We start from the raw sequence: 121,992 nt of genomic DNA on the forward strand, positions 1-121,992 counted from the left end.
CAAAAACACCACAACAATTGTTATGCTGTTGGAATGCTAACTAAAATGATGGCATGCTAGCTAATTTATAATGGTGAACAAGGTAAATTCTATAGCTGCTAATTATCAGCATGTTAGAATTGTCATTATGTTAGCATGCTAACTTTAGTCTGGAACAGCTGTTCAAAAGTTTTGGCTTGTACTGGTTGAATGCAGTTTATAAAACTTTTCATCCTAGAAATTTTACTTTACAACTGATTTTTAGTCAGAACACAAAAGAATCACAGAGTTCAGGGAGTATTTAATTCATTGATCCTTTACCTTTTTGAAAATCAAAACGTAAAAGTTACACAGATATTGGTGATTCAACGATCAGAGATATCAATGTACACCATTGCCAAATGATATATTTCACACCATAAATACTCATAACACAGAAGCAGGAAATCAGTCACCTGCCCCTGTCTGCAATTTATCATCGAGGGACCAATTCTGACACATTGATGTTCATAAAAACACATACCCGCTTAGTAACCAAAATGGGGGTCACACCCACTGGTGGCCAAGTCATGTGGTCAACATGAAGCATGCTTTACCTTTACAAACAGATCTATGAAGAACAAATGGGAAGAGAGGATCAGAAAATACAATTACAAATATTTTGGCAGGCGCACTGAAGGAGAGAAACAATTTTTGATAAAAATATGGATGGCTCAGGTATGTCACAGACATGTGAAGATGATAAAGAGCAGAAAGTGTTAAATCAGAGAAATGTTGACAATATGATAATGAGGTAGTAGTCAGCAGGGCGCTGCATACTTTATTTTCAATGGTATTTCGGCAACCTACTGTATTGACGCTGATATATTTACACACTTAGACACAGCTTGTAATGTAAGACATGTTATCTTTTACTTAACACAGTGCCACATTGCTAGGAAAAAAGAAAAAGGGAGATGAGAGGACTCCCGTTATTATGATTCTTATGGCTGATCATTTGGGACACTACAAAATTCTAGTTGTAAAGAGTTTCTGCAAAAGTTTTAATTTATACAGCACTTTTATTGAAACAAGCACAAAAGTCTTTTTGTCACTTAAGCAAATCAAATATAGTTCCTCTTCTGCTATATGGGATATATGTTTCTGATTAGAGGGTTTTAGAATACTGTATGTTACTTAATAGTGTACAAATTCTCCCAAATCTAAGTAAAAGCATGCTTTTAGCATGGTTTCAGTCAGAATTGGTCCCTGTTGTATTGCACAACAGTAAAGTAACTCAAGTTATATTGTCACCGTCTACAGTGGAGCTTGTTAAGTGGACAGCAGCTAATTTAAGTTGGGAAGATTGGGTGCTGGAGTGGGTAGTCATCCTCCATTACGCGGCCAGTCAGGCTGCTGTAAAAAAAGGCATGCCGGCTGCTGGATCAGTGCTAGCCACTGATATCGCAAGCATGGCGGCAACTCTACCCTACTGCAATGTCAGGGATTCCTTTGATCACAGTATCATATTGTTGTGACAGTGCCACACTTTATCACATCACATAAAATCCTTCAGTAGTATAAGCATTTGCCTCCAACACATTCTCTCTCACATGGAGACGAGCGGCACAGCTTTGCTGGACTGGACTAAAGTATTACTCACACCTGGCGTAATGGACATGTAGCTAACACAGGGAGAAGGGAGCACGAGATCTCCTACTCCCACCAGAGATCACACCTTGTACTGACACACTGTTGGGTTGCTGTTACCCTTTGGAGCATGCTGACACTTTGTTTCTTGCATAGCTATTCACATGTGCATGCTTGGGCATCCCGAGCTCTCCTCACAGATGCCTGCCTGCCTCCTGGCCAGTGTGAAGGGTGTTACTCTGCACCGGCCGCTGTGTCAACATGAGGTCAAGAAGTGTTCCACGTGTCTACTGTACTCCTGAAGGGAGGCCGTGCAGACAACAACCTCCTGCTGGGTTAAAAATAAACCCAGTGTGAAGTGCCACCGCTCTGGCTCTGCACCTGCCATTTACCTCCGTTTGGTTGAAGCTCTATAAATGCAGGCACAGCTATTAAAAGATGGGAGGTGTCTAAAATGGTGAGAGCAGATGCTGGGCACCTTGCTCCCTGTGTGCGGGATGACTCTGCCACAGGCTTAAAGGGGCCCAAAATAGAGTGGTTGACATATGGGCCTCTGATTGTTTGAACACGGAATCTCCTGGACTTCTGCCACTCGGCATAAATCCTTTGATACTGCCACACCAAACCCGCTAATCATCTTTCACCTAGCCTGAATCAGGTCATCTGTTTGCATGCCAAGAGGCAATTTCCACAAGCTTAAACAACGACCAAATTTGGGTTTCAATGGGTTGCATGAACAGCAATGACACAAACCGCTACGGGAGAGGAGAAATGCTGGGGTGCGACAGTGGTGCAGTGGTATGTCCCACTGGTGGGACTGAGATACACAAGCATGGTCTTTTAGCAACAGCAGCATTGAAAAGCACATGAAAGATAGGAGGTTAAGCCCAGCTTCCCCACAGCTCCCTTTATTGCTGAGTTACTACATAATAAGACGACTGAATATTGTACCTGCCTATGCTAGTTTAGTTAAACGTGGGACCAGCAAATCTTCCAGTCTGAGACAGATCCACAAAGACCACACGGCTTACTGCTCTGGAGAGGTATATCCAAGGACATTTAAACTGATAAGAGTTCACATTTAGGTAACAATTTTAGTTCATTTTTTACCAGGAGGAGAACAAGAGAAAATGGCCACCAAGTTCACCAGACTTTGAACTGTACACTCAGCCTTCCAATAATAAATATATACACGTCCTGGTGGAGTCCAGGCAAAAACACAACTGTGAGACAAGTGAGTCTGTTTATGGTTGCTGACACCTTTGCTGTCTTCAGAACAAATTTAAGGACCTTTTTTGTTCTCTGAAAAAAGAAAGCTCTTTATCTTGTCTATCAAGAACTGGCAACTACTTATTCTGAAGATGCTGAGGGGCAGAGGGGTCCTTCTTCATATACAGCATGGCCACTGACAATTAACAAAAACCAAAAAAATTATTACTGTACATAGTATTTCTTATATATTTTAAATTAATCTGCATCATTTTTATATTTATACTAATAACCAAGTTTTGCATTTGTTCTTTTTTATTTAGTGCCCCAGGGTTCCAGGAGGGGGAGTGAGAAAGGAGAGTCTCTGTCCTGCCTGGTACAGTCAGTGGGGGTCTCCCTCTCCTGAGTACCCTCAGCCTTGGTTCAAGTCACTTTCTGTATCGCCAATGCAGCCCTCCTCTGTTGCCGTGGCAAATCAGCCACCCTCCGATCAGACCTTGGCCTCCAGCATCTCCAGGAAGAGTTTGTGCATGGGGACTTTTCCTTGCACCTTGATGCTGTAAAAGTGCTGCACAGCCTTGGTGGCCGTCTGCCTCAGCAGGGGCAGGGTCATGAGCAGCTTGCCCGCCCGCCGTGGGTCCTCCTGGTGCTGGCTGCTCTCGTAGTCCTGCAGGGCCTCGTGGAGGGCATCCTGAAGCTTCTGGACCGCCTCCATGTCCTCTATATGCATGGAGTCTGGACGAGGGCACAGAAAGGAGCATGAAGATTGATGGATTTTCAAATTTGAAAAGAAAAAAAAAAAACTTGTAAGAAATGCAGTTTGCACTTTGAGACACTGGTAATATAACAGGAATGATGGGAAATGGATTTTTCTAAAACAAAATTAAATCTCATGATTGATCTTTACTGCTCTGTCAGTAGCAGCAAGGCAGGGAACGCATTATAAATATAACTCACACTCTGACAAGATAAAGAATAGATCATAAAAAAAAGAACATCTGTTTTACTTTATTTATTTATATATTTATTCTTTGGTGGACTGGGTAGGATATTCATACGGCCCTTGACCAGCGAGACTGAAAATCAATGTTATCCTCCAGTAACAATGGCACGAATATCACCTGATCTCTGCTGAGTAAGTACACATTAAACACCTCTCTGTTCCAAAGCGCAGACTATTTTCGAACAAAAAACAACAAAAAAAAAAAAAACAAAACGAGAAAATACAGGGGCTCCATTAGAGAATTGGACGGTGTAAACAAGCCTGAGATGAATACAACACTTCCTTTCAATTAATTTCCTTCCTACTCCCTCAGAGGAGTTTCTGACCATCACAGAGATGGAGAAAACAAAGACAAATGTGTTTATTTTACTGCTCAATGCAAACAAAAACCAGTAAATATGTGAGTGAAAAACTGGCAAATTTAAATTTTGTATTATTTATCTATATTTAAAAAAAGATTTGGCTTCCTATTTAGTTCTGTGAACAATAAAAACTGTGACTCTCTCTCCCTCTTACCTCCTGGCCAGTTTTAGAGCAGTCTACAGTTTCAGTCCGGCATCATGCTCCTATAACGTTTCGCTACACTGCCACTGTTTTTTACTGATCCTACTGTACATTATGTTACAGCGCTCCCCTCTCATTCTCACTTTTCTCTGCCTCTGTTTCTATCCCCCTGCCTCTCTCAGGGACGGTCCCGGGTTGCGCTTTCTCACACTGGTTAACCGGTGTCTGGCGCTCTGGAGGCGGCATGTCATTGGCTGCCTGACTCGTCTCACCTTGGCGGTGCATATTTTACCACACGGGACAATAAAAGGCAAAACAGATTTCAGACTTCGCCCCAAATTCATTGACTGGAACAACTGTATTCCCAAGACCTTGAGACATTTCTCACCCTGACGGTTTTCAAATCCACAGTGGTAAAATGAAGTAGGTCGTTTTGTAAAGTGAATGTGGGAGGGAGGTGAGAGGAGGAGAATAGAAAGAACAAAAGGCTAAAAAAAAAAAAAATCTCAGATGAGGATGTGGTGTGACATAATTATCTCTTGTTCTTTTCATGAAGGCTGAATTCACAACTTAACAAGCTGAAACTAATATTTTGCTTGGTTTTTCACACTTGCAAACACATACATTTTGTACTAAAATGAAATGTTTTGTAGTGAGGGGGGAAGAAGAAAAAAAGGGGAGAAAATAAAAAGAGAGATAGAGACATCTCAACAGATGGGAGGGAAAAGAGGGCAGGAGACAGTGAGCACACTGCTTGTAGTCCTTGGAGGAGGGGTGGACTTAAAAAAACAACTTTGAAGAAACAATTTCCTCGCAATCCATCAGTGAGCCCACGTCGATCCGATTGATAAACTGCTAATTACAAAATCAATCGCTATGAATTTTCACAGCTGTCAGACAGAGAGGCTCCCGGGAGAGTGATCTCCCAGAGACCTTGTTCTAACGTTCCAGACACCCTCCACCTCCTCCTCCTCCTCCTTTTCTCTCTGCGACCCCCATCTCTCCTCTCTCCTACACCCCACCTCCCCACCACAGCTCTGTTGTCTGAAAGCAAAGCCCCACCATCAGCATTTTCATTTTTCAGCCCCGGACAAAACAAGGGAAAGCGGCCCGGTGACCCAGGCGTGCATTGATCAGAGCGGGACAGGTCCTGCCTCCTCAAAAGGAGCCTGTCAATAGCAGCATGCCATCTTCGCATTGGAACAAACGAGGCCTATCACTCCCTGATACTCATTCCATTCGACTTAACACATTTTATTGACAGCCCCTGTGCTCCTAATGAAATGCTAAATTTATCTCCCGTGGCTGCTGTGCCCTGCAGTTACTGTTATGGAGATAGAGAAAGAGAGGGGAGAGCGAGCGCTGGAGAAATACCACAACATGGAAGATGTTCAATTAAAAAAGCTCACTGCTCCATCCCTCTTTCTCGTACACTGCCCTTATCTTCTCTCCATCTCTCCATCTCATGCTCCAAACTAAAGGTTACACTGAGAAAGTCCTGAAAAACTAAGAAATATCATTTCTGAAACTGTGTTAGACAATACCTTGCTGTTTCTGGATATTACACTGTCTAACGTGCTTTACTCAGAGGTCCAGTCAGGAAAAAGTGAAATATTCTGAGTGAGTAATAAACCTGAAGAATGTCTCAATAACATTTTGTCTACAGTATTGACTTTTAACAAATACAGTACATTTTTCTTATATTCTGTGAATATGAATTTGTTGTTACAGCATATAAGAATGTTTAATTCTTCTTGGTTCCTGTCAGTTGGTTGGTTTTAGGTCACAAGTGCATTTTATTTTAGGACTGTATTTATGATGAAAAAAAATCTACAAAATACTATAATACATAATACAATTATAAAATAATACAGTTTTATGTTATATGATATAATTATATGGCATATAAAGTTAATATGACAACTTATTTATTATTATATCTGAAAATTTATCATTTCTATGAAAAATATAGTGGAATAAAAACATTTTTTAAATAAATGTAAATCAAATACTGGTGTAACATCTAGCAAAGTAAATCAACAAGGAGATAGTATATGTATTCCAAGCAAATGACAGAACTGTGCCTCTAATATTTGACTCTTGTATAATATAATAAAATATTTTAGTTACAAATATTGTTAAAATCAATTATTTACACAAGATTGCTAAATTACACTAACAGTAATATTTTTTATTTGTTTATATTATTAGACATGTTTATGTTGTTATTATAAAATACTAAAATGCTTTATTATTATAATTATAATAATGATAATAATGATCATTATTATTATTTATTTTTATTTTTTATTTTTTTGCTGGCATCACAATTTACTTAAGTTATTTTTGGTTATTTTTTAGTTTTAATTGTTCACAAAAAATTTGCACCAGTCATTTATGACGTGTCAGTGTGCTGAAGACAACCCACCTGAGTTGGCCAGAGCAATGGCCTTGAGGGTGACAAACTCCTCCTTCTCCACTTTGAGCTTCTTGTATTTGCGGACCAGCTGCAGGATGGACACGTAGAGGTCGAGCAGGCCCGTCAGCCGCGAGTGCTCCTCGTCCATGATGTAGTCCTCGGCGTACACCAGCTCGTCCTCATATGGCAGTGAGCGGAACACAATGCTGAGGATGAGGATCTCCATCCAGGCGCTCTGCAGTAGACTCATCTGGTCTCCCAGTGAGAGAGTAGAAAAGCCTAGAAGGACAGAGGGGGACACTGTATGAGGACAGTACGACAACATGATGATGTAAAAAAAAAAATGGAGCGAGTCTGTGTTTACGCATTTCTGTTCACATCAAAAAACAAAAACAAAAAGCATATTTGTGCCTCCTCCATGATTCTTCTGTTGACAGAGAATATTATAAAGTGACAGAGAACATCTGAAACCAAATGAAAAGTAAAGCAAACACCACTTTAGGTTGATCAGTAAACCAAACATGACTTGTCGAGCCCTGGTAGCTCCGAGTACATGCTGAGGCACATGTTAGTGAGAGGTGTTTAATTTTAAATGCACAGGGAAAGGTCCTCTTTGAAGCCTGTGTCAGAGCACTAGAGTGGGCTTTACTCTAAGTGAGGACAGTAAATCGGTGCAAAGGTCTGGGATACACAAAGCCATGTGGTCACCCCTTGTATCCTGTCACACACTTGTATTGGTGTGCGGGGGATTAGCACCGAGACACATTCTCATTGGAGGGGTTGAGGACATGACATGCACTGTGTAGTGGGACAAGGTGATGAGGGGATGTACACACACACACACACACACACACACACACACACACACACACACACACACACACACACACAAGGACATGCACAGATGAACCAGGAAAACATACAGACACATATGTGCACATGTGGATCATGACACCTATACATATCAACATTAAAGCACACACATGCGCGTACACACACACACAAACACAGAGGGTGCTGGGGTCACATGGTTCAAGCTCAGCCTGAAGACCTGCTTAAACCTAGGGCCCCAACAGCAGCTGGATGAGCTGAAATTGGCTCAGGCGCATCAAACCGCTGTCATTTCCCCTTCAACGCCTCTACGTGTGCTCAGAATAGAGCATTAAATAAAACAAACTGTGAGATCCTCAAAAGATGAGCTGTGAGAAATTCAAACAAATTAAAGAGGGTAAAGGCAAAAAGAGAAAGGAAGAGAGAGTGAGTGGCAGACAGCCAGATAGCTATCTCATCCCTTTTCCCGTCGTGCTACCCTTCAGCTGTCAATAAACTGCATGACCCCCCTCCCTCACAGACTCCACTTTTCCCTCTCTATCTCCCATGTACCCTCCCCCTGCACAGTGTGCCTGCAGGCGCCCCATTCTGACAGCATATTAGGCTCTTCAGCTCCGCCCCTGATTAATATGACTGCTTTCACAAGTTTGGTGTTGCCACACTACCTGCCACTACGTGATTAAGAGGCGATAGATTACAGTATTGACCAGGGCATTCACCACGCGCACGGCCCACGTTTTCTCTTAAATATAAATGATCTCACTGGGGTGCAGCCACCAGCCTGATGTTTATCTCCTCCTGCCAGGACACCATGGAGACACACACAAACATACACACATGCGCAGGTTGAGGAGAATAAGAGACATGATGAGGAAGCTTGACAGAAAGTGAAAAAGAAGCAGGACGGAGAGGGAGAGAGACAGGCAGAGAGTGAAAAGAAGAGCCAGTGAGAGTAGTACCTGAGTGTTCAATTTCCCTTATCGTGGTGATGACCACTGCAGGGGAAGAGCTGGAGGATACATTAATTAACAGATTGTGATCAGAATGTGAAGGCCTTCACATTTTGAAGGGGAATCAATAGTCAGTAGAATAGAGTGCTAACAGAAAGGTGCTGGTCCCCGGCTGGACTGGTCAGAGGTCTGAGGAGCCCAAATCAGAGCCAACAAAGCAAACTGCCAAAAGCACTCAAAAGACTTAACTATTATCAAAGGAGGCAATAAGCCATATTTTGTAAAGGCCTGTGCCATTACACGTATCCAGACGGCATCTTAAAATCTTTTGTCGTGTTATTTCCTTGTCTGCATACGTGGCCATTAAGTTGGACAGAATGTGGACTGGCCGGAGGGAAATTGTCATGCAAGCATGGACGCAGTCTTGATTGCCACATCAGGTTGGCATCACAATCACAGTCAAGGCTCTGTCTAGCCTTTTAATGCCAAGGAGGACTGAAGCGGAACTAAAGCGCTGCTCCCAATGTGACAGCCCGTGTGAAGGCCTTGTTCAGGGCTTGCTGGAGAGGCTTTAGAGTTGTTCTGATACAGCAGACACCTCTCAGCCATATGCACACATGCAGCCCAGCAGCCTACAATTACCTTTGACGCTAAAAGTCCTTGAATTTAATCCAGTGTTGTGAGATGGAGAGGTGGTGTTTTTCCCCTGCTCCATCCCCTCTCTTCAAGGCCTAAATTATCGCTCCAAATGGGATCTCGTGTCGTTGCCTCGCCTTTTTCCACTCAATTTAATCGAGTAATGAAGTGACTTCCCGACTCCGCAGGTCACACAGCGCTCCGGCCGCCACACTCTGAAGGTGGCCCGGTTAAGTGCCGTCGGAGTGGGTGATTTCCTCTAATGAAATATCAATATTTACATCTTCATTTCCAGCCCACTGCCTTGGTGGGGTTTGACCAAACATGACACAATATTGACCAAATCAGAGAGGCCTGTCTGCGCACTTGAAGGGCCTTTTCCACTCCACTGCTGAGTGCACCGGCAGATATCTGTCTGAAAGTCTTTGTTGCAGAGATAATAACAGTTTTTCTTTGTTCACTTTGACTTAAGCACCCAGCTTATATAGGAATCGTACATTTATTTTTTAAAAGGATTTTCACTCAAAATTCCCAGATGTGACATATTTTATCCTGCGTGAGCATCACTGAAATTCAGTTCAATCTGGATAGAAGAACAAAAATAAATATAGATGACAGAGAATCAGCACTACAGAGCCCAACTGACCACTGACTGCATCGGTGCACCATCATTCATAGCTCAAAGGGTGAAAACAAGACCACTAAAGACCAACAACAGAAGCCAAAACCATCATCTCTTCCTTTATCTCCCCAAAAGCCCTCGGCTGTTGGCAGGAGGGGGCAGCCCGAACCCGCAGACGGCTGCTTCAAACCCCTCGTAGAGATTAATCAGCACACCGTTTCATCTGCCAGAGCACAGGACGGTCCAAAATGAAATGCTGGAGATTTCTGTTGAGCTGGAGTTCATATTCTATTAATTTATTATTGTTTCCCTCTCCCCGAGGGCCATTAGCACGGGTAATAAAAAGAGATGTAATTACGAGGCACGGTGGCCCCCTCCAGCTGCAGTCCCCTCGTAACTCACCCTCAATCAGACAACAGAGCAGACAGAGGGAGGGAGAGAGAAGGGGGAAAAAATGGCAAGAGAGAAAGAGAGAGAGAGGGAGAGAAATGGAGGATGAAAGAGAGGAGAAGATATGGGCCAAAGAGGAGGGAGATAAGAGAAAGAGAAAGAGAGTAAAAAGGGGCTGGAGAATGAGGGGGAAAGGAAGAGAGAGATAGAAAGAGGAAAGAGAGTAATTCTGGCTGGACAGGGGCTGATCTATCATGGCCAGCTATCAGAAGGACAAGCAGGCCCTGAAGACTTCTGCCCAGAGGCAATCTCACCTCAGCCAAGTCAAGTGCTCTCCGGGCTCCAGTTGGAGTAAAACTGCCCCTAACAGGACCCCAGAGGTTCAGCACGTATTTTTTTCTAACCTCACACTGAACTGAATGATCATGCTGCCATAAGCTTATTCTATATCAAAGCGTTTTATTTTAAATAGCACTTTAAAAAGAGGGCAAGAAAAAAAAAATGTATGCACCTTTGATTTGTATAGATTCCTGTGATCTGGCAGAGTGACACACTAGAGTGTAAGATGTATAACTAGTACAGGAATGAATGGTGATTTAGAGCAGCTTCATAATGGTGTACGTGTGCGCACAAGCTCGTTTGTATGGTTCTGTGTGTGTGTGTGTGTGTGTGTGTGTGTGTGTGTGTGTGTGTGTGTGTGTAACGTGCAGCTGCCGACCATGATTCTTCTTGAATTTACATGACAGCATCAGGAGGACCCAATCAATAGCAGCTTGGTAATAAATTGATGCGCTTGACATAAATAATTTGACCTGAAGTCCAGCCACATGTACAACACAAACAGCTCAGTTTGCTGCGAGCTTTCCCTGGACACCGATATGATGACATGAAGGTTTACATATTGGACAAAATCTTTTCAATTCAAACTTAAGTGATAAATTTAATAAATGTATTTCTTTCTTTTTCCAGCTCCAGAGTTCACTTTTGGCAGAGTCAGCTATCTGCCTTCTTTCGACATGATAACCAGCACATTATCCCATTGTAAGTAGCTGGGTAACGGGTGATTTGACCAGTAGCCTGTGAACGTTATGAGGTTAAAGAACGTCAAATACAGTAATCCTCTTGTTTTAATCTGCACCCTATGACCTCCTGACCCCGGCAGAGAAGTCTTTAGCCCTCCCCAGGGTCCCACTTCCCAATCCTGACGGTTACATATCTCTGTTTAGTTGCAAAGACCAGGACGAATCAGGCTTTAATCATTGCCATAATTACACATAATTTATCTCTGCTGCCATCAAGCAACATTGCTTAATGAGGGATGGCGCTCTGCTGACGATCACTTAAAGGCACATCAGCAAAAAAGATTTCCTATAGAACAATTTACATCAGATATTATAGAAAATTCTACACACATGATACAGTTACACAACTCCTTTTTACAGATTCAACTTTGAGACAGTATGAATAGTGCGCACACATAATTGTGATGCTGGACGTATCTGCTCATGTGTCACAGCAACTAAACAAAGCCCACCCCCACCTTGCCTGGCAAGTGTCCCTTTCCCTGGCCATGCATACTCCTGACTGCCTGTCTCCCACCGATACGCCCCCATCTCAATCTCCCTGCAGCTTTTCCGCCTTCCTCCCGCTCTCCTGCCTGGGTTCAGACCCTCAGCATCCACCTGATTGTTCAATCTATCTTTATCTCCTGTGTTGAAGCCTACGTCAGAGGGTAAATTGAATATACTAAGAGCTGTCTGTTGGTGTCTATATTTAATAAAGTGCACTGATGAGGTGCTGATTTATTGCCAGGCAGTATTCACACTCTATTACAAGGAGATTACGCAGCTTGAGTGGGATCAGGCTGGCAACACAGTAAGTAGATTTCACAATTTAATGGCAAAGAGAAAACAGGAGCCCGGAGGGGGCTGGAGGAGGGTGGGCTGATAGGTGGGTGGGTGGGTGATTATGGTGGAGGGTTGAGCTGACACAAACACGACAACATACAAGAGGTGTGATCTCGTTTTAACATCGCTGCCTCCATGCTAACAACTAACACGGCAGGCGGCTGTCTGTCAAATGCAGAGCTGATGAGCTGGAATCCAATAACGCGCAGATGATGAATATTCCCAAAACACCAGTAATGAATAGAACAATGCAACGACAAGCCTGTTTCATTAGATTAATCTGATCTGAATCTAATACAAAACAAAATGCAGTAACACATGAGAAGGATGTTAGAATCACAACTGTGGAGGAAATTAATTTCTTAACATCATACACAAAAATGAACTTCAGACACAGAGTAGAAATTCCAGTGTTGTTTAAATATTTTACATTCTAGCGGTGACATGCCAGAGCAAAAATATGTTTTATTGTGTGGGAGCAAAGCAGCAGCAGCAGCAGCAGCAGCAGCAGCAGCAGAGCGTCAATGTTTGCCTGGCCCCTCACCCTTCAGAGAATTCCCAGCTGAAAACACTGGGGCCTGGGAAGCTGGGATGGGAGCTGGCAAACACCAAACAACGAGCACCTCTTGAATAAGCAGCATGCATGGCAATTTTTGGATATGAACACATGACATTCCCACTGCGGGTGGCAGGGATGTGGGGTGGCACAGGGCTACAGGGGTCAAACTAGTATTCTGTCACTCCTGAAGAAGGCAACGGTGTCAAGGTGGTAAACAGGCTCCAGTGTACTGGAGCTGTCAGTGTACTTTGCTCCTCCCTAAACCTCTTGGACAGAGTGAAATGAAGCTTTATGGGATGGAAGGGGGCCAGAGGGGTGGACAGTGGACGGCTATGTGTGTCAAAGGTTGTTAGCACCTTAGGAGCAACAAGCCATCTGTCAGCATCCCCCTAACACTGCTCCTAATGACCCCCCCCCCACCCCCCCCCCCACCCCCCCCACCCCCCCAGGCAACAGCCGTGTTAGACTCTGCTTCATGGTGCTATTTGGAGCAGTGACACTAGTGTCCAAAAGCTCCGCAGTGATTATCAATTAATCAAAGGCAGATTCAGAATGAGGGCAAGGCTGCGGTCTGGCAAAGGCAAACCTGTGAAAAGGCTCTTGATATGTGACACCAGCCTTCAAATGTCTACCTCATTAAACTAAGGTAACAAGTGCACCTGATCTGATTGATTAACAATGATGGGAAAAAAAACTGTAAAAACAGAAAAGGACTTCATGTCTGCAAACTGACCTTTCATGGTATGCTAAATAGAGCTGAGATGACAAAGTTGACATTGGACCCTGTAAGGCAAAGATACCATCTACACTAATGATAGAGCTCTGATATCCTCCTATCGGCCTCCAATTAAAACTCAATCGGGCCACTCTACTTCACATTATGCCACTTTTGAAACGCATTTTCAAATGTTAGCTGAGAATAGGGGAAATTTAAAAATCTATTTGGAGAAGGTAAGTGCCCATTTTCATGACATTTAAATTGTTACATTTAGACTTTAGTCATTGGCCCATCTGTCAATGGCCTAATCAATGTGGTCTACTTCATAATGAACTGTTAATCTTTTTAATTCCATTGCCTAAGGCTGCAAAAATCTATCAGAATGCAATCAGCAGTTTTTCCCCCCCATGCTTTTCTTGTCCCAGAGAGGATGGAGGGAGAAATATGGTAGGAGCGGAGCATGGTAGGCTGCCCTGGGGTACCGTTGGTGCATGGAGTGTTAGTGCATGGAGTCTCGCTCAACCAGTGAACCGTCTCTGATCAGGTTCAGCCATGTACAACTCAATTATGCAGCCATTTCATGGCCAGAGGACACCCACTGTCCTAATACAGACACCACCAAAGGGACCGACGCAAACCAAGCACTCGGCTGAGGTGGAAGTCTTTATTCTGTCAGTGTATTTTTAATCTCAAAAGAGTGTGTGTGATTGTAGTGTAAAAGTTAGAAAGTGACCAAATATAAAACAAAAGCACAAGTGTGGGTGTGTGTGTGTTTATACAGAGGCAGGTCAGATGAATCTACATAAAGTCCAGATGCTGCTCGCTGTTTAACGTGACTGCTCAGTTCCAGGTACTCGCTCACAGTCGGAACAGGCTTACCGCCCCGGGTTTTGGGTTATATGATCATTATCGACGCATGTGGAATGACAAGTCCTCAGCCGCAATCTGTGGGGCAAATCCCATTAACATTATGAATCTATCCACTGTACAATACGTGTTAGCATAATCTGATTAACAGTGCTTCAGCACTATGACACATAAAATCTGAGCTAGAGTGTACACACATTAAAATGATCGTGCACTTCAGGTTGCACAGTCAGTTAAAATCTTTAAAACCTAGAGGATACTGAATGGTGTGTTAAGAGTATGATTTATGGAGAAAAATCATACATCTTGACAAATTATACAGAGTACTGAATACTGAATGTTAACCACAACTAATTCAGGTTTCTTCAATGACGTCAGATTTTTTTCACAGTAAATTAAAGATGATAACAGACACACTTTATACTGCATCTGCATGTTTGTGTCTTACTAAGTGATGCCTTCATGCCTGCATAGACTATACTCGGCAGCCAGCACGAGAATGATGCAGTTTTTGTGCTTGTGTGCAAAGCTGGTGTAATTTTTGGGTCACAATGATGAGAGTGTGCTATCAGGTCAGTTGTGATCTAGTCCTGAGTAAGCTCCTTGGTTAAACTCTCAGTCTGCTGACCATGCAGAGCCCATGTGGAGTGATCCAAACAGTTTAGACGCGTAAGGGGCCGAGGCTGAGGCCAGGGGCTGGGAGCATATCCATCTCTAATCTCCTTACTATCAGATCTGTACCTGATTAATACCCCTCCTTCTGAGAAGTACTCTAATACCTTTTCAGAACAAAATGCACCTGTCTGAGGTCAGCTGGAGTCCCCTTCACTTTACTGAAAATAAATGAGCCTTCTAAATCTAAGAATTGGGATTGAAATTTATCTTCTAAATTAACTGATATGATGCTAAAGTAAAATATGCACACACTTGAATGTTTATGTGTGTGCAAGAGGCAGACAGTGTGTGTATGCATCAGTGCTGTAGTGATGTCGCACATCAGCTGACAGCTGTGTGCCTGTCCAAGTTATGCTGATGAGAAGAAGAGGTTATGGAGGTGCCGCTGAGAGACACATTCATTTAGTTTGTTACCCCTCCATGCCTACAGCACTGTAATGTTATGGAGTGATGGGGGTCAAGCTCGAGATCAAGGAGAATCTGCCTTGGTTGCAAAAAAAAGAGCAGCTTAACAATGTGTTCTCTCTCAAAATCAGAGGAAAACTCTTGAAGGACGCAAAATCTCCGTTGATGTGAAGCTCTGTATCCTTAATTCAACAGCCTCTTATAACCTAACACCTCGTCTATCAGAATGTCTATGGGGCAAGGAAGAAACATGATTATGCCCATCAATAATTCAGTGTGTGTGTGTGTGTGTGTGTGTGTGTGTGTGTGCTTGCACTTGTGTGCATTCATGTGTGCATGTGTGTGTGTGATATGATGTCTTGTTTGATTGGGCAGGTGCCCAACTATGCTCTAAATCTCCCTGGTGATTACAACATACATTGGCACATACATGTTTCCCCCCTCTCCATTCAATGTGGGGATTTTAGATGCACTCTATTGATTTGTTTCTCGGACAGCTATGTCCATTTTGCACCCCCTCCATCCTCCACATACCCTGAGGCTGTATGAGCTGCTGTCATTAATTATCTACATGTCTGTGCGCATGTTTTTTTGGAGGTAGGCAAAGATGGAAAAAAAATATGGGATAAAAGCGCCTTAAAATAGGACAGAGCAGAAAGGTTAGAAAAGAAGAAAAGGGGGTAAATATAATTGTTTTGTACCTGGGATGTGTTTAGCCCAGCCAATGATGACCACCAGCTCGCGGTCAGCCAGGTCGCACAGCGTGGTCAGAGCCTTGATGTCGCTCTCTGGCATGGTGGGGTCGGGCATGGCATAGATCTTCTCTGGCTCTGCCACCAACAGGTGAGACACTATCTTTGTGACTGAGGATAGAGGAGGAAGGAGGGGGGATGTCAAAGCAAAGCAGAGGTCGAAGGTTATATCATTGCAGAGCTCAGTGAAGCACAAAGATGCACTGTACTGATAAAAAATTGTACAACAGTGAAACATCCTATACACCAGTGGTGGCCTCACTTTCACTGTTTCTTTCTCTTTCTCATTATGCAAACTAATGGATGGGACCTGAATTTGTAGGAGTGAAATGTAGGCACTGAAAGCTCTTATCCCTACAGAATGCATGCCAGTGGAAAAAAAATGTATGCATGAAAATGTGAGACACTCGTACCCTCGAGCACTCTGTCGTTGTTTAATATCGGTCATCAGCTCAGAGACTTATCATAATTCAGCCTAACCGGAACAATACCTGGCCTATATTTCTGACCAATGACCTCTCAACTGTTCAAACATGGGAGAGACTGGGAAACATGAGTCTGGCCTAGAATTTTGCCTCAGTTTTACCTGTGTGCTGGCCTGGCAGAGGAGGGGCGACGGACGAGGGAGACAATGGGCTAATGACGGAGCAGTACTCACGAGGCTTTTTGGTGGGAGGGGGGAGCGTCAACCCCAGGTATGGGTTGTTTTCTGTGTCCAGCCTCCGCTTGTATTTCTGTCTGCCCCCTCGCACGCGGTCCAGACGAACCCCTGGGTTAGAAACAACAAGAGGACACAAAATGAAGAGACTGTCATTTTTTGGACTAGATTTTAACTCATGAAAATGAACTAGGTCAAAAAAAGTTGATAAATAATTTTACATATACAGTGAGACAGTAGTAAAGACACCAAGATCTGTTACAGAATATAGGATGATGATCAGAAATTACACCCAAACATATTCTGTATTAGATCATGTACAAAAGCTGCAGTGTGAGTAACCGCACCGGTCTCTAGCTTGTATGTAAGCATTGTAAAAGGGTTGCATAGGGGCATAAGTGTGTGTGTGTGTGTGTGTGTGTGTGTGTGTGTCTGTGTGTGTGAGCATGCACTGCGGTGTGTGTCTGTGTGTGCGAATGTGTCAGAGGCACGGCTGCCTTCCCATATGTGGTCCATGCCTGGCTGGTCTACTGTGACACAGCTGAGCCCAGAGCAGGTCTAAACATATGAATATTTAACGCAGGGTCAATGATCTCACAGACTGGCCTTCTAATTATTTAGCTTTTGGGGTGAGGCAGACTGCATACTAATTAGCTGCCAGCTCTATGCTTCTTTGCTTTGCAGTGTGTGTATGTGTGTGTCAGAGAGAGAGAGAGAGAGAGCTCAGGTGTTTGCTCTTCGGGATCCAGAAGAAGAAACTTAACCAGCCTACAAGCAAAGACATAGTCCCACACACACTGTACAAAACACCCCCTGTCATATAGCAGATAGATAACTAGGTATTGCTTTCCCATAAAAGACCCTTATTTCACCCCTCTTTCACTGCAGTAGCACTGAGGCCTTATCACCCCCAGCCACACCTAGGGGGCCAGGTTCCACACTGATACTGTAAATGTCAAACCAGCCTCATCATAACATAAGTTATTTATTATCTCATTATTTGATAAGAATGTTTCCATTTGGATGTCTTTTCTATTCTATTAATTTTCAACATAGTTAAAATATTTCATCTACACTGTTCTATTTATTTGATACCACTGGGCAGGTATTTGGTTATTTAATGTAATTGTATGCAAACATTTGTATCCTACATATCCCTATATTTGGACCGGTGTGTCACTGCTACCATACAGCCTAAATATCCCTGATATCTTAATCCTGTCAAGAGGGAGAATCCCTTCAATTTACCTTGTATGCATAATGTAACCCCCCCACCCAAACAAATTTAATACTAAAAGGGTGGAGGAGAAAAGGCTCAATGAAATGCTTGTGGTGGTGGAGGAGTTAATTTGTCAGCCTCCCACGTCCTCTGAGTGAACAACACCAGCAGCCAGAGCACTTCCTTGATGATTTCATCACTTTATAACAGGGAGGACGGTGTCAAACCTGGGCATTGTATGGCCACTGCAAATGAGCCTAATACAATTTGTCCATCAGCAAGTGCTCTTGGAGAGGATGAGTTTGGATGTGACCCATGCGCGGTGATTGGAGGTCGCTCAGTGAGTCACATGATCTAAGCTAGAAACGTTGGCCTTTGTTTAACAAAGAAAAATTCAACAACGAATTAATGCAAAAATATCTTCCTGATTTTCACCATTTATCTTACATGGCCACACTCTCCCAAACTGAGAGCACTGGGGAGGGGGGTCCAGTAAACTGTATTACCATGTAACTGTAGAATAGAGATTTTGCCTGCTTATATAAATTATTTGATTCCCTAGAAACACAAATCTGATTAGGATTGTCTTTCAATTTCCTGACACTGACAACCCACTAACCTAATTACCCCCAATTCCCAACAGAGCCTCATCCTTCCCAGCAAGCACCAGGGAATCATCTGATGGCAACTACCTGTACTTCACACACACACACCCACACTTATACACAATGACAATTTCATCTTAATGTGTATCATTTTAAGAAATAGATTTTTTGTTTTTTCTATGAAGGCGTCTTGAGGATAGTCTTCAAACACTCTGCACTTGCTGCTTGGGTTTAAGTGCTTAAGAACTTTCCAGTCCAGCTGAGATGGTGCCATTAGTTCTGTAGGCATGGAAAATGTTTCTCACAGTCAAACCTGATGTCACCACTTTCTACAGTTTCTTCCGGCTCCCCCAATGAGCTCGGCCGCTGCCAGGTGGCTGCGCTTCTGCTCCTCATGATCCTCTCTGCCGGTTGAGTCATGTGGCTGTGTCAGCCAGTGTAAAGCCAGCGATGAAGGTAGATGGGTGCCTCTTTTAATTAGAACAGTCCTGGCCATAATTAACAGATGCTGACAGGAATTAAAGCTTGGCACTAACCTGTCTCATTTTACTGTCCAACAGGGCCAGACACAGGCAGAGAGGAAGAGAGACTGATTAAGAGCAGCTAGACGGATTCATTCACTCAGGCTGTCAGGCACTAAGTCCAGGACTTTATAGGGGCCTTTGTGAGGTTCATATGTCCCTTTGGTGGCACCCGCAGCTTTAAGTGGTCTGACTCTGACCAGTCTGTTGTGCTTCTTCCAGAATAAACAGTAGGTGTGTTATAAATGTGTGAAGAGAGTTGAGCACCATTTCATCCAAAGTCATCTCACTGTTTTATGGCCCGCTACACAGTGCACCAAGGGTAGCAGTGGGTGAGCTCGGGTATCATCTCTTCAAAGCAGGGTGCTGGGGGAGAGGGCTTTCGGCCAAGGCGGCTGGCATTTGTGCACGGATTAGCCAAGGCCTCAGGGTGGGGGCTGGGGCCAGCTGACCTAGGGCTCTTCTTTCTCTCCAAAAACAATAATAATCCCCTTCCAAGCACACTCCTACAGAAGAGCCTGTCTTCACTCACTTTGTATGGCCGACCGTGGTAGGGGCCCTTATTTTGAGTCCCTCACCTGTTCTGGGTGTCTCTCCCTGGGGAAAGTGTCAGGATGTCTGGGATGGTTGGCAATGCCAAGGGGGGCTTAGACAGACCCTATTTTAGCTGGGAAAATCAGAAGGCCACATGGCAAGGCATGGTGAACCTTGCCTTTCAAGGAAGCCGCCCCGTTAAACTGCCGTCAGCACTATTTCAAAGGGCCCCTGTTGCCAGCTTTGCATGCTTGTAAGTGTGTTGCAGCATTTTTAATCACAAGTGGTGATGAGCGAGGGTAGCGGAAAAACTGTCAGTCCTTTGCCCCCCCTCCCCTCCCCATCTGCTGACCCCTGCTGACACCCTCGTCACATACTCCATTTGCAGGTTAGCTACAATATCCCCATTGGGCTGACATCCCTGCTCATAGCAATTGTTCTAAATGTAAGTATTGTGAAAAATATTTTATGTAAGGTTTGTATCAGCAAAAGTCTCTTTGTTACTTTTTTTACAATTGCCATCATTACATCTTAGAAGCTGCTCTTACTGTTATAGACGACCTGCAACACAGGTGGACATTTACATGTCTAGTATTTCAGGGGCTATGCATGTGAGTGTAGTGTGGTTTGTGTGTATGTTCTGTATGTTGTGTATGTGACTATGATGGGGCTATTGTGGGATGTGGTTGTTCTTTGCATGCCAGTCTGCTGAACAATCAGAGGTGTATTAGATATCAGCACAAACACACTTTGCTTCTTCGTTCAGCAAATGTGCATGACCGTCACCGTGCTCTCTTACAATGTAGCAGGATATTCTCTACTGTCACACAAAGCACTATTACACTGTGAGGACAATGGAACAAAAAGCTATTGTCTTTGGTCAGTGGTGCAGATGTGTGGACAAAAATATACACGTAACTTCACAGCAAAAAAAACATTTTTTCTGCACTTGTGTGTGTGTTCATGTGTGTGGAGGCATCTTTGTGTGAGTGAGCGAGGGAGAAAGGAAGTTAGTGCAGAGAGCAACTGCCACTGAATGATGTCAATGTAATCTCTCAATAGTATCTTGTCTTCTCTCTTGCTCTAAGCTCTGATCCGTTTCCATTGATCAGAGGAAAAACCTGTTGCCCCTGACATTTGATTCTTCTATTGATCACTTCCTCCTTTATACAGTCAAGGGAAAGTACAGCGACTCAACACAGGGTTTAGGCAGGTCTTCTGTAATTAGACTGCTGATCTTCAGGGACCATTCTCCTTACACCTCTTGCCACACTTCCAGATATGAACTTATTGATTGTAGTGCCTGATCAGTAGCTACTGAAATCTGAATTTTGATTTTATAAACAGAAATAAACATATACACATCTAATCTTCTCTTAAGATGTCTAATATTGTTATTCTTTCAGTGACAGTGATGGCTTTATACTTCTGTTTCATCGGGGGGCAGCACTGTACTTTGTTGGAGCTGTAAAGTTATAATTAGGTGATTTTCCATTGAGATACAATGTGACCTTTCTGCAGTAATGAAAGTAAGTGGCAACCTCAGTCACATGAGTGGTGGCCATCTCCACACTCAGGGCCTGAGCATGGCGTTGAGCCGACGGCTTCATGGAGCTTACAGTGGACACAGACCATGTGTCTCTCTTTCCATCTCATCCTGGTGACACTTAAAAGTGCCGGACGTCATGGCAGAGTTCACGTACTTAACTGCACTTCACATCTCTCTGTTAATCATGGCGAATGTGTTCAATAATTTTGATTGTGAGAGAATGTAGTTGTTTGAGAAGGATCTACTGCAACACCTGCAAAATACTTCAATCAGTCTGTGACAATAGTTACAGTGGCAGGTGATGACAGCCGCTAAGTAAAAGAGGAGGTCATTCTTATTCTGGGAATGTGCTGAATACACAGAAGTGTGTATTAGAACCTCAGGCTTAGCCGAAGTCTGCATATTTGAGTTTTACACTCTTTTTACTCTGACCTGACACTGGTCATTCATTTATAGCCATGGCTACATATTTTTGTAGTCTCTTATTCTCCAAGATGATATATTGGCATAAATTTTTCATCAGATAGTAATGCGATTACTCTGTCTTTCTGGCACTGAGGCCTTATCTGGCTGCATGCAGTCCAGGGGATTCTGTTACTGTGCAGAGATCCATATGGGCTGTGACTCTGGCTTCAGGTGGTGACTGGATATATATGCATCTATAAATCCCACTCTCCAATGAATAATGGGTGGAATAATGGTGGAATATATAGTCTACAGAGTTTGACAAAGAATTTAAAAGTGTGAGGTTGTACAGAATTTCATTTTTCATTAGCTCTTCTATCTGGCAGTATTTATACCACTGTATAACCATGAGGGACAATCACACTTTGCACAACAGACGCGCTACCTAACCCACACTCATCAGCACTTCAGGAAAGGGAAACAAAAAAGTGAATAAAAAACAATAACATGTTTCCTTAAAGAATCCCTGAGCTGCTCCCGGAGGAGGCTTGAATAAATATAACACCGTCACTTCACCCTCAAGCCACATATCTTTCATTATTCATTTGTCTGGTCTTTTTGGAGCAACCAACAAGTGAGAAAGCGATACAGAGAGAGAAAGAGAAAGCCAGATGAGAATGCATTGCACTAATTCAATGGGATAAGAGAGAATGGATAGGTGCCTCCCCGGAAGAGCAGCCAAGCGTCAGGGTCTCGGGGGGCTGAGTCGGTGGCAATAGGGAGGGGGGAGAAACCCGGCCAGACAAATCCATCGGAAGCATGTTTAATTGTCACTGAATTCCCTGCTGGCGTGACTTTAAAAAACCATCCACAGGAAGAGAGCTGAGATGTTCGGAAAACATTTAGTGGATCAATATGCCGGGGAGAGCTGAGACTGTGTGTGCTCAGGGACCCGGCCTGAGCCTTTCCAGGCGGAATACTGTTACATTTCTATTACTCAGACGGCGGGATCAACCTATTCAGCATATTTCTGTCCCCAGCTCAACTGCACATTATTTACTGCTGTGTAGGTAGGGGGAGGACAGGAGGGCTGGGAACTGTTCTCTAGGCCAGTTGTGTGTATCTCTAACTCTGGAGTGGTGGGGTGGTCTGTGGTGTTGTAGTGTTTCCGCTGGTAGATTCTTTATCAGATCAATGGAGGTGTCATTTTTGCATAAATGTGTTACTATACCAAAATCAAATAAGGTGCTGTATGTGTATCTTGTGGGTGCAGGAATAATAAAAATGTTCTTACTCTTCTTACCTTCTTTGAGCATCCCCACTTTGAGGCATTTCATGAAGCGACAAGCCTGACATGATTTGCGTCTTCGTTTTGTGATCTCACACTCATTTGTGGCGGGACAGCTGTATTCTATGTTACCTGAGAAGAAGAAGAAGAAGAAGAAACCCAGGTTGGCACCAGCAAAACAAATCAAGTCCTAAAGCATTACAATTCAAAGTAAAATGTTAGCCACTACATGAGGTAGAGGTATTTCACCAGAGAAACCGGTGCTAAATTGGGCACTGCTGCTACTGATATAACAAACACCAGCGTGTACTCTCTGTGCTATCAGATGGTCTTTAATAAATCATCTTTTGCTAACCATGCACGGGCATTTGTTAATCATACAGATTCCTAAAGAATCCATTTCTGTAGTGTGCAGGTGGCTCAGGTGTCCTCCAGAGAATACAGTACCTTCCTGGCGGCCACGGCAGTAGGAGGGGCTGGGGTAAGAGGTAAAGGGTTGGGGGCGGACGGTGGAAGCAAAGATACAACAGTCCTTCAGGACCCATCAGTAGACACCATCCTGGTCCAACACTAAATTGGCCTCATTAATTCTGTACGTGTCCCCTCCGGGCCCTGGGCGCAGGCCACGTCCCCCTGTGCTCAGAGGGGCCTGCCACTGCCTCAATAGCAGGCTAGAGAGCCAGACATGCTGCCCCTGACCACTTTACATAATACTGCAGCAGACCCAAACCTGTTGTTACCACTGTTGCCATTGTTGACTATTTACATAGTGTACAGGCAAGAGGCCTTATGCATTATTCAACTGCAGCATCTGATTCCAGGACGGAGCAATGAAAAAGAGTTTCATTGCCACACAATAAAAGAGTCGGTTCTGCTCTACTCTAGCATTAGCAAAAGAAAGGGCAGTATATGTGAGGCAATTCCTCCGCTTCTGTCTGATTCCCTACATTTTACTATGTTCAAGGGGTTTCAATAAAGGGTATCAGTGTAATGGTTGCTTCAGCCTAGGAATCTGAATTATCCTCATTTTGAATGGGCTTTTAGCTTTAAAGCTTTTGACATTGGTATTTGTCCAAACTTTTCTTTTAACCCAGAGTTTATGTCTTTGTCAGTATGGTACAGAAACTGATTATTGAGTGATGTAAAAATTTTATTTAATCACCATAATTCCCAAAATACACTTTTCATCAACTAAAATACGTATAGTAAACAGTATGTCATTTTCTGTTGAAACTGCTAGATAAACAGATGCAGCATTCCCTTTAAAAGATAAAGCATCTTTACATATTTCAGTGTGTTGTCTGACAGTAAAACTCCATGCACACACAAACACATTAGGATTGCCTTCCAACATCCCATAGATGCTCCACAGCTCTGACCCTCACTTCATATTCCTGTACAGAGAGACAGAAGGCTGTGTAATATTCCACTGGCGTTCCTCCACTAGCCCTCCAACACCCTTTGACAACTTATGCAATTATGTTAACATTATTGGACAGATCAAGTGGAGGGTCCCAAGATGTTATAAATAATTAGAAATTCCTCCTTATATCTGGGTTAGAAATCATTATGCTAATTCTCCTCATCTCTTTGGGATTGGGGTAAATAAAGGTGTGAGGGAAGCGGCTGATGAGCTGTGATTGTCTTTCCTCTGTCTGTTTTCTCTGTTGTCATAGCAGAACCAGACCATAATAATCCTGCCCATTTCCCATATGCTGGGAGGAGGCAATCAGTGCCACCCTGCGCTGGAATCAATTCACAGAGGCCTTTTTGGTTTGTGTCCACATTATGCACTAACCAATCAGCAATTTGCCGGGATTTAAAGTACTAAATACATTTAAAAAATGATTTGATTTTGATTGCAAATCTTTTTTTTTCCCACTTCATTATATCATTTCAAAAAAACAGCATATTGCCAGGACACGTGCACACATGCTATGTTGCGGGTTTGCTTGCACAGCTGACCCTGTGTGTCCCTGAGGACGCTTTGTTTATGGGGGTATTTTTCTCTCCCCCTCCCCTCCCTTCCCTTTCACAGGGGTGCCGGGGACATGTGCACAGACCACACCTGGTGGCTAACTAAGAGAGTTAGTCCTTTGGTATCGCACACCCCAGAAACAAAAACAAACATACGCTCACACACTGCTGCGCTACTGTGTCCACCTGTCCTGTCAAGCCCCCAGTACGTCTGATGTTCTGTCAGAGGGGGCTTCTCATAGCTCAATGAAGAGTGAAAGGTGGATTAACTAATTTTTCAACTCTACATTTGGTTTATATTTAGGAGAGGGAGTGTTTCAGTATCGGTGTACACACATAGTAAGTCCCACCTCATAACATGCCTAATGCCTCTTGGCCGATCTAAAATGACAATAAGCTGTGGCCTTATGTTTTCACTGACATGCATATAAAGGAAGTGAAGTCCTCAAGAACACTTTAGGAATAAACCACGATCCAAATGTAAACAAAAGTGTAGCCCCACTGCCAAAAATAAAAAAATTCAAGAGTGGAACTTGCTATGACACCTAAACTGATTGCAGGATTTTTAATACACTAGAAAACGGCTAAATTTAAGTTACTGTAATATCTACGCTATTCAATGTTTGTAGCCACAGCAATAACAAGCCTATAACTTCAATTATATTCAGACATCATTATGTCGAACGTTTTAGTTATACCATATGTTAAATATACCTGCAATTTGTATGGTTGATTTCTAATTAGCCCGTGAATGTAATTGTTCAACAAAAATGTAATAATAGTTATTTAGATTTTATTTAGCTCTTTAACCTGTGCACCATTATTACTGAATAATGCAGCCATTGTTATCTCTTACTTGTATTTATGAATGACATTGTTTGTAGCCGTTTTTAGTTTTAAGGGATGAAGGAAGCATTTTTCCTGAATTCAACTTCATTGACTGAAATGAACTAAATTGGAATGAGCTGAATATGACAGTCCTTGTGACGCTGAACAGAATACAGAAACTATCTACATTAGCAACACAGCCCTTGAACAGCGTCTAAATAGAGAGACACATGAGTACTGATTTAAAAAGGGATTTCTGGTTACAGTAGATTCAAACGATGCATTTAAAGGGGTGAATTTATAAAACCTTTTACAACAATCTTGCCATTCATAAATGACGTCTGGAAATCCAGGCTGGTAGAGTAATAGTATGGTGAGTTTCACTTTCAGAAATGAAGCATACTGGCGGGAACCCCTTTAACCCGAGGGCCATTCTCGGGTTTATCTGTCTTTAGAGAGGTTATGGTATGGTTACCAATAACATTACAGAGTGAAGGGGGAAGAAAAAGATTTCCCTCCTTCTTCTCTTGATAAGTATCTGTCTCAATCTATTTTATGGCTTTTCAGGACCCATGCCAGGGCACAGAGGGGAAAGTCAGGTCTTGTAAGTAAATTACAGTAAAATGGCAGGTATTTCTCATCAAAATCTAAACTGACTTTTACAGGCTTACTGTCAAGGTCTATTACTTCATATAAAAGAGGGCCACTGAGTTCAGTTGGTTTTTCAAGCAATTTTACACTTGAGTTCAAAATGGGAAGAAAACACAGTTCAATAAGAGATTTATGTTTTTGATTGGTGGGGCACGTGAGGTGCCGGGATGTGGGGATGATTAGGGAGCAATGAGAAAAGGGGTAGTTCTGGGATGGATGGAGATCCAGGCTGACATTCATTTGGGCCTGGCCTTGACTAATGTAACTATCTCCACGTAAGAGTTCAAGGGGCTTTTCACTGGATGAACAGGTGACAGAAGATGGATTTTCCATCCACTTCTGCTGAAAAGGTAGAAGCATCAGCTGAAGAAGTGCAGGCCAGAGGGGGAGGTGAAGCGGATGCAAAGATAACAAGGATCACTCAGTGAATTAATGCCTACAATTGTATACTCAGTCAAAATATTTTAAATACAAAAAAGCAAAAGACTACATATTAATATCAAATCATTAAAAACAACTACAAATGTCCCATTTAGAATTAGCTGCTATATCAAAAAAGAAATACAGAGTTACACAAGGTGAGCACAAGGTGATAAAGAAACTGTCATGAACATGGTTAACATTAACTTAGCTTAGTTTGCCCTAAGTGCTATAGAACAATGTGATAAAGGGCTGGAAAAGACAGCTCCTTTGTTTTCTTCTCATTAGAGAGGGCCGTCTCACACTCCACCCTTGACTGCCTCGTTATTCCTTTAATTAATCAGTTCTCATCAACGGCACCCTCTCATTCTTTCAAGGGCTCTACATCCCGCTATTTACTGCCTCTATTTTCCTCCAGCAATACTGCATGTGTTTCTTTTATCATTTCGGGAAGGCTTTCACCTCCCCCAAAAAGTCCCTGCGTCCTCCTGCCTTCTCTGCCTGGGACCCCTGTCTGATTATTATGCCATTAAGCCTCTCCTCCTCTCCTCTGAAAGAGCAGCAGGGTCCCTCTCCAATCTAAAGAAGTCCTGGGTTTTTTTTCCCCTCCTTTCCCTGAAATTACCCGGCGACGCGTGCCTGAGTTTCTAATTGGCATGCCTGTCCCTAGAGACGGCCCCCTCCCTTCTTCCTAATGAAAAGCCTCGGCCTTAATTACACTTTCCAAACGCTGATTGTTATTGACAAAACTCCTGTGGCTCGGACAAACGACGGCAGATTAGCTCCATTACAGGCAGCCCTCCAAGAAGAGAAAGAGAGGGATTTCAAATCGACAATGCAAAGTGAGCGGGGAAAAAAGAGGAGCTTTCATTTTTTTCCATGTACCTTCCTCTTAATTGTTTGGGCCATTGCTCTACTTAAGACGCCTCTTTCTGTTCCATTGTGTTGCCGTCAGTGTACTTTCAGTTAGCGGACAAAAGCCCAGTTATGTTACTTGAGAGAAAATGTTCATCTTTTGTCAATAGACAGGATTGCTGATGGCAGCATGGGTAAACAGGAGGATTTGGCCTAATGCTTTTGTTTGCCTGCAAAAGGTACATAGACTGTCTAAAGCTGATATGGCTGTAAAGTCCAAAATCAACACCTGATATCAAGACACACAGCCTGCTCTCCATATGATGCCCGCAATCATTTGTTGATTAAAATTTACTGAAAGCAATGGATAAAAGATGTTCAACTCATTCAGTTTAAATATCAAATTCCTATTTTTTCTTCCACTCTTAATCATCTCACTTCACCATACCCCAACCCTTTGGCTCATTTTACATATTTTATCTAGGTTTTCCACTGCATGTATTCCACCACTAAGCCGACAGAGCTTAGACCTGGGCAGCTGTGCCTGTTGTGCAGTTTTTTTTTTTCCAGGCTCGACAATATCTCAGTCTTCCTGATTAATCTGGAGCAGAGCGCACAGTTTCACAGAGGGGGGCCTTTCATTGCCTCTCTAATGAGAAGCTGTGATACATCATGCCTTGCAGATAGCCAATCGCACCCTAGTCCCCAGACACACACTCACTCACGCTCACAGACACACAAACACAAAACAGGATGGGAATAATAAAGCACATTCTCTGAGACCCCCCAAAGCATCTGGGCAAAGAGACCCTGCACTCCACCAAATCTGACCTCTGAGTGATGATGTCATGTCCACCATACACCACCAACCATGACAGATGATCATCACAATCTCACTCGTCATCTGTCCTGTGTCAATTTAATCCTCTGCTTTCTGTTTCTTTTAAGACAGCATAAACATTTTTTAAATGCGGACTTATTTGATAATCAGTTAATGAGTTCCATGTTTGTTAATATTCCTCTCACAGTTAAATATTGTGCATTGTAATTAAATAAATAAAGAAAAAAAAAACAAGATTTTTTGTGGAGGTTGCTATTCTCCTGAGAACACATCTTCCACACTCCAGTGATTTTTTTTTACATAGTGAATTGCTTGGACTGAGTACGCTTCAGTGTTGTTGTGAGGCCAAAGGTGTCTTGTATGGAGAGTGTTACTGTGTCTAGTGATGCAGCGACATGGGATGAAATAACTGGTATTGAGTGTTTGTTGGGGGGAGGTGAGAGGAGGAAAAATACCTTGTATCGTCCTTTTAAAAAAGGCTTTGCAGGCCTCACAAGAGGCCACCCCATAGTGATACCCCGAGGCTATATCTCCACAGACCAGGCACAGCCTCTTGGGGAGGGAGTTCAACATGTATTCGCACTTTATGGACGAGTCCTCCATGATGGTACTGGAGCAGTCGTCATAACGCTTGCGGCAGGTGCCAGCCCCGAGCCCACTGGGGGTGAACATAGGTGGAGAGTCCAGGCCGTTGGAGTGGCTATTCATAGCACTGACATAGCCACCACTGGCGTCTGAGTTGCCGCTGGGGCTGTGGTGGCTGACCGTGTCGATGACCGAGGAGGGACTGGATGGCTCCGTCTTGATGTAGGACCCACAACTGGAGGGTAGATGCCGGTCATCAGCGGCCATTCTATTCAGCAGCCTGGGTGAGGTATGGGGTGAGACACAATGGGGGGAGGGTTGATGGGAAAGGGAAGAGAAAGAGAAGAGGAAGATGATTAGCAGAGGTCTTCAAAGGGTAGAAATTAATCTCATCAACCAGTGGCATGACAGAAATGCCTGATTGACATTAAGTGCAAAATATAATGATTATATGGCAGTTCACAACAATTACAACACAAAAGCTCTTTTCCTTTAATCAGACATTATGTAAAATTTTCTAGAGCAAACAATGCACCTTAACATACTGCTTATATTCCACATTAAACATCTGAGGATTGCTTAAATATTTTTCAAATCATTTTTGGTGAAAAAGATGTTTTTAAAATAAATGTGCAATTTCTACAAAAGGACAAGCGACAGAAAAGACAGGAGATATTAAGTAGGTTTCATGTGGTCAAACAGTCCATATTTATTTACCAAAACACATTTAAATGTTTTGCATATCTACTGTTGTCATGTGTCTGTGTTTTTAAGTCTTTCCAATTTTCTGTTGCTAACCTTTCCTATAAACCAGTGAACCAGGTGGAGGATCCTCCTGTAAGTGCCTCATTAGCCACACACCATGGCAGCTGCAAAAGTGCTTCAGTGTACAAATACACACATGTACAGCACGCACACAATAAATACACACAGGCAAAGAGAAAGCAAAGTGAAAGAGAATGAGAGACAGAGGGACAGAGAGAAGAAGAGAGAGAGCACTCAAATAACTTAACACACAAGTGCACGCACACACACACAAACACACACAAACACACACAAAGAGCACATCAAGACAGGGGCATCTCCATAGCTTAGAGAGCAGAGTGGACCTTGGCTTGTCTCCTTGAGTCAGCAGTCAACCAAAAGGAAACATGATGGCAAGATATTGACTTTTTCACTGTCTGCCTAATAACTGTATTTTGGAGTACATGCAATCTGATGCTGTAACGTGTGCAGACTAAAGTGCAGCCTTTTGGCTGCAGCCACAAAATGCACTCTGAAGTCTTCCTTGCCCACATAAATCTATTTCAGTCTTGCTCTATAACCTTTAACTTGAAATTGCACGGGGAGAACAACGGGGGTAAAAACTTATCTTAGACGTGTTCAACTCATTTTTCTGTCAGCAAATACAGTGAACTGAAGAAGTGGACTGGTAGAGGAGATGGATAACTCAATGTATTGGGGATGCCATGTAGCCATAGTGACCTCTTAGGGTCAAGGCGAGGTCACACACTTACATATACACACACCCCTTTGCATTAGGTACCAGGGAAGGGGTGAAAGGTCACCTGCACTTGCCTGCATTAACAAAATTGAGCCTTGCATGGCTTATGCAAATGCAGACACGGGGGCTCCTAGTGAGTGGCAGCTAGACAGCCCAAGTTGTGCCTTAGCACATTAGTTCCATTAGCATATTGCCAACTAATGGTAATGTTTACATATTTGACATGTCAGTTTACCATCAGCTCTGAGAGAGGGGGATGTTCCCCGCTGGGCTCTATCTGCCTGATTGGACGATAGCGGTCTGTCTCAGAGTGCTTCAGAGGAAACAGGGAAAGAGAGGCCGTCGCTGTGTCCCCTATATGTCGGCCGGACTGCCTCTTGCTCTCTGAGGCTGATTTAATTGTGAGGGTGGGTGACGGAGGGGTTCAGGCCCAGGGGTCAGTGGGTCAACCTTATTTTCTCACCCTGGCTTCCTGGGCCCGTGGAGATGGGGGTCAGCGTGTCAAATTAAATCTCATTCCCGGGTTTCCCTCCCTGCTGTCATGTATATTCATCGGAGCTCCAGGTGCCTACCACTTCTGGAAATTCACAAAAAGGTTAACTGCTAAAATAAATAATAAAAAATGCCCCCTGTTAAAACCGTTGACCTTGTGGAATAAGCCCTGAGCACTCCTGGAATTCTTCTTGCGATATAAAGCCTCCACTATATAAAACTAATACACAACTACTGTTCTACTACGCAAAATGCTGTCCGATACAGTTTTCCTTCAGTTACTCTAAATTTAAACAAAGCATACAATATTTTAATATTAGTGGAGGAATTGTAGGAGTTCATTCAGAAATGATCCACTTGTACTCTTAAACGTCCTTGCAGACAGAAATTGAAAAAGTGAATCCATTTCATGCCTCTCTAAAATAGAACTTGCCGCTCTTGATAATGAATGCAGATTGCATCCCCATAAATTAATGCACGGCTCTGTGTTCATCTGCTTTATGTTCTCTGTTTCAGATGGATATGTGCACCTGTGCGATAGGGCACCTGCACTTGGCTTATTAAAGGCTATATATTAAAACGCAGGAGCACAAGATGGCTCCATTTAGCTTTTATTTCACAAATTCAGAGTAAGCTTAACCCCGGTTCAAAGGCCATCTTCAGGGTGACACTTAGCATAATTGCATAAGTGTCTTAACTGTTTCCCCTCCAGCTCAATGTGGTCATTTATAATAAATGTGCCGGCTAGAATCCCCTTAACTCATTCTGCTATGACACATTATACCACTGCTATGCTTATGTTTTTAACAAGCCTGCATATATTGATTAATGATACTGAGGGAATACTAACCACTTGAACCTGGCATATTAATCAAATAGTCTAAAATATTTCTATAAATATTCGTAATCTCTAATGGGACAGGTCCAATTTAAATCTATAAATACCATTGTATGGGAAAATGAATTATGAACATTAAATAGTTTGACAGCAGCAATAGTTCTGATAAATAATTCAATATGTGGGGCAGGTGCTAATTAGCTTGTGTGCTACACACACTGGAGCAGACAGGAAAGGGTCTGCTGAACTAACTGAGACTTGATGCTGTAAAATCTATAGTTCTGTCTTACTTCCTTCCTCAAGGTAACAGCATTTAAAATTCTGCTGCCTGGCTGACCAAAGGAGCAGCGCTCGTCTAAGATACAGTATCTCCCTCTCTCTCTTTTACTCTCTGTTCCTCCTCCTTTTGTTCCCTTTGTACCGATCAAAATTCATGCTGAGTAGTGGGTTATGGGCCCACAAAAGCACACTGCACAGTTTGGTTTTAATCTGATTCCAACTGGCCCTCCTAACAGCATTTCAGATCCCTAATATCATTCCACTGGTGCTGCTGTGACCAGGATTAGCTGGCCTAATGATCTGAAGGCTCATCTCACACTTTCTGTTCCTTGACTTCCGAGAGGAGAACAGAGGAGCACTCATTCCGTCACGTCTCAATACTTCCCTCGCCTGCAAGCGACACTCTCAACACTGGATGACACTGTCGTAAAAATGCAGAACATTCAGGATCTAATTGAGCCAATTTGTAAGTATTCCTGCTGAGAGCTTCCTGCTTCAGGAAGATACAGATGCTGTCCGCTGTTCCCTGGGTGACTACAGCTCTCTCCCTGTTTCATGTGTAAATCATGAACATTCAGCACAAACCTGTGCTAGAGGCTCAACTCAAACAGTGAGTAAATTCCTGATGTCCTTTTCACTCTCAAGGCCACCAGATGCCAAAAACCCCATTTTATAACATTTGCTAACCTCATCCCTGGGTGTCACATCCCTGCTACCTGATCAGACTGGGTAAGTGGAAGGGAAAGGGTGGGTGGTGGAGGTGGGGGTTGACATCTGCAGGCAGGGTGATGGTGATATCAGATGCCCCAGTAGGGGCAGATCTGTCTGGAGAGCCCCAGGCGATGTGGCCTGATAAGCCACTGGCCCCAGAGTCAGCGCTGGTAGGACGAACTCAATTAGCTCCTGACAGACCTCCTCTCAGCCCGGCTCAGCCTCCCCGCCACAGCCAGAGCCCACTGGCAGCTGCCACACTGACCTCTCCTCCAGGGGCCACTGCCACCTCTTACCGCTCCGACACACAGCCAGGGACTCATATTTGGGAGAGCGAAGATCATGCTGGAAAATCTGCACAGCCCAACTGCAGGCACAGAAATACATACAGTAGCTTGTCTGCCACCGAGGGTGCTCAGTGTGTGTTCTCACAGGGGGAAATGTAAATGAAAAAAGGACTGGGGCTCAGGGAGAGGTTGGGGTGGCCCTTGGGAGAAAGGAAGTGAATAGAGATTCCAAAACACACTTAGTTGAAATATAGAGGACGCCTCTCTGTCTGTTTCCAGGTTAATGACCATCAGGGGAATTAGGGGCCAGACTCATGGGGCAATGGGCATGAGTGTGTGTGTCTTTACCAACGCTGCACAGGCTTATGTCCTCATAGGTCTGAGCTTGTGTTTGTGTTGCAGACAGAATATGAAAGATGGAAATATGGGGGTGGGGGGTTGGGGGAGTAGGGGGGTTGATGGCTGTGGTTTGGTTGGAGGCAAGCCCGGCACTCCATAGGGACCCATTCTAATCTACGAGGGAGAGGCCCCTAATTTTGGAGTTTCTCATTCATTAGTCCTGCTCTGGCAGAGAGAGGGAGCGGAGGGGGTGGACCTGAAAGGAGGGGAGGGGCCCTCTTTATTAACAGATATGCCAGACACTCAGGAGAAGCTGACAGAGATTTATGATGTGCAGATCTACAGAGGCAAACAAAAGGGAAGTTGAGGAGACAGAAAAACAGGAAAAGAGAAAGTAAGTGATACATGAGGGAAAGAGAGAGAGAGAAGAGACAGAGAGAGCGATGCTCATCGTACCAACGGAGAGCGAGGGCCCCAGATCAATAGTCTATAGGCTAGGGGCTCGTGCAGGGTTACCACTTGGGGGGACCATGCTGCTCTGTGGCCTGGGCAATTAAGTTTTTCAGTCTCCAGCAGAGGATTATATTTAGCTGCTCCAAAGCGATGTCACTGTCTCTATAAAGCCATGAGCTCACTCCACTACAACAACTTGAGCCCCATGCTCCAGCGGAACCACAAGATAGCGCTGGCCAAGAAGCAGATCACATCTATTGATTCCTCCCCCCCCCCACTCCTTCCTGTTCTAGAAATGCTGCTGGCAGGAAAGAGAGGGCCTCTTGTGATACAGGCGCTGCTGTTTGTCTGACGTAAACTGTCTGGGCCGCGCTGGGCAGATCTAGTTCTTACAAGGGGCTGAGTTCAGGATGTTTAGAGAGAGACAAATGGCTAATGATAGAGCTACTGTCAGTTGGGGATGTGAGAGAGTGGTCGGTTGTCTAAACTTCCCAGTACAGCGTGCAAAGAGTTAACAATAGACCCAATGGGGAAGCTCCCTGCAGAACAGGCCAGCTCATCATACTGTATGTAAAAAAGAAGTTCAGTGATAAGTCGAGCCTGCCGTGCAGTACATTTGGGATCAAATTTCTAATTCTGCCTTTTCATTAGAAAAGATTAGTTTCCATTACATCCATTATGTGGCAAGGCCATGGTATAATTTAACAACATAAATTTACAATGGCTCTTGATATCTAGCAAAAGCAATTAAAGTCCAGTACTGGAAAAAACTGCTTCTGACTGGAGACGTTTTGTGTAGTAAAAGTCTCATGCAAAGCTAGTCACAGGAAAACTGGTGTGTGTAATGACATCAGACACAACCTGGTGTTGTGTGATACGTTATCGATACACTGGCACCAATATCACAATACATCTTCTTGAAAACCAAGGCACCGGTGGATCTGTCCTTTACCTCAGATGTTTTAACTCTAAAGTGTTCTGCTTTCTGACAGTTCAACTCTACTTTATAACAACATTTGAATGATGGAGCGTGTGTACATTTTGCTAAAAAGTCGGTGTGTGTTGTTTATTCTTGCTTGCCTATAAAACATATCGTGCATTCAGTGTGAGACTGATTGCACTTTAAGCACTCAATAAAGCAGCACAAGCCGTCAGTGTATGTTTGAGTCACATCTTTTGTAAAATTATCGCCAATTACACAGATTCTGTGACATATCATAGATAAATGTTTACCAAGACACTGTTTCACTATTGCTGTTAATGCAATGTGACTGTATATCATGAGATAATACTGCTTCTAAGTCATGATCTTCCTTGAATTTGTAGGTTACTGTAAATTTATAAATATCTAGATCAGATCCTAGATCAAATTTTGTTGTTTCAATTAAAAGAAAAATCTTGGTAACATGCTCCTAAACATTGTCTGTCCTGTCCAGACTAATACTGTAAGAATAGGTAATAAAAATTCTGTTTCATGTTACAAAAGCTTTTTGAGGACAGGTTTTGTTTAACTGCCATAAATTATATGGAAAGCCAGCAGATATCAACCACAGCACATCTCTCACGTACTCTCAGTAGGGTTCCTTATGTAAAATAAAGAGGGGGGATTATAAAATATGAATGATGGAAACTTGAGCAAAAAAAAAAAGAAGAAAAAAAAAGGAGCGAAATTAAATATGAGTGGAAGTCATGCGTCACTGTTCACTGTCTAGATATTTGTGAAACAAACTGTCAGAGATAGGAGACCCAAGAGAAAGGTAAGGGATATTCGCAGTGTATGCGCATGTGTATTGTAAACAGAAAGAAATATTATCATAAAGGGTTAAGGCTATTTAACACAGTCCAGTGTAAATCACAGGTTTAGACACAGTGACTGTGCGTACAGGGGGACGGAGACATAGAGCCATGCATGAAATTACTTCATTAATCTTCTTCTGATAGGCTGTTCTTGTTTAGGGGGGAGCTCTACCTGCTTAAAACAAAGAGCCCATCCTGCCTCCATAAATTATCCTCTTCATCAGAGGAAGAGCCAAATATAAACAGACAAACACACATGCAAGCACATGCACACACATACACAAATATAAAAGGCTAAATTAAGAGGCCAAAATTAGCAGGTTTATCAGGTGTCCGGGATAATTCGAACGCAATCAGATGTGTAAATATTTGCACAGGCACACAGTCAGTGTGTAATCACGACGCATCAGTAAGTTTATAATAATGTGCATGATGCAACATGATCAAGTTAAAAATTTAGCTTGATTTCCTCACATTAAAAATGTAGTTTTAAACATACAATTTACACAGCTCCAAAATAAACTGATGATGCTCAAAACACTATTGCTATGACTATGTCTGACATAGTCATAGCAATAGCCTCTAGCTTTTTACAGGCTCATCTCCACCAGCTGCCACACATTCCCCATAAATAGTGCTGGTAATAAAAAGGCGGGTGGGCCTAACTGATTTATACGGTAGTATCCACCACCACCACACCATTCAGGAATAATTAAACTTTGGGGATATCTCCTGAATTAATGCGTCTCCTTCAGGGGGGCAATCTAAACATTTCAGTCTTCACCACGTCTGGTGTCACCGGATGTACTGGGAGGAAGGGAGGGACTCTCCAAGTGGCAGCTTCAACAACCAGCTACTCAATGTGATCATTGGATCACACTTAGTGCTGTAGGGGTGGTGTCACAAGGAGGCATTTTAATGCGAGCATAGTTTGTGACCAACAGGCAAATACACACATAAGCACAAAGTCATATAATTTGAAGACAGACAAGAAAGCAGGAGGGTTCACACACAGACACAAACACACACACACACACACACACACACACACACACACACACACACACACACACACACACACACACACACACACACACACACACACACACACACACAGACACACTGTCAGTTAACAGGTGAAATTATTGTATTCCAAAGATGTTAGGAAACATGTCTGATAGAGGTTTTATGAGACATGAGATAAATTAATTTAGTCTCTAATGAAAAACATTTTTTGAAATAGAGAGTCAGAGGCCGAGTTGCTATTTCATTGTCACTTCACTTTCACATTTGCATCGGACAACGCTGATCCTGATTTAAAATGACATAAATGTCTCTCTTTTAAAAAAGTAAAAAAAACAAGAAAAACAAATTACTGTCTAAAGTAATAATACAGAGTTTTAATGCTGTATTAGTCCTTGAATTGTAGAGCACAGTTAATCCTGTTAGAAAGAAAATTCAAAGGCCTTTGCAAAACTGATTAATTATTATCTTCACACTGCCAAATATTTATTAATCATGTTTAGCTTTGAAGACCGTCCAGTTCTGATTTCTAGAAAAAGGATTTCAAGCACTTCATTTACTGTTTGAGTCACATAAAATTTCAAATGACAGAATTTTTGCTACCTCAGTAATATGAGTAATGCATATTTGACATGGGTCAAGAGAAACAAATACGTCAATAGAAATTGCTGTTCAGCACAGAGAAACTAGGCCTATGATGGCTGGCTTTTTGCACACTGCTATGTTAATGGCTGGTTATTGGTTACATCTACTTCCCTTGGGCTACTACTCTCTCTCTCTCTGTCTCTCTCTCTCTCTCTCAAAGACACACCCATAACACTGCTAAGTGTGCACACTGCATCAGTCTTTTTAATTTAACAGTGTTCAACAGTTGATGATGCCAGGCCCCAGAGCTTTATTACAAACAACTGCAGACTGTGTTTGAATGTACAAGCCTTAAATATTTGATTGCAGCCTTCCAAAAGGAGTGATGATTAAAAAAAAGTGCCTGGTCTAAAAGCTGTAATGAGTGCAAGGCTCACCCAGGCCATGCAGAGAAGACTTGGTGAAGCTGTCAGTGGGAATCAGAGCTGCCGCAGTGATGGACGGTTTCAATATTGATTTCATAAATAAACAAAGCTAACCATCGATCCTAATGTTATTTTGCATTTCAATTACTGCTCCGAAACATAACCTTCAAACAACTGGCCGCTCAATACCAATAGCCTTCACTGATAAACACCCATATAGTTACCCACCTTACATCACATTTTCTTACCAAGTGTGAATTAATGGACCTAGAATTTGCTTCTAAGAGGTGGCAGAATAGTTGTGAGCTAGAGAAGATGTCACAAAAATACTAATGGGTACAACTCTATGAAACTTTACTCAACTTTACTTTTAGTGTTCTCAGTTTGATGTCTTCTTGTAACTAATTTACCGCTCTACCAGTTTACAGTATTTTGTCAAGTGCATTACTATGTTAACAGCTCTTTTCTTGACTCAGTTATTTTTCCCAACTTCTGTGTTTTATGGTATGTGTGTGTATGTATACGTGCATGAATGCATGTGCGTGTAAATGAAGAGGAGCCCTTCAATGTGGAGCAACAGGAAGAAGTGCTGACGCACCGTGTCAGTGATAGCACTCTACTGCCACAAGGGCATGAGAGCCCACGTAGGCTAGCATTATCCTTCTAGACTAATGGACCTGGTTATTTTTAAACAGATTCTCACACTGCGGTGGAGGTGTCCAAGGTTACCATGGACGAGAAATCAGGAGGGACGTGTGTGGTGACGGCTCGTGGTTTGCGCACAGGTGGATGTTGTGAAATAGCCAAAGAGGCATGGTAGCTAATCACTGAGAGGTGTAAATGCCAAACATCAGATTGGGTCTCAAGAGACAGCATGTTAAACTAACAGGAAAATCTTCCAAATCTTATAAAAAACATAAAAAATAGTTTCCATAATTAAATGTATGCCATGTTGCTATGAAAAGAAAAAAATGACTTGCAATGATTATTTCAACACAGATCTTTGAATACAGTGCAATGGATTCCAGATGAATAAATACAAAAAAGAATAAGCTATATTTAAAACAGAACAAGTCTGGATATTGCATGCTTTTCTTACTCTTATTTCCCCATTAATTACCTGGGAAATAAATCACCCAGGGTTGGGGTTTAATGTGGCAGCTCAGCTAAAAGACAGCCTAAGTGCTAACAAGTATGAACCCAAATACCTCTGGAGCTACAGAATAGTGAACATCCAGAGAGTGTCAATATACTCTGCATCCCCATTTGGCCTGGAGAGGGACAACATGCTCCACCCTCCCCCCCTCAGCCTGAGCTGAGTGACATATTTACAGTGAAAGTAATGATACTAGATACCAGAAATGAGAGGGCTCCAGCGTGGCCAGTGGACTCAGGAATCTCTCTAATGAATTGGACAACAAAGCCCTGTTGGTACAAGGAAGAGGTATTTAGAATTGGGTGACAAATTAAATTTAAAAACATTAGGTTCTCTTTAAAAGGCACACATCCCAACACCTCCTAAAAGCTCTTAGAAATGAGGCGTGGGACAGGTGGGTCGGCTGGTCATCTGGGCTGGACACTGCAGCTACAGAGGCCACCAGCTCCTGCCTCATAACGGGTTGGCCATTCTCGGTCAGGAGCCTCTTCTGGTAATGTATTCTGAAACCAAATTACCGTAAGCTGATCCCATCTGGATAGTGTCTGTGCACGGCTGCTTTGGTTACCCACCACTGCCTCTAGCCTGCGATAGCATCTCCATGAAGACAGCAAAAATCTGATTAACCCAATAACAATGAAACACTTGGTCAAAGAGCAAAGAGCTTTTAACTTAAGATACACTAATGCAATTCCCTCGCCTTGTTTTCTGAAACCTAATAAGAATCAAGCGGACAAACTGCTAGAGATGGGTGTTTGCAGGCTCTAACGCAGCAAGCTGGGAATGAAGTCAAATAAATTGAAATCTAATTCATCATTGTGTGCTAACTTTTTTCTGCTCTTCTAAAAAATACATTAAAAAGCTCTTATTTCATGAAGGGAAATTGGATAGCCTAGTTGGTTTATAGCAGTGGCTCTGCCAGGGCTTAAGGAAAGCAAGGGTGTTGATGGAACATTTAGAAGAAGAGAGAAGTCACATCTCAATTCGCTGCCGCTCAGACCGTGTGTTTTCAAGCAAGCACCGAGGAATTTAAACTGACAGTCCTCAGCATTGGCTGACTTCTGAGTGGTGCGAACAGCCACTGCAACACAAGATCAACAATAAGCCTGTCAGACATGTACAGTAAATGACTTGTCTCACTGCATGAGCCAAGAGATATTTAGCTTTAAACAAGTCAAGCAAAACTAAATAAGAGCTCAAGTGTAATGGGGCACATATAAATGGTAATGAAAGTAAACAATTTTGAGTAAATACAGTTCCAGTAAAACCAGTACAAATCTGAATATTTGGTAGTAACTTCCAAGCACTCAAAAATGTAATTATTGGCAGTCTGCAAAGAGGCAAGAGGAATGTGTCTCTCTATTCTAAAGACAAAACTCTGTTTCAGTCTAATTCCCAAGCAGTGGCGATGCCCTCAGGTCAATCTATAGAGTGTATAATACAACGATTTCACAACAGTGCTGTGCTAATTACATGGAGCACGTACAATCCTCATAATCCTCTCAACCAAGCATCAGGGCCACATCCAGCCCTCAGTGAGGGGCTGCAAATACCGCTGTACAATTAGCAGAAGAGAGTCACTGCTGAACCAAAATTAACAGCACACTCAGGGCATTGCTGGAGAGATCCCACAAATAACTAGCTGTGGGTAGGTAGACACGTAACCAGGAAAACACTCATTTCTTTCTAGACAGCATAAGTTGCTTTAGTTAAGGGGTTACAAAAAAAATATTGTTAGACATACATTTTATCAAAAAACTATTAAAAATAAAACACTGCTTGAACACTTAACACATCTACAGTAAATGACTGAAGTTATTTATACATCAAACACCTGTTCACAACTCTGCTTTGAAAGAGTAAATGCTCCTTTCACTGTCTTTTTTATGTTAATTGTATCCATGTTAATAAAATGTTATGAATATGGGACACAAAAATACAACATATTTATCAGTATTTACTTTTATTATATACAAATTCCAAATAGGTCCATAATAAGTGTACACCATTGCTAAATCTATAATAATATTGAACTTGTATTATTACTGTCTTACTCTGGAAAAAAAAACAAATTAACAAATATAGACATTGACTTAAATGCATTACTGAAGAAATTGACATGTACAATTTTAGGAATTTATTATTTCATCTTTGATAAATTGACTAGTGAAGATTAAATCAATTCTAGATCATGTAAGCATCAAAATAATATTAAAAATACTTTTCTAAAATTTGTCTGATTAGCTAAAGGGAGACGACATCAACTGAAACTGAAACAGGTTTTAAACAAATGATTTGCAACATAGTTGAACATGTCAAAAGTTTAAATGTTTAATAATGTTTCTCCTGGTTACAATGAATATGATTTTATATTTGATGGAAACTGCACATGTGGGGAAAATGATTCAAAAATGAAAAAACTCAAAGTCTCCTCAAACCTAACCATAGTCACATACTAATATGTTACATTTACAAAAATAGTGGAGTGTTGTGAAGAACTGCTTAAAAACTAAACATCAGTTGTGTCCTCCAATTCAGAGACGTACTACTATGAAAAATATAAATATACTTAAACTTGTACCTGACGTATTAGAGAAATACCCACTTTGTTACTGCTGTTTGTGGGATTCTGTATGCAAGTGTGCCTGAGAGAAAGGTGAACTTGTAAAATACATCTTAGAAAAAAAAATTCTATATATGTCTACGATATTAACATGTTTAGAAGAAGTTTTGTTAACAAATCAGTGCAGTAAAGCAATACACACTTACAGAATACAGTTCTCTAGCTTTAAACTAAATCATTTTCCGTGAAGGATTTTCACTGCCTCTGTTGCTTTCAAATCTAATGAATGTTTTAGTATACTGCTTAACTGAAATTGAAATTAAATAAACGTAAGTACATGAAAAGATCAGGTGCAAGAACACACAATTTGGCACACATAGTAATAGTGCAGGGTGTAATTTGGAACAATTTTCTAGACATTTCTCAGCAAACATTCAAGTGGAAAAAAATTATCGAAATGCACTGAGGGAGTGAAATGTCTTTAAACATCTGACTGGTTTTCTACAAATCACAACTTCTGCATAAATAGGACTTTATCAATAATATCTATAAAAAATATTAAAGGCCGATAAAAATAAAAAAAAATCTATATATTGCAATAAATCTTTGAACAAGCACACTGTTTTAGTCTGTGTTTTTCACACATTATCAGACGTGTTGGAGTAAATACATCAAATTGTCCCAAAAAACTGTTTCCATTAAAACATAAAACAAAAATTAAATATTTCCCTCAACTTAATACAATTTATTTTAAGTCAAATGTAAGGTATTGATGGATTTACAAAGTTACAGTATGGTGTAAGCCCAGACTGTCCCAGTAGCCAGGGGATGTTGAGACAGCAGCTTGCCTCGCGTGCCGCTGCCTGGGACAGCCCTGCCAGCTCACTGAGGTTACAGGGTCCTTTTATTTGTCTTTCCCTGGCTGCAAATATTACAGTGTGTAATTTATCCTCTCCAATTCTGTGGATTCATGTTAATCTCATCTGCTTAAAATATTATTCTCATTCTCCCTGGGTGGCCTGATCTAGGAACAAAGCCATCAGCAAACAAGGTCCTAACCCAAGTGGACAGGCACCCAAAATTCTTTGAGAAAAAAAAAACACACACTTTGCAGAGGGGAAAGCTAAATCACTCAGCTATGCTCTGAATTAAATTTATGAAGACTGGCATACATGATGCGTTCACGCAATAGATCTGCACATACATACACACACATACACAGTTACATCTGCCCTGTTGCTCTATGTGATTTAAAAGCCTTTAAAACAATAATCAAGAGAAAGTGCATGTTTGAGAATGTGGAGGGTGGTGTGAGAGGGTATATGAAGAGAGAAAAAGAAAAGCACATCGCTGCTAAAACAGGAAAAAGTTCAGTGCCTAGACTAGTGGGATTCAAGAAACATATAACAACACAAGGCACTGTTAAATGAGCAGTGAGGTCAAAAAGAATAACAGAAAAAAGAAAGACAGGAAAGAAATAAAACTGCATCACAACAGAGGGGTTAAAAAGCGAAGTGAAAAAGGAAAGAAAGAAACGAGGTGCACCTACTGGTTATGATAGCTGAGAGGGTCTGGAAGACAAAGTTCTGAAATGTCCATCAGTCCAGTTTTAGCATTCCAGGAATGAGAGGAAGAGGAAAGAGAAAACAATTGAGACCCGCTTCTTCCCTAAATGACAGCAGAGCACCCTCAGAGACAACGCTGCCGAAAAGCCCCTCCAGCACCGCGCCCCCCAGCCTGCACAGGTATGTTGGACTCTGATGGATTGAGTGGGCGCGTGTGTGCGTGAGCATGTGTGTTGTGTATGTGTGTGTTTATGTATATATGTGTATATATATATATATATATGTGTGTGTGTGTGGGGAAGAGATAAAGAGTGTGTGTAGTGAGTGTATGTAAGTGAATGCGTGTGTATGACAGAGGGAGAGTGAGAGAGAGAGAGTAGAGAGAGTGAGAGAGTGAAGGGGGGAGGGACAGACAGACAGAGAGGTAAAGGGGGGTGAGAGAGAAAGAGAGAGAGAGAGAGAAGCGCAGGCAGCAGCGGGATGAGCGCTAAGATGGAGAGAGCATGAGAGCGCGAGCAAGAGGAATGACTCTTTCCATGGTCGGGATAGGGCTCTTTAAGACTCAAGGGCTTGATGAATATGGAACAGCTGCTGTTGGCTGGCTCCGAGGGGCAGGACTTAAAGCGACAGAGGGGCCGGCAGAGCACCGGGGAGGAGGGATCCAAACGCTCACTCACACACTCTGCTATGCACAACACACACACACACGCACGCACATCACACATGGCTCACACGCATAGACAAAACAACCTATCACATGAACAACAGAGATGCAACTCGGAGAACAGTCAACGCACAAAGTTTCCATCTCTATTAAATAAAAAAAAAAGAGTTGTACAATTCTCGATGCTAAAAACTCAAATGTAAATGCAGATAATAAATAGAAGTAGGGGACTGTCAGAGTCAGAGACTGCAATGAAGCATTTGTGAAATAATAAGAAAAGCTTAAATAGTTTCTTTATGTTTGTTTAAAATGTAATATTTACTGTAATTAATGTAAAAGCAAATTATTTTTGTTCATTTAATTTTTTTTATTTTAGGAAGAACTGCACTTTCTCTTAGTTTCTACATCTTTCTTTGTAGGCTTGCATTGTTCATTGCAATGATTTGAAGCCTCAGACAAGCCAAAGCAATTTCCCTTCACACAACGACAACACCACAGAACTTTACCAAGCAGCTGACATCTCAGAACTTGACTATGAAGATTGAAAAAAAAACTACTGTCAACTATGCATGCATCTTAGGTGATCAAAATGTAGCCTGTACTGTTACATAAAACATCATAAAGTCAAATCTGACATCAGCCTGTGCCACACTGTAGAAGTTCCTGCAAGCAGTCTAGTGCATCTGCAGCACTTCACTTTCAAAAACCAATAGCTTTCAAACCACTAAGGACAGTAAATGTATTTATTGAGCTGTGCCACTAGCTCCATTTGCGGGTGCTACATGTGAGGGACCATTGTGAACCTTTCAGCACCTGTGAGAGATGATCTCAAGCCATAACTCATATTCTGGAAGCCCATCAGCTTCTAAAGCAGCGGAAAATCCAGCTCTGTCTTCTCTATCCCCAGCTTTAGAACCGCCTGTGTTTCACTGTTGATCAAGCTCAGTAAGAATGCAGAGAATGCAGATACCATTTCACAGTCAGTGAGGGTCTCCATGTTACTGTATCCCCACATTATAAGAACAGAGCTTACCATGGCATCTTATTGGAGAAATGAGCGGTCCGACAATGGCTGACACTTGGCTGAGTCAAGCAGAAAGAAACAGCAGCTTGAACCACTTCTGAGAAACTCACGAGGTGCCTGAACAACGGTCCTCAGCTACTTCAGTAAAAATACGAGTGAGGAGGAGTCGAGATCTACCAGCGGAGTCATGCAAAAAGGTGTGTTAGGTCGCTCTGCTGCTCTCCAGCTTTCTCTGCTGAACAGGAACAGCATAACCCCTGGAGAGGAATCCAGTTCCATTCAACAGCTCACGTTTCTATAATCAATGCAAAAACATCACGCAATCCCTATTGATCATCACAGGCCTATTGATGTGCAGCAATAGTGCCTCCACGGTGGCACAGATCACACAGCATCTGGTCTCTTTTTGTGACAAACACAAATGACTAAATAAATGAAAATCCAATTAAGATTGATGCCAACTCAAACACCTGTCAGTTTTATTCCTCAGAGAGGAATAAACCAACTATCAAACAAGGTTCTCGGACTTATAAACTACACTGCACAAAATACGGAACAAAGGGATAAAAAATAAAAAATGGTTATACACTTCACAAGGCACAAATAAAGCACAAACAGAGCACAAAGTTTACTGTATATTGTACTTCACTACAGATACTACTACATAGAATTTAAATATAATTAAAACATTTTTTTCTAGAGGAAATTTTGCTATTTATTCTAGTTGTAGCGTCACAATCTGTCTCATCGGGAATGTAAAAATCTTTAACTTTAAATTTCTCATTTTGTGTCAAATGAGTCAACTCACTCATTCCAGTGGGAGTAACAGCTGATCCAGCATGGTTTAAGATACTCAGTTACAACCAGACAGAGAATCACAAGAGGTGATACTCCCTCATGACACACTGCAATATTACCCTGGTATCTAGCCTGTGTACTTTTTTCACGTTGATAACTGCTTCCATTTGATATATTACATTTCTGCATATTTTCCTGTGGCCTCCCAAGGTTTCCGACTGACACCAGATAGACTTTTGTCACGCAGTGTGAGCTATGAAAGCCCTGCTGCTGCTATCGTTGATTCTTATCAGCTCTGTTATGAAAAAAATCACGACGTGTGACAGTTGATTTGACAGGAAGGGATCTGATACAAATAAAGAATAGAGCTGCGCTGGGCGAACACTCCATCACACGTGGCATGACAAAGTTAGTGCAATACCAGAATAAAAGTCTGCGTTGATCTACTGTAAAATGTAGCTTATTATTTTAATTTCTAATAACTGTGATTTCTGTTTTTTGTTGTTGTTTTTTTGTTTGTTTTTCTTTTTGTTTTTTATGGCATCACACATATCTTCATGTATTCGCTCTGTACAGCACACACATGCGTGTGTGTTTATGTATGTATATGTATGTTGTATGAGTAGGTGTTGCAATTAGAAAGCTTCTATAGTAAATGAACTTGTCAAAACAAGAAAACAGAGTCACTTTAGGTTACTTAAGCTAAGTAAAGTGGCTTCAAGCGCTTGTCACCTATTGTGACTTGAATACTGTTTGTATGCAAGACTGATGAAATTACATCTGATAATGTCACATAATAACAATGACTCCACTAATCATAAAGGAGTTTTAAAGAACTAAAAGCACATAACACCAACCAGGGTATTCCAATTTACATAGGGCTGAAGTTTAACTAACACTGAGGCAGTTGAGCAACATGAAGCCTCAGCTTTCTGATGGTTTAGTAAAGATAATGTTGTTTTAATCAACTCTCTGACAAGTTCATTTTAAGCTAAATGTAACTGAGGTCTGGTGATGTGAAAAGGTTTGGCCTGGGAGAAGGAGCATAAAAGCTCTTCACCTAGCATCCTCAAAAATCACACTTTCTTTTTAAAGAGTTAGCAAATAAATGTGCGTGGTTAATCGTTTGCATTTAACAGATCCACCCCAGAATTTCTCCGGTAATACACAGACAACACAGGCCTTAGACTCGTTATATTTAGCCTTTTCGTGCATACAGTACCGGTCAAATCGATAACGTAATTCAGTCCCCATTCCCAGAGGAACACATGAGCACATGCCTCAACCAGAGCTAAACCGCCTGCGCATTGATGCAATTTACAGTACAGCTACAGGTGCGTCAAAGCTACATTTTAAAAAATGTGTAAAATCTTCAAACACACACACACACACACACACACACACACACACACACAAAAAAAAAAAAAAAAAACAGCGCAGGGGAAAAAAACAAAACAAAACATGTGAGGATAAACTGACGATGAATGTATAGTGTACCTTACTCGGACAAGTCATGCAACATCCCCCGGCTGAGCACAGCGCACTGTGGAGGTGGTGGCTCCAGGTTGTGGCGGTGGCGGTGGTGCTGTGGCTCTGCGTGTCTGGGCGCGCCGCTGAACTGCCACACACCGGAGCCACACTATCAACTCCTCCTCCGGCGGCGCGCCCAGAGCCTAAACCAAACACCTCCACCGGCAGCAGGACCCGGGTGAGCGGGGTCAAATGGGCTTCAGAAAAAACAAAAAAAAAACAAAAAAAAAAACTCTGCCATACAGTCCTGCCAGGCTGTCCTGTGAGTTTAGCTCCCACTTTTTGCTTGATGACCTATGTGAAAAAATATCATTGAATTTTAAGCGTATATATTGTTTGAATTGCTATTCGACAGTTGTTATTTTATTTTACTATAGGGACCCCAGCTGGTAAGGAAACTCAGTGTCATTTTTGGGCAGCGCGTCCTTCTCTACAGCTGTGTGAGTGTGAGTGTGTTGACTTCTGTCAAAGGCTTTCATTTTTTGGGGGGGTTTATTTTTCCTCTCAGCCCATCAACCCGGGTGCATTTGCTGGTGATAAAAGGGCAGACGTGCAAAAGGGTGAACACCACGACAGTCAGTTGTTTTCCACTGCTGATGAATAAATAACGGGACAACAGCGGCGACGCGTCTGTTGCTGAGATCACAGTAAACCAGGTGTTCACAAACTTCACAAACTCCGTCTGATCAGATTTTTAGGGGGGTGTGCAATTAATGTTTTGAATGTAGTTTGTTATGTAGCCTTCTGTGAGATACTGTCAGGACCATCAAGTGAAAGCAACTGTGAAACAATACATGTGGTAATAGTGACATGTGAAACTTGCTGGTGGATCCCATAGTACCCCACGTAATGACCTGTGGTGGTCCTCAGATCCACTTTTAGAGTTATGGCAACACATCACATATGCGCATCAACATATAAAAAACGCTTTAAAAATACACATTCCCAGCAGAGCACCTGACCCTTCAACTTCCGAAGCCTATTTCATAAATGAGACAAGGAAGATTTAAATTTGCTCTCTGTTCTGTCCTGTCTCGTGAAAGGTTTTCTTCCACACATTTCAAATTTTCCATCATTGACTGACTGCCTCAGCTGTGGACCAGAGCATAAAGCCAGCTGACAGCAGTAACCAACTCTATCATCTCCACTAGAGGGAGGGCTATCTCACAACAAGGCCACCAAGGAGCTGCAGCAGAGGTACCATTATTTATTTATTTTTCCAGGGTGATAGTGTAATTCATAAACTGAATGAATGACAGGACAGTCAGGACAGTGCCAACAACCAGGCGCACAATGGAGACTCGACTGCATTTACTTCTGAGCACAAAAACCTATCCATTACAAACGTGTAATTATTGTCCTTAATAGATTAATTCATGCTGAAAGATAGAAATGGGTTCCAGGCTATTGATGTAATCATTTCACTGAGGAAATTAAGTGACATTAAAAGAATGATATTGTCACCGTGAAAGTATCATTGATTCTTTTCGAATGCAATTAACTGTATTTGAAAATGGGACCTGCACATTGAGCTGCGCAAGGAGCACTGAGGATCACTTCATTTGTGAGAGATATAAAGACCAAATTATCCCATCAAAGAGAAAATCTATAAATGTAATGGCACAGCGCTTCTGCACTCAGGAATGACAACAGCAGTTCCCTCTGTTAGGTGTATTAACTACCGGTGAGCGGCTCTCGACCACTCACAGAAAGCTTATCCAGACTGTGAACTACAGGAGAATATCACCCAGTTTAAGAATTCACCTGTGAGTTTTTATTGGCTAACATAAACAATCCTCTCGTAAAAGTAAGATCTTAAAACCTTAAGATCTAAGGATCAAATATGTAATGTAACTGAGTTATCGCCTGGAACTATGATTGAGTAAGCAGGAGAGTTGTTTTATTGAGTTGTAAAACTTTGTTTCAGTTTCTGCACTTCAGATCTTTGCATAATGCGCTTCAAACTATAGCTGAAATAATCAGTTTACTAATCAATTAGTTGATCTACTGAAAATGAATCAACCATTTTGATAATGAAGTCATTTTTAAAGCAAAAGTGCCAAGTTCTGGCTCATCAAATGTGAGACATTTTGTTTTATGTCTTTGTAAACCAAATATCTGACAGCTGGTTGGACAAAACAAGCAATTTGAACACAACATCTTAAGTTTCAGGAAATTCTGACAGGCTATTTTCTGACATTTAATAGACTAAACAATTAGTCAGTCAATCGAGAAAATAGTTGGCAGATTAATTGATGAAGAAATTAGTTGTAGCTTTAGTAAAGACAGATTTGAACTGATGCTGGTGTATGACATTCATTTGTCTGTGTTGTTGCAATATGGTCCACCAAACACCATTTAAATATTGAAATTAATGTCCATCCCTATTAAATGTAGTTTCATGAGGTTTCCTATGGTTTTCTGAATGTCAGTGTCATATAAATTATGATAATGGTAGACATAACTGTGGCTTATAAGTGCAAATTTCTCTTACGTCCTTTCCTGCCTGCTTCTTTGAACTCTGATGGGAAAATGACTGGTGCACTGGACTGGACCCATGCCACAATTCAAGCTCAAGCACTTTTAATATAGAAAGAATGAAAGATCAAACTCTGATTCACATTTGTGTGCATTGTTTTTAACTTTAGAATAAATTGTATGAGTATACATGAACCCTATATTTTTGTTGTACCAGTTTAGCATGTGTTGTTTTGTTGACTTTCCACAGTTGTGCAGTGAGTTTTGATGGATTCCAACAAAAGCATGTTTGTGCAGCGGTTGCTGGTGCACACAGCTCCCTAACCCAATTACAGTGTTGGTAATCCAGTGAAAAGAAATTTAGTGAAGAGGCAGAGAGGCAGGCAGTGAGGGAAAAACATAAAACATATCAAACACAACTACTGATATGATGTCCAAGCATCTGTACAACCAGGCATCAATCTCCAGTCCTGGTCAAAAATGCTGCATAATTCAAACCCAAACATTTTTCTTTGAGCAATAGATCCAGATCAGAGGGTCTGAAGCCTCTCTCCCTCCACCTGCTGTCAACCACCCTCCAGCCCACCCTCACCTAAATTTCATTTAGGAGACATCTTTCTCCCTTTCCCCCTCTCTCATGCTCTCTGCGTTGCTGTCTCTCCTCTCTCTTTGAATTCAGTGCACCATAGCCCTTAGATTTACTTGCTTAACAAATATGGACAGGGGGCCTAAGTGGTTTTTGAAATCTTCGAATGGACTTCGGAGTGGCTGTGCTGTGCTGGGTGACAACAGTCTCTCTGTCTCTCTCTCTCTGTCTCGCTCTCCCTCTAACTCATATGTATGTGTGTTTGTTATTGGGTGTGCTTGTCTGGTTGTCTGTCTGTTTATGTTTATGTCTGCATGTGTGTGTGCATACGCACGTCTATGGCTTCCCCCATGCTCTCTGAGACTCCCTGGCTGGGAGATGGCAGCGCTGGGTGGAGCGGCAGTCTGGAAATGAGATAAGGATGTCTGATTCATAGGATCTGACAGGAAATCTATACTCTGCAATGTTTATAATCCAGCCATTACTACACAGCCAAATGAAAGAACAATAATCCAATCATTTACTCCATATTTACCTGAGGCAGATTCTCGGCTTTAAAGGCAAAGTGCATTGCGCGGTGACGGAGGCTGTAAAACGGCTGCTGTGGGTGAGCGTGTAGAGGGGCAGTTTTTAGCCAAGACAGAGGAGGACGTCGAGCACTGCGAGGATGGACTGTCCTCTGGGGAGATGTGTGTCAACAGGAGACAGGATGGTTCACCTGTATGCACTCTGCAGGGTTAAAGGTCACTCATTACTCATCATTAAGACCCCACTGATTTATGAGTAACTAACAAGAAGGGGTGTAACTAGAGTTTATGAAACACAAGGTTAAAGGTTACAGAGATGAGCTCTAAAATTTCCCTGAATGAGTGTGGAGAAAAAAAAAACTCAAGTCAGATGTACTGTATTAACAGCTTCTACTATTACAGAGCTTATACAGTTTAAAGAAGAGGTGTAATTTGGATGCGTCACACTGATCAACACAGAGGTCTATAGAGGTAATGTCTCTCCATAAGCATAGAGGAATTCTCTGGCGGGGGTTTACTTATCATAGAGTCTTTCATGGACAGTATGAGCTGCTCTTCATTGTGTACGAGGGGGGAGGTTTATCTTATTTGGAAAAGTGAAGGGGGCCTGCCCTTATCTGTCAATAAACAGTAATTAGATTTTGTGGCCGATAGCGTCGATTGGTTTCTAATCTAGCTGTCGCCCTAGACGTGTGTAATTAAAATCCTGATTGATAAAGGGGCAGAAGCCCGCCCACGCCACCACTTTACCAGACCCTACCCCCGACCCCTTCAAAACACAAACAAGAGAGAGATATGAAAGAAGGCCTGGGGAGAAAACTGCACTTCCTATTGATCAGCTCTATCTGCCTTCCTATCAATGCCCTTTTCCCACAATGGAGAGGCAAGTACAAAGGTTTCCCACGTTAAACTTCGTACCTAATCTTCATCCGCCAGATTTTTATCCTCCCTAAAAAATAAAACCAAAACAACATTTTACCTAAAATGATAAAGAAAAATTGGGTACTTATGCTCACACAACAAAATGTGTACGCATGTGACTGAGTGAAATTCCCTGTGTAAAATAAGAACTTAAAACAGGCTCGCCACTAATGAGGAAACGCTCACTGTGATTGCAATGCAATCAAGGAAAAACATGCCTTAGGTGATACACAGATGAAAAAGAAACAATGCATTTTATCTATTTAACTAATGGGCCTGTGAAGACAAAAATAAGGTCCAGACAAACACACATAAATAGGTCATACAAATATGCACATATACACAAACACATATGGGAATGTCAAATGTGCATCACCACATATTAGATAAATAAGGTAGTACCTTCAAGTCAGAGCACTCCCACAGAGAGTGGCCAGACTGAAAGATGTTCAAAAACACAGCCTCCGGACTTTGCTGTCATCAGGGTCCATACAGACAGATGAGTGAGGAAGAAAGGCTTCCTGCTGTCTAAGTTCTAGAGAAAAAGGGACAGTGGGGAAAGTGAAACAGTGAGAGAGGGGAACGGGACAGAGAAGACACATCAGGCAAAGAGGCATCCAGCTAATTAAGCTTGCACATTTAGCTGCTTCAGCCAGTAAATATCTCATCATGACCCAAACCTCCGAACAGTTCCCTAACGGCATGAGAGGAACATAATCTGTCTCATGGAGTCAAATTTTGCCTGGTTGTCTGCAGGATTCTCTAAGCTCTGTAAACTGGTAGAGTGTGCAGACTGCAGGCCTGTGACCTTTCCTGTCTGACACTGGTCACCTGCTGTCACGTGTGAGGGCTGACCCACAGCAGTGAATGATGGCTGTATACTCTGCTTCGCCTCCTGTCTGTGACACATACGCACTGGCAAAGGCACATACATGCACACACACGCACACACACACACACACACACATATATTACTGTACCCACTGTGGAGCGGATAAACCACCTCTCACTCAACAGCACACCAATGTTCCTTCCACATCAGGAACATAATAAATCACAAATTAGATGTGTGTGAGTGTGTGTATTTCGAGGGGGTGGGCATTTTAAAAAGCACTGCTCCAGTGCTTAATTTGATTCTTAATGGAAGGCAAAATTTCCAAAGGAAAACTTCCATTGGGCACAAAATGACTTTCCTTAGTTTTCACTTTCTTACGCCATGAGAGAGATTGAGATTGATATGTCCTGGCAGAGCAGTGCTAGCCCATGCATGGTGTACCTCATTTAACTGATTTCTGTAATTTCCTCACTAAACAGTGAATAATAAATGGTTACCTAAACAAATGAAAAATAGACCATAGAATAATAAGCTTAAAAGGCTTCTTAAGTTCTTAATCACAAGGCAAAAAGCATTACTTTTCTTATAACCGTAAAACACCCCTTATAGAGTAATCATTTATGCTTTGTTCTGGCAGTATTTTGCCTTATAGAGCATGGTTAGTATTTTGAGCGAGGCAAAGATGTTATCTTCCAAAAACCACACAAAACATATATTATAAAAACAAGATAATTATATTACGTTTCATTCATTCATTTCATTCTCATTCATTCACAACAGTGTATACATTTTGTCTCTCTGTAAATCTAATGATTAATGTATTTCAATATAGATATTGGTTTGATGTTTTATTGCATCGTACGCAGGGTGCACAGGGTGGGAAAATAACAAAACACCTTCAAGTGTAGATGGGGAACACCTTAAATGTAAGCAACTACAACGAAATGTTGAGGTCTTGTTGCATTGGCTTACATTTTAAAATGACCATAATGTTGAATCCAACATTTTCCTGGCAGTCGCAGGAATAATCAAACATTATAACATTTACAAAAGTTTCATTAACTGAAGGTTTGTTGTATTTGATTCAACGCTCTTGTACGGGTGTTGATGTTATTCTGTTTCCCATGTATGCGATCTCTAATAAAGCATAAACATAATGTACATACACAGACATACTTCATATGATCTATGATGATTTTATCAAGATGTGAAATACATTTGAGCTTTCCTTATGATATATGCATATCTATATGCATTTAAATTAAATTAAATATTTACCCTTGACAAAGTTTGAAAAAAGCTCTTGAATATAGAGAGACCTTGTCGTCTTGTGTGAATCAATGTGATGGGAGATCAGTTTCTCCTTTAGATTCTTCTTAAGAATGTCTTCTCTCCTGATAATAAGGCCAGCTTTCCCTGTGGTGCCACACCAGTGGAGTGACCTTGTTACCAGGGTGCCATGTGTCACAGTGGGGGGACCCAGAGGGAGACGATGGGGTGAACAGATCATCTCCCTGCATGCCTGGCACCCGTGCCCTACCCTTCCTGCTCCCACCACAGGCCCAGCACCAGAGAGGCCGGTGCAGGGAGAGGAGCAGCTCCAGGCTCTGGAGAACATGACTCCAATTAAGCTGTGGAAGCCTGGCTCACGCTCCACTGCCTCAGCCCAGTTGTCCTACACAGGAAGACACACAGCCAACCCAGGGAAATGAACTCTGTCACCGTAGTCAAGATAGTCACTGAGAGACTCAGATTGTGCTTTACAAACAATTTGTAGTAGATAAGGACTCACTGTGATCCATCAAGAAACCACAGAATGAAACCGAGAATAAAAATCTAATCAGGGCTGTTTAGATAAAATGTTTAACAATATAAAAATGAAACACAAACCACAAGGGATGAGCAACAGCGACGATAGCTTGTTTCCTGTTTTTAGATCCCTGGAGAAAAAATGCGGAGAGTTAAGCATACAGTAATAGATGAGAGCGATTGAGAGGCCTCGTTTCCCCCTGTGATTAAAAATGTATGTTGCCACACGCAGCCTTTGGTGTGGAACTCTCCTGGAAAAGGAGCTGGTTAATATTCAGACCCATGTCTGGCTAATGTCTTAAAGTGATAAATAGGAGGGGGTTGCTGCCGTTTGATTGTTCTTCACAGGCAGTCTGGGAGCAGCAGCACAGGGGGATTTAAGGTGGAGGAATCCTCTCAAAGCTCCTCATTCATTCACTCTCAGACGCCCCATCATTAATTGGGCCTGTCGACATGACTCCTCTGTACCCAGGGCCACTGGCAGCTACCATGGTGGATGTGCTTTTTAAGACAGTTCAAAAGAGTCCTTGCCTCATGAAAGGCATTCAAATTACATGAAATTGCATTCATGTCAAGCCTTGCAGGCATATTCATACAGTACACTGGCATAATGTCTTGTTTCGTGCCCTGCATATCTGTGTGACTATATAATCATCCTCTTGGGAGCAAGTCACACTATAAAGAGTATGCTTTACAAACTATTAATACATAATGTTTCATTTTTCAAATGACTGTATACATACATACAGGATATACAGCACTGGATGGTTTCAAAGAAGAACAATTCCCTTCACTGTAATTTAAATATAGCAGTCTTTTCTAATTAAATTTGGTGGCATAATAAGCCCAGAAGTAATTGACATTATGGAAGATAATATGACAAACCAGTTTTGCTTCTTGCTAAACAGCATGAAACCTTCCTCATGAAAATATAAAAATCAACAGGGAGTCAGTGGTATTACCAGTGCAAATAAAGACCGAAGCTTTAGGTGCGTGGCGCTAAACACAAGTTGGTTGAAGCATTCAGATGATGACTAGATGTATCTGTATGTTACTCTTTACCCATTGTGGGGGAAAAAAAGACTTGTGTCTTGTGCCTGAGTCTATAAATGACTCTTCCACACAGGCTTTACAACTGAAGTGCATGACAGACTAAATCTAAATGGGCAGCTGAACTACAATATGTGCAGCAGTTATTCCTTTGGCACAGTTTCCACTTTGACAGTTATCTCTCTGTATAAGTATACTGTAGCTATGCAGGACAAGGTGAGTCCAGCCTTCAAAACTTTGTGATTTCTACTGATGTGGAGTTGGAAGGTGATAGCAGAAGGTGGCCAGATTTGGTTCATGATGTCAACCATGTGATACTTTAGTATTTATAACCATTAGGGGCTGTATATATGTGTCATGAAGTACAGCATGGGGTTTTTTTCAGGGTGGCCATTGGCCTACTTCACTTCCATCCTTGTCTGACTGTTTCTTCATGCCAGGACTGATAACCCCTATACTTAAGGAGGAAGAGTTTTAACTCTTACTCTCAGGGAGTCCAAGCTGCTGTAGGTGATGCCTATTAGTTTTAACACTTATTTAAAAAAAATATTTGGGATTTTAAGGCAACTAATGAGTTTTGCCCCAGGATTGACTTTTTTAGTCAACAGTTGGGATCCTCGGGCTATGGCAGCTCTCAGGACCTGACCATGTACAGTAAAGCCACCGAATGTTTAGCAGATAGTGCAGTCCTGGACTGGGATTGGATGTTCCCTGTTTGGCCTCACACAGAGATCACAATTAGGGCCACACACAATTCCTGCTATCTCTATGTATAATCTTTTGCATTGTCATTCTATGCATTTTTTTTTTCATATTGAAACGATTTGCAGTCTCACTCTTTACATATTTCACTATCTTTTGCAATCACACACTCATTCACTATCCTCCCATTACTTTCTCCCCTCCTCCTCTCCCTGTCGTGGAAGTGGTTTCTGTTATGGCAGTGGGAAGGCTACCCGCAGCGGGAGAGATCCTAATTAACAGCCTATTCATTTGTGTGGAGCGGAGGGCTCCTGCTTTCTGAGCACTTGTTTTATGGTGGCGCTAGGGAGCCCTGTCCAGGGATTTGGAGGGGGATAATTGCCTTTGCCGCAGGCTGCAGTAATCTGGTCGGCTAATTCATTATTTTAATAAGTTAGCTTCTCCTCGGGGGTGTGCTAGCTGCGCTGCGCCTCAAACCTTGGTGGTGCACCTCGTTATTGTGGCGCTCTTTTACACCGCCGCCCGCACGGGGTTAATAACTGTTATTAGCCTCTCTCCTCAGCCTGCAATTTCTCGTTTAACTGGGGCGATTCAAACGAAACCTTTGCGAGCATCTAATAATCAACCTCTCTGGAACCTGGGGTAATCCCTACGAAGGGGTCCATATAGTGGAGAGGGGTAATGGATGCAATCGCCTGAGTGCCTTTGCCTCCGCTCCTTTCATTATGGCTCCTGATGTTGTTTTTGTTGTTGACGCTGCTGTTGTTTTTACTCAGTTCCTCCAAAATCATTTGAGGGAAGAATTATTTGCCTTGAGCAAGGGAAATGGATCAGATTTATACATACAAATAAGATGATCATGAGGTTTGCGTAACTAATGGCTTCATTTAGGCCATAATCTTCCATCTCTCTAATAGGCTATGCAGTTGGTAGGATGTGTGCATGTGTCTGTGTAGAGGCAGGCAGGTTTAATGACTCCAGTGCAGTCAGACATTTTGTGCATTGGCTGATTAAAAACCATGTCATTTCAACAGGAACGAGATAAAAAACAGGGCTTCATGAATAGAAGTATTTGAAAAATCCAATATTGGAGATGGTGATGGCTAGATGTTTGAAGGAACCTGCTGTTAAAATCCAATTATGAGTACAGCACAAAGTGGTTAAGGGGTTTTGAATGCAGCCATTGGATACATTATTTCACTTTGTGACGAAAAGAGATACCCTAATTCACTTTTGAGAGAAAATACAATGTGGACAAGGCAATCCTATTATGCGTCTCTAGATATCCCTGCTTTACATCTGCTGCTGACAAAGTCCATCACTGTGGCTGAAGGAGACAAAACATTCAGACCATCCTTAACAGAGAAGTTTAAAATGTTGTGGCTGGCGGAGGCCATTTGCATTTCAAACCTGAATGTGATTGCATTTAACAATTTAATGCATCTTGCTTTCAACATGTATACCAGAGCAAATAACAAATGCATGCATGTTTTTCCCTCTAACTATATCTTGATAACAATCAATCCTGAGTGTTTTTCGTATCCTCTGTGCACTGCAGGAAAGTGAAGGCCTCAGTCCACATGCTCTGTGTGGCTTATGTTCCATCCTGTAGGCTCGCTTGTTTAGCTGTCATCATGCTGTGACCTGCCAGCCACTGTGAAATGAGCTCCTGGATATTAAAGAGGCTATCTCTTCATCTGTACTTAACCATAGCGGAGTGACACACCACATGATCCTCGGCCCTGTAAAGGAGAGGGGCAGTAACTTCTAGGATGGAAAATGTTGAAATGAGTGAGGCCATATTCTGTGGTCAGTCATATGACTGAAAGAACAACATTTCCACTACTATGCTTTCTCATCAACCCAACAACAAGCTATTAAATCACCTGAGGTATTGCACAATGTTTATCCAAGAGAGTGACAGTCTGCAAATGGCTCTGCGTGATCATTTAGCACTTTTATCTGCATCTAAAAGTTAAACCTGCGCTTAGCCACAGCCCCCTCTGCACACAGGAGTGGTGGTTGTGCTCCATAAAGTACGCACATGATAGTAAATGACCTGGTTCACTATTAACTATTATCCACTTAATGTCCTTCCTGGCTTGCCACATGTGGAGCTTTGGCTGAGCGCTGGCCTCTGGGGCTGCCTGGGGCTCGTTCAGGGCCATGGTTTTTCAAAGCCCACACTGCCATCTGCTAGACCAGCGTCCCTACTCCTCTTCTCGGGCTGACGTGGCTGCAGCTGGGACAGCAGAGGCCTGTGACTGTCCTACACCCAGGTGCTACCACAGCTTCATGCATATGGATATGAAAAATTGCTATAGATCTCTGATAACATACATGTTAGCTGACACAAGTTATAAACACACTGCTCTGTGGACGGTATTGCTAAATGCTGTTTGTGCACAGGGGGGAGTTTCCTTATTGATTTCTTTCCTCTTATGGATATATTTCATTTGACACTCCTCTGTGTGAAGTAGTATTGATCGGTGATATCAGCTGATATTTTGTGAAGAACTGCTGGAATGGCATAGCTCAGCCCTGCAGCCCTGCCAACCTTAAAGCCGCTCAGCTTAGCATAACAGGCTTCTAATGAGTGGTCCCTCCTCTCATCACACAATCCTGAGCCCCCCCCCCCCCCCCCCCCCCCCCCCCCCCCCCCCCCCCCCTCCTGCATTCATCAATTCTCATTAGGGAAAATCATCATGTGGAATACCAACTTTTGGCCAATATTCATCACTGTCAGCCCTCATCCATAGCGGCACAATGACAGACGCAGGATCTGGGAGTGCCTAAGTAGCACTGACTTAGCTCTTTTTATTCCCTAATCTCACCCTCTGTGCTTGTGGAGCCCAAGCAACTCTCTGCAGTGCACACTCCCTGACAGCAATTACTTTATGCAAAAAGAGTGGAGGAGTTCAGTGAGTGGCGTGAGTGAGAATAAGCCTCCTCTGAACTCGGGCTGTCGGCGGGCTGCAGCATTCCAATAGGAACAGAACAGCGCACTTCCCCTGGGCAGTAAAGGGCAGCGAGGAGGGAGGAGAGATGGCAGAGGACAGCTTTGTAACACTGTGACAGAGATCTTGTTGTGACATCGCCCATCCAGCCATCTTGCATAAAGTATACTGCTGCTGTGAAATTCTTACATGATTACATTGATTTATTGGTATTTAGCTCATATTGAGTGGTGATGCATCCAACATCAATTCAAACTTATATTTATTCACATTTAATATGCCTACTAGCACCTCTAAAGCTTGCAAATTTATGGTGGTTTATGTGTCATACTATTTCATGGTTGTACAAAGTCATTTCCTGGAGTCATCTTGTCACCCTAAGGTTGCCAGTCCAGGCAGTTACTACACCAACACCACAACTGGTTGTTCTTACATTCCCATTTTAATGAACGGAACAAAAATGAAGATATAACGTGCTAATTAGTGAGCTTTAGAGGTTACTTGTAAGCTGATTTGGTTACCTCTGGATATAGTCTGGCTAGCTGTTTCCCCATGCTTCCAGTCTTTATGCTAAGTTAAGCTAACCAGCTCCTGGCTGTTGTTTTACAAAGTATTTACGGTGCAGACATGAGAGTGGTATTGATCATCTCCCTTTTATCTCTTGGAAAGAAAGCAAATACATTAAGAGTTTATTCCAAAATATTGAACTGTTCCTTTAAATCACGGCTGCATCTTTCTGTCTACGTCACACACAGATTGCCTTCGCCAGCAGTGTGTCCCCCCTCCTGTAAAAATAGCTTGTGTGTCATTCTCATAACGCAAGCAGGATCAATACATTCATTCCCATTTTAGCTGCTCTGCCCCTTTGCCCACCCACGCCCGAGAATAGGACAGCTTGCAAAACCCAGCCGCCATGTCAGCTAATCACAGCCCTATTGCTTCAGTCATTCGTGCCCCATCGTTGGCCCACGCCGGCTGCCTGCCCAGCGCAGTTAGAGATTTTACCCAGAGGTCAGCGGGCTGGCCAGCTTGTCTCAGTCCAAACTCCCCTCCTGCCAGGTGGATCAGAGGGAGGCTAGCAGTTCGCCTCTCTGCTGAGAAAATGAGATCACACCACCACAATAGGGGGGCTGCCTTTGGAAGACCTTCATTCCAGGCTACAAGATAATAGTGGAAAACCATTTGCATCAACCAAGGGGACATTATAATAAATCAGACACCGTGATAAATTCTCTAATGCTTGGCACTAACAGGTGTTAACTGTCTCTCAGTTATTCTCATTTAGCAGCAGCTACAGAGCTGAAGAAGGATTCATGAACATGCAAATTAGTGGCAACTCTCAACTGCTCCAGAGATTCACAATCTTTGAATTCAGGCACCTTGTCAAAGACTAATTCATAGGTGCAAACTTAAAACAGTGCAAATCATAGTATAATCGTCACTAGCACTTATTGCTGCGCTAACACTTCTTATCGCACTTAACCTTGATTGTTCCCCTTTCTGTAAGTCGCTTTGGATAAAAGCGTCTGCTAAATGACTAAATGTAGATGTAAATGTAAATAATCTTACAATATAATACATCCCTAATCATTACAATTTTAACTAAGTGCATTTTGTTTGCTTTTTGGTTTGGTTGCTTGGAGTTGTTACAGTAATTCAGCTCAGTGCACACAGTTGCATACAATCATATAGTTAGCTGTCTGTCTTTTACCATTGTTCCTTGTTGCATTACATAATTGTACTGTTGTTTGCAACCAATTGAGAAATGCAGAAATATGGACCCTGTGTACCTATATAGATAGATAGATAGAAACTTGATGTACTGCTGCTCTGCATCTCATCTCTAAGATTTCTAAATCTTTTATGAATACCCACATATAGACACACACACACACACACACACACACACACACACACTAGCGGATGCAGATTGCGTTAGGGAACCTTGGAGGGCAACATATGATGGCCTGAGGCGGTGTCTCTGTGGTTTAGGCATTAGTCACTTCCCTCAGGGCTGCCAGTGAAAACATAAACAACATTCCTCCTCTGCAGGAGGGCGTTCACAAAAACGTATTCAATATAAAACGCTCATAGTAGTATACTGGTATAAATGTTGATTCATTGTTTACAGGTGGATTTTGTTACCTCTGGACAGAGCCATGCTAGCTGTCTCCCCTTGCTTTGACTCTTTCCGCTAAGCTAAGCTAACCGGCTGCTGGTTCTAACCACATTAACTCTACAGACATGGGAGCGGTATTGAGATGTCCAGCTGGTAACTACAGCTCCAGCTGAGTGTTTCCCAAAATGTTGAACTTTTCCTTTAATTTCTGAGTTGATCTGAGATCCCTGTGACGTCCTATTGAAGTGAAGGGGAATATCCCAGGATGATGGCTGTAAACTCACATAAGGAGCGTTTTTCCACCACAATCATAAAAGCCTGTGGCAAACGTCCAGTCAATCTAGTGCACCACACACACACACACACACACACACACACAGAGAGAGAGAAACACAGATGTGTGCACTGTACACATACATTGAAATTTTCTGACACACAGTAAAGGTTATTCACAATCTCATATGCATCTCAGAGAAACCAGTGCACCAATGTTGGGGCACATTCTAAAGACACACACACATATAGGCTACACACCTGACCTAAGTCCTTCATCTCTCAGCGATATAGAGCACCTGAACTTTTTCTGGGTGTGATAGATGGATGGCAGAATATCCCTGAGGGACCGGTGATTAAACAGGAAGTAGGGAGAGTCACTGTGCAGACCGGGAGCTGGCTGACCCCTCCTTCTCAGCCGCTCACTGATCTGCTGCTACAGAGAGTCGAAGAGAGGAGGGAGAGAATGAAAGGGAGCCATAGATTATCAATAAAGTCAATATGGCATTGTGTTACACGTGCCCTCTGACTTAAGCAGGGTTACCAGCTCTGATATCCTTATTGTGATTTCTGCACAGTAGGATTCAACAGGACTATTGGAGGAAACATTCATAATTTAAACAATTAGACGTCGTTAGGTTTTTTTTTTTTCCTTTCAGTAATGTTCTGATTACAGTGGTTGAGAATTATTAACTAGTTGAACCATATCACATAATGACCATCTAAAACTGTCATTTCTGTTTGAGACTGGGATTTATAAATTCCAAACGTAGAAATGAACGTAGATTTCTTTTTCTTTGTCAAATTAGATTTTTGTGTGATTTCCTTATATTTCATATAATGTCTCATTTATATGAAATTCTCACATTAGCATGCAAATTATTCAAAAAGGATCCTGCGTTCGCTTTATCAAAGCATTATCTCTTCATGCTTAATTAGAATTCTAGTCACAGTCAATGAAAAGCTTGTTTCAACATATACCATATCACCACTGCCTCTATACAGTAATGCCACTGAGCTGAAATCTGTCTTAGACCTGCTACTTTAATTCATCTCCAGCATTCAGTGTTTAATTTTTAGCCTTGGCTACCCACAGGGACTTTAACCCTTTCTGCTGTCTCATTTTAATCGGATGCTTTTTTGTTAAATGTTTAACTTAAATTGGGAGCCTCATAAATATTCCAAATCACTCGTCCTGTGTTTGATGAGGAAATGAGCCGCGTTCCCGCCGTGATTCCCCAGGCAGGCAGGCAGGGAGGGGGAAAAAAACCCCTACAACTTAACTCTTGGAACTAGACCTGTGCAGCGCTCTGACAGCCTACATTAGCAAGCAGCAAATTGTTTTAACAATGTGAGGGCCGCCTTTGTGTCGAGATAATGATGATATCTCTTTTCTGTGGCGCTACATGCTACTGAGGTAATCCTAAAGGTCTCTACTGTCATCACTGCCTGAGAGCACCTTTTATGGTCCAAAGGGACAACAGCTTGTGCTGAATATGAATCTCACTGCTCTTACGTTGACTGTACATGTAACATGATGATCCTGGGTGATGTTGTAGCAGGTTTCAGTATACGTTATATATATTTATATAATTGTCTAAGACACTAGTGACACAAGTGTGCAGATGTAGTTAATACGGTAGCTTCCTAGCAAAGGTGAAGTAGCTCCGACCTTTGAGTTAGTCAGATAGGCCAGGGCCTGTTTCAGAGTTTCTCTCTCTGTCTGTCTGTCTTTCCCTCCCGTGGCTCTGTGGTCATTAATCTTCCACACAGGTGCTGAGGACTTCTGACCCTCTGTTCCACTTCCTCCATTAGCACCATGACAGCTCCACTGTAAGGTTCATATACTCGACCGTATTTCCATCGCTCTTCTCCCACACTACTTCAACTGGTCTGGGAACTAAAATCCACTGTGTCCCCTTCACTCCTCAAAACTTCAATTACACTTGTTTCAGTGCAGCTTTATCACCCAGTCACAGCATTACACTAAGAGTTTTGGATATAAGGAATAATATTTTTTCCACTCTCTGGTCTAAATTAAAATACAAGTAATGGAAATATAGGATGTGAAAAAAGAGTGGAAAATAATGCAGATACATCAACTATTTTTTTCTACATTGAACTAAATATACAGTGCAATATATCTAGATCATAACAAGGGCTAATGAAGTGAAGATTTATTTCCCCTAATATTCTTAGCTCTAGAATCAGGTCTCAACAATGACATGACTACAGTTTTAAACATAGCTGCTATTCAAAATATCCCCAAAAAAAGGTGCTTTACATGGGTAAAATTATCAATAATATAGAGTAAAAACCATTCACTACAAGTGAAAGCCCTGCATTCAAAATATCTTTTAAGCAACATTATTTATTATGCAGCAGAACGGCCCCAGTCAGAGTTATAATATTAAATATTATATTATTGGGTTATTGCTGATGCACGAACATGCAAGAACAATTTTAATGTTGAGGCTGGTCAAAGTGAAGCTAATTTGAACTAATTTATATTCTGTTTATTTTAGTCTTTTATAATGCATCGTGTTTTATAAGTTGATCATGTTTTATATAAAATCTGATCATTCCCTGCTGTGTGCAACTGTCAAATAAATGTCTGTGGGGTGTTGAAAAAGTACAACATTTGTGTGTACAGTGTAGTGGAGTATAAAATAGCAGAAAATGGCAAAGAAGAACAACGAATTTAAAATAATACAGTACCTGAGTTACATTACACTACTTAGTGCTTCCCTCTCAAACAACTCTCCCAGTATAAAAAGCTACTTGCAGACCACAGATAACTTAAAGAAATACATTACATACAGTCCAGATACACAGTATCAGCTGTCCTGTACCAGTGTAATGATAATGTGACAAGACCATGACAAGATTTCTCAGCTCGAGAACAATACACCAGCTTTCTTTGGAGGCTCTTGTTTTCATCAGTGCCTGTCTGGATACGTCCCAGTCAGAGCTGTGAATCTGTGCCATGTTCTGAGGTCACGACCCTTCCTCTGAAGCCGCCTCCTGCACAGAGTTTCAGTTTCACGGCAGAGGAAGCCCCCCCCCCCACACACACACACACACAACAGCTGGACTGACTCACACATAAACATTCACACCTTCTCAGATCACACTCAGACAAAAAGCCTACACTAACACATGCAGGCAGTTGTTTAACATACGCAGCATCTCTCTGTGCATCCTCTCACAGGCCGCCATACGCCCAGGCCCAAGGCAAAGGAAAACACAAATGTCAGTGAGGATGGGGAAAGGTTACAGGGAAGCCAAGAGCTCGATACTGTTAATTTGCTCCCTGGGGTTCAAGGAGTCAACCAGCAGAGTGATCTGGCGCCACTAACTCATGAGATATATCCAAAATACCAACTCCTGCGGCAGTCTGCAGACATCTGTGATAAAGAAGTTTGACAAAGAGCAACTTCATGACATGCATCAGACTGTGGAGGGAGAAGTGAATTACACACACATTTTTTTCTTTGTGATTACTCAACAGATTCCTGTGTCTGGTTGAACATAAACATTTCTGAGTTTGAAAATTTAAAATATATATTATTTTAGTGGTTTTCAAACTTTCTCTATCATGGTCACTTGTAGAAGCTGAAATAATTCCTCCCACCTCTATATCAACAAACTGAATTTTTATCATTCAATAACAATATTGGACAGAAATAAGCCATGGCAAATGTTTTTTTATTGAAATAACATTATCAGGAACATGAATGACATGTTTCTTTTGACTTTTCAAGTGAGTTAAACACAAGCCTGAATATGGTTAGTCAACTTTTACTCTATTTTTCTTTCCTTCACCAATCCAGCTTTACGTTTTACTGTCTGAATTAATCTTGTTGAAGTAAATCTTGATAGGCTTTTGCTGGCATGAGAGAACTCTGTGTTTGTTTATTGTTCCAATGTTAATCAGATTTTTAAACACCCCACATCCCCTGCCCTGCATGGCCTGTACTGTATTATTCCATAATTATGTCACGACATCCTTTAATCAAACTTAATCCACAGTGTAATATCAGGAAATATTACTCAGACTGCCATGGGAAAGATTGGATACACTGACAAAAGTTTAGCTTTGATGCTATGAAACACCGGATAACTATGAAGACCCTGATGTAATTGTTCCACATACTGTTAAATGCTCAAATGAAATATTCACACAATGTGCTACAACAGGTTATAGGATATATTGTTTAAAGAGTCATATCAAGACCTGTCTACAGCCCATGGCGAGTGCCCTTTTTGGTGGTGGATGTGGTGTGAACGTGGCGTGTGAGGTGTGTGTATAGTCCTGGTGGTCCCATCCAGACGGTGTGTCTGACTTTCAACATGTCTCTCCTCCCCATCTCATTGAGGTCACCTCGTTGGTATCGCAAGCGCAGCAGTCACATTGTGCCTCAATGCAGACAGATTGCTTATAATAACCGTTAGAGACCTTTCATTTTTCCCTGTCAGCGATTTGCAGGATAATTTTGGCACCCTTTAAGGATTCAACTCCCCTAATAAGAGGATAAAAATAAACAAGCGAGTTGTTGAAGCACTATATTGGGATGGCATAATCCCATTTACAAGTCTGAACGCACTCTGGCCAATAAAATCAAACCCCAGCAACATTGTTATATGTGGCAATTTTCACCATTTCTAAAACAAGAAATGACTGAGTGCTAGGCTTTTAGACTGCCAGGATTTACTAAATGGATGAGACGTCACTTTCCAAATTTCATTACTAAAGACCTACAGCGAAAAATGCTCAGTCAATTCATGTACCATAACAATTATTAGGTACATTTATTTTTGGTTCAGCTATTGACCACTTTGGCACCAGATTACATTATAAGTCTATTTTAATTTACGATATAGCTGTTTAAAAACAAGTTTCACATTCTGCAGAAGTGGAGCATATTGATTCCTGCAGTGAGATGCGGACGAGCTGAAGCTTTACTGTCAGCCCCGTCCATCTGTGGTGTGGTGTCACAGCCTGACAGCCACATCACATACCTGTACAGTCTTCATTTGCTCAGTTCTTTTGATTCCCATCAAAAGAAGAATGAAAATGTGGTTTGGCTATGAAAAGTAGATACTTGAAGACATTAAGCGGAGCTGAGAGATTAGGTAAATTAATCAAGTGGTAAAAGTTTGAGGAGAGTATGGTACAAAAAGGTGATGTATGAACACAGAATACAAAGTATTGTAGGGTGAGATAGAAATGTCGGGTGAATTAATCAACAGAGGCTGAAGGACAGAGGTTGAAGGAGTAAACTAATGTCGGTTCTGCCTTGAGTGAGATGGACATTTAAAAACATTGCCAGAGATCAATACACACAAGGCTATCTCTGTAGATAAGATCTATCCATTACTGTCAAAGTTTAACACATTTAATTCTGCTTTCTAATTAAAATAACTGTTTGTCCAATCAAGCATATTTCAGTCCTTTTGCAAAGAAAGTGCTGGGCAAATGTTGTGACAACTGTTCTTTAGAAGCGTGAATTATACAGTATTATACATAGAAAATGTAACCCACAATAAGACTTCATAATATGTGAAAAGAACTTATAAAATAGGGGTTCAGTCAGGGGCACAGAGACTGGCAAAAAAAAAAAAAAAAAAAAAAAAAAAAGGAAATGTGTGACATTAATTCCAGGCCTCTATTTATCCCATTTCCTATACTCTCTTTATGTATCTAATATTTCTAATTTACCACCGTCCAGGAAAAGTGACACAAGAAGCCATAAATTCTCTTCTAATTCCAAATAATTCCGATTACATGGACGAGTAGTTTTCAATCAGAAAGATAATCTGGATGATAGATGGTGGGATAATTGGCTGTCTCTGCCACGTAAATATTGTGTCGTTCTATTAATCTTGCCGAATGAAGTGTCAAGCTGTCACTCATTCGTCAAACTGAATTAGGAAATATAACGAATAAATAAATGCATGCGGGTGGCAGTGGAAGTGTGAGTGTGTGTGAGAGAAAAAGAGGGAGAGAGAGGAAGAGATAAGATGAGATGAGAGCAGGCAGCTGCAGTGGCCCTCAGTCAAAGTAAAGTAGGAGATGGGAATGGGAGACTTAGAGAGATGAGTGTGGTGGTCGTCTGTGCCTGTGTATTTGTGTGTGTGTGTGTGTGTGTGTGTGTGTGTGTGTGGGTGGGTGGGTGTGGGTGTTTTAAAGTAAGATAAAAACAAAGAGAGAAAATAGAGTAAAAAGTAAAAAGTGATGTTTATATCGACAGAGAACAGAGGAAGGACGGTACGCTCAGCTCTACCTCCCCTTCAGCGGGTATAAAATGATCTGGAGTATTACACATCTTAAAACATTATTGTGCAACCATACCCTGCACTTAATCTTGCTAAAGGCATTTTTATCAGAACAGAGACCCTCAGAATTACATTGTCTTTTCTGTCCCAGGGTCTATATCTGTCACATGTCAAAGGCAGCTCCACTCGCTGAATGTTTTACCCAACCATCAGGTGAGATTGTTTTTACCTCACAGGCAGAAAGGCAATTTGTTCAAATGAACTCGCAAGGACATTCGCTATGCATTCTGGTAATATATAATAAATGTTTACCTGATATTTGAATGCAAAATGCATGGACCGGGAAGCCAATTGGGAATTTTGTGTATGTTATAATTAATATGTGAAAGGCCATATTTTTTCTATCATTCAAGAGGTGATAAATATCTTATCTACTCTTTAACCTGTAGGACAGGAAGATAAAAAAAAAATCAAGCAGTGACATCCTCTTAATTTAATTTATAAAGATCATAATTAACGACCTGCAGGCTGCAGGAGACCCCATTTCAGACTGGAGACAGAAGGGGCCTCAGTCGTAAGAATAAAAATGAAGTTTTCATTGAATTCTGAATTAAATCTCAAATATCAGTAATTTCACAGAAAAGGTCAGCTCTAATGGAGTTCCCCCCTGCTTTTTAATATCTCATATTTCTCTTGGAGGATTCTATCTGGCGTGACGTGGGCCGCTAATTGTGGCCAGTTAATTAATGAAACCATCAGGTGTTTGCAAAGGCAAACAAAGAGCCGGGCTCTCCTAAATCATCAGTGCCCTTCGACATGGTTATTATCCAGCGGCAGGTGAACCCCAGCCTTGACGCATGACAGATTAGATCTTCTCAAGAGGATGGGCTGTCCATTTATCTGCCTGATAAACTCAGAGCCTCTCTCCATTTTCAATCATCAGAAAGGAAATGAGATTAACAATCTAATGATGCCAGCACCCCCCCGAACACACACACACACACACACATGCACACACAAAACAATACTCATAAGTAAATGTCCATTTATCGTACCTCTGATTATGAGCTCTGGAAAAGGCATCTTCAGTGATATATGATCAAATTATTATTTATGATACATCAGAAAACAGGGAGCTTTTTTATTTGATGCAGGAATCCCATTCTCTCAGTTTCCATTCTGCCTGCTCTGCTGTGTCCCTGTTAAATCATACAGTGCGGCGTGGGTTCACACTGTTCCACACAGGTCTGGGCCTGTTATTTCACAGTGCCCATACCTCAGACCTAAATTTACAGTGTAGGGCTTGTGCGCCCCGCTGTACTCCCCTTGTGGGTCAGCCCCTCCCCTGCTGTCCCTGACACGCATAGCAAGCATCCTGGCCCTCGTAAAGCTGACATCTTCACTAAACTATGCTAACAAGGCCGTTGTGATTTGTATATGCACAGCCTGGTGGCACGTGGCGTCGGGGGGTTGGGGTGGCGTAGAGGGGAGGTGGAGAGGAGATCTAGCATGGAATCTCCTCATGTGGCGAGGGCAGCTAATCAAAGCGCCGCCACATGGAAAGGTTGCGATGCACACTGACAAACATATCTGAGGGTTCACATTGTGTAAGGTGACAGAACAGGCAACCCCAGGGTCCAGTGAACAGGCTGTGGAACATTTCAGCTCTGTGATTCCTCCCTGCACTGGGATTTATAGACTTAGGAATGAATGGTCGGTGCAGGTGCAGAGCACAGACAACTGCTCTGCTCTGCTGGTGCAATATATTACTGAGCAACAAACATCAGCCAGGGTGTCAACATGAACAACTCTTATTATTTAAGGCTGTGTCTTTTAAAGGTGATGAGCTTGAATGGCTAGGGTGGTGGAATCAAGTCGAGGGTTTGAATGTTGTTCACATTATTTATGAGAAGTCTGCGGTTGATGAATTGAATTCATTTGTTTTATTCACCTCATAGATCAATGTGAACTAGAAACAAAACAACTAATATAGTCTGAAACACTGTTAAGTAGACAGTATATATACTGTACAAAGCAACGTCATATTTTTTAAATTTGCTAAAATGCATAAACACATACGTGTGCTTGCATTAGTTGATCAGCATGAGTCTGTTTGTCATGTCCTGTGTCTATTAATACCTGTAGTTGTGAGCTGGGGAACAGTGACCTGTCCACTGTTCACTTGCTGGTGATTGAAGGCTCTGTGTGCTCTTTTAATACCCGACAGGTGAGGCTTATTTGAGGGCATCAATGAGAGCAGCAACCCAGTCATGACCCAGCCGCTGCTAATTTGAGAGACTTACAGTTAAAATTATATTACACTTCATTAAAACACACTTCTTTTTTATCTGTACAGGAATGACATTCAGGAGGCGCTTGGTTAATAAGATCATTCTGCTGAAAGATCCCTGGGTGTGTAGCACATTAGTGGCAAACCTTGGTTGAGCAAAGACTTCTTTTTGCAATCTGAATTCATATTTAAGAACAGAATCATTGATCAACTCCACACCAGTTGTAGATTGGGAGGTAAATGCTTTGTCAGTTCCTGCTTGTAAACTCTGTCACAGTTTTACATTGTGTACTAATTGTAAGTACATTTTGATGCATGTATTTCATAATGCAGAAGTGAAACTTAACTAAGTATATTTTCAAATAACGTTGCATGATTACTTCAATTTCATGCTACATTGTACTTGTACATAGTGTAGTTACTAGTTACTTTGCAGATAAATATTTCACATCCAAAACATATGACGAGCTTAAAAGCTCCACCTTGTTCAGTCACCACAGTAAGATGCTTAAACGTAAATGCATCAGTATTAATCATCCAATAATATAATGTACAATAGTATTATACTACATTATTCTACATTATGGGTACTTTTGCTTTTTGATGCTCTAAGTACAATTTGCTGATAATAGTAAGGCACGTTCACTTTAGTGACATTATTAGTGCAGAACTTGCAATGGAGTATTTTTATATGGCAGTATTGCTGCTTTTACTACAGGGCAGGATTTGATGTGAAGTAGATGTATGTACCCTGTTCACATGGAAAAGAAAGCATACTTGAGTGTGAGGTTCTACAAAAAAATGCACAATTTTTAAATTAATATAATCTGTAGACAGTGGTAAGACAACTACAAAAAGATCTACAACTCACAAAATGATTTTGGTTGAGGTCTGACAGCACATGTATAGTATCATTTAATTCCTGTGTGTATAAAATTATGTGTGTGAAGTATTATATGTCAAATATCATGATTTATTACAGTATGAGTCTTTCATTTGCCAACATACACCTACAATCATATATACCTTTCATAAATCAGAACATCACTTGTCAGATATCCTTCTTCATAAATGAATTTAAGGTAAGGGTCACACCACACGTCAGGCTCAGTGCACTGCAAAAAGTATTCGTCTTAATAAGCCTCTAAGATTTTGAAATAAATGAAAAACTCTCGCAGCAGGCTGAGACTGACATCATTCCACTTTTCCACAACATATCATCTTTGTTTTAGTTAAAAAATGTCAGAGTCATAATTTCTGATCTGCCACATGATTCTTATCTCTCAAAAATACCAGAAAATTTTGCTGAAGAAATCTATCAAAATGACTATCAGTTGTTTGATGTAACCATGTTCTTTGCAGCTCAGTCTCTCTGACTGTAATGTCTTTTTTCTCTGACTGCCTCTCTACCCGGGGTCAGCAAGTAGCGAGTCAGTGGAAGTGAACGAGAGAGCGCCTGATCTCCTGCGAGCAAGGCTGTCAGCGTGGCCCTGAGTGGGCTGTGTGGAGCTCCTGTCAGAGGGTGTCAAATTTCTACAGTCCACACTGTGGCCCTCTGTCCTGCTCGTGGCTGCAGCTCAATGGGCCCTTTGATGGGCCACCCGAGGCCTTTCATCGTGCACCTTGCCACAGAGCACGGGTCCCGGGGATGGGGGTGGTGGGGGTTGGGGGGGTGAGGGGGTATGTGCCGCACAACACCTGGCAGGCATGCAAAACCATGTGCCCAAGCCAAAACAAAAGCCACTCTGTCAAGCATTTATTGGAAATTAATTTCCTCTCCCTCGTCTTTTTGCATTCATAAAACACAGGATGGAAAAGAACAGGATGGTCTGGGGCAGCACTCAGACATGGGCAGTCACAGGAGGTGAGAAGTGTGAATAGTTCATCAAAGACAATTATAAGGCTCACTCCTAATTTTGTATGAAGATCTGATACACCTCATTTCAGATTCAGATCATTATAGAGAAACTGTTAAAGTCAGCATGTGAAAAATTATGCTGTGTTTGTTTATTCCTCTCTTTGAAAAGGTTGCATACCTTGTGATCTTGAATTGAATTCAGTTCAAGAAAGAGGGCAAACACTTGAAATAACTGAGAGCAATATGGAAAGAAAACTATTAGCAAACCAAATTACGCTAAGAGTGCAATGTAAATGGGACACTTGCATCTGTCTCAGGTCTTATCTTACTTGGCCCTCTCCAGTTCCCATGCACCTGCCCCCTGCTTCCCTCTGCCTGGACTGCCCTTCCACTCCTTTGCCTCTGCCCCATATAGTGTAGGCCCATCCCTGGGATCATCCTCTTCCTCCCTTATCTGCAGTTCAAAGCCTGTTGACTGAATTATCTCCGGACAGTAAGGGAGAAAGGAAACAACTGTCGGCAGCTCTCAGTCAGCTGCAGAAAAACTCCTCTCCGACATCTGGTCGGTTAACTGGTCTTTACCGCCTAATCCCAGGGTGGTGGGATGGGAGCAGAGAGAGAAAGCGCAGTGTAAGGACACATCAGCGTCCGCACACGGAGCTCTCCACAGACAAATGGGTGCAGTGTTTCCTCTCGGAGAGAGCAGTGTCATGAGATAGTAGAGGTTCGTAGCTAGAGCGGAAGCCGAGGTCTCAGGTTTGAGTGGCCACAGAGAGCGCTTGACTGAGGTGTTGAGAGGAAAGGTGTGGTGGTCAGGCCCACAGGAGGACAGAGGGTAGATTTAACTGCTGCGCTGAGAGGAAGAAAGAACAAGCACTGCTTTACAGGATGAGTGGAGCCTATTGAAGCCAGAACACCTGTGTTCACTGATCAAAGGCAATGTCTGTGCGTGTATGGTACGATATCAGCCATATTGTTTCTATAATCAGAGTTACTGACGAGACTATGAGCTCAGTTAAGTAAATAGTTCACAGTTAAATTCTGCACCTAAATGCTTAGAGGTCCACTTACTAAATACATACAGTGTTACATGTCCAGGCACAGAAGAAGAAACTATGTGCACAAAAAACATTCTTATATTAAAGTGACAACTTCAGTGTGTAAACAAGTCCTTCGACTTGAACATAAAAAGTGAAAGGAACAGAGACCCAGTGGGAGTTATTCACTGTATTTGTGGGTGAAAATGCTGATTTTGTCATTTTTGATCGATTGGCTATGAGCTATGACAATTTAAACTTATTAAGGCCTTTACCTTTGTGCTTTGGGAATATTTTTGGGCATATTTGGTAGTTGTGGCAATATTTTATCTTACCAGTGACTAGTGTGACTGATCTTGTGCTTCCCCTGGGTAGAATGAACACTTTTTCATTTTTAAACATCTGGTTTTCAGTTTCAACATTTCTGTTCTTTGCATCAGCTGGTTTTGAACATGCTATTTCACCTTTTTTGCTTTAAAGATTACTTTGGCCTTTCTTAGACAGGACAGTATACAGGTAAACAGGAAACAAGGGAAGAGAAAGACGTCCACGGTGATGTGATACGCATGCACTATAAGCGTTAAGCTATCAGGACCTTGCTAACTAACGCTACTAGTGATGTGAAGAAAACAGATGAGATGCTGCTCAGCAGAATAGAGTCTGCACGTGTTATAGGTTATAATTAGGTAAATGTTGACTTTGTGGAACCAGAGACATTTGGATTGTGTTGCTTCAGCTGTTAAAGGGCCATTTCATGCCACTCTACTATATGGGAACTACAACTTTTTGATTGTTTGTCCTACAAACATCATTGCATTTTAAACATTTTCTTAGCTTGAGTTAACACTTTGTTCTGCACTGTTCCTTTACAGTCTAACTCTTACCAAGTGTTGGCCTGAAGCACATTCATGTACATTTAAAAACCCAACACATTTGCACTGACGACATCAACATGGCCAGTCAGCATAAACGTTTTACCACCATATGGCTCAGCCCTTAACTACAGTATGGCCTGTTAGATACAGGTGATTTAAAGAAGCCCAAGTCCTCCACATCCACATAGACCCCCCCCCCTCCCAGCCCCCTCGTCTGTCTTGGACTCTCTGGCACACAAGGTCATCCCCTAGCCAGTCACGACACTCCAATTAAGGCGACTGATGGACGCAGCTAATTGGTAGGATTTATAACCTCCTTTTATTATGCTTTATGAGGAAGGCAAGTGGAGGGCATTACCATTTATAGGCCCCAGGCTCCATGCTGGATCATTGTCAGCCGCTACTGTCCAGCTAGACTACTGACTACCACAGCAATCTGAGGAGCAGGAGATGGGACGTCTAAATGTCCCCTCACCTTTTCCTGTGTCAGCCCTTGATATAATTTGAGAGAAAACAAAATGTTGTACAAACTCAAAAGTGATACACAGAGGAAAGAGAGGAAGACATGCCTGAAAAGACAGGAGGGCTGAAATAGAGTCTGAACAGGGAGGACAGAGTTAAAGACAGGGTGAAGCATAGAGGGAGGCTCCACGGGGCAGGAAGGCAGGGGAAGGCAGGCAGGGCTCCGTAATGAGTGTGTGGTTATTGATTGTATTGTCAGGGTGGCTGACCAGGGTCCCGTGTGCTATGGGCCCCAGTCCATCTGTGGACAATGCAGTCAGTTACACCTCACTGCTCCATCTAATAAAGAACAGGCAGATTGATGTCACCAGTATGGTTGAACTCTGCCTAACACTCACCAGCACCTCTCAGCGCATGCACACACACACGCGCACACACACACACACACACACACACACACACACACACAGGACGGCACACGTGTACAGTGGGACAATTGTGAAGCAGTGAAATAATATTTATTTCCTTTCCTGGAAGAGTGAAAATTATAGGAACTGTGGTTTACAGTTGATAATATGCTTTAATATATAATTATAGATCTGCAGCTAACAATTATTGTCATTATCAATTAATGTGGTGATTATTTGACAATCAGTTTATAAATTGTTTAACTTTATTAAACGTCAGAAAGTTGAGAGAATGGCCATGACAATTGACATCTACAAATTCTTCATTTCCATCGATATAAAGCAGACACAGGCAGAAAATGATCACACTCTAGAACGTAATGATAAATGACTTCGTAGATTAGGTAAATTATTACTTTTGATTTACTAATAAATTAATGAACTAATGGTTTCAGCACTAACTAAATACCAAAGGACATTTAGCAAGAAACTACTTTGTGCTCGCATGCTTTTTTTTCAGCAGGGTCAGGAATCATTTACATTTTGCATTACACACCTTGATTATAAAGTATTGTACTAAAGTACTGATAAATAAATACTTTCAATATTTACTCCAGAGTGTTTTTTTAGGATTTAAAAACACCCAGATGTAAAAGACACTGATACACATAAACATGTTATCTGTCACTGGCTTGTGTAAACGAAAACAGAAGCCTGACGTCTGTGTGTACGTGTCATGTGGGAACACTATGCCACTCATCAGTCACTGAGAATACACTGCTTTTAGCACCAGCCAACAAATCAGCAATACCAGTCTGCCAGGGATCATTTCACAACATGTGACAGTGGTTGGCATTCTCAGCTAACTGACTGCCAGCGTATCAGGTCAGGACCTTTGTATAAATGACGGAACAACTGCAGTCATAATGGAGACTGTGTTCTGCTGGTTAAAGTTGCCTCCTTTCGGAGGAAGTCGGTGCCTCCACCTAAACATTTGCCTGCACCCGAGCCTCCGTGGCAGCAGCACGAGCGATTACTCCTGCGCAGCCAGCCAAAACACAAAAATCAATAAACAATCTCAACGTTTCTGAGGGCCTTGCGTCTGACTTAATAAATGTCTCAATCCACTGTTATGACTTCATTTTGCTTTAACGTCTTCTTCATGTGCATCTTTTGCCGATCAATTAGAGAATGGAGTGCCCCTTCTGTCACGACACCTGCCCTCCATCCGCTGCTGCAGCACACACACACAAACACACACACACATCCCATGCCCAAGCACAAGGTGAATGGTAATTTTAATCCTTGAAATTAGATACGTTTTGCAAGTGCTCACTTAAAGGGCTCATTAAGGCCACATTATCCACTACTTTAAGTTTATTCAGCATCTCGTGTTCTTGTGCTCTGTAATTTTATCTGGTCTCGGTTTCAGGTAAGAATGATTTTTCTCATCTGTAGGTTAGCCAGTCGTGCATATTTCTCTGATAACAGTCACCATTTCTAGGCTGTCAGTGGCGGTGACGACCACAGCATCTTTCTCATCAGGCTGCTCCTGTTGTCATAGGCTCTAATCCTGCTGCAGCAGGGATGACAGGTGAGTGGTGCCAGAGCTCCTGGTCTGTGACTGGAAGCTCCAGGAGAATTTCACGCACACCCCTCTCTTGTCTCCCGTCGATTCTGCCACTTCCCATTATTGTCAATCAGAGCGGCATCATCTCCACAGGAGGAGCTGTGCAGCAGGCGATTGCCAGGGCAGCGGGGTGCGGAGAGCAGCATGCGGCATGCCTGCCAGCCACAACGCCAGCACGGGGCCACCAGGGGCCCCTCTCAAGCGGCTGCCTGGGCAGGATGCCACAACTAAAACTGAGACCTTTTGCTTTACAACACATAGTGCACATGGCTGAGAAGCACAGAGGGGTGAAACCTCTGGAGCAGCTTTGTGTCGACAAAAGGAGCAGCTGAGGCCCTTGCTGCAAACATAGTTTCACAGGGCTGTCAGCAGGAAAGCAATGTTGTTCTCTCAGATGTGACCGCCTTGTTAGAAAAATGACATAATAACAATGACAGGAATAATGGAACACAACTGGAGCACTGTTCTGCAGGTTAAGAAGGGTTTGGGAGGCGGCTGCTCCATGAGTGAGCTTCCAGTACGGCCACGTCCCCCCCAGTAGCTCCTGAACCTGAGTGGGCCAACAGCGTGGTGCCGTGCAGGCGTTCTGGTCAGGTAAGGCAACCATGCGGCAGCTATAAGCCCTGGAGATTGATGGGAGTGGTGCCCTCCCTCCCTGCGCTGTAAAAGATTATCCGCTCACCCGCTGGAAACAAAGCTGTGATGGAAATTCGTCTCGCATCATCAGCAACAAAATATCTACACGGTGAAGCGGGAGTCTCTCATTTTTCATGGGCTATATATTAAATAAAAAAGGGCATTAAAGAAAAAGGGAAGGGGGTGGTCTGAGTGATAGCACTAGTTAGTATTTTTTTTTAAATGGGCCACTTGAATCAGGGAGATTATAAGGTTTTTATTGGCTGTCAGGAAACACAACTTTCTGCGTACTTCACCCGTTGAAGCTCGTAACGCTTTGATTAGAATGCCAGCAGAAATGAAAAGGGATGGTGCTGGTGTAAAGGCACCGGAGAAGCAGCAGGACAAGCACAGATGCCCTGGAATCTGCTCTCCCTCAAATACACAAGAGGACCAACACATGCACCAATAAAGCACAGAGTGATTGAACAGGCTGCACAAAAGCTTTAGACAGAATTTATACACCAAGTCAGATCTGGCATTAGAGACCCAGCCGTGCCTATTCTGAACCGGGTACACGAGACACATCACGTAGAGTGTTATCTCTCGCTAAGTGAATATTGCATTCAGCTGATTTGTGATATTTGAATTTCCCATTAGAGGGGGAATATGTGTCGGAGTGAAAAAGCTCAGTGATGCTTGCTCATTTCAGAGCAGGCAGTGAATGGAAATCTTGCTTCACAGTTGCAGTGTGTCATCGTGGTGATAAGGATGAAGTGATGGAGGGGGACTCCTGAGGGGCTGACTAGTAAGAAAACTGACTGCTGTTACTCACAGGGTCACCTACACAGAAGCCTGTGAGTCTGTTTGAAGACTAACCATCATTTACTTGAAACTCAACCTACTCAACCTGATCACTGTGATCTTCTCCAGCGGTTTAGAAGTGTTTTTAAAAAGCAGAACTGATACCTCACGAGTAAAGCAGCAGATTGAGATCGGTCATTATATCGACTGGAGAGACTCCAGTCTGTTCACGTCTGTCAGTTTGTTCAAACTCAGCTTTCAATTTCCCATAGTGGAGAGAGAGAGTAAGAGAGGGTAACATCAAACTCCCAAACATGACAGAGCTGGCTCTTTCTGACGAGAGGAAACCATTGATTTTTCCTCCATTTCACCATCAATCTGGTGGAGAAGAGGTGGCTGTGGGTGCTCAGACAGCTGATGATGTGATTTGTAACCGTGGACCACCGGTGAGCGGAGAGAATTGCTCCGACTCTCAACACGTGGCGAAGTGACTACCACCGTCTTCAGCATTCAGCCGCAAGATTAACAGTGGGGGATCTACTGATAATCTCCAGCGGCTGAGGGAGTATTTTCTCTGTCAGCCACACTGCAGCCACACTAACATTTGTATTCAGACGGTTCTCTCTCAAATCTTGTGGGGATTGTGTCAGTCCATTGTGAAATGTATTCTAGGGCTGCAGCAAGCAGTGATTATCATCGATAATTATTTAGTCTGCGAAATAGTGAAAATCCTCATCATAAGATCCCAAAGCCAAAATCGATGTCTTCAGATTGCTTGTTTTGTCCCACCAAAAGTCCCAAACCCGAAGATACTCAATTTACAGTGATATGAAACACAGAAAAACAGCTAGTCCTCACATTAAGCCACTGGAGGGAGATGATGTTTGGTATTTTTTGACTTGCTGACAGCATGATCACAGGACTTTTCATCTATCATCAAGTCAACATTTTAATTCAATAATAGGCCTACTTGGTTTATGAGCAAATACCTAGAAAAACTAAGTCCATTTCCATCAGTCTCAGCTGTACTTTGTGTTTAGTGATAATTAACAAATATTAGCATGTTAGCATGCTAAATTAAGATGACAAACATGAATAGCATTATGCCTGATAAACATCAACGTGTTAGCATTCTCATTCTGAGTATGTTAGCATTTAACTCAAAGCAAAGCTGTGCCAAAGATAACAAGTTACTTTGACAGCTGCTCATATCAGTGTATCTGATTAATTTTGTCAATCAAGTAATTGATTAATCAACCATAGTTTCATTAATAATGTATCCGATATCTATGACAGGGCAACAGAATGAAATAAATGGTTGAGTAATTAAAATGCATACCACATAGCCTACTGTGACCACGATGCTCCTGGTTCAATACCAATACCAATCCCCTCTTCTGTCTCTCTGTACTGTTTCACTATCAAATAAAAAATAAAACATGAAATAAAAATACAACATGTGAATATATACATATAAGGAAGTGCATACAGACCACATAACATGTGTCAAGGCAAATCTTCACATACACATTTCATGATGGCCACAATTCATTTATTGCACACAAATTCAGTATTTAAACAAACAGATGCAGTTTTTCTTTTAATACTCATGACATGAAGAATGAATACAACATTACCTATTGTACGACATGAAGGCAAGACGGTACATATACACACAAATGTCACAAGTAGAAGTACAATATCTTAAAACAGCTTCTTATCCATAGTAGTCCATAATCATGTTCATACAGAGTTTATTCAAAAGCACAGCATCGACCTCATACTGACAATTATTTTGACACTGAATGACAATGACAGAAACAGAGCTACTGCATAAATGCTGCACTGCAGGTTTGATTGAATTTTACTATTGTAATGTCTCTCTAACATCTAGTGACACCGTGCAGGCTTTCTTAGGGAGGAGTAATCCTCTTTAGATCATTTGCAAAGCAATTAGGCATGCCGCCACTGCTATTAAATATAAAGATAACAGAATATGAGATAAGATGCTATTTGTACCACGTATCAAATGTGGATAGCTGCCTAAGAGCCCTGATATCAGGGAGATATATTTAAATCCTTGTAAATGAAATTAAAAAATATGATAGTAAAAAAAAAATAAAAATCAGAGAGATGCATCTGCTGTACTATCTATCATGAAAATCAATTTATAAATTTAATGTCTTCAGACCTAAATCCTCAATTATTGGACCTTAATTATGCATCACATAAATACTACACATTTTATACAGTGCAATTACTTTAAATACATGGCTTCGTGGATAATATAAATTCTAACATTCAACTGAACAAGGCAAATATATAAATACTTTTAGCTGCCAAGAAAACATGAGATAATGTTTAATATACTGATGACTGCCAGGCTGACAGCTGCAGGAAACCCTAACACTGCACAAGTTTGGCTCTCATTGTGAGAGATCGCCCAGATCAAACCGGATCACTCTTGAAACCCAAAGTGAGTTGAACTACGGTGACTCGCAACATGCATTTGTCAGCAGGAACTAGAGAGCCTCTTTTGCATGTGTTTCTGTCATCACTACACACTACATAGCAAGAACAAACGCCACTGACAAGAAAGGAGGCACAAAAAAAAAGCAAACTCCCCAGTAACCTGTGACCCGGGGCACAAAGGGGCTGCCCTGCATGCATACAGAGGAGGTTCAAACAGAGTTTATGACTGCATTATCTCTCCTCTTCCTCATCACCTCTCCACCCATCAGTGGACACTAGAAGCCACCATGCTGGAGCAGACACACCAGGCATCACTCATTCACTTGCCTCCTAGGTGCCTTTGTCAGGTGATTGCTGGCGGAAAAAGGAAAACAGATCAATACATCTCCCATGGGCCTGACAGGTAATCTTTACCTGGGATGAAATATGAGTGGCACCGGCCTGCTGGATTCCTTAACTGTAACAGGGCAATTGACTGGCTGCACGGAAGCCATTCCCCCACTTCCTGGCCATTGGAAATTCATTTCGGGGCATACGGTCTGGCTGAGATGTCATTATGGTGACTGCTAATTACCAGAGAGGCAGGTGAGGGGTTTCCCTCTTCCTACTAATGGAACTGCATCTGAACTGATGTGTCTTCCTCCCCTGTCAATGCCTTGGCTCCAAAACACAGACTGACGGATAAGGCTACGGCGAGAAGCTCTCCTTAAAACACTACACAGTCAATACTTGTCACCATGTTCAGGGGCATATGTCTTAAAAAAGCCATCAATGTATTTATCAAAAGCCTCTTTTTTTCTAATTGGGAACCTCAACCTGTGCTAATCCTATCAATCAGGTGTGTATTCCCGGCGTTGAAAGAGCTCACGGTGCTGCTGGACTCCCTGGTCAAGCTGCAGCAGCAGAGACGGGGGGTGGAGGGGTGGGTGGGGGGGGGGGGGGGGGGGGGGGGGGGGGGTGCTCTCTGCCTCAACACTTTGACTGATTCCTGTGGCAGGATGTCTTGTATGAGGCATCCATTTAGACGAGTGTGCACACACAGCATTTATAAATGTCATCCCTGGCCAACATGATCACATAAAGCCTTCTCAGACGGATTATTGCAGACGTATAACTCACGTTAATTGGCAAATCTCATTCTACTAAATGTGATTCTTCTCTTAAATAAGGCTTTAAAGTGTCTGAAAAGACATGCGATATGTGGCTGATGATTATGCAGTTCATTTCACTAAAAAGATATACTGTAATCATTATAGAAAAGTGCATACCCGTTCCTTCTTGCATCGAGAGGGTTTTAAATGCGCCTCATTTTTTAACAACAAAAAACCTTTGCTCAGAACCAAAATCACTCTGCTGTCTCTCTTCGTGTTAACGTTTTATGACAAAATACTTGATCAAGACTCTACAACAGAGATGATTTGGTTGTACACGGGAGTTTTTGTTCATGTTTTTAAAGCCTAACCCACATGGTTCATGTCAACCAGAATGAAAACATCATTTGACTCCTACATAAAAATGCGTTTTTCTGAAAATACTGCTTGTTTACCAGCTTGCCGAGAACTGTCGTGTTTGATCTCACTGTATGCTGCCATTGATCTTTTAATGCATCTGATGCTGAGGGAGCCAGGAAAATGTATACCCCAAGGGTAGGTGAAAATACCGTGTACAACTCTCCTCTACTGTCTCCAAGAGCTTCTCCAGCCCCTCTCTGCTCGCTCTCATCCACTCTCTGCACAGCTCCAATCTACGCATTCGCCGCTGCTGAAAAACAGCCTGTTCAAACAGATTTTGTAGCCGGCCTTGAACTTAAATACGTTTGGGTGGAAATTTGAATATGGAAGGTAAGCTGGAGAGAACAGAGGCAGCCCTCCACGGACCGCGACTACACTCCCTCTGTGTTGTGCTAATGAGCACCTTTGTACAAACTGTAGCTTTTCAAATCCATGCTAATAGGAGGCCTGTACTTTGCGTGGCTCTCTACCGGTGGTCGCCTCACTGAACCCGGTAGCAGCATGTGGTAGCTAAACATTTTGATGCTCTCCTGCCTCAGAGCTGGCTATGTGCTGCAGCACAGCCATTGTTATGCTGCCCCCACCCTCCAGCAGCCACCCAGCCTCACCTGACCGTCCTCCCAGTGTTCCCGCTGACAAACGCTGTGCTGCAACAGTGGACATAATTGTTGGATTGCATGGTGGCAGGTGGTCTGGAGACTGTGTGTGGAAACAGGAGGAGCCGCCTAGTCTTGAGTTAAACGAGGAGCCTCTTGACGCTGCCGTCTTCCTTGAGGAGATGACGGAGGGCTTAACAAGGCTTGATTGCATTAACATTTGTCATGCTTAGTATACTACCTGGAAAGACTGGATGGAGCAGTAACATGCTGATTTGAGGAGTAATGATGTGCTTTGTTTTTTTTCTTTGCCATAAAGTTTGCGCAGCAAGAGGAGTTGAAGCCTTTCTAAGGCACAACAGATTTCCTTTTGGCATGTTCTCCCAAGCTTGGGTGCTTGTCCAGTGCTCAGGTGTCCTCGTGGTCCCGCTGGAGGAAAGTCTCAGACTGCGCAAAAGACTGTGAACCCGCTGCACCTGCTGCCCCCACAGCCACCAGGGCTGAGGTGTTACTGGCTCCCTGCGCCTCTTCTCTCTGCTGATCCTTATGAAATGGGTTGCTAGCTGCAGAGAAAAAGAAAGTACATATCATATTCTGGACATATAACACAACAAAAAAAACTGCCAAAGTAAAAGATACTTACATAAATTACATTTTTCTTTGCCATTTCAAAGGACTGCCGCTCAAATAAAAATTAAATTTAGTCCACAATTCACAGATTTCTCCATGTTTTAGGTATATTGAAATAAAACTTTGAAGCAATCCTCTACTAATAGGTTAAATATTAATGAGGTTTTGGTCAAGTGAGCCAAATCCAATTTGGCCCCATATGACTTGTGGACATGGTTATTAAAAGGCCAATCTGTGCTGCTCCTATGGCTTAACTCCCCCCCCCCCCTCCGGTTATGCTGTAAGAAGCTGTATGTTTTTAACTTCATTCATCAGACGTTCACATCTCACTGACTACCCTCCTTTTCAAAGATCCTCTTTTCTCTTGATCTCACTCACCTTTAAAGCTTTTTGTCTGTATGAATGAAAGGAAATATCTGAAAGAGAAACAGGGCCAATTTCCACAGAAGAAAGAGGAAATCTAAAACAATTGCGCTCCCTAACGTGTTTTCCTGCTTTTCCTACTTCACGTTGATAGTAAATCTTTCCTGATCTCTCTCTCCCCCCCAAAAAAGTTGTGGCGGTCACACAAGACATTTGCAAGGCGGTCCCAGAGCAGAGGACAAGGGAACTAGAAGTGACATTGTGGCTCTGGGCTGTCTCAAAGGATTAGGCATTACAGCATTCACTGGCATGTGCTTTTGCTCATTCCCATTATATCTGCTTGTGCCTCTTTCCAGATGACTTCTTCCCCAAACTGATCCGGCGGGCACGATAATTGATTAATATTTCTTGAGGGAACGATGACTAACCGTTGCTGAGGTTCAACCCAAACACTCAGGTTAAACATAGTCAAAGGCCTGGATCAAAATTCAGGGGTTTTCATATCTGACAGATAGAAAGAAATGGCTGGGAACATTCAGTTATCATGCACGGGGCAAATCACATACGTGCCTCTATCCTAAGGTCACAATCCAGGAAAAACTGTTCATACACACTTTTACTTTGTGATCAAGAGAACATACGTTTAAAAACTAAACGTATGTTCTAAACTAATATTTTAAATCCTACAACATAAGTGAAGGCTGTACTGATGAAAGGAAAGACAGAAAGAAGTCACATTATTCCTACTAATGGCTATAAATGTATGTTTGCATTTACTGTATGTGAAAGTACCAATAACACCTGTAAAAATACTCCATTACAAGTAAGTGCCCTGCATTCAAAATCCTATTGGTAAAAGTATTGTCAACCAAATGTACTTAACATTTACAAAGTATAAGTACTTGTTTTGCAGTAACATGACCCCAGTGATTGATACAGTATATAGTATATATGACATTATTAGAATGTTAGTAGTACTACCTGTCTGTGCCTCCCTTAGACAATGATTTTATATAAGGGTCATTTCACTGTTTTACAATATTATCATTTGAACAGTTGCTACTAACGATATCTGTCAAAATAATGTAGTAAAGTAAATTGAATTCTAAAGTAACAGAAAATTTAAATACTGCATACAAGTACGTCGAAATTGTACTAAAGTAAAGTATATGAGTAAATGTAGTGTCCCTCACTGATTATGTTGTAGTTAAACAATAGCATTCCCACATAGTTTATTCAAATTATATTATCTTTGTATATTAATGTGTATAAGAGAATTTTAACATGATGAATGTGAATCAACTGCTTGACTAAAAGATAAAATAATATAGATTATAATACATAAATTAAAAGGCCATAATACCTTCACCTATCCTCATCATGGTTTTACATCAAGGTCAATAAAGATATTACAATGCAAAGGTTTTGTGTCAGTGGCAGAATTACAGTACATGCATTTGTTGTGGGTGATAATGGGAGGTTGAATGGAACCATCTTACCATCTTAATAAGCTCTCATGTGATGCTCTCTAAAAACAATCATTACAGGCCTTCCTGGAGCACTCCCCTTCCCCCTGTTTATTAATCAGCTAATTACACATTGACAGTAATGGGTCTGCTGATTCCCACACTTAAATGAACAGGGCTGAATAGCTCTTTAATGATTAGCCTTTGTGTTTCTCTCTCCTGCTCCCTCTCTCTCTCTCCTTCTCACTCTCATGCACACACACACACACACACACACACACACACACACACACACACACACACACACACACACACACACACACAGAGTGCTCTTTTCACAATTGAAAAAACAGGACATTCAAATCAGACCTCCCGATGAGAGGGTTTGCACACAAGTGAGTCAAGAAGCACCTGACAGACTGAGCTGCTAAAAACAAATCTGTCTCCACAAAGAAGAAACCAAACAGAAAACAATTAGAGTGAGTTACAAAGGCAGCCGGTTTGTGGTTACACTACATCAACCTGTGTGTGTTTCAGTGTTACTCTAAGCCTCCAGCAACAGCAAAAACCCGCCATGAAAGTTTGGTGGAGCAGTGCAGGCAGGTGCAGGTGGAGACGGAGGAGATGGGGGGGTTTTGAAGGACGCGAGCAGGGTGCGGAGTGGAGCCGGAGAGGGCGAAATAGTGCGGTGGGCTGCATTTCTGTCAGCAGAAGTGATGGCTGAGTGGTAGCGTTATTTGTCTTGTGCTGCCATACGGCCCTCGCACCAACCTGGGCATTAATGAGAGGGGGCCGGACCGCCGGGCAGGAACACGGCGGGCCTCCGACGCAAGTGATCTGTCACGCAGCCATCTTGCTCGGGCAAGGAGACACATGAAGACAGAGGGGAGAGGAGAGGCGGTAAGGCTGACCAGAGGGCTGGCCTCTACATGGGCACCCTCATGTGGCACTTAGCAGCACACAGAGATATAACGCACTAACAGCCTGACAAGGTTAATCAAACTGAATTCAACCCCACTTATTTACTCCAAACTCTAACTCTTCCTGAACACACACTGAATAAGTTCAAGTTTGGGTTTATTACTATCATCCCTTTTTAGAGATAAAGATGAAGGGCATCACCGGAGACAGCATGGGAGAGGTAAAATTGCAATAATTAATTAGTCTGTGTGAGACCAGCCAAGTATTAAAATCCATCAAATTCTTTACACTTACTGATTCATCTCTGCCTTACAAATAATTTGCCCAAAATTGTGGTGATTTTCATTCTTAATCACTGGACAACATGTGATATTGTCTATAATTCAATAATCAACCACAATACAAATAGGTATTCTTTAAAATGTGCAAACTATAGACAAAGCCAAATTAAATCCACCTTAAGTGATTAAGCACCTTAATAATATTAATATATTGTATAACATCAAAGTGAGAGCTGGCATGCTTTGTTCTATTTCAAGTGGGGACTTGTTGGATTGAGTTGGATTTCTGGATTGATGGTGGTGAGAAAAGTAGAAAATGGCCAATTTAAGGCTGAGAAATGGAGCGGTCATCTAATCCAAACAGATACCTGGCTTGATAAGTTGTTGTGGTTTTTTTTCACAGCCAGCTTCAGCACTGCTGTGGAAGTGCTAAAAGGGTAAAGAAAAAAGACAAAGCAACAGCTGGGTACCGCCTCAGTAATTCCCCACGGAGCCCTGGAAGACACCTCGAGCCGCCGACCATTTTCACTCCTGATTACAGAGTTTCAAATCAACCACTAACACATACAACAATCCACTTCCTCTGGCCAACTCAAACAAAGACTCAGCTGTCGTGTTCACTAAGAGCAACACTGCACGCCGCGCTGTTCTCTCTACTAAATGCAGCAAACAATCTTTCCATGCAAACAAGATGTTTACCAGAAAACAACTCCACTCAACAAATCACTGAATCTGATTTTGTCTCTGTACACATTTATGTCAGAATGGCAACAAACCAAAATTTGTACACAGCGAGTGTGAAAGCTTGTCAGGGTGAATGTGCATCTCCTGGCGGTGCTGAGATTACTGAGGAGAGACATGGTGCAGCAGGCTGCCAAAGTAAAGATTTATATAGAGCAGTTGCAGCTGCAGAAACTGACATTGGACGACATGGGATGCATGATAAATCACAGTGGACAGGGGGCACTAGACTCAAGAAGCAGGAAAACACTCTGAACAGGGCTGGTGGGGGTGGGGTGTGTGTGCCAATCAGAGACGCTCCTACAAAAAACAGATCATCTTTTAGCCACTTACTCCCAAAAACACACAGTAAAATATCTAAGCAGTTGAAAAAGATAAAAATATGCAGCATTTATAATAGTACAGTTATCATTGCCTTATTTGTAGTTTGCTGCTTTTTCACAGAAAACACTAATAACTGCCTTCATTCGTGGAAAACAACAAACTTCCTTCCTTTACAATAGTCTATGGATCTGCTAAATGTCGAGAAGCTGAGGAATACCCCTTGTCTCGCATGCTGAATATGAGGGGTCCTTAAGGGTCAGGGGTGAATCCTTTTTTACTTTTATGGGAAGTGGTTCAGCGCTGGGGAGGTGAAGGACAGAACTGCCGGCCGTTCCATCACTCAGTGCAATAAATGGATGCAATCTGTATCCAAGTAAAGCATTGGCTGTTTTTAAATTCCACCTCTTTTATCCAAATGAATGATGGACCCTGGTACAGTGCACTGTGCAGCAATATTAATATACATCAGAGGCCTGCACCCCTCACTAAATCAGGGAACCACCAGCATTTGTTATTTAAATGACAAACAGCAGCTGCAGGAGTGAAGCACGGAGAGGGGACGCAGAAGAAAAGGTGGACAAACCAATTCAGATTTCAATCCAGCACAGACACAAGGCCCCAAGCCATCAGTCTAATGAAAAAAGGCAGCTCCACTGGTCCAAACACACACAATGGCTACTGCTTGATGCCACCTCCAACGAGGTGAACTCCACATCACACTTCTTCCTCTGCTTCAAACAGAAAGCTCCGAACACAACACAGCTACCAACAAACTGTACACTTCCCTCTGCCGTTAACTCACAAAAGGCATTACATTCAGTCATTTTGGTGGAATTATAAAAATGCATTAAAAAGACTACGAGCTATGCTAGGCTCTGTAAGGCTGTGTTTAGGTGGAGCATGCTAACAGACTCAATCAGGGTGTCGCGATGTACCGCTATTGATGATAACCCTGGTATTAAAAAAATTAAATACTGATAGTTTTATTTTATAATATAATATAATATAATATAATATCACTAAACACTATATACAGTCGAGGCTGAGGGGAAGTTTTGGAGGTTTTTGACTATGAAGCAAAATTTTGGACAATTTGAAAATTTGACCAAATGGACGAAAAGTCAGGGAATCATCAAAGTCATTATGATTCATCGTCTGGGTGCCACAAGCGTCTATACAAAAATATATACAATATATATAATATGGTCTGGACCAGAGTGGTGGTTTTTACACTTCAAGAATGACCCCTTCAGCTTTTTCTTTGAGATGTGTGGCGTGAGGTTTCATTAGCATGTGTGGAGGGTGTTACCTGATGTTGTGACGGACACAGCTTCTGTTTCCCTACTCCTCCTGAGGTCTCCTGTGCCTGACAGTCCTGGGGTGATGTTAGTCTGCCTGAGGGGGGGACAAACACAGACAGGCCTTGGAAACGTTACACACAAATATGATGAAGTAGCTCCCTCCCACAATGCGCAAATATACATGTAAAAATTTATAATTTCACAGAAGTCAATAAATGCAAGCACTGCACATTTGCAAACACTGCAGTTTACGTTTAGCCTCAATGCAGAGGCTTATTTTGCCACGTCTTAATTTTTCTTCATTAATCCATGTTTTCAACACAGAGAATATTTAATGAGGAGAGGTGCTCGGGTGCATGTGGCTGAGTCATTGCAGAGTTCACATAAACAAATTACACCTGCTCTATGCCTCCTGTGTCATATGTCAGGAGCCCTGAAATAGGAAAAGCCCCCCCACCAGCTTAATAGCCCTGACTTCGGAGATGTAAAGTTAAGGTCAAGGTCCGTTCCATCAGTTGTGGGGGGGTTGGGAGGACCAGCTGATATGATCCTGTGCAGTGTGTATGTTTGTGTGTGGAAGAAGTGAGAAAGAGAAGAGTGTAGCGGGTGAGGGAGCTACAATAAAACACGACGGCAGACCAAAAGGTCTAAGTTACAATGTTGAATACAATGTTTGTTATAAACAGCTACACTGCATCTCAGAGAGGATTTAAACAACAAGATGACATGCTGTTTAAAAATGCTAATAAACATTACTTGTAAAAAATAAAGTCATGACAGATTGCCAAACAACAGAGGATCATACAGAAGAAAGCTCCTTGTTAACCAGCACGGCTCGTCTCAGACTGCAGGCTACATAAAGCTCACAACCCTAACACAGCACATGCTACAATAAGGCCCTGTCGGGGCAGCCTTTTAACAGGCAGCATGTTCCATGACCTCAGCACCCATAAATCACATGACGGGTGCGCAGGCATGGGGTGTCGAGAGCTGTGCAGGGCACACTTTGAGCGAAGTCTCTATGTTGTATAATCAATAGATATAAAAATAAATGGCCTGACCGTTATTCTCTCCCTGCTACCCCTCTCTAATAAAATCCCAGTAATGCATATTTCATTTACTTTTATACTTATTGATTAGCTGTACTCCAGTTAGTAAATCACGCGCCTATCGATCCCTCAATCGTACCTCTGTCGGACAGCACATAACCAGCCATTTGCGCCCCTGATAAAGAGCTCAGGCATTGAACTCCCCACAGTAAATCTTTGCAAACTAACTTTTTAATTCCAAAATCGATCCGCGTTTAAACGTCGCATTATTTCACGAGGCACGCCTGCAGTATTAAAAGTAATACCCTGATGCATTTGGTCTTAATGTGTGGAGGTCCATCCCTCCATCTCTTCCCTCATTACACCCAGGCCAAGGCACTCCGGGACCCCAGCAGCCTGGAGGGAGGCGAGGGCCCTCCCCTGCCGCTGAGAGCTCCGGGGCCACCAGGAGCCCACTGAGACACCCAGCACAATGCTAATCAAACATAAGAATACCATCAGTTGGCTCATTAACCAAAACAAAACACCACCATTCATCTCAGAGAAGAACCCAAAGGCTTTTTATAAGCATGTTACATGGCTCCGTGTAAAACTGACAGAAGTGGTAAAAAAAAAAAAGCACAGCACTGTTTTTATTATTTAACATCTGTTACTTCATCAGTTTTAACAACTTGACAGATGTTGGCCTGTTGTTTTGTCCCTAAATATACAGAGACTGTGACGAGAAAAAAAAGATTGACTTAGAGGCAATGAGCAATGAAAAAACAAGTAATATGTAGTGAAGATGGGTAACAACACCTAAATTCTATCAAAGACACAAGGACACTGAGGAAAAAGTCTCCAAGATAGATTTTTCAGGTCATATGAGACACTTTTAAATGCAGCGCCGTCCCTTAGGGTACAAAGTAAAACAGCACTGACACAGGGTCAATTGTAATTCTGGCGCCCACATCCAAAAGCAAATATATCAATTAAAAATAATAAATCAAAAGAGGAGTGAGGAGTCACAGTTACAAAATGGCCATCTATTTTCATTAGGGTACATGGTGCTTCAGGTGTGAGCAGGATCTCAAGATTAATAGAGGTATTCAAATGAATCAGAAAGGATTAGGGTCTCCAGGGAACATAATCAATAGCTCCAAATCAATAATCAATAGGCCACTCACACCAATATACTAACTGCTGACACTGAGATCTCACAATTAAAATGAAAACTGGGAAGGGAGTGGCGTAAGACTATGATTTATCTCACAGCACAAGTGTCATTTAGAAATAAATAAGTCGATAGATAAAAGCTGCCGCTGCCTGGCTCAGGTGGGAGGCAGTTATGCATTTTAACGTGGCCACCGTCCCCGAGCATTACGCCCAAATCCCACAAAGCATCGCGCCTATTCACGCGCCGACACCAGGATAAGCAGCATGCAACCTCATACAGCCTTTATCGCTTAACATCAGATCTCTGATTGTCGTCATCAGCCCGTGCCAAACAGGAGATGACAGCTTTTATTAATACAGTATCATTTCTAACTGGCCGCAGTACAAGATGAATGTTTACACTCTGCCCACAGAGAAAACACTTTTCTCTCAAGGGTGTTTGGAAACAAAGAAAAGTCAGATGTATGGGAGCTCGCCGCTAGAAAATCGATCACGCGGGTGAGATGTTCAAAAGAAATGAAAATGTAGTGAAGCGAAATCAAGAGTGGACATTAAAGAGTTTGTTAAGAGCAGGCAGGAGCAACTATAGCATTTCTCATTGTCATGCAAAATAAAACTTCTAACTGCCTGGTGTTTTTAATGCAAGTGTGTTTTGGAGGAAGTTAAAGGAAGTAAATGGGTGCCGTGTGTGGAGCTGGGTCGTGAGGACAGAGCAGACATCTCACTGGAGAGTGGATTTGAGCAGCTTTGGGAGATAGATTCAGCTCGTGCCGTCCAACGGGACACATCAGAAGCCCCTCTCGTCAATCCCCCCTCTCTCCCTCATTCATTTGGGAGTATGATTTATACTTTTTGAAGTGAAGGGTCTTGAATCCCACTATAAAGGAATTAAGAGGTCTCCCCTGAGTCCGCCATTCAAATGAGAGCATGGCAGGGATATGAGGGCTTTTTAATAGAGAGAAATTAGTATTCACAATGCCTCAAACTGGAATCTGAAGGAACCTTTCAGGTGGAGAAGAAAGGGCCAGTTTAGAAAAGAAAGCCCTAAGAAGTCGGGGGCTTTTCATAGCAGTCGTGTTTTTGCCCCTCATCAAGGAGTGCCGGAGCGCTCTGTGAAATAACCCAAGAGAGAGGGAGGAAAAAGTGTGTGTGTGTGTGTGTGTGCGTGAAACAAAATTAAGAATGCACCATAAATAGGCAGAGTGGAAACAATACAACGTGGAGTCCCACAGTCTCGAGGCCAAGGGTGCTGCTCGGCTCCTCAATCGTCCCCCATGCAGATCCAACAGTTCCGGGGATGACTGGGAGCAATGTGACGCTTTCACAAACATCTTTTGGATAAACCTTTTTTTTTCTTTTTTAAAAAAATGTTTTTTATGTTTTTGTGCAGTTCCAGAAATATGGGGATTTGAAACTGCATTACGACTATGTCAACACATAGCTTTTCTCTATTTGGGAACAGTGACCTTGAAAACTACTGACTTGAAGTCAACTGTAGCAGGCTGTTGTCACCTCAGCTAAGACTTGGGGACAGGATTGCCAGTAATACTAACACTGGCGTCCTGGAGACCCCTGGCCTCTGCAGTGATGACATGCTTCAGAAGTCTGAAACAGAAATACATTATTTCAATGGGATTTAATGAGATATGTATATATATGGTGGAAAATAATGTTGATTCTGCAATTATTATTATCATTGTTTTTACACATACAACATGTGGTTACTGTTGTAGACCAAAAAGAAAGGAAGTAAAACTAATGTCAAAAAGATGGGTTGAGATGACAATAATGTGTGCATGTGTGTGTGATTCACTACAGCAAAGAACATAAAGTAAAGATTGAATCTTTCTCTAGTGTATTTTAGACATTAGACATTTTAGCTTTAAAACAGCTTACACAGCTTACACAACAGAGCTAACTATTAGCTCCTGTAAAGTCACTCAAACACACATTTAGGTGTGTGTTCCCCTCCAATACAGGACGATCTATTTTTAAAAGGGGAAGAAGAAGATTTGGAGCCATCACCTACAACCCACTGAATGTATCTGCCCACACACAGTCTCTGAGGCATTATTTTAACAAAGATTACCTTTGTTAACAGTGACCTATGCTCTGCAACTGATTCATTTAAGTGACTTGGCCACAGACTTGTCTATCAATATATTGAGCTTTGATTGAAAAGACTGGTGTCTCCAATAGGCCCTTGAGAGGCTGCTTTATTTAACATGGCATCAACTACCTGTTTCTGCAGATTGAGGAGGAAGATCTGAGTCGGGAGCTCTCTGACATCATGTCAATAGGACACACGGGTAATGGATACAATGGGTTCAACTGGAAATTGAAAGTATCAATAACATTTAGATTTTGAAATTTTACCATTAGACTCTGAACAAACTGGGCTCAAAAAGATAATAAGGCTTGGAAAAAACCTGTATTGTGACATACCTGGCTTCGGTCTCGTTTTCCAACAGAAGGCAGCCAAAAGCTAAAAGGAAATGTTCACAGTATAATTATTGGACACAAAAAGATGATGGAAACAGATGGACCTAATACCAGAAGAGCTCTTTATAATGTTGTTTTAAGAGTTTGGAACAATATATCTTACTCTCTCTGGTAAGGATCTTGGGAAAAATGTCTCAGTCTCTCTACAAACACAGGCATGCTGTTGCCCTGTTCAACACAAATCAAACACACACAGTAAGAAACAAACATTAAAAAAAAAACATTTTCAAAAGCTGCAGGTCTACTGATGTGACAGATGCAAGTTTGCATTAACCTTGCTGGGAATCCTCCTCCTATCCTTCCTGATGCAGCAGGCTGCAGAGCCAGGCAGATGTTTGAGACGTGAATGATATCCTGCAACAGTTAAAAAGATCAGGAAAATGGACAAGGCAAGTCAAACTTCATTTACTGTATATACTTCGAGGCGCATGAGAAAACCAAATGTGATTTAACAAACACACTGAGGAGACAGTGACAAGACCAGTGTCATTTCACCTGACCAGCTCAGGGTGGCTCGTAAGCCTTTAAGAAATATCTAATATAGAGTATATTTGAATGGTTTATAAACAAGCAAACAAATCTTCAGCATACTGGAAGCCAACACAGTGAACAAGGACAAGCAGTTTCTTCAAGTGGAGTGGAATTTGTATCTAAAAAACAAAATGATCCTCCATTACTTCTCTGAGAGGGCCGTGCAGGCTGCAGAAAGGTGGCCGATGGGCGGTTATCCTCAAGGGAAAGCTGGTTGTCTGAGTCCCAGTTGGGCAACAAGCTGGCCACGCCTGTCCCAGCTCCACAGTCCCCTTCGAAGAACCAGTCACTCTGCTCGTCGTCGCCTACACACAGGGACAGGGAAGATATTGCATGGGCTAGCACATCACCGCTGCATGTTTCTATCATATTTTTATCCAACATACTTTTCTAAAATTTCCAATATCAGAATTTCCAAATATAAAATTGTGCTGTAGTACTATACCCAACCCACTCTAAACTCCACTTAAGTCTGCAGTGCCACCGCACTCATGCCAATTTACCTTAGTGGTACCATTGCAGCTTTGGATAAAACGCTGAAGTCAAAAGCACCACCACTGCGAAACACCACAGCAGTGTTTGAGGACAGCCAGCTCTTCTCAGACCTGTCAGTCAGCAAAGCGCACGCAGGCACCATGCCTCTCACAGTCAAGGTGTAGTGACAACTGTTAAATCAGAGGCCGCCTGGCCCCGCCATGGCTAATGAGATTAGCAAAGGCTTCAGCGCTCATTAACACGACATGACAACGTCTTATTAGAGTCGCCTGGGTGCCCAGCAACCAGCCCATTGTATCGAAACCTCCCTCCAAAGCCCCAGCATTCCCTGAGAGTTGAGGAGGGTATTGTCCAAATCTGGCAACTCCTCATCTTTCTTTACAAGCTGAAGAAAGCTTTGTCTGTGAGCTCAGCATACTCAAAATACAATCAGCTGTTTACTTGCTAGTTTTAGGTACAATAAGTTGCTGAGGTTGCTGCACTGTATGTTAAAAGTATTTGTTTTTTAATACCTTGTCTTCCTTCATCATTGGTGAAAAGACCAGGGTCACTGCTGCATGTACTGCTGGTTTCCCTGCACAGAAAAAAGAAAAAAAACATCACATGTGAATGACTGCAGCTGACCTATTCTTTAATATCAATGACATCTGAGAATGGAGAACTCTGTTTTGATTTGTCATCTGAAGCCTGATGGGTTCTTTGGGTCAGGCCATGTTATAGCATCTGAAAAGTGAACAATGTAAATCAAAAATTTACATGCCCCTGAATGTCAATATTTAACATGTAGCATTCAGTAATGAAAATAATGAAGAAGTCCGGAGGTAGAGGTCGACATAAATGGAAATGACACAAAAAGACAGCGCGCTGTGTTTTCCCTTGTTACGATAGCAAACACAAAGGCATGAGGAGAGACTCTGATCGAAGCCACTGAGTGACATGCACAATCTAATTGAATATCCTCCGCTGTCAGCTCCAATCTAATCTGGCCTGCGTTGTGGAGGATGACAGAAGAGCGAAACACATTCCCCTGCCCGCCCCTCCTTCTGGGTGCGCCCCACACACAGAGTAACCCACAGACGTGCCTTCCACACAACAACTGGCCAACATCTGCTGTGTGGGCTGCCACTTCTTATTGCCTAGCCTGCTCCATCCCCGCTCCTCTTCACACCCCCAGGCAACCCCAGTTACACTCGCCTCCATACCCTCTGTGCCCCTTCCGCTCACCCAGACCACCCTGGGTTCCTCTGCCTTTCTCACACCTCAGCCACCTTGGACTGGGACCTCCAGACACTCCAAGGTCATGGGGGGGGGGTGTGTGTGTGGAAGTGATGACGTTAGAGAGACAAGAGCTCCAAAAAGGATTTGTTCTTTCTTAAAGTTAACTAAGTTGTCACACTGCTGTCACTGCTTACTTTAAAGAAAGGTAACAAATATATGTATTTATTTGGTAATAAATATTTTTTCTATTTCCTGAAGCATTTTTCTAAATGCCAGTTAGTTTAAGGGACAACTCACATCCATGGCAAGTATAATATAAGTCCACATATGTTGTATTGCAACACTAATGTGTATTAATCCACAAGTGAAAATAGTCCCCAACGAAAGCACAATTTTTCCCTGTTGGGTCTATGTTTGCTAACAACTACAGTGCCCAGCTGTTTTGTGAAATTACGGAGCAACTATATTTCATTTCATTTTCTTCATGTAAGGAAAATGCAAATTTTTTACAACATTTCTGTAAATGTGCCAGTCTTAGCCAGAAAATGTTCAACTGCAGTTTTTATATATTTATATATTTGTGAGCTATTTTGTCCTGTGTAGGAACAACTAGGTTTGCGTCTGATTCCAGCTCCACTTACAGAAGTCATAAAATATTGAGAGATCTATTAACACATTACTGGTTTTGGTCTTACAATATACAAGAAGTTATACAATAAGACTACCCCTACCCTTTAAATACAGCTAACTGCTATTCAAACTACTTTATGAAGGAGGGGGAGCTTAATGCTTTTAACTGCCTTTGCGTTTTGCCTCCTGTCTATCATCACTGACCTTGCTTATAGGAGAAAGCTGGAGGGTCAGATATGCGCTGATATGATGCTTTGCCATATTGCACAGGCCTGCCAGTGACGACAGGATCAGAAAAACGTCCGCCCAGGCTGTACGCCTTCCTGGCCAGATGGTCCTGCATCATCTCCCCTCACATCCACGAGAAGCAGATGTGAGAGGGAGCAGGCCTCTCCGGGGAATCAGGAAGATGTCTGGCCTAGCCGAGAAATCCTAGACTGTCCCACCACCCCCGTCCCACCCCCTCAGCCCTCTCTCCAGACTGATTCCCCGGGCCTCTCCTCAGCTGTACTCCACCTCTGGACACATCAGCTGGCATCTGGAGCACACAACACTCCAACATCAGCAGTGGACACAGCTAAAGCTCTACAATAAGCAATAACTATCTTTTTGCTTTTATGCTTAATTTAACCATGTTTCCTTGAATTCAGGAACCAGTGATGATTAACTACTAGCAGCATGGTATCTTCTGCTATTTTCCAAGTAGAAAAATGTGTTTTCTTCTTATTGGAGAGACTATGCAAAGTTTGAAAAAGAATCACAGGTATAAACAATTAATTAGAGACACCCATTAAGTATTTATCTGTATTAAAGGTGTAATGTGATGTCGCTTGGAGCAGCACAGGGCCAATATGAGACTCTTTCCATTAAGTACTGCCTAATTGAAGATAATGAATAATTGAGACCCCCATTTTTCTTGGGACCAAAAAAAAAAAACACCTCTTCTTTCTTCAGCAGTGACCTTTGTCAGGAAAACTCTTTAGGTAAACTTGGTCTTTGTCTCACATAGACACAAGTCAAAAGATGAGAGCTCACCAAATGTAGCAAGCACAAAACAGCACCTCCCCAGTCAAAAAGTAAGATGTTCTATTGTGGATTAGGCGCCATAAAAACATTAAAGTCTTAATGAGATGCCACACGTCCATGGTGAAACAAAAGCAAGGGCAAACACAAAAACTGCATTCCAGTGTTTTAGGGCTGAACTTAACTCCCTGCATGACCCTATTGTCTCTATACAAGCCAAAGAGGTGAAGCAAAACACAGTATCCAGATGAGCACTAATCATTAGGATATAATCCTCAGCTCCTGGGAGAGGCAGACCAGTTTGCACAGAGATTACAGGCTAGCCGCCATTTATTGAGCCTGGGCTCATTCTGCAGAGGAATAAAGAAGAGGCAGAGACGAAGGGGGGCAAAGCGCTGATAACAATGGATCTGTGGGCTCTTCAAACAAGCCGCCCCAACCCAAATCCATGCTCTCTTCCATGGGTGTCTGATTATAAGGTTATCCCACCCTCCCTGAGCTGCAGTAATTGGATTAGTCTCAGAGATTTATGAAAATTAACTTCAGCAAATGCTGTACTGCTTCCCCAAAAACTCCTCATAGAGTTTTCAAAATATAAATTACAGCATGATTAAGCTAAGTGTGCGAGAAAGGCACACACAGTGGCTTTGTTTTTCCTGGTGGAAGGGTTGAAGTCAACATCACCAGTAGCTGCACACAGCTGGAGACGGAGGCTGAGCCCGGGACAGCGCCTACCCACAGGTGAGGCCTGCTTGCTGGGCCAGCCTGGGTGCCAGGTGGCCTCACTGCCAGCAGGCTGGGCCAGGTCTAATCAAGGATGTGGAGCCCAACTGGAGCTGCCAACATCTGCTCCCCTTGCACTTGGGTGGCTGAAGGCAAAGCTCTGCTCAGTATGCACATAAGGGGAGTGACCTTGAGGAGAGGCACGACCAGACACTCCATACAAAAAAGGTTAATGGAATGAATGGAGACCAAAGAAATCAGAGTGCTTCAAAAGACATTTCAACAATGGCATCTGTGTCTGACATCAAATGGAGCGTACACTCTCTGAGTATAAATATTGCTGTTGTACCACTGTCAGTCCCTCATCACTGCTGCCATTTGTCCATATCCTTTGCCTCCACCAGGGCTTAACCATTAGATTGTTGAGCCCTCAGTACTATGTGGCAGTCTACTGAGCAGCAATCAAGAGCGTTGGCGTTGTGTAAGTGAGAAATGATTGACAGCGTGCCATGGTGTTCCCATTTATTTCTTCTCCGGAGCCATTTTCTGTCAGAACGGCTATTGATTTTTCCATAAAGTAAGAAAACAAGTACCGTTTAGGGGCTAGGGAGGTCAGCACAAATGAAACCAGAAGATGTAAAGCCTTCTGTCTGTCCCATTACTGGTTACCTGAAATGTCTTCTTATCATATATTCTATATGGTCAACAGATAATGAGATCACCAAGGAAGTACATTGTGCAGGAGCATTACAGGACTTCAGGAACAGGAACGCCAAAGCTTAAAAAAAAAAACTGCAGTATGATACTGTGCAACTGATCTATATATAAATAAACAGTTTAGTGAAAGTATCATTACAATAAAAATACTACATTAGAAGCCCTGCATTTATAAATTAGCTTAAAGGTGTTTGCAGAAAAATGTGCTTTAAGTATCAAAACTAAAGGTTAGACTCGTTAGACGAAAGAACATATAATATCGCCGTATTATCATCAATAAAGCACTAAGGTGCATTTTAATGTTCTTAAGTTTTATCTGGTTAAATACATTGTGAATCGTCAGTTATGAGGAGGTTTCATAAGCATCTGAAATCTGTGTTTACTGCTCACTACCAAGTAAACTACTGAGTGGCTATTACAGAGGAGGTAGTGAGCAAATGATCGAGGGCACTAAGGTGACAGTAGCTCATTGCAAGAACAATTCTTCTGTCTCAATTTATTCTTGTTCGCCACACTATACTGTAATATTCACCTCGCTGTAATAATATAACGTCCTCTCTGCTGCCAGTTACAGCCACATTTAGATTTTCTAAATAAAATGCACACAAGACGGTGCACTCTGGGACACTGGGACAGGCACAGCTTTAATTACCCAGCCCAAGACAGGAATTCATTTCAAAACAAATCAATACCACACCAAGTCACTTATTTATTTGTGACAATATTTCTCGAAAGGAAATAATGAGTTGGCAGATGCCCGGAGGCATAACTATCAAAGATCCCTCCCTGGTGATCATTTCAGCTACAGGAGATGAGAATGAAGAGACTCTATCATTCATTTTTAATGTCAACTCAATACTTTAAAGTGGAGTGGCATGATTGTGATACATTTTTTTGGTTTAGTTGAGGACATGCTGAATATTGACAACTGGCTCGATGAAGACAGGCAGTATAGATCATCTTAAATGTCGCCTTCTTTAATTGCTTCTGTCTGATAGTAGTTATGCCCATGACTTTTATGTTATGGGTTTAACTGCCTTAGTAACTTTCCATTTAAAGGGTAAAAGGGGCTTTTAGAGTTTTGTGCTCCTTTTTTCGGTATGGTTTTAATCTTGACTCTTTAAACAATGACAGGGTTAACATTTGGCTTGTTGCAAAACTGTGAATTAAATGAAAGGTTCTGAAAGCTGGAAATGCTGATTTTTCACAAATAATGGACCTCAAAGTTCTCTCTACACACCTAAATGGATGCCAGATGGGGGCTTAGCTGTTTAACATCGTTGTAATGAATTAAAGGGTTAGGTTTAACTCTAATGGAAAGACAAAACGAGGAAAAAATTGTAAATATCCCTCCTTGGATCGAACATTACCCCTCAGACATGTTTTCATCTGCACCATCTCTGTGTTCCTTGGCCATCTTCCTCTTCCAGCGTTCCTTTCCCATCAGCCTGGCTCCTTCGCTCTGTCTTTCTGCTCCCATCCAACCACCTGACCTCTTCTTCGATCCTGACAGCTGCTGCATCCTAGACGGCCTGTACCTCCGTCTCCCATCCACACCAGAAACATTTAACTTCTGCTTTAGCCTGACTGTAACACCTGAGGTCATACGTTTGACCTTCCTTCGCCTCCTGAGCGGCCGTCCTGGATTATTCTCACTGAAGGAGTCAGACTCAGGCCAGGAGGGCTGCCTCGTCCTGGCCGGGCCTCTCATGACGGAGTGCCACTGGTTGGTTGAAGTCAAGTCATCAGAGTCACTGCAGTTGGCCACAGAAGCAGTGATGGTCGAGGAAGAGTTCTCCCTGTATTGTTTAGCCTCATCCAAGCTGGACTCTGAGGCCTCAATCCAGCAACGTCGGTGCTCCGTCAGATAGAGAGGGGACTCGCGGTAGCGCCTGCGCACTCTGCGGCGGCGGATCTGCCGGCGCTGCTGCAGGGGACTCAAGACCATTTCCTCCCACAGCTCCCCCAGCTTACTCTGCTCCGAGGTCTGCTCCAGTGCAGACACCAGGTCCTGCACCAGCTCATCCATCATGGTGCTGAACATGAGACACATCAGAGGAAACTTTAGTGGTGTGGTGACAAGGAGTTAACACTATGGTGCATCAAAATAAACTGCAAAATGTATAAGCAGGGTAGATGAGTCCTCTGATCTGCTTGACACCAAACAATGTAGCAAATCATAACTGCCTTGTGGAAATAATAGATTTGCAGGATTTTTGGCACTGAGATGAATCAACTTGAACTTTCAGGCTGTTCATTCCCTGGATTAGCCATATGGTGATATTCCCATGTGGTTATTTTACCTACATATATGATTAAATGTACTGTGTACTAATATATATTAATATCATTATATAAAATTGCATTTTATCAATATTAGGCAGGATATTGTACTCTGCCATGATTGATCAAATTTCGTTTTTTTGGTTTGTTGAACAGTAACAGTAAGAGCCTGACACTATAACTTCCCTGTAGAAAACTGTAATAGCTAGTATGCTACAGGGGTTATAACTAGGTTATAGCTAGTGGCCTGGTAACAGCGATATAAGAAGCTGCCATATTCATCACTTGAAGCATGCCCAGCTAGCTTGTATTGTGTTTGTGAAGGTCTCTGCCTCTTGTACAATGGACTTCGCCCTGTACAGTAGAATTGTATGATGATCAAATGTAAAATGGTCCATCTAGCAAGAGCCTCTTTATGGAGATCTGTTGTTGATGTATTAAAGGCAGATTTCCTGTATCATTATCCTGCAGAGTTAGTTAGATTTAGTCAGTCCTCTAAATGAAAGAGGAAAAGCCAAAATACAATCTACACGAGCCATTTCTTTTGAGTAATAAAATATTACCAAGCTGATTTATCCTTTAAGGAGCAGCATCAAATGTGAAGTGAAGTGTGTGTTTACAGGTGTAAAATGTACCGTTTGAGCCTTTGCACTAGCTACAAAACACTCACTGCATCTTCATCAGTAGCTAAGAAAGCAACTGGGAATCTGTACAACAACAGCAGAGGCAGGCCGATCGGTGTGCGGGCTCAGTGCAGACTGTGTGTTACATAACAACTCACATGTGAGATCAGCACAAGGACAGCAACACAGCTCTCCAGTGTTAACTATCGGCGGCACACACCGTTCAACAGCGTTCAACACTGTGTCATACACACGCTACACACTGCAGCCATCACAATGTGACACAATAAGAGGCAATAATCCACTCTGTTTTCTGCACTCACCAGTCGCAGCTTGTCTTGTTTTGTTTTCAGCACAGCTGGGACGCCAGACGCACTTCCGCCCTGCTCTCCAGCCAGGTGACTCCGCCTCGCTGTGACTCTCTGGCGAAAACAGCCTCCACAGCACCACACTGTTCAGGCAGATAAGGACCCAAACTCAGCCTGACCTGCTGCAGATTAAACAGTCAGCTTCACCACTAATCATCGATCACCATTACATTCACTTGAAGCTGATACGCGGGTGGTGAGATTTCCTGTAATGTTCCTGTGTGAGCTCATGATGCCCAACAGAATTATCGTGATGATATTGTTTTATTTGCTATGATTGGGCTGTTAGGAAAAATATCTAACTCTGTGGTTTGGTCTGATTTTAAAGGTGAATTGTACTGATTTTACACAGTCTGGTAACAGTTCTTGAGGAGAACCTCTGCCTATGAGAAAACAGCTGTTTAAAGCCATTTGTGCATCTGATACATTTTCTCAAGTGATGGCACCTAAGTGAACTGCCAGAGGTTGGGTTGCATTGTGGGTAATGTAGGCACAAAGGAACAAGAATGCATCTTGCATCAATTTTCTATTATGTGTGGTATGTACAGTGTTTTGTCAGGGCCACAGCAAGGATTTTAGAAATACTGAAGACATGAGTCAAGATCTGGAACCTCACGGGGTCAAAACATGCATACACGTAGAATGACCTTCCCCTATGTTACCAAAATCCCCCAAATGTGCCTATTTCTATAGTATAAAATGTATTATTATTGTAACAATACCTTACATGTAGGTTGGACAGTTATATGAACATTTGTAGCATCTAATGTAATAAATCACAATAACTACAAAATAAATACTATTTACTAACTATCTCCTAATTTTGTCAAATCTAAATGTTCAGTTTTTGTTTAGACTGTTTACACTTTTCCTGCTCACATTATCCCCAAAGCATCCTGATGGTCTGTAGCTATAGCAGAATGCAGCTGTCAGAGTTTTAACTAAAAAAAGGAAATTTGACCTGTGCTGAAGATATTACACTGGTTTCCAGCTAATTTTAGAACTAATTTTGTGATTTTAATGCTTGTTTTTAAAGCCATACATGGTCTGGCACCTCAATATCTTTCTGAGTTGCTTGTGAGCTATGAACCAGTTAGTCCCCTCAGGTCAACTGAACAGGCCGTCTGGTTCTTCCCTGGGTCTCAACGAAAACTGGTGAAACCGCCTGTAGCTTTTATGCTCCAAACCACTGGAACATGCTTCGTAATCATATTACAGGAGCTCCAACACTACTGTATTGACGAAAAATATTCTTTTTTGCTGGTCTTAATTACCCTTGGTACTTATGTGTCTCATTATTGTATTGGTCTAATTATTACTTTATTTAACCTTATTTCACTCCTACTTTTTAATGGCTTTAATTTACATGTCTAATTGATTTTTGGTTGGTTTACTTTATTTTCTAAAATATTTTCTTCCCACATATCACGTGTTTTTTAATTTGTGTTTATTTATGTCTAATGTTTTACCTTTGCACTATCCACATAGTTTTGTGGTTGCAACTTCCGTGTAGTTGACACTTTGTGCAGCACATTGTGCTTCAGTCTAGAATGAAATGTGCAAATAAATAAAGCTTTGTTTGCTTGTGTCACAGAGGTGTTAAGTCAACTTTATGGTAATTTTTAATCATTTAAAAAGCCGAAAAACAAAAATGGAGACAACCAATCACAATACCGGCCTACATTTCAAACAGGTCACCAACAAAAGGGATTAAGGGGCAGCAGAATATCATGAGGACAGTAGATAAATCCAGTTCAACAAAATAAAAACCCATCAATGGTATACATATTATTACAAGCATAGACAGACCAATACAGTGTTTTAGAATGACTGTTTACCTTATGAAGTCCTATGTCCACAGTCTTGGAAGACTGATAAAGCCCTTTTTTCTGTCACATCCAAGAAGTCCTACAACCAATTTTCAACTTTAAAACAATTTGTTTCCAGTTCAGTATCCACTTAGCTGATAGACAAGCCAGACTGATAAATAGGCTACCATTTTTGAATGAGCCAAGCAAACAAACTATTGCAGAGCTCGATATAAGTATATTGAGAACACAGGAGAGGTTTTCAAATACATCACCAGTGCATGATACCTCAAGTGCATCAATGTAACCTCCACCTCCGCCTCACCACCATATCTGCCTAAGTTTGTACATACATATGTATGTTTGTGTGTGTAAATTGTATTATATTGTCAAATAAATTACACCTAGGACAGTACACTTAATAAAATAATGTAGTGCAATACATCAATTACAAAAATGAATAAACTGTCCAGTGTGAGGATAAATGAGCATCAAGAAGTTTATACATACTGCATAAGGCTTCAGGCCATTGTTTTAAATCTACATGTATGTTAACATTTTGTTAATTTCTTCAAACAAAATCCAAAGCCATGTTAAGTTTGTAATTACTGTAGTTGTAGATGATAAGATTACACTAATTCTATTACTTCCACACCTTTTAAAACAATAGTGAACTAATAAGTGTTTTATGATGTGTGACAACTCTCAGTAATGAATTGTCTCTCAAAGCCAGAGTGTTGCTGAATGAAGCAAAAAAGTCATTTACCACTTCTTTCATCTCTCAGATGAAGGCAGCCCAAATAATAAAAAAGAAAAGTCTGTGAAAATGAGTACAAAAGCCATTTAATCTCTCTCATCTTCCTCTTAATAACTGCAAATTTCCCCTTGGGCCCATGGGAGAGGGCCTCTCTGTGCTGCTGCCACCTTATCTGTCGCCTCCATATTTCAGCATGCTGAGCGGCTCCCTCAGTACCCAGCCCCCGGCCTCCTCTCACTGGGGCCTGTGGGGAAGCTGGGCTCCTGGGCCCGCCATTGTTCTGGCCTGGGAGGGAAGTCCGGAGAGAGTCCTGAAAGCCGGAGAGTGGGAATATAAAAAAAAAAACTTGAGCCACTGCTTCATTAAGCGGCAGCCTTTCACAAGCAAACATATCAGAAACAGCCCCCTTTCAGAGGCAGTAATTAGCAATTTGGAAATCTTGCCCCCTCAGGATATACAGTTTCAATTTAGTCAGCAGCTTTAGATTCTTAGGCACTTAATATTCATTGTTTCTGCCATCTTCCCAATTTCTCGACGTACATTGTCTAGTCTTTCACTGGCGATAAAGTGTTTTATCTTTCATGTAATTCTTCTTTTCAATGAGCCCTCTGCAAGAGAAGTTAATTTTTATAAATAATTTTCTGAGGGATTTGCAAAGAATCTGAGGGATATGATAGCAAAGTGCTCTTCAGGAAGTACCAGGCTGAATATCACATGGAGCTTGTGCTTGATTGATTAAGTCTGGCAGTAAACAGTACATGGGAAAAGTTCCTGCAACTTAATAGGAAGTTATATTGCAGAGAAAACCCTCCAGATCTGATGGTATGTACCAAAGAGCAAGGGACATTGAAGTTTGTATGGCAGTATTTACTACTGTGACCTCCAGATATACCAGCACAGACCTGCATCATGCACAAAAACATCTTCGGTTTTCAAGATTTGCAGCTTAACTGCACCTGTTACAGTATTTACTTTTATTTTACAATTACCTACTTATGAGTACTGTTATTGTTAATTATTTGCTTGTCTTTCTATCGGCATGGTAAACCCTTGGCATGAATTTAATGGCAAATGTTTGCAAGCTGCTTATTAAGCTGAACCGCATATCATACCTCAGGGGGGACAGACTGACACTTATCTTTGCTTCCATGGAGCCTTTGTTTCAAAAAGCTACCACTTCCATTCATTTCCAATCAGCATTGTCTAATAGAAATAATAGATTTTTGCCTCTTCTCCACAAATGAAAAACACTTGTGATTAAACATTTTGTCTCCAAATCTAAATTCCAAGATTCCCATCAACACATGAGAAAAATAGGCAACTCATTAAAGCAAAAAAAAAAAAGAAGAAGAAGCAGCAGCTAAGATGTGAAAAGAGGAGGCAGGGGATGAAATAATGAATGGAGTCCAAGTGAGCTATCTTTCCCAGGCAGAGCGCCACTAGGGATGCAAACTCTCAGCCACAAGAAATGAGCTACCTATCTGTGAAAAGAGTGACTGCTCCATCCTATTTGATTTGGCTTTCCTATCATCTCTTAAGAAGATGTCAGCCTTGCTTCTTCTATTGCTCTGAGCCTTTATCAACCCAGAGACGATTTCCCTGCAAAAAAAGAAAAAAAAAATGAGGGGGAGACGCATTTCAGTGCCTTTCAGGGAGCAACACTAAAGAATAAGTGTTATGCGATAAAAAGAGGGTTGTTAAATAGATCTGTCTATTTGTATGGTAATAATGATCGCTTAAAGACTCGGTGCTCCGTGACTTGTAGAACAAGGAAACAAATCTGTATTCACGTATTGTGTTAACATGACTCTCCAAACGACCTTGTGAAACTTTCGTACAGTAAAAAATAAGTTGGATTCTCAAGTTTTTTTTTCTCTCTGTTTGTATCATTCTTTTCCCCTGTCCTTTTAGAGCACAAGAGTCCCTGCACTGGGCAAACCTGTCCAACTCAAACAACTGTATACTGGGACCCTTTGCATTTGAATGGATTACTTTGTCTTTTTATTAGCATATCTGGTTCAGATTTGAAAGTCAACATTTAATGGAAGAAATTCATAACATGATGTTGTTAAATGTGTGTTGGTGATGTTAAAGGTTTGTATTCCTCTCTGTCTTTGCAACAAACTATGTCTTTCCCCATCAAGAACACTTTTTTTAGACCACTGTGTACAGTAAGTGATTACAGCACATTTCAAATGATACTGACAGTGATGGAAGATGATCTTTGACTTTTTTACTTAAATAAAAGTGCCACAATTTAAAAACAGTCCAGCACAAGTAAAAGTCCTTCTTTCAAAAGTTTACTTACACAAGTAGATACATATTAGCAGCATGATTAAAGGATATACCCAAGGATCCACTGGGACACATCATCAGTGATTGGGTGTTTCGGGTCTTTCAGCATCACACACCCTAACTCAGGCAGCCCAGAGTTGATCATTCTCTGGCTTGTCTGCCAGCAGGATTGGTCCACCTATAGCTCCTCCTGAAGCACAGCCATGTGGAGGCTATCGCAGCTGCTTCCGTGGTTGACTTCATGGCTTTTCTTTTTGCAGCCCCAGTGATGGCGAGCAGAGAATAGACCTTGCTCAGTGAGCAACCAGCATAACCTCTACAGCCCACTTCAAAGGGCTCACAGCATGCCCTCCATCCTCTTCTCCAGCACAGTTCCACCAGGTCCTGGTATTTGGACTGCTTCCGTTTGTTGGCCTCCGGTGGTCCTCCGTGAAATCCGTCAGTTCAATGCCCTGAAAAGGCTGAAGAACAAAACTGGCTGGTCTTCTCCCAGTGCAGTTGGGCAGCTGCTTGAGATGTGCTCCAGGGATGTCCCAGATGTGAATATTTGCTGGACTAGGCAGGACAACATACACAGCTTGAACCATGAACTTGAATCGCTGGGGTTCTGCTGGCCAGATGTCATTCCAGAAGATCCTCTTCTCCAGCATGCCTTCCCACCTTGTCCATGCTCCTTGCTGCCACAGGCCCGCCATCCTGCTGGTCTGTTCCTCCTGGACACCTGCCAACACTTCCTGCAGGACAAGATGGCGTCTGTTGCGGGATGCCCCCCCCCACCCATCCAGTTGCCACCATGTCCACCAGAGCCCTGTGAAGCCCCCAAGAAGGCCTGGAAGTAGTTCTAGGCCTTAAATCTGATTCTGATTCAAATTAAATGTAGCAGTATTAAATGTAGTGGAGTAAAAAGTATATAGTAGCAGAAAATGTACTCACATTTGTAACTAAGTATAGTAACTGAGTAAATGTACTTACTGTACTTACCTACCTTCTTGATCTATTTCCAAACACTCACCATTAAAAGAGTCAATGCCTATAGAAAGACAAGCATTAAAGTTACCAGCTAAACTATACCCATTGAAACCACACCGATACCTGCTGACTGTAAAAAAGCCGACCCTGAGGTCTCCCATAGGATTCAAATGCCCCAGTTTTCTGTCCCCAGGGGACAAACACCATTAACAGCATTATCTGGCCCATACACCTCAGGAGCATTGTTTTGTTGTCAAACAAATTAAACAGTAAGTGGGGTTTGTTTGTTGTTCTGCATATCTGGAGCGCCTCCTGTACATTGTTTCAGATGCATCACAGCCACAGGCAGATCTGCTCCACAAAGGTGCATTTGAAGTGCCAATTTAGCAGGTGGTGGATTGAAACTGAGCCTGTAGATGATCCTTTATCTCCTCTTTTGATATTTGCATCATGTGTTACATGAATTGTTCTGACCAAAAAAGGTTGTGGAGTTTCTCTCCAATGAAATAAACCTTAAAAAAAACCATAAAACCTTAGTTTGTGATGTTGAACAGACCTTTTACATGTTGACGTGTCATAGCAGCAAAAGTACAAGTTACAGCATTAATGGCTGTTCTTTTCCATTGGAGTGTCTCAGGGAGCAATGCCAGTGAGCATCCGGCCAAGTCGCAGGCTCCTGAAGCCGAAACCTGCAGAGGGGGAATGTAACATTCATTAATATTATCAGTTACGCTTGTGCTTTACTTTATAACGAAAAGGCTTAGTTGGAAAAGTACTTTTTTGTCAAAATGTCCTCCAACCTATTGCATCATGAATCAGGTCCTGTCCGGTGTTTATTCTCATCTTCATGGATGAAACAGGACAGGCAGGAGCATGTCCAGCAGACAAGTTGTAGTCTTTTACACAAACACCACTTTAACAGCACAAAACGAGAGACAGATAGCAAACGTGTTGTTTTTATCCTCTAAACTAACCCATGCAGTGTAATATATGGAATCACTAACAAATGTATGAGTTAGAAGGAAAAGCTCCAACATATTCTTCATGGATCTTTACTGGTTAACAATGCAAAACACAACATAAACCTAGAACCAAACAATAGATTCTACGTAAGGTAATGACATATGGACAAGAACAATTAAACGACACTGAGATGCAGAAACATTTAAAAATTTAACCAAGACATATGAGCAATATCCAAGGTGTTCAGAAAGGATCCTTAAATGTCTACCACCACAATCCAGTGCATTTGGTATTCATCCCTCAGAATTTTATTGCCCCCCACTACTGCTGAGCAGAGGAGGAGGAGGAGGAGGAGGAGGAGGAGGAGGAGGAAGATGCAGACGACACGTAGCTCTCCAGGCCCTGCATGGAAAGCACTAGAGGTATGATTAGCCTGCTCAGTTTGGCTGATTAATCAGGGCCTGTTAGGTAGAAACGAGCACCATTTATGGCTGATTATCTTCCCAGAAGGCAAAATCGGAAGCAACAATCCACAGTGCAACTTTTCAGCCTCCATTTAAAACTTAAGAATTTCTATTTCTTTATTTCAGGAATAAAAATGCTGTTTCACATTTCTAGTGTATGAGCATTGGGCTTAATCAAAATCTACAGGATACACTCTTTCCTCTCTTTCTGACCTGCGATGCCAGACATAGTCTGCATTTAATTCAACCAAAATGAATCAGTTCATGTCATGACAGCTAAATTACTTGCTATAGCCTGAAAACCCTCAGGCAGGAACCTTTGTATCATTCAAAGATTTAGGCTAAATAGGACACTTGTCATCAAGGCTCCCAAGATTATGAATATCCTGTTTGAGTGACGTATAAGTAATTGTAAAGAAAGGTGGTAATATAACACTTTTGTTTTACCTAGATGTATTTTCTTTTTTTTTTCTTTTCTTTTTGTTACAGTATCAAATAACTATGATTTATTTTTAAAAAGTGCCATATGCAGCTGAAATGATGATCAACAATGAATGCATCTAAATATTTATATATACTTTTTTTTTACAAAATAAAAATACAGAAATTTCTGTGATTTGATATTTTCACGCAACTAATTGATTAATCAAGGAAACGATCAGCTGACAATGAACACAATCTTTAGTCGCAGCCCTTAGCACCATATAAATAAATGTTCCAGAGCTGGTTCTTTACTGTACACACTCCGAGTCGAGCAAGAACAGCATCCATCCTGATCTGCAGCAGAAACTGAAGAACCAAAACTAACGGACTCAGTACAGGCTCTGCTCCAGTAACAGTGAAAGAAAGACTTCATGCAAAGTGTCTGTGACCTTTTACGTTCAACTGAGCTTGATATTATAGTAATGCTGACACTTCCAAATTGGAGAGCGAACACCTATCATCCTGAGGACAGTTGCAATCACCCTTTTCATCTTCTACAGTTCATTCTCAATGAAGCTAGACCACAGTGTGACACAGGACTTTAACTTTCTACTCTGTCACTACAGTGAGAGTCAGAAGGTCTACTAACACAAAACAAACTATATTCAGTGTCTGAATGGCACATTTTCATTTGACCATAGCTGTGATGTTTCTCTGTGAACAACAAGTAAACACATCTCGGGTGGTAACAGCGTCCTCGTCTCTGTGGTCAAACCTTTAATGTTCACACCACACCTTGTGCTATTGTCCAGCCCTGCAGCCCACTGTCAGCTTCAGAGTGGCCTTCCCCAGCCTGGTCACCGTTTCCATTTGTCTGCTGGGATAACTATAAAAATCTGTCAGGAGGCAGGGTGGGTTTTTTCGCTCAGCTCAGCCCAGCTGGCAGATTGAGAGCCCCCTGTAATGTACAAGTCTGTTTTTATTATTCTTGCTGGGGGAACACTATTTCATCAAGTGCATGATTCCACAGAGGAGAGGAGATAGCCCCAGCCCGGCTATATTTCTTCCAATCAAACATTCCAAGGGGAAAAAATGAGTGGGTGCCATCAAATCCCAGAATAATGCTGCCAGATTTTATGTAAAAAGAAGGACTGATGGACAAATACAGGAAGGCAAGACAAGTTTAATGACGTGTGTTCAGGAGCTGAGATTGGAAAACTGACAGAGAAAAGCAGCCTCTTTGCTGGAATATAAATTGTTGTGCGCTGTAAAAAGGCTTTTATCTGGAGTGAATATGGGACGTAATACACAGGTCAGGGTTAAGTCATTTTCTCCGGCAAGTTAAGCGAATAATGAAGGCGAGCCCGCGCGGAGAGGAGCACTGCTACTGCCAGTTTGTCTTCATTTATTATGCCAAATCTCATGATTTTGGCGTTGGCGCGGTGAGGGCTCTGGCGCGCACCGGTGGACGACATATCGCTTAATTTACACAAGGTAATGAAAGCAGGGAATGGGAGGACAAAACAATTTACCTGCTGACACGGGAAGAAGTGATTTGCGAACATGGGGGGTGAGCGAAAGAGCAGGCAGAGGGCCAGGGCCAAGGAGTGGAAGAGGAGCAGAGATAGGGGATGAGGGGAAGGAAAGAGGGGGGGGGGGGGCACAGAGGGATAAAAGAGAGGGAGGTGGAGGTAAAAACAAAAGGATGAAACTGACAGGCAGGGAGGCAGTTCAGGCTTCAGCCTCTGCTCCTTAGGTGATGATGATGGCTTCAATGAGGCAACAGTAAACTCTCTCGCTCTGTCTCTCTCTCCCCCACACACACACACACATACACACAAAAAATATATGTGCAATCAGGGGGCGAAATTGACCTCAAATCTGGAGGGTCTGTGCTGACAAGGCTCTTGTTTTACTCCTCCTTTCCCCCCCTAGTTGTAATCACTTATCAGAGAGCCACTTGTGTGGCAGGGATGGGCGGCTTCAACATCATTCTGCAGCCGCAACAGGTATTTTCTCTCAAAGACCAGATCTCTGTGACTGCTGTCTCACTGCATTTGTTGACCAGCTCAGTGAGCATGTGTTTGACTAACATTTGTTTTGTTTTTTCTAAAGGAACTTAAGAAGCAGAGTTGTAAACTGCCATCATTAAAAATTCAAATGCAAACATGTTATCTAGCAGCATAATTTGCTCTGTATTAATGTAACTGCCATTGGAGGCACAGACGTTACACAGATTAGGATTACATCACAAATGACCCACATCTAAATTAGCTCTGACAACAGCCAATCACTCCACAGTATTGATAGATGTGTTCTAAAAGTGTACGATTGGCCATTCAGCTGATGGCCTTTCACACAAACAGAAAAGAGTCTGGCTGAGACTCCCTGACAATATGGCTGGAGCAGCACTGTAATTTTCCAATCACTAGCCCTTCAGGGCAGGCCACTCCTTAGGGCAGTAAGATCAGATGAGCTCCGGCATTTTCTTTTGTAAGAGGGCAAACTCTATTTGTCTGCTCACAGGAACAAAAACAATCAGGGAGCCAAGAGAGACCTGGCTTTTTGGTCTCTCTGGAGAAGGGCCAAAGACAGAGCTGGAGGAGAGGGGGCACACACACACACACACACACACACACACACTAACTGAGCCCCCCCCCCCGTCCGCTGTGGGTGGTTGGTTCTAGTGATGAAGAACGGGGACGCGGCTCAGCACCAGATCCCTGCTGTCAAGGCTCGCTGCAGGATGAGACAGAGAGAGGAAGTGTCACTCTCGGCGGGCCTGCTGGGCCAACCTGGACTCTGCTGAGTCCTGCTGCTCGAGTCTTCACAACAAATCAAACACCATAACACCCACCCCTCCCCAAACATGGCCACACACATAGCTAAGCCTCCTCTAATGTCTGGAAGAATGTGTCAGAAAACATAACCAGACTTATAAGCGTCCTGCATCTGAATATCCACTTTCCAGATGTTTGGTGAAGACTGAACTGATATTTAGGGACAACCAGGAGGCAGATGGGAGGTCGGCTCTCCATTGGCGAGAACATAGTTCTCGGGCTGGGGTTGTAAGGGGGCTCCCTGCAGCCTCTCCTCTGTCCTCCACCCTCCCCTGGCCACAGCTCTCTCCACAGGCTTGTTTCCCCTCGCAATGAGAGGTGACAGTGAACAGTGGAACTCGTCAGTGTGAATAACACGCAGTCACGCTTGGCGAGCCCCTCTGGTGGAGCGCGACACACACTCACACATAAATACGCACACACACAACACACACACTTGCACACAGCGACGTACACACCGGGGCTCAAGGGCCCAGTGGTAGGCATGCTGTCAACCTCAGTGCACTGCCTTTCATTACAGCTTAACCGGGAACAAATTGAGCAATCTGATGGGTTAAATTTGACATGTTTGCCCGTCTGACCTGTGTTTGTCGTACAGTACAGTCACTTTCCATAGTTTCATGTGGTGAAAAGAGTGAGTTACAGTACATACATGAGTTATCAATGAATGCAATCAGCATAATGCGCTGTCTCAGATCCTAACAAAGGTCAGAGTGACATTTTTCAAGTTGACAAACTCAGCTGAGCTCACATTACTGTACCATCAGGTCTGTGGTGGTCACATGTCCCACACTGATGTGCCGTTCTCTTGAGTCTTGCAGTGTCCTTCAGTGGCACCTTATAAGAGCAGTCCATAACACAACCAGTGGTCAGGCTTAATTTACCCACTTTCTCTGTCCACTGCCCCATCAGCATATAGTATCACATAACTGCTAATGGGCTTATGGAGGACGGAGGGAGGGAGCAGGAGTGAGAGGACGATGGCGATAGTTAGGGAAATGGAGCTCAGGTTCATCCAAACATTTAATAACTTATCCAATCTGGAGCGCTCACCTCTTACTGGGCTAATTATATCATTTAACTGGCCTGGACGAGAGGGACAGCGTGGACACACTGTCTTACAGTGTCATCACATAATTATGACTTATGCCAGCGTGGCCTTGCAAGCTGGATGAAGTCAGCTCGCCATAAATTTTAATGATCACTTAGACAATACGAGGAATTAGCAGGGAAATACGGATGCCATCACACAGAGAAGCTGAAGTGTGGAAACAGATAGAGGAGTGTGTGTGTGTGTGTGTGTGTGTGTGTGTGTGTGTGTGTGTGTGTGACATATTTGGGAAAGGTGAGTTTATACTGGGCAGACACAGCCGCCTGATTGTGTGAGATCAGGTTCTGTGGTCACTGGGCTGCTAGGAGGCCAACGTCAGGCCTGTCAGAGGGCTAAACACCTGAGCATAGTCTGTTTCAATGGAAAAACAGCAGCTGACACTCAACGCTCGTGGGCCAACTGCTGACCTCATTCTACGGATAAAACGTGGACGGAGGAAAAGAAAGCCTGGTGCCATGGTGCCGAATATGGAAAGCTTTCTTGCTCAGTGCAGCAGAAGTTTCTAATAACTTTCAAAAGTTGGAAATAAAAGAGAAAAGGCCTTAATGGTGGGAAAATAGATGGGGCATAATGAAAAGGGTTGAGTGTCTTTTTAAATAGCTGTAAAATGGCTAATTAGCCCTCTATGATTAATCATAGTGGTGGCATGCATTGGGAGGTTTGAGTCTCCTGGCGTTTAATAGTTTTCTGGTAAAATAATTTTACATTTCTGGTGTAATTAAGAAATATTCGATGACCTCTATGACCTCTGTGTGTGGTAGGTGGAAATATTTTTACAAGTCAGCTTTTGTTTTCTTTTTATGTCCACAAATATGACATTTATTATATGATAATGTAGCTTACAATAATATCAGTGTAAACCTATACTGCAGGATAAGGAATATTGATTTCAAGAAGTAGGTGGCCTACACAGATATTCTGCTCTTATGAAAAAAGGAGAAGGCAGAGCAGTCCAAAGAGAAGCTGATCTCCCTTGCACTTAATATTAATGTCTGTTTTGGTGCTATCCCATTTCAGGAGGACCCAGCTCCTGCGGTGGAGCGATTGAATGACAGAGATTACCTGTATGGAGAGCCCCACGAGACAGCTGATTGATAATGCATGACACAAAAATGTTTTTGTTTACCCACAGATGTAGCTTTGAGCCTGGTTTCAGTTACTTGTTTTTTCCTCAGAAATCTGATTCACTGGACTGAAGTGGATTGAGGCGGGAGTCACGGGTCAGGAGGTCTCGACTGAGAGTCGACTGTGGCGTCTGGCTCCATAGGTGCTCATACCTTCCAGACTGGGGGGGTCATCCACATCATATTCATCCCATTCAGCCTGTGTTGTCCTAGAGGGGATCCAACATGAAAACATAATCTCACGCCACAATTTCATTCCTTTAGCAGCATTAGATTAGATTGAAACTTCCCTGCACACTTTCCTGGGGCTGTCAAATGAGCTGTCAGTCATGTGTCAGAGCCGGCCCCTGCTCATCTGCTCTAATACATCACGCAGCCTTTTATATGGATCAGTATGAGTGGGACTCTCTACACAAAAGCCAGCAGCTCCTCCGCTGGGACGCAGGGTGATTGATAACATTTCCCCAGCTCTTCACACTCATGCCCATTTGTATAGTTGCTTGGAGCAGGGCCCCTGGTGTCCACTGACATCTTCGGTGCCCGTCATCGCCTTGTGGAGAACATGACATCAGCCTCAGAAACACATACACACCAGGAATGGGCAGTTTTCCATTCATAAAGTACAGTGTGACAGCCATTGACGGATCACTTGAACCACATACTGATATTTGTATTTCCTGAACAATAAAGGCAATACGGGAAACTAGCTCAGGTGACTTTAGCTATAAATCAACTGTCTAACTGTCATATTACCACAGCCAATAAATGTTTTACTGCTCATTAATATGCCCGTGCACTTTTAATTCTTCAGAAATCCACGTTCACTAAGTGTACTTTGAGTGTTGAGATCACTGAGGGGATTCCTGAGCTTGTTTTGTGTACACTTATATTGGCATATTGGCCGAGTGAATGGCCACTTGGCACATAGACAGCTATCCATCCCAATCTCAGCTTCACTAATCCAATCGAGGCAACCTGCTTGGCATGAGAGAGGCTCATCTGTCTTTACTGTTCATTAATAAGGCTCCTCCTGCAGCTCAGAGCCCATTCACATTCCTTTAGATCGGGCCGAAAGCAAACCCTATCACTGAAACACTGGATCTGTGCTGGAGATTCAGCAGAGAGGGGATGAAGGGGGGGGGGGGTTGATATATAATCACTTCTAAGATACATAATCACTGATGCGGGGGGTAAAGTATCAGAAAATATGAAACCTCCCTTAGGGGTGGGCTACATATTTCCTCAAACAGTATAAAAACACTTTCTTATGCAGGTATGAGATTCAGCTCAATATCATGACGACCATGCTACAGTTTCTGTTTTTTCAAGCCTGTCTCACATTGTCCTGAGTAAAGAGCCTTCATGAGATTGTTTTTTTTTTTTTTTTTTCTTTCCGTGGCATGGCTTTATGTCTAGTGGAGGAATGATAATAATGTTTCTAATCTGGTTACATTGCACACAGAATTGTCTTCCATGTTAATGATGGACCGGCCCCCCTCCCTGCTCCACAGAGATGCTTACTTTCAATTTGTGTACTGTCATCTCCCCGCCACGCGGCTGAAATTGATGCACCCTCTTCCTTTTAATTAAATCAAAAAACAGTCGGGGTCCAGGCAGGTGGGGGACCTGCTCCCATATACGGCCATCACAAAGACCTGGCTGACTCCAGGACGAATCAGGGTTGCTCCTCTTCTCCTTTCTGTGTGTAACTGTGTGTTGTATGTTACTGTAGGTATGAAACAGAAAACAGATTTAAACTACAAGCACAAAAAGGACATCACATAAGTTAATTAAACTGATTTTAAATCTTAATCAAGTGGTTTTGTTGAGAAAAACTATTTTCTTTTGGGTTCCGCTGCAACTTTCTTATAATATTGATTTCAATCAAAAAGACAATGGACATTTTACCTGAAAAAAAAAAAAAAAACAATCCCAGGAATCTTTCTCAGGTAGGTTTGCCCTCGGGCAGAGCTGGAGCCAAAGTCTAAGAAATGAGAGCGTAAAATTCCCACACATTAGAAGGCGGATAATTGGATTTCCTGTGTCCTGTACAGTGGGCGGTGTGGTTCCTGCAGCTGTGACATTATCAAGGTAACATAACCTGAAGGCTGCGGTGTAGCAGCACAGGCCCCGCAAGGCCTGTCCTCCAGTTCCACATCACTGCCTGCTTGGCTATTCATGCTGTGGACCCTGCAAATGAAATTATGGGAGGAAGAGCAAAGGACATTCTTTGGGAATTAATCCCATTTGTGCCTAAACCCACTTCAGATTTTTATAGTGAGGCCCTCTTTAGATGTAAGGCGCATTTACAATTAGACAAGGCCTTAGGAGGATTGAAAGAAATACTGAGAGTGTTGGTTTGTTTGGCGGGTAATTTGTAAACACAGTCAGGAAATAGGAGAACGCAGAGTGAAAAACTGAAACACTCAAACTGAAAAAACTGAAAGTTAATCTTAAAAATCAGATGATTTGAGACACTTTTGCACTAACTGCCGGTTGAGTATCTCCACGCTCCCTGAATTTTATCACTACAGCATAGACAACAAGAAGAAGATATGTAAACATATTAATTATGAGATAAATGAAAACTGCAAATACCTTTTGTACTGATACTGAGAATCTGATATAATGATTTGATTTGAATACATGATTACAGCAGCATAATTTCCATACAGGGATTTTTCAAATTCATTATTATTATATTTCTAGAATAGGGAGAGATTTTATATTCCCAATTAAAAGGTACTTGACACATTATTACACTTACAGTGGTCTCTGCAGTCAAATCCCATGCAGCATTGACCAAGCGGCCGTGCACATATTCAGTCCACCACAGTTCGTTTGTTCTCTGTCACGAAAAACATAAAATTATGAAGCAAAACACATATTGTATAATATGATTTAGAAGGTTATTACACAGTTATCACTATAATTATTTAAAATAGGCTATTATGCTAAAAATGCTAAATTCAAAACCACACTAGTAACAGTGTTAACTCACTACTCAGTATTAACTTACTACTGAATAACCATAACTGTAACTATCCAAAAGTTTATTAGGGGGAATCTGTAGGAATATTATAGCAATTTTTTCGTAGAGAGGCCACATTTTAGAGTGAATATGTTCATCATGAATGAGAGTGATGAAGTGTTATGGTAGAAAATCAAAAAGCAAAATTGTACCATGTGTTGTTTAATATGAAGGCTTTTTACACAATGACCAAAAGCTTGATTTGTTGTTTTGTTGTTTTACTGACTGACATTCACTTTCTTGAGCTTCAATCTCAGGGGTCACCAATATTCTTTTGAATGAATGTAACCCAAATTTAAAAAATAATAATAACTATAAGAATAAAAACAAAAATAAATAAAATGCCAATGCTAATATCAATAACAGTTTAGCATAAAACAGAGGCCGTCTAAAAGCTTGTGCAGTGTCTTTAAATACTGAAGTCGGCACAGCCCAGGTCAGCATGTCAAAAAACACTTGATGTCTTTAAAAGCAATGTTTCCGTCTTACCTCTAACACAGTTGCTCTAATTATATTGAATTCTTGCTGTAATATTCTGCTTTGCAACTCTGTCTCAACCACACAACCAGGGGAAGCACCTAACATCAATTAGGCCCGTCTGTTTACCTCCGCGATGCACTGCAGATAAACACTGCCCCCTAGTGACGACGCGTCAACACAACTGTTCAAACTGAAATATAACAGACACAGGACAAGCCACTTTTTTTTTTTCTTTTTTTTTTTCTGAGTCTTGATTTATTGAAGCCTTACAGAGCTGTGTGACTTCAGCAGCATGGGGTATACTAGATAAATACTTTTTAATAGATTGTTTAGTTATTAAAATTATCTTTTGTAATTTTGTCTCACACCATGTTATACAGACTAAAAAGACTATATGGGTAATTATATTCTTTTTCAATCTTATATTTAAAATAGCCACGTAAATTTCAAGATCAATATCATTCCAAGGCTTTGCTGCAAATGTGCAAGATGTGTATATTTTATTTTCTTGATAAAGTGAAATGTATTAGATTAGATGAAATTAGATTTTCTAGAAATTCAAGTTCTGTGTTCATATAAAACGACATATGGTTGTGTCATAAACCTGGAAAAAGACTAAAGAGCTGAGGACACACACACACACGCACGCACACACACACACACACACACACACACACACACACACACGTATTAGTGCAAGGGCTGGGCTGATTACAGCTCCTTCACTGTCCTCATCAAGACCAGCGCAGACCACAGTCAGAGATGAGAGGCCCCAAACATACATGCAGTGCATACAATAATCTGTTCTATCCACTGCACACACATGTATACTGTACTTATAAACACACACATCCACAAACAAATACACACACGCACACACACACACACACGCGCGCACACACACACACACCGTGACAGCCTCCTCAGACAGCCTCAGAGCTCAGGCAGGTCCCTGCCATTATCCCGTCCTCTACCCCAAACACGCAGTTTTAATTTCAAAGCTCTGATTAGCTGATGATTGCATGACAGCCGCCGACCAGGTTCCCTTTTCGCCCAGCTCCCAGACTGCAACTCAATCATGCCCAATTAGTGGGTCCCCAAACACTCTCTCTTATTAGAGGACTCATAATCGACTCATTGTGTCCTGATTTGGCAAATAAATCACTCTAGAGGCTGCTGACTCCCCCTCCTTCCCCCTCCTTCCCCCCTTTTCTCTCTCTCCCCCACTTCTCTCACTCTGTCTTTCACTGCCCACTCCCCTTCTTTTCCTTGTCCAGGGGTTCAGTGACAACGTTTTCAGGCGTGCTTTTCATTGGAGCTGACAGTTTGAGCAACGCTGGACTCCTTTTTTTTATTCCCCCTGAAGAATGAAGAATAATTTAGCAGCTAAGGCAAGGCAGGCAGCATGCGGGTGTCCTTGTCCTACAAGGTTAAGAATCCATTCCATCTGAGCAAGAAAGGAGTGAATTAAAATAAATGATGGCCAGATATTTATTGCGAGTTTGTAGATGAAGCCAAGTCACTCTAGTGGACCAGCGGGGCCCGGGCTGCCAGTGGCTCAGTGCAGCCGAGTGACCTCCCTGCCTCTCCTTGCCTAACTGGGGAATAACACTCAATGTCACATTACTCCTATCCTGTATTTGATATATTTATTTATATCCCTATATATATATTTATATCTATAAATGCATGTGTTGGGGACATTTGGGCAAATGAGATAGCAGGACATATATGAAATGATCTGGTTGGGCGAAGCTAAAAATAATTGTAATTTGATTGAAAGAGGGGGATTCTTTGAGAAAACTGAGCTTTGGAGACACAGACAAGGAGATCCTGAATGAGACAGGACAGGAAGCATGAATACACAAATGTCCTTCACTCTGGAGACAGAAAACTCAAGGCCGGTCTAGCATACTCTGAATGTAGTAAATAGTTTAAATAGTTTAAGCAAACGTGAGGCCCTCCGACTGATGTTGCATTTTGAATTTTTTAGGAAAAATATTTTGTTAGTGCGGTAAAAAATCTCTGACAAGCAGAGAGGGCCTTCTAAAATGAATTAATGAATTAGGCAGAGCCCAGCGCAGTATTCCTTCCCAGAATTCATCGCTACATGCACTTCCTCAGGACCAGGGATCCAACATGAGAGCTTTACAGACTCAGCAGGGTGGACCAGCTTGAGCCCGGGGGCTTGCGGAGCACTGGGAGGCCTGTGATGTTGTGCGGATGCAGGAAGCCAGTGGACTGTGATGTGGTGGACTGATGGAGTCAGAACCAGAGAGTAGCTTTAGCAACATCCCACTGTGTCAGTGAGCTCCCTCCCCAGGCTCAAACAGTTTCTCCTGCAGCAGCACATCCTGTGAAGTAACCTCAGGATGCTGCTTTCCTTTATCCAAACCAAACCAAGCTTTTTCACCTACAACGGCTCCCCCTCCTCCATTCTACCAAGGGCTGTGTGTGTGTGTGTTGAGCGGTCATTAGTCTCTGTTTACAGTGCAGAGAGCCTGGCCAGCTGGCATGTGATGTGTGATGTGCCTCACTGTGGTCTACCACTGTGAGACCCCCGTGGCAGAGTCGTGGAGGCCCAGCAACCCCCTTCCCCAGGCGGGCCGCAGAGACTGCGGTGAGCCCTCGGCAGATGGAGCCTCTAGCGTTTCTCATCTCTCTTCCACAAGGAAAGAAGAGGTGGAGTGAGCGCTGGAGGTGGGACTGGCCCTGGCCCCCATCACAGATGCCAGGAGAAGGCTGAGACTCTGGCGAGGCCCTGCTGGGAGTGTGCTGGGCCGGAACAGGTGCAATCTCAGCCCCTCGATCCCCTCTGTCAGCACCTCAGTGGTCAAGCCCGCACTCTCTTCCTGTCCTCGCTCCTTCTCATTCACACACTTGAGAGGTGTTGTGGGGCTATGTCCAGCCCCTCCCTCCACCCAGCAACAAATCCAGGCACCAAAAATTATGACCAGACACGGTTCTCTTGCTGCCTTGTGACTCTTCCTCTCATAAGAAACAAAACTAAAAAGTACCAAGTTCAAAGTACAGTAGCAGAAGTGTATGTTTGTGACCCTCAGAGGGCAAACCGCGGAGTTGTGTTGACGCAGGCGTTTTCCTCGGCTGACCTCGCCACTGCCAAAGGGCCAACACAACCACTCTCCCATCAGCCCTTGCTTTATCGCCAGCAGCTACAAGACAAAGAGTTTCTGCTGTATACCTGGCTGCAGCCGGAATCCCGCGTGATGGAAAGAGTTTATGACAGAAGGGGGTGGGTGGTGAGGCCCAACAGGCCACCTTGACCTGTCCCTGCACAGAGGACCTTGGTGAACCTTTTCCCATTGCCCCCAGCCTCCCACAGCAACCTGGACACTCCAACCGCCACTGAGTTATTATCATAATTTCCCGGAGAGGCATTGCAGGGCCTCCATGACTAGAGAGGCATCCGTGTTTTACAGAATGTTTTGTGTTTTATTGCCTTTAAGTCACTCATAGGCCAGCGGAGAGGGCTCACAGTGATAAGAAAACCAGTCATGTGAAAAATGAAGGACCTCGCGTACAGGACTGAGAGGTGAAGAAGGGAAATAATAAAATACATGACAAATGTGGAGCTCGACTGTATTTCATGTTCAAACCCGTCTCCCCTTCCAACCCTCCGCTGCACTAAGAACATATGAGGGGAAAGAGGGAAATAATAATAATGAATTCAGTTAATCTCACAGTTACCAAAAGAACAGAAGCTTTTTTTTCCCCCGTCTCATGGTTTATACTTGAAAAAAACAATCCCAGCCCTCTCACTCCCCCTCCCGGGTCCTTTGACAACATGATGGCCGTAAGATGCCCAGGGGCATTCCAAGCTGCCACCGTCCCCGCTATTTCATGTCCGAGCCCACCTGGGGTAAACAAAAAAGGACTTGGAGCGATAGAATATTAACTAAAGAAGAGAGGGGAAAAATAGCACCGACAAAACTGAAAATACTTTTCAACCAGTCAAACTTTAGGTCTTAAAAAATATCACTTTCATTGTCTCTTTTGTGGAGTAATTCCCCCTCCTCTCCCACAATCCCCTGCGGGCTTTTAAAGGTGCAGTATATGAAAAATAAAACATCTGTTTAATCTAGCTATTTCAAAGGCAAATCCCCTTTTGATCAAAAAATGATATTGATCTGACTGCCTTAGTTGTGTGGTGAGGATTTCTCCTTTAAACTTGAAATATCATGAAGTCTTTGTGGTAAATCAATACTGTGCCTGCTTTTTGAGGCTTGTTTCAAAGGGCACAAGATC

The 121,992-nt window shown here is 42.3% G+C and overlaps 2 protein-coding genes and 1 long non-coding RNA gene across 17 annotated transcripts; 1 reads left to right on the forward strand and 2 right to left on the reverse strand.

Annotated features, from left to right (window-relative positions):
- Positions 1–279: 279 nt before the first annotated feature.
- Positions 280–47,265, reverse strand: esrrb (estrogen-related receptor beta). Of its 7 annotated transcripts, none has more exons than XM_071498533.1 (8): positions 46,992–47,264; positions 39,081–39,149; positions 28,862–29,271; positions 22,841–22,966; positions 16,642–16,824; positions 16,005–16,166; positions 6,753–7,022; positions 280–3,552 (listed from the first exon to the last, which is right to left on the reverse strand). In XM_071498533.1, the coding sequence occupies exons 3-8, from the start codon at positions 29,256–29,258 to the stop codon at positions 3,308–3,310; spliced, it is 1,383 nt and encodes a 460-aa protein (XP_071354634.1). In that variant the 5' UTR covers positions 29,259–29,271; positions 39,081–39,149; positions 46,992–47,264; the 3' UTR covers positions 280–3,307. The 7 variants fall into 7 exon arrangements, with proteins under 7 accessions (XP_071354634.1, XP_071354627.1, XP_071354628.1 ...); XM_071498526.1 differs by lacking the exon at positions 46,992–47,264 and adding an exon at positions 42,993–43,899; XM_071498527.1 differs by lacking the exon at positions 46,992–47,264 and adding an exon at positions 42,993–43,887 and having other exon boundaries at positions 22,850–22,966.
- On the forward strand, positions 47,205–55,945 carry LOC139633107 (uncharacterized). Of its 2 annotated transcripts, none has more exons than XR_011693685.1 (3): positions 47,205–47,286; positions 47,402–47,680; positions 48,068–51,714. It is a non-coding gene; the product is annotated as an uncharacterized lncRNA (long non-coding RNA). The 2 variants fall into 2 exon arrangements; XR_011693686.1 differs by lacking the exon at positions 47,205–47,286 and adding an exon at positions 53,777–55,945 and having other exon boundaries at positions 47,301–47,680; positions 48,068–48,221.
- A 23,123-nt stretch (positions 55,946–79,068) lies between these two features.
- On the reverse strand, positions 79,069–101,505 carry LOC139632795 (G patch domain-containing protein 2-like). 8 transcript variants are annotated; one of them, XR_011693621.1, is made up of 12 exons: positions 101,417–101,495; positions 101,106–101,177; positions 99,558–100,223; positions 94,389–94,450; positions 93,528–93,686; positions 93,125–93,204; positions 92,954–93,018; positions 92,794–92,833; positions 92,588–92,679; positions 88,153–88,238; positions 83,126–86,207; positions 82,547–82,680 (listed from the first exon to the last, which is right to left on the reverse strand). XR_011693621.1 is itself a non-coding variant. In XM_071498000.1 (11 exons), the coding sequence occupies exons 3-11, from the start codon at positions 100,217–100,219 to the stop codon at positions 82,526–82,528; spliced, it is 1,401 nt and encodes a 466-aa protein (XP_071354101.1). In that variant the 5' UTR covers positions 100,220–100,223; positions 101,106–101,177; positions 101,417–101,495; the 3' UTR covers positions 79,069–82,525. The 8 variants fall into 8 exon arrangements, 4 of the variants coding, with proteins under 4 accessions (XP_071354101.1, XP_071354099.1, XP_071354103.1 ...); XR_011693620.1 differs by having other exon boundaries at positions 88,153–88,265; XR_011693622.1 differs by lacking the exon at positions 83,126–86,207 and adding an exon at positions 91,861–91,953 and having other exon boundaries at positions 82,648–82,680.
- Positions 101,506–121,992: the final 20,487 nt, after the last annotated feature.

Source organism: Trachinotus anak, unplaced genomic scaffold (genome assembly GCF_046630095.1).
Source record: "Trachinotus anak isolate AG129_WGS33_773 ecotype Australia unplaced genomic scaffold, CSIRO_AGI_Tana_v1 ptg000015l, whole genome shotgun sequence".
NCBI classification, from domain to species: Eukaryota; Metazoa; Chordata; class Actinopteri; order Carangiformes; family Carangidae; genus Trachinotus; species Trachinotus anak.

What these genes read in the sequence shown, in the direction of transcription:
- esrrb (XM_071498526.1), bottom strand. Translation starts at nt 43,042, where the DNA reads ATGGACATTTCAGAACTTTGTCTTCCAGACCCTCTCAGCTATCATAAC. An exon ending in TCTGCCAGGCCAGCACACAG is followed by an intron (nt 16,167 to 16,641) that starts GTAAAACTGAGG and finishes CTCTATCCTCAG; the next exon opens with TCACAAAGATAGTGTCTCAC. An exon ending in CATTGCTCTGGCCAACTCAG is followed by an intron (nt 3,553 to 6,752) that starts GTGGGTTGTCTT and finishes GCCCTCGTCCAG; the next exon opens with ACTCCATGCATATAGAGGAC.
- LOC139632795 (XM_071497999.1), bottom strand. Translation starts at nt 100,219, where the DNA reads ATGATGGATGAGCTGGTGCAGGACCTGGTGTCTGCACTGGAGCAGACC. An exon ending in CAATGATGAAGGAAGACAAG is followed by an intron (nt 93,687 to 94,388) that starts GTATTAAAAAAC and finishes CCCTGTGTGTAG; the next exon opens with GCGACGACGAGCAGAGTGAC. An exon ending in TGCACGGCCCTCTCAGAGAA is followed by an intron (nt 93,205 to 93,527) that starts GTAATGGAGGAT and finishes TAACTGTTGCAG; the next exon opens with GATATCATTCACGTCTCAAA.